At 44.5% G+C, this 144,179-nt stretch overlaps 2 protein-coding genes and 2 non-coding genes across 10 annotated transcripts; 1 reads left to right on the forward strand and 3 right to left on the reverse strand.

Moving 5' to 3' along the window:
• Window positions 1–6,130: 6,130 nt before the first annotated feature.
• On the reverse strand, window positions 6,131–6,811 carry FGFBP2 (fibroblast growth factor binding protein 2). The gene has a single exon (XM_012737673.2). It carries the CDS (start codon window positions 6,809–6,811, stop codon window positions 6,131–6,133), a length of 681 nt encoding a protein of 226 aa, XP_012593127.2.
• Window positions 6,812–10,410: 3,599 nt separating this feature from the next.
• PROM1 (prominin 1) lies at window positions 10,411–115,960 on the reverse strand. Of its 7 annotated transcripts, none has more exons than XM_076001104.1 (28): window positions 115,697–115,960; window positions 112,261–112,695; window positions 78,442–78,497; window positions 69,766–69,792; window positions 68,992–69,197; window positions 60,977–61,097; window positions 58,333–58,396; window positions 57,244–57,333; window positions 52,623–52,840; window positions 50,544–50,618; window positions 48,413–48,476; window positions 44,979–45,138; window positions 42,619–42,771; window positions 39,105–39,228; window positions 36,098–36,201; window positions 32,179–32,263; window positions 30,268–30,411; window positions 29,599–29,670; window positions 28,427–28,519; window positions 26,286–26,339; window positions 24,596–24,676; window positions 24,399–24,467; window positions 22,988–23,080; window positions 19,742–19,857; window positions 19,194–19,217; window positions 18,705–18,773; window positions 12,599–12,635; window positions 10,411–11,574 (listed from the first exon to the last, which is right to left on the reverse strand). In XM_076001104.1, exons 2-27 carry the CDS (start codon window positions 112,484–112,486, stop codon window positions 12,623–12,625), a joined length of 2,601 nt encoding a protein of 866 aa, XP_075857219.1. In that variant the 5' UTR covers window positions 112,487–112,695; window positions 115,697–115,960; the 3' UTR covers window positions 10,411–11,574; window positions 12,599–12,622. The 7 variants fall into 7 exon arrangements, with proteins under 7 accessions (XP_075857219.1, XP_075857218.1, XP_075857221.1 ...); XM_076001103.1 differs by having other exon boundaries at window positions 28,421–28,519; window positions 115,697–115,959; XM_076001106.1 differs by lacking the exon at window positions 69,766–69,792.
• On the reverse strand, window positions 44,704–44,814 carry LOC142870317 (U6 spliceosomal RNA). The gene has a single exon (XR_012918740.1). It is a non-coding gene; the product is annotated as a U6 spliceosomal RNA (small nuclear RNA).
• On the forward strand, window positions 75,732–75,838 carry LOC142870295 (U6 spliceosomal RNA). The gene has a single exon (XR_012918725.1). It is a non-coding gene; the product is annotated as a U6 spliceosomal RNA (small nuclear RNA).
• Window positions 115,961–144,179: the final 28,219 nt, after the last annotated feature.

The raw sequence follows: 144,179 nt of genomic DNA on the forward strand, positions 1-144,179 counted from the left end.
TTTCATTCCCTTTTTCTCAAGTTGGTGGCACCCTCAAGTAGTGCGATAGACTTTAAAAGACTTGGCTGAAAATGATTGCTGGACACATGGTGTTATCAGCCCGTGGCCTGTACATCTTTAGCAGACAGTGTGAGTATTCAATGCAGCCGACCTGCAGAGGAGACATTCCCTTTGGAGGAGGTGTTTGAAGAAAGTCAGGACAAGAGGGTTGGAGACATCGGTTCTTCATATCTGTGATTTTACCCTAAAATCCCTCAACCACTGCCCCCTACCTTTTTCTCCTATTGACCTTACTGCCTGGAAAGCCTGACTGGTTTCATCATCAGTGGCATCATAAGTGACAACACAGACAGGATGACTGCGATATGTTGTTTCTGCGCCCACCTGGTTTTGTTTGTTGGATATGGAAGATTATAGAGCACAAGGATTATGATTAGCTGGAAGAATCTGCATACCTTAGGGTACACTTACTGTGAGACAGCTAGGAAACAGTAAGGGCCAACACTGAACTTATAAGTTTTGTTATTGTGCCCTGGCCCCTATAATTGTCTGGATAGAAGGTCTGGGTGTGGGAGGTAATAGGTTGACCGATGGAGAAACATGGCAGATGGGAAACATGGCGGATGGGAAACATGATGGATGGGAAACATGGTGGATGGGAAACATGGAGGGAAAGCAAGACAGCCAGTATTCGAGGAGAGAACACTGTTTACATTTAGGTACATGATCCATTTCCAATTAACTTCTGTGTGTGGTATGAGGTAATGATCAATTTTCTTTTTTTCTTTCTTTCTTTTTTTTGTATTGATATCTAGTTGTTTCATACAATCTGGTAAAAATAATTTTCTTTCCTTTTTTAAATTTTTTAAAAATTGTGATAAATACACATAATGTAAAATTTACCATCTTAGCCATTTTAAGTATGCAGTTTTGAGTGGAATTAATTATATTAATATGTATTGTTGTGCAACTATCACCTCCGTCCATCTACAGAACTCTTCTCATCTTACAAAACTGAAATGTATACCCAATAAACATTAATTTTCCATTCTTACCTCCCTCCAGCCCCTAGCAACCAGTATTCTACTTTCTGTCTCTATGATTTTGACTATTTTGGGTGCCTCACATAATTGGAGTCATGAAATATTTGTCTTCTGTGATTGGCTTATTTCACTAGCGTAGTGTCCTGATGGTTCACCCATGGTATAGTGTTTGTCAGAATTGCCTTCCTTCTTAAGGGTGAATATTTTATTGTCCATATATAGCACATTCCCTTACCCATGTCTCTCACCGATGGACATTTGGGTTGCTTCCACACTTTAGCTATTGAGAATAATGCTGCTATGAACATAGATGTGCAAATATCTCTTTGAGACTTTGCTTTCAATTCTTTTGGGTACATATACTCTCAGAAGTAGAATTGCTGGATCAGCTAGATCATATAGTAGTTCTATTTTTAATTTTTTGAAGAGCCATCAGACTGTTTTCCATAACAGCTGTACCATTTACCTTCCCTTCGAGAATGCACAAAGATTCTCCTTTCTCTGCATTCTCAACACTTGTTATTTTCTGCTTTTTATGATAGTAGCCATTCTAATAGTTGTGAGGTGATATCTTATTGTGGTTTTTTGTGCATTTCTTAATTATGAGCACATTTTGAGCACATTTTCATGTGCTTATTGGCCATTTGTATATCTTCTTTGGAAAATTGTCTCTTTGAGTCTTTTCACCATTTTGAATTAGGTCTTTTTGTTGTTGTTGAGTTTTAAGAGTCTCATTTTATTCTGGATATTAATCTATTATCAGAAATATGATTTGGAACTACTTTCGCCCATTCTTTGGGTTGCTTATTTATTCCTTGGGAATGTCTTTCAATACACAAAGGTTTTTAAAATTTCATGAAGTCCAGTTTGTCAATTTTTTTTTCCGTTGCCTGTGGCTTTGGTATCATCCAAGAAATCACTGCCAAATCCAATGTCTTGAAGCATTTGTTTTCCTTTACAGTTTTATAAATGGTCTGTGACAAATACCAGCTTACCCTGTGATGTTTGTGTATTGACAGCCACGAGCTTTAGCACTGGGTGGACCTGGATTCTCTGCTGTCCTGATTCTCACAAGCTCTGGACAGCTAACTTCTCTAATCCTTCAAGTCCGTTAGTTTATAATTGAGAATAAAACTAGTTATCTCATAGGGATGTGGTGAGGATTATAAAAGGGGACAAGGGAAGGGCACAGCGCCTTTATAAGAAACAAGACTTGATAAGTGCGTTATAGTAGAAACCTGATGTACATATATTTTAGAAACTCAACACCAGCAAACCTCCCTGGACCCCACCACCCCACAGCCTTCTGTGTCATCTCATGCACTCATCATATGTGTCTCTTTGGTTTCCACAACTTCACTGAGCTTCTAGGAGGTGGGATCTAGTCAGTTAATTCATCTCTCCCCTAACCAGTGTCTTGCACAATGCTAGGGACATGGGAGACAATGAATAAGTATTTGTTAATTGTATGAAATGCATATAGAGCCCATATTAGTAGTCTTCAACCCAGGTTGCACATAAAATTTCCTGGGAATTACCTGGGATACACCCCTGAGATTCTGATTTAATCTAGGGCTATTCTTCTCCACCTTGGCTGCACATTGGAATTGCCAAGGGACATTTAAAATCCCACATGCTCAGGGCCCATCCTGACCAGTTTCACCATAATCTCTGGGCATCAGTGGTTCTGAAAAGTTCCCCCAGGTGATTCCATTATGCAGCTGGGATTTGGCATCACTGGGCCAGATGGGGAGACAATTTAATTACACAAGGAGTGGATTATTAATGTGTTCTTAGGTATGACAAAACAGAATTAGGAGGGGAATGAATCACTTTTTGCCTATGCCTAATAAAATTTTATTTTCTGTCCTTTCCAACTTTGTTGATTTAATTCAATTGCCGAGTGTACAGGTTGCTGTCTTCCACGTCCACTTCTCTGTCTTTTCGGCTCTTTGCTATTGCTATGGAGTGACCGTGCTGGGCTGAATAGTGGACCCCAAAATGCATGTCCATTTAGAACCTCTGAATATGACCTTATTTGGAAATAGGGTGTTCGCAGATGTAATCAAATTAAGACAAGTCATTCTTGGTTAGGATGGGCCCTAATCCAGTCACTGTTGTCTTTGTAAGAAAAGGAAAGTTTGGACACACATACAAAGGAAACTCCACATGAAGATAGAGATGGGGTCAGAGTGATGTGTCCACAAGTCAAGGAACATCAAGGATTGCCAGCAACTTTAAGAAACTAGGAGAGAAGCATCGAACAGATTTTCCCTTAGATCCTCCAGAAAGAACTAACCTTGATGACACCTTGATTTCAGGTTTTTTGCCTCCATAACTGTGAGAGAACACATTTCTGCTGTTTTAAGCCAACTAACTTGTGTCATTTGTTACAGCAACCGGAAGTAAATTATATGCAACTTAACCGATATCTATACCATCTAGGTATAGTCTTCATTAAGAGGATTAGAGTCATATTTCTGAAATTATTTCTTTATTTTTCACACACATAGCCGCTATTTACTGAACTTGCTCTAACTACAAGTCTGTGTTGCCATGCAAAGAAACGGGACAAATTCACGTCTTGTTCAGAAGGCTACACTGGAAATTAATGAATGTGTTACATGTATAAACTTTCACAGAAGGCTCAGATCAGTAAAGCAAAACTCCTAAAAGTAAAAAATAGATGTGTATGCTTGTCGCTCTTGAGCTCCTCTGCACCTGTTGCCTATGGCACCGCTGAACTCCATAAACTCCTGAAAGGAAGGTTTCTTCCCCAATCTTCAGAGATGCTGCAGATCAGGAATTTGTGCAGTTGGATCTGATTAGAAGTTCCTTTCCTGCAGTGTGAGAACATCAGATTGAAAGCATCACAACACAGGAGGAGATCATTCTCTTCTGGAGTCAGCTCTGCAAAGAAAGGAAAGGAAAGGGGTGAAAATTTCTTTGTCAGTTGTTCTGAGCTGGAATTTTGACCTTCCCAGAAATCATATGTTGAAGTCCTGACATCAAGCAACTCAGAGTGTGTGTCTGTATTTGGAGACGGGGCCTTGAAAGAGGAGATTAAGGTTAACCCTTTGCACTCGGATGTCAAGTGTGGATAATGTCGAGTGGCTAATGAGAAAAAAGCAAGCGAGTGCAAAGGGTTAAATGGGGTTGTTAGGGTGGGTTATAATTCAATGACTGATGATGTCCTTATAAGAAGAGGAGTTTAGGACACAGATACACATGGAGGGATGACAGTGAGAAGTTAGTTTTCTACAAGCCAGGGAGAGAGGTCACAGAAGGCCTCAAACCTGCTGACACCTTGATCTTGGACTTCTAGCCTCCAGAATTATAACAAAATAAATTTCTGTTGTTTGAGTGCCCCAGTCCATGGTATTTTTCTATGGCAGTCGTAGCACTAATGCAGGGATCATTATGCAGCTGGGCTTCAAGCTTGTGAGATTGTTTTCAGCTTTAACAGCCTGTACATGTCAGTGTGTAAACTGTGCATGTGTTTGTATAAATATGCATGATGGATATCTGAGTGGACATTCCTCTAATTGTTAACATTATTTATCTCTGGGTGGCAGGATTAAAGGTAGATTGTTAAAAATTCTTTATACTTTTCTGTTGCGTTGGATTATTTTTTAAATAATTTATGTGTTTTATTTGCACAGAGACAAATTTTTAAAATCTGCTTTCAAAAGAAAAAAGAAACCAGGATTTCTCCTCAGTCGTAATTATCTATTTCCGGCTCAAAAGGCCCCTTTTCTCCTCTGGGACGGGTCTGGAATATTAAATAAGCAGGAAACTTCCAGCCCAGAGCAGCAAACGCTAAGCCAGCTCTGGTGTGACACAGTGTCTCCTGCTACCCCAGCATTTTCAGAAGAAAGGCAAATTTGTTCTATGGTGTTAGTTATCAAGGTGATATTTACCAGGAAATCTGCTTTTTTTCTTCCTGTTTTTCTTACATAGAAAATATGAAAAACCTCAGACACTCTCTTTGCAAACTCCAACTGCACAAGTAAGCCTAGAATTGCATGCAGATTAACTCCTTTCTGGTGTGTAAAATTAATGAAAGGTGCCACATTTAAGGATAGAGATCAGTAATAAGCCTTGTTTTCACAAGAGAAAAAGTTTGATCTCTTGAAAGCAATACTTGGAGTTGATTAAATCTGTTAATATTAATTGGATTTTTCTCTCCTGCAATGAAAAAAGTGATTAAAGGCTTTGAGAGCTGTGGGAAACACTTTGAAGATTATTTGGTCCAAACCTGTCTCCCTGCACAACACCCTCCCCCCTAGCTCAGCTACAGGAAAGGAAACTGAGAACAAGAGGGGTGCAGCGACTGCTCCCCCATGACACGGCACCTCTGCAGCAAAGCTGGGGGTTCGAACCCGGGTCTCCGGGCACCCAAGAGATGCGTCTCCCTGTCCAGGCTCCAGAAAACCCTTTTCTTCCACGCTCCCACTTCATGTCAGATCTGAGAAGTGAGTCCCACATCTCTCTCCCCGGCCCCATCTCCTGCGCGGAACACATGGAGATTGTGAACGCCAGCAGGAATGCAAGGTCTGAAACACACACACCTGATCGTGGCGAAAACTCAGGTGCCCACAGGCAATCTCTTCCGTCTCTCACCCTGGCCACAAAGAACTGCCGCAGAGACTGGGTTCAGTAGGAACAGTCTCCAGCCAGAATTCCAAAGGCCTCAGTGTAGCAGCGAGGTGGGCCCATCAAAGGGCGATTCTCAACCTTGGCTACATTCAAACCACTTGGGAGAGAGTATTAAGAGCACACATTCCCGGGCCCCTGCCTTGGACACAGTGATTAAACCGTCTGGGGTGGGGCCTGGGCAGCAGCATTTTTAAAAGCTTCCTTGGTGGTTCTCGTGTGTCACCAGGGTCAAGCGCCAGTGCTGATGTCCTCGGCCCTACCTCATCTGCTCTGTTCTGCAACAGAGACCCTTAATCCCAGCCTCAAAGCCACGCTGAGACTCTGATGCAGTCACAGCAGTTGCGGAAGCGGTACGTGTCCCTCCACGAGTCTGTGTGAGTAAAGGTAAGTGCATTGCCTGGGAGGACGGGGGAGGGTTCCTTACCATTTCACCCTCGGAAGAAGCTGATGAGAAAGGCACACAGGGCCTGGAGGGGCTTCCAGCAGTGCTCCCAGGCCTTCTTCTCTGCTTCCTCATTCCCGGCGGACCTGGGTCCAGCCTGGGTAGCCTTGACCGTGGGTTGGGTGGGGGGGTTGGCTTGTTCCAGATTTTTCACGGAGTCCTTTCCCAGCTGAATTGCTTTCATGGGTTTCGCTGGGACCCCGGGCCTGGGAGACGGCTTCCCAGCCCTGGCAGTCTCGGGGTGCTGCTTGGGTGCTGGGCCACTCTTGAGGCTGGAAGCCACCTGCTGCATGTGCGCCTGGGTCCCGGCTGTCTGACACACAGACGGCCTCAGTACCGGGGCTCCCTGGCACGGGTGGCTGAGGCGCCTCAGCTCCTGCAGAGCTTGGTTCCAGTAAGGCTTGGGGTCAGCCACGAAGGCCTGGCACACACCGGGCCGCCCGCTGTACTCGCACCAGTACGCCTGGGTTTGATTGTGGCAGTCGACGCGGAGCCGGACGTCCCCAGCGCCTTGCCCCGAGCCACTGGTTCGCACGGTGCAGGATTCTCTCCCTCGAGTCTGGAAATGGAATTCCTCCCCAGCGTGTCTTTGCTTTTGCCTTGGAGCCTGCCCCAAAGTCCCCAGGAAGGACAAGGCCACCAGCAAGAGGCAGGGGATGGACTTCATGGCGATGCTGTGATAAACCTGCCTGCAACCCGGCACCAGGAGAGAGAACCTGAATGGGACAAGCCACCCTTTAAAGGGTGCTGCACAAAAGACTCTTTTTCTGCGAGGGTGGGCAGGGTGTTCCGCAGCAATGGGAAAACAAGCATGCAGACCTTGGACACGCAGCGTTTGGCAAGAGTGGAGCAGCCGCCCGGACCCACCTAGCACCTAACACAAACCCTGCCCAGTGCTGCCCAGGCCGCACACAAAGCACTACACGCAGGCCTGGGGGTGAGGGCTTTGCATTTTCTAACTATAGGCAGCTTGCTCTATAATTGGTCCTTGTAACGGGAACAGCCTTCTTTGTCAACATTTGGGAAATTCCAAGGTGTGTCAGAGAAGTTCTGGAAAGAGAGGTTTGTAGCTCAGAGCCTGGGGTTGTCTTGGGGCTCCATACCCCTTGGGGTCCCTATCGTGGGGAGGCATGGGTTTAGTTAATCCAAAGGAGACCAGTCTTGTCAGCCCAAGTCTTGTGAGATGGTTTAGCAAATGCAAAAAAAGACTCTGAGGTTTAAAAAAAAGAATTGTGTGGGAGTGTGTGCTATGTACACAGGGACACAGGGCCCCCCCTCTCCGCCCCGGCTGAAAGTTACCTAGTGTGCCTCCTCGGTTTTAAGGATTATTATTGTACTAAATAAAGAAGAGCAAAGGAAATTGAAAATAACTTTTGACTCTGAGTCAAGAATCATATTTTGTTATGCTCATAACTGTCTTTCTATGACCCTTTCAGAGGTCTCTGCAGAATGGTCTAAAGGTGGCAATTTATGGTTGACCTTGGCAGACATTGGTTAGTGTTGGCAGACACCGTGTGCCCAGGTTGAATATGAGGGATTGTACCTTGGTGGTCTCACGTGGGCTGGTTGGTGTCTTACCCAGCCTCCCTTCCGCCCGGGTAGCCTGAGCCCCGAGAAGACCCAGTGAGGCTGGAACTAAAGCCAGTCTGAGCTTCGGCAGCCATGTGTGTTCACAGTGCTCCAGGCTTCTCAGAAGAGGGGTCACTCCAACCTCCTGGGGAGCAGGGAACCTTCAGGACAAGTCAGTCAACTTGTCAGGTTAAGAAGGGCTACAGGGCAGGTGCTTAAGACCTGAAAAGAGAGCTTATGGGCTCCTGGGAGAGATGACCCAGGGAGGGGACCCACAGCCTCTGCCCTGACTCACATGACCCATCGCACCAGTTCTGAAGGCGGAGGCTTGGCCTTTGTGCACTTCCGAGCCAGGATCCTGTAGGGGGAATGGTCCAAGTCAGACTCCACGTGGTGTCTGGGAAGGGCAGGTGGAGTCCGGCTCCCACCCCCACTCACAGCAGTGTCTTGGGCAGGGAACCCCCTGTCCCACCTACCCAGCTGCTTGGAGGTTGTGGCCAGTCTTTTCTGACTCCTTAGTGAGTCTGATCTTACCCTGCAGTGGGAACTTATCAAAAGCGCTCTAATCACATTCTTCCCCCTTTGGTTTTTGGAACAAGCTGCACCTCAAGGCCTTTGCACTGGTTGTGCCCACCGCCTGGCATCTTCTCTTCCCTGATTACTGCCTACCTGGCTCCTTCCCGCCTTCTTCCCTAACTATCCAACATAAAGGAGCTCTTCCATTATGCCATTACTTCATCCTGCTTTAATCCTCTTAACAGCAGTGATTTCTGTTCTTTATTTGCTTGTCCATCTTTAAGTAGGGAGTGACGCGATCAGAATTGCATTGTAGGAGATTTATCTCATGACGATGTTGAGAAAGGCCTGGCAGGGGTATGAGGCTGTGCCCAGGGGGGTTAGCGGGCAGGCTGGTAACTGAGCGAGTTGTGCACATGTTGAGCTGCTGTAACAAAAGATCCTCTCTATCATACCGGCAGGTTTTAGCCAGGCAGTTATTCAGATTTAACCCATGGCTTCCTAGGCTTGTCGGGTCAATGCCATTTCCAGTGGAACGAGTCTGGGATTCTCAGCTTTGTATTGGTAGATACTACATTCATGGGCCACTGGCTTAGGCCTAGTCACTCAGCCACACCTAGCTAGCTGCAGGCTGGGAAATGCAGTCCCCACACAGGTCCAGCCAAAACTCAGGGGCTGGAAGCGGAACAGAAAGAGGAGGAGAATGCCACACTAGCCAAGAGACATGTGAAACCTGTAGGAAGGTAGCACCAGTGGGGTGGGGACGAAAGCTTAGGCACCAAGGGTGGGGGGAAGGGAGACAGAAAGCAGACTTGGCTGGCACCTCTGGCTCAAGTGCTAAGGTGAAGGTAGAGTAATTCAAGAAAGGTGACCTGGTGGAAGGAGCCAGTGGGCGTGGGCAGGAAAAGGCAGTGGTGGGCAGGAAAAGGCAGTAAGCTGTGGCCCGTGTGGCCTGTTTTGGTAAAGTTGTTCTGGAAAGCAGCAGTGCCTGTTCACTTACATACTGTCTAGGCTGCTGCTTTTCTGCTATGACAGAGACACAGACCCCATGGCCCAGAAAGCCAAACGTATTTGCTGCCTGACCCTTTTTGTGGAGAAAGATGGCTGAACTCTGGCTTAAGGCACATCCAGACGGGGAAGTGCAGTGGGCACGCGGGCTGCTGGAGCTCTGCTGTGACCACAGATATGTCATGAGAACCGAGAGGGGCAGGACAGCCGTGGGTGAAATCACCCAAGGAGAAGGCGAGGGACAGGCATGGGCCAGTAGAGAACCTGAGAACACCTAAAACTAAACGTAAGGGCAGGAGAGAAGGTGAGCATAGGCAAGAGACGGAGGAATAGACAGCCAAGCCCCAGGAAGACACAGCAGAGGGCTCCTTCAGAGGAGATCTTTGCAAAGAGGCAGCGGTCGCCTGTCATTGGTGACCTGACAGGAGCCCTTCAAAGGGCTGGAAGGGAAGGAGGCCTGATCGCAGGAGCCAAAAGCCAATGGAGGTGAGAAACATGCGGAGATCGAAACATGCTGAGGATTCTTTCAAGGACTTTATTTGCGAAGGGAGGAAGAAAGAGAAAACATGTTGCCCTACCATGCGTGAGTGTTCTGTGAGGTTGAGGAAAGGCTAATTTTCTAGGAAAGATGAGAACGTGAAGACCATATCCTAATAGCTGCGTGTTTGGCAGCGGGAGATACTGAAAAGTAAATAGCGAAAAGCTGCAGGAGTGAAGCTGTGGAGTTCTAAATTCAGTTGGCTTGAATAATTTGAAGTTTTAAAATGCGGGATAGAGAAATCAGGTTTTCAAAAAAAATGACAAGTTAAGGGATGATTTCTTCCAAAAGAATTACACACTCCATAGCCGAATTTGCTCAGATTGCAAGCCTCTCATGTGTAATTGCACAGGTACATTTAGGAGCACATCGGACAAAGTAGAGTTTGCCTATAGCAGGTGTTCAAGTGACTCGGACTGTTCCCTGAGAAATGGTGGCTTGAGTTCTAAAAACTTGAGGATCTGAGAAACAGCCTGCTTTGAGGAGGCAAGATGTTGATATTGATCTTGTATCACTTCCATATAATGGCCACTCTGATGATGGGAAAGTAGTAGAAAAAACAAATAACATAAGCCCAAATTTCATCGTTTAAGATTTGACAGCCTCTAAGTCTACTCAAGAAAGCAACATACAGATCATGTTTTACAAGTTCCTTTTTATTGAAATGAACCAGGACTGGAATGAAAAGACCTAGTGAAAAGCCCACATCTTGAATTTCCTTCCATAAATGTTCAATTTTGTTTGACCAGTTTTTCATTGCTGTTCACTTTTGATAATGACAGATCCAACATAAAAATCCTAAAGCAAACTGATATTTACTTTGTGCTTTCATGTATTTTTTTTAAGGATCAAACTCTAAGGTTTCATCATGTTGGAAACCAAATCTAAGAATCATGACAGGATCTTCTCACATTTCTCTTTAGAATTCTCACCAATAATCATAGGATATTCACGTTAGCTGCATTCCAATTAATGTTTATCCTCGTAAATCAGAAAACTCCATCAAAGTGTACATTGCAACCGGCATTTGTTAAAACAACTTCACTCTCTAGAGAACAGCATTTCTTTCTCTCAAGATTTCTCTCTCTCTCTCTCTCTGGGTTGAATTTGCCAGACTGGAGCTAAGCAGGTTTCACTGTGATTGCTTTTGCAATCTATTTCCAAATGGAATATGATAAATCATTGACGAAGTAGATGAAAATCTCTGAGAGGAAGGATATACTGTAGGTTTCATCCACTTTAGTGAAAATGGATTATTTCAACAGCACCAATAAGTCAACACTGACCTGACAGTGAGTCCATTTAGAAGAAAATCCTATAATGCTCATTTGTTTAAAAACTCCGACTGTGATAACGAAAGAAATATATGATATTTACTGTACACAAAATGCATCTTTCCTATTAAACTGGTACATGTTAGCACACTCCACATATGGCAGTATGTTAGAAATCCAGCCATCGCACTGGAATAGCTTTTTGACACAGAAATGCATCGAGTGGGAAGAAACACCCTATATGTTGTAGTGTCTAAATAAAAACCAAGTGTAAAAAAGTAAAAAACAAAAATAAAGGGGGCATGGGGGGGGGGAATCATCCTTGAATAGTGATGGACACGTGGACTAGAAATGTAACTATGTTCATTCCTAACAAAGCGCTACCCAGAGACCAACGATGCCATTTCCTTGGTGCCCGCTGGAGTCACTGTGTCCCCACCAGCATTCTTCCTGGATTTGGAAAGTCCTTGTAGGCCCAGAAACTATCAAAAATCTGTGATCCTTTCCTCTTTGAGTTTCTTGATGCTGAAATGAAGGCCAAACAAAATTTTAGAAACTGGTTTTGGATTTACTAAAGAGAAAACTAAGAATGCATAATCCTAAAATAGTCCCCACCAGGAGTCCAAGACCTCCAGAGAAAATATAAATGTGTTTAAGAGGCACAAAAATATGTTTTTTACAAGACATTTTTTTAAAATACAGAAATGTATAAAAAAATTTTAAGTCTATAATATTCAAGGTACATGGTCAGTACACAGATATCTAGATTTTTTTTTGTCTTTAAGAGGTCTTGCTAGCCCAGGCTGGAGTGCAGTGGCGATTCACAGCATACTGCGGCCTTGAACTCCTGGGCTCAAGCGATCCTCCCTCCTGCCTCAGCCTCCCAAGTTCCTGGGACTACAGGCGTGTGCCACCACGCCTGGCTTTTTTTTTTTTTTTTAAACTATATACACATATAGTCACCATGTGTATACATGTACACACAAACACACACATATAGTCAATGTATATACAGAGAGTCATTGTATCATACGTATATACAGTCGTCCCTAGGTATCTATGGAGAATTGGTTCTGGGATCTCTAGGAATATTTTCCCATATACTTTAAATCACCTTTAGATTACTTGTAATACCTCATACAATGTGAATGCTATGTTAATATTAATAGTTGTTGTGCTGTATTTTTTTTTATTTTGGCATATTATGGGGGTACAGATTTTAAGGTTTCAATAGATGCTCATTCCCCCCCCCCACAAGTCTGAGTCTCCAGCATGACCATCCCCCAGATGGTTGTTGTGCTGTATTTTTAAAATTTGTATTATTTCTATTGTTGTATTGTTATTTTTTATTTTTTAGAATATTTTCAATCCACATTTGGTTGAATCTGTGGATGTGTAACCTGCAAATACAGATGCAGAATGAATATATAAAATCATCATATATAACCTGTACACTGACCTAGATTTTCTACTTAATGTATTAGCTATGTTTTAAACGTTTTAAAAACTATACTCTATAAATTATCTTATATGAAAGCGTCAAACTTACCTCAAGCAATTTCAACATCAGCTGTCATTTAGGTGGGCTAAAAAACAAAAAATACACAAATATAACACTCTCAGGCAAAGCTGTGGGTGGTTGCATGGGCTCTGTGCTGAGAAGCAGGCATGTGACTACAGGGAACCATGAACACAGACCACACTTCAGAAAGTTTATCAGGAAGAACATGTCAGATGGAACTTTGGTTCTTCTAAGTTGTTTGTATTGCTTTTAAAAAGAGGATAAAGAAGATAGAGGGAGAAACAAGCCCTGACAAGTAGAGTTGTGAATGTTCACAATCTAAGGTTAAAAGTGATAAAGGTCATGAAGAATGTGTGTTGAAGACACCAGACTAGCAGAAACCAGACCACAAGAGTCTGGCCAAAGTCTACTTCTAGGACAAGAAGACAGAAGCAAATGGAAGTTCTGCAGGGACCTTGTTACAACTGCAAATGCACGGGCATGAGACCAGACAGTGCACATGCCCTCTGAGTGGGTCCCTGGGTTAACAATCAACGGTAGCCCTACTGACATGTGAAGTTACTCTGAGAACATGGCCTTGACAACCAAGAGAGGTTTACACAACTGGGAGACTAGTGAGCTCCGTCTGGAATATCTGTAGTCTCGACTCTGGCACCACCCTCCCCGACTGTGCCTCTGGGTAGATCACAACCCCTCTGAATGTGCAGGATGCACCGTGCCCAGATGCAGTGCTGTGGCAGACACAGGAGGTTGGGGGAGGACATGCACTGAGGACATCAGAGCACCTGCAAGGCAGGGTGTTCCTTCCAAAGCGTTTGACTGTGGAAACTGCACATGCTTGGTCCTGCGTGCATTTTCCTGCACTCCTTTTCTCTCTCAGTAAAGAAACACATTCTTTATTGAAGGGACTCAGAGGGTCCCTGGAAAAGGGTACAGGCAGGGGTTGGCTCAGTGTCCTGCTACTGCCCACAGACAGCAGGTCCTGGGGCTGAGTGTTACGAAGGACTGTAGGCTCTGGTGATCATTTCTAAAGAACATCTGCATTTGCCTTCTTGAGCAAAGGGATGCTGGGCACCCTAACTGGACCACTGGTTCTCCTCCTGCCCAGCTGTGCCTCTCCTGGGGCCCGCAGACAGTAATTACCACCCCATCCTGGAAAGAGGGTACTCTGGAGACCTTAGAAGCAGGAAATGGGCAAAAGAAACCGATGTGAGCAATGTCTTAGTCTGTTTTCTGCTGCTATAAGAGAATACCAGAGACTGGGTTATTTATAAACAACAGAAATTTATTTCTTGGCTGGGTGTGGTGGCTCATGCTTGTAATCCTAGGACTCTGGAAGGCCGAGGCGGGAGGATCGCTTGAGGTCAGGAGTTCTAGACCAACCTGAAAAAGAGCGAGACCTCATCTCTACTAAAAATAGCAACAAAAATTAGCCAGGCATGGTGGCACATGCCTGTAGTCCCAGCTACTTGGGAGGCTGAGGCAGCAGGATTGCTTGAGCCAAGGAGTTTGAGGTTGCTGTGAGCTAGGCTGATGCCACGGCACTCTAGTCCGAGCAACAGAGTGAGACTTTGTCTCAAAAAAAAAAAAAAAAAAAAGAAAGAAGGACATATTTTTCTCATGGTTCTGGAAGCTGGGAAGTCCAAGAAGACAGTGCCAGCATCTGGTGAGGGCCTCTGTGCTGCACTGTCCCATGGTGGAAGAGCAACTGAGCACGAGAGACAGAGAGGGGAGGGGCCAAACTCCATCCTCTTATGAGCAGCCCTCTCCCGCAATAACCAACCCTGCGATAAGCACGTTAATCCACTCATGAGGGGAGAGCCTCTCAAAGGTCCCACCTCTGCATATCGTCACAACGGCAATTAAATTCCAACATGGGTTTTGGAGGGGACATTCAGACCACAGCAAGCAACTAAAACTAAACCTGGAAGCTCCTGCTTCGGCGGGAACAATGGGCCCTTAGCTGGGACCATTATCTGGAGGACACATTTCTTCAAGTCGTGGGGATTCGGACTCTGATAACTTCTAGGGTGATCAACACAATAAGCTAATAAAATAAAGGAGGCCGAGACAGACCTCTGGGACAGCCCTCTCCGCAGAGCAGACGTCACACGCCAGTGGCTCCACTTTTGAGTTAGTTTGGATTCTACGTCCAGATCTCAATCAACACTGGGCTCTGGGCAGCCTGGCCAACAGACGGGAGGCAGACTCTGTTTGCCACTGAAGTACTCTCACCTTTGCAGAAAAAGAAAGGCCCTGGCCACCTAAGGCCTGAAACATCGCACAGGGGAGGGGGCTCTAAGTACCCTCCCTGGGCCCCGGGCAGCCGGAGCACGCGCAGGTGAGGCTGGGCTGTTGCTCACGTGGCATTCCCTGGGACACACCTGTCCTCTGGGCTGCAGAAATGCAACCGCGCGGCGCTCCTGCTTCTGCCTAAGCTCTACAGCGCCGCCGGGCGTGACGCACACCCTCGCCAGCGGGGGTAACAAGAAGGCGCATTGTAGACATATTTTGCTGGGCCCTCCTGGTATTTTTTTTCTCGACATCATTTGCTAACATTTAAAAGGGAAATTTCATATCAAAATCAGATTTCTCTCCTTTCCAGAAAACTAGATTTTCTGGCAAAATTCAACTCATCTGTTCCTCTTTCTACCAACTTGGTGTTCTTCAGAGTGAAAACTGGGAAAAATACCAAATTTCTATGTGGTCTGTTCACCTCTGCTTTGGGACCTTTTCTATGCCCACTTGCGTTTGGGAGAACAGGAGAAAGAGTGGTTCCTATCTTAGCTTGGCCCCTGCCTGGCTGTGGGGCGTTGGGCGTGGCCTTCATATCCCCAAGTCTACCTGCAAATGACAGGTGGTGACAAGAGCCACAGAGGGCTGACTGTGCAGGATAGGATAAGGCAGGAAGCTGTCCTGCGCCGATTTCTGGGGCTGCCGCCGGCCAGACTCTAGCTACCCTTAAGCCTTTGTGGCTGCACGTGAAGCAACTTTCTTGATCTCTGAAGCCAGAGCTAGAGAGAATACATTTATCTCCACCAAAAAAAAAAAAAAAAAAAGCTATAGAATTCCCTAGAGGGAGAAAAGGGGGCTGTTATGAGCCCCTTTTTACAGGTGAGGAAGCTGAAGATCAATCTATATAGATCTCCCTAGAAGTCACACTCTTGACCTTTAGTGACCTACGAAGGGTCAAGGGAAAGGTTCAGAAATGAGTCATTCAACACTTGCTGAGCTCAAAATGTCTCCACTTTCTCTGCAAACTTGGTGTGGGAGGCGGAAGCATCGTTGGAAAAAAAAAACTCCAGGCTTATCTAGGTAGGTTTATATTGTCGCCTTTTCCTTCAAACAAAAGCAAACAAACCACCACTGTGTGATAGACTAATTAAAGGTCATGAGTGTGTGTGTGTGTGTGTGTGTGTGTGTATTTAAAAATAACATGGAAGGAAAAGGGAAGGGGAAAAATAGCTAGTTTATGAAACTGAGTTTGCCACCAGGAGCATCTCGCTTCCTGTTCCTTTTTAAGAGAATTTGTTGTCAAACTGCTCCTGACCTGGTAAGTATTAGCTTCCTGATTTGCAGAAGGCTTTTCTTGAAGAGCCAAGCATGCTCTCCATGCACTGATCATTTCGCTCCCAAACCTAGTCTTGCCCCGAGATGCTGGCAGCGTGTGAAAGTTTGGCGTTGAACACGAGGAGAAACCGCAGCAGCAAGACCGCGTGAAGCGGGCGAGCGCCCGGGTTTGTCTGAACGGAGGCCTCCCCGGGCGGCTGCGCTCACAGCCACAGCCTGCACGCGGCCCACACAGCCTGAGCGGTGCTAGCTCGGCTGGCAGATTAGAGGCACACCTGTCATCTCAATCAACCTTTGGGCTCCTTCCACCAGAAATGTCAAAGTGATAAGGAAACAAAATTATAATCACAGTGAACCAGAAACCAGTAAAATAAGGGCTTACACTGGCCAAAGGTGAATGTTTCACCTTATTACCTCATCCAGCCCTTGCAGGGTCTCGTCCTCCCTGGGTGGCCCTGTCCAGTGACTGAGGGAGGTAGGGTACAAAGGCTCAGCTGGGCCCAATGGGGACACTGTGGGCAGGCAATGCTGGCTCCAGAGCTCCCCACCAGGAGGACCGAGGCTTTGGCAGGCCCTTCTTGACTTCTGCCCCCTTCCTTGCACAACTGTGGATCTTCATAAACATCCTGCACCCCAAACTCCATCTTAGCATTGCTTCCAGAAAACCCACCTACGGCACCCTCCTGCCCAGGTTCGCTTTTCCCCATAGCATCCTTCACGCAGCCTCGTGAAGTGTACCGGTTCTTGGAACAGAGAGTATTTCTGGAGACTTCACAACCAAGAGGCAGGCGCCAGGAATCAATTCTACAAATTCACAAAGTGCTGGAAGATCTGATGTTAGGGCAACACAGGGAGTGGAGAACAGCTCTCCTTTGATGTTGAAATTTTCAGTCCATAACTATAAGGTAGCATGCTACACCCTGAAAGGGCAGCCTAGCATGTGACACGGGCAACCGCATTCCCTCCTCTCCCCAGAGCAGACCTGGCTCACTGATACTTGTCCTGAATCCACCTTCAAATCTGTCACAACACAGCACTCCAGCAACCAAGTCTGGCATATTAGAAGTAGCAAATGAGATGGAATCAATTTGCCTTTTCAGAACTTGACTGTTCCTGCTTTTTATTACCACCATTTCTGCTATGGTCTGAATGTTTGTGTCCGCCCAAAATTCATGTGTTGAAATTCGAATCAGGATGATGGTATCAGGAGGTTGGACCTTTGGGGAGGTGATTAGGTCCCATTATTGCCTCGTTAGTGCCCTTGTAAAAGGGACCTCAGAGAGCTAACTCACCCCTTCTACCGTGTGGGGACACTGCAAGAAGGGGCCATCTATCAACCAGGAAACAGGCCCCCAGCAGACACGGAATCTGCCAGCACCCTGACCTTGGACTTCCCAGCCTCCAGAACTGTGAGAAATAAACTTCTGTTGTTTATAAACTACCTAGTTTATGGTATTTTGTTAGCAGCCCACATGCACTAAGACAATTTTCCTCTCCCTAAATGGCAAATTAAAATGAAAAATTCTAAAGTTTTTCTAATGTTCAAAGTTGTTAGTTAGGTAAACCTTTTATCCTTCCGAAAAGACAAATTTTAATAACTTTCTGGTTCTGTTCATCTTGAAACCTGCCAAAAGTAGAGTATCTGCTGTCACTAGGCAACATTGCTTAGGATAAGGATGCACCTGCCTGGTAGATTGCATCTGGATGGGGAGGCCTTAAATATAGATACCTGGTGTGAAGCAAAGCCATGGGCTTCCCAACCCTCGTGGAGCGTGGGCCTTCTCAGAGAACGTGGACCCTGTGCACCAGCATCAGACCCACTCCTTTGCACCTGAGATGTCACTTGGGTTGGGAGGGAGGAACACCAGCCAGGGGCCAGCTGCAGGGACATGAGGAAGGACCACCATGCACACTGAAGAGGACAGCCACTGCGGCCCTGTTGGTCCTCGCACGTCATAGCCCCACCTCTTCTGTGCAGACAGGAGGGGGTCCCTGGTTGACATGTGGGTCTGAATTTTTAGTGGAGCCTCAGAAGAAGACCCCTGGGAAGTGGTGCTCAGAGTTACTTGACAAAGATCCAGAACCATAAAAGCTCCTTAATTCCGGAGAATACAAATTCATAAAGATTTGGAAGAAGGGTTGGGGTTCTTTTACCGATTGATTATAGTTAATTTATCAGAAGGAAAGAAGGAAGGAGGGAAGAGGGGGAGGGAAGAGGGGAGAGAGGGAAGGAAGAAGACAGTTTTGAAAACCAACTGCTCAGTTTATTCGGTGCAGAGAGATTCTAAATGGAAGATGTGCATGCATTTAATCCTTAGTGATCTATAGCCAGACATAGCATTTTAAGATGACACCAAATTTTAACTGCTGAAATATTCCAATGTTTAGAAATCTATTGACTATTTAACCTTGTGGCATCATAGAATGCTATGTAGGGCACTGATAGAGCATCACGCAGAGAGAAGTGAAGGCATGAACCACATGCAGAAAATCCAGTGTTGGATCTACAGGAGATGAGAAGGTTTGTCATGGGACACGCATGCACTTCCACACTTTGCTTTACCTTGTCATAACAGGATTGTGAATACCATACAAATGATCTTTATGATAACCATTATTACCATTTTCCATACTGTAACAAAAATAAATACACCAAAAACACCATGTTATCTCTAAGATGAAGTATTTATATTATGGAGTACAAAAGCAATGTAATGGTCATGAAAAGTATGAGACAATTTGTTACATCTACAAAGAAGGTAAACGGGTATATTTACATTCTAAAAACCCAGAGACCAAAATGACTACTTTATAGATCAATACATTTAACATATAAAATTTTCATTAATTCAATAAATATTTCTTGAGTACCTTCTATATGCCAGCTGTCTTTTAAGAGGCATCACAATTTATTTTTTACCTGGACAAATCTATTGTTTTTATTTCATTTTAAGATGTTATTAATTTAATTTTAAAAGTCCCTCACATAATAATAAAACCTCCCCCCCCAATCCCATCTATGAATAGAGTTAAAAAAAAAAAAAGGGCTTACTTTTTCATGGGTATAGTTTCAACACTACAAAATACAAAAAAGGGACATACGATTACTTTTCTTGTTACTATTAAAGCTTAACAGCTCCAGCCCCCGTATGTTTACTCTAATACAGACACTGACACAGCGCAAACCCAGGAGACACACACGTTGAGATGAGTGAAGTAAAGAACGAAACACGCAAGTTCACCAGACACAATGAAGGGCAGACTACAGAGCCAAAACAGAAAGTAGTAAAAACAGTTATCATAAAGTGAACTGCCAAGTCCCCGAGAGAGAGGAACTGTAAATAAGAAATAAAAAGGCTGGTTACAAAAGCTGAGAGGATTAAGCAAGAAGAAAAAAAAACACAAAAAAACGTTAACACAAGCATAAGAAAATCGGTGCAATAAAAATCCCAGCAAAACACCTGAACAGAAATGACCCACTACTTAAAAATTTTTTTTTTTAAAAAATCAAGTTTAATCTCATCAGAGCTCATCTCTTTGAAGACAGCACCACTAGCAGATGACCCCCCCCCCCGGCCCCGTGGAAACCCACATACTTACTCATCATACACATCCTCCGAATTCATTCGGCGATAGTACTTGGCCAGCTTCACGGCAAAAATTAGAGCCGGAAGTAAAAATACAGTAGCTTCTCCTACGCCAAACCAAAACAAATTCTAGGAGAAAAAAAAAGAAAAAAAAAATCAGAAGAATTAAATGCTTGAAGATGGGGAATGGAAAACAACAGCTGTTTGGGGAAAATTTTTTAGAGTGAGTTTTCGTTTCGTTCTTTAAAACCATTTGTGATCCTCATAGGCAGCAGCCACTATGTGAAGTGCTACACACTGTAATTCATTTAATCTTTCAAAAACCTTGAGAAGATCCTATTGAATTTGTTTTACAAAAAAAAAAAAGGAACAGAAGTAGCAAGTGGGAAAGCCAGGATTTGAATCTAGGACGTGCTGAAACAACTTCGGACCACCCCACTATATGACCTCTCTTTACTGCCCAACTGTCTAGCAGTAAGAGCACAGATGGCCAGCGGGACCTAGTTTAAACTCCTTTTATATATATAATTTTTTAATGTTAAGATGACTAATTAACGTTTCCGTCTTTGTTCTACATCTGAACAGTTAAGATGACAGCATCCTCATCCCAGAATATTACTGTATCAAGAAGATAGAAGCGCCCACATGAACACTTACTTAAAAGCTTGTTTGGAGGGTAGACTTCATGTTATGTGTCCTTACCACAATAAAATAAAATTTAAAAAATAATCATAGTAACTGACTTAAAATACCCCGCTCCAAGATATCCTTTTTTAAACAGTTGCCAACATGCACGAGTCAGATTTCATATGTAAACCTGGATTTATGCCTTTTCTTGAAAAATCTGAAGTTCTCTCTCTTCACACTGATCCTTTGTTCTCACAAGACAACAGTCTAGAAGTGGTTCTTTCAAGAGGGGCGTTTGTTTTCAGTGTGGCACAGGCCACATCACTAAAATCTTCAGGCTGTGATTCAAAATGATTTACCCTTATGAACCAATCAGAACAAACACAGCCATGCATGGCCTGTTTGATCACGTGGGTACCCGTACAGGGGCTGAATGCCACTTCTGGCCAGCATCCTGCTCTTGGCCTGTTTTCTAAATCCACCAGGCTCCTACAGATAGTAGTTCAAGTCTGAGGGCCTAGGATAATGCTGTCAGCAACACTACTGCAACTCTTCTCGGCCCACCTCAAGGCCAAACGCAGCTTGTATATAACAGCTGCTCTGACCCTCCGGGCCTGGCCCTGCATTTCTGCTTTGTTCCTGGCTAAGTTTAGTGCTGCAGGGTGGTGGCACCTCTTTGGCCCCTCATTTCCAGTCAATTTCTTCTGCCTTCCCTCCATTTTCTTTTATTAGTGGATTTCTATGTTTTCAACCTTGTTTTGAGAAGCTTTACAGCTTAATAACTGCCATATACTTTTTCTGGAAGCTGCTTCAATCCTTATGGAAACAATCAAGACACAAAAGAAACACACTAACCGGCTTGCAGTCTATTTCCTTAGTGAAGCAGATGCCCAGAGCTCTTCTTACTGTCTAAACCACCTACTACAAAGCTCCAGCCGATCATCTTCCCCAGCAGCCTCCAGGTCTCCCCTCAGTCTGTCCCTGATTATCTGCAGAGAGGCACCTGCTAGTTGGGTGAATTGACTGGTGGGAGGTAGATGGTGGAGGCTGGATGGACACAGGGAGAGGTCGATTCAGGTTCAAGCAGGCTAACCCTGAATGCCCTATTGAGAGCCTCAGCCAAAGCTGGCAGCAGGGACTACCAAGCACAGGACCAAAGGGGAAGAGGATGCCAGAGGAGGGAAGCAGCCAGGAGCCCAGCGCTTAGGGTCTATATGGCTGGGATGGGGATAGGATCTTTCCCATGTGGGCATGAAAGTCCACCCAGCAGAGAGGTAGGCGTGAACAAGGGAGGTACACAGAGCAATATGAATGCACGGAAACAGACAGCCACTGTCACCCTTCACTCATTCCGCAGTGACAGTCTGCCAGGCAATACACCTCACGGCAGAGACACAGCTCTGTACTCATGGAGTTCAGCGTCTAGAGTGTGTTTGGGGGATAGGTCTTAATCAAAGAACTGCACAAATATGAATTCCAACAGCAATATATCTCTAAAGGAAAAAAAAGCATAGATATCTATAAGAATGTAGAAAAGGGAGCCCAACCTAGTTTATAGGGTCAGAAAAGGCTTCCTGGAGAAAAAGATGTTTGAGCTAAGACCTGAAAACCAAGCAACTGATAACAGTGGACACTTATGGAGCGTGTTAATGTCCCAGCGGCGTTAAGGGCTTTCTTTACATGTAATCTCTCACTGAACCATCAAAACAGCACCATGCAGGTGATGAAGCTCAGAATATTTCAGTAAATTTTCAAGGTCACAGAGTTCTAGAAGTGTAGAAATGGAATTTGAGCTCAGAGTCTGTGTTCCCAACCTTTTTGTTACAAGACCTAGAGGACTTAGCCAAGTGGGAGCTGGGTGGGGAGGGGAAGAGGACAGAGAAAGAGAAAAAGGGGGAGTGTGTCCATCTCCTGCTCAGGCAGAAGGAATGGCACATGCAAAGGCCCTGAGGCGGGGAAACTGAGATGCATTTGATGAAGTGAAAGATGGTAAGTGTGTCTGTAGTACAGAAAGGAAGGTGAGCAGGTATTACAAAATGAGGCGTGGAGGGGCAGGGGTCCAATCATCAGGGCTAGAATGCTGACCACAGGGAGCCAGTGAGGTGCTTTAAACAGAAGTGAGCGGATCTGCTCCTAGAGAGACTCAGTGCATGTTGAGAGGCAAATACAGCTGAGGAATAAGCCTGATTAACCAGAATTACCATCCCCCTGATCACGTCTGAAAGGGCTTTTAAATGACAAATTAAGTTTGGTGCAGCTTTCGGGTGGTGTATATAGTTGCACTAAGAATCCTTCTGAACATTAGCAATCTGCACCCAATGCCTGCTTCTTTCTACTTATTCTGGACAAATCGGAGTTTTCTTAACAAGGGTCTCCTGGCTTCTGTGAATATAATTCTAGTAAGGAATGAAGATATGCAGCTGGGGCTTTGACTTTTCTGATCTAGTAAGCATCATAACACATTGATCTAAATTTTAGATGTTTAGGGTTTTGAATTCCAAAATCATAACAGACCCAAGCAGAAAACTAATTATTATAGTATGCATTACAATCAGGGCGGGGGGTGGGGGGAGGAAGGACCAAAGATGATGGATTTATTGCGCCTCCTCCTGGTTAATGATGAAATTCTTACCAGAGGCCTGATGATGTAGCCGCACAGAAGCACGTTAACCGCGGAGTCCAGAGCGGTGGCCACAGGTGTGCAGGACACCATCTTCTCTCTGATCTGCGGGAGTAAGAACCACAACAGACTTTAACTGAGCCACGTCTACAGAAATCCACCAGACTCAGATGTGCCATTTACCTTTGACCTGGTTTCACACAAAAAGGACTCTATGACTGTGGTGTTCAAGCCCCGGGCCACAGTACCAGTGTGTGGCCCATTAGGGACTGGGATGAAGAGGTCCACCACCGTCTCCCCGCTGCTCCCCACCCCAGCCCCCCCTCCCCCACTCCCCCCCTCCCCACCCCCACCTCGGGCCACGGAAAAATTGTCTTCTATGAAACTTAGGAAAGAGGGTGGGGGCTGTAGCACAGTAGGAGATGAGTGGCAGGCGAGGGAGCATATTTACAGCTACTGCCAATCACTCACATTGTTGCCTGAGCTCCACACCCCCGCACCCACTCCCAACCCATGGAAAAAAAAAATTGTCTTCCATGAAACCGGACCCTAGGTGCCAAAAAAGTTGGGGACTGCCGCTCTAAGACACGGAGCTGACAGCTGATTCCTATTGATGAGTTCTAGAAGATTGCTGTTGGCCCTCTGTAACCATAGGTTCTGTGTCTGTGGATTCAACCAATTGTGGATCAAAAATATTAGGAAAAAAGAAAGAAAGAAAAAAAAAAGGACGGTTGCGCATGTACTGAACATGAGTAGGCTTTTTTTTCCTTACCATTATTCCTTAAACAATACAGTATAACAACCAGATACATACCCTTTACGTTGTATTAGGTGTAACAAGTAATCTAGAAGCGACTTAAAGTATGCAGGAGAATGTTTGTAAGTTACACGCAAAGACCACGATATTTTATAGCAGGGACTTGAGCATCTTCCAATTTTGGCATCTTTGGGGTGGGGGGTCCTGGACACTGAGGGACACTGAGGGACAACTGTATCTGCCTTAAAGCCAGACCCACCCTTATTTTCTCAGCGCCTCAGTTTCCAGTTTCCTCATTTGTTATTGAAACAACAAGACCTATCCTGCAGGACTCCTGAGAGAACGAAAAAGTATACGTGTGCAGCACGGTATTTGCCTGAGTATTTTTTACCTGAGTCTTTGTTATCTGACAGAGGAGATGGGAAGAAAATGGAAGGGTCCGTGTGGCGAAGGTGAGCAAAGGGGACCCCGGGGGCCCAGGGGGAGCAGGTCCTCAGACCCGGTGAGTCGGCCCCAGAAGTCTCAGCCCCACACCGCAAAATCCTTTCACTTACCTCCCACCAAATTACTGGGGAATTCAATTTAATTTCCTCTAGATTTTACCCTGGAAAATGACCGTTCTAAGACACGGCCTCCTTCATGTTCATAAAAGATAAAACTACTTACGGAGAAGTCAACCCACAGCAGATACTGTTCGAAGTGCCCTGCTATTGTTCTCACGTACTTCTTAGCTTCCTGGAAAGACATCAAAGATCAGTAAACCGTTAAAAATGACGAAAGCATACTTAAATATTACAGAGATTTAATCTGTAATGTTCACCTGCCCACTTATTGCCATGCTTATTTTTAAAAAGAAGACTCACATCCTTAATAACAGAGGAAATGTTGTTTGTGACGAAGTTCTGAGCAGAATCCAGAGTGGTGATAATCTTGGCTATTCTGTCCTGGAAAACACGACAACAATCCACAGGGTATAAAATGATGCAAAGATTTCATTAGACAACTTGCATGTTGATTCGAGTGCCATAACTTGGCCCCACAAAACCGTGACATGGGTCTGCTGCTTAGGAAGATGACAGAGCCTCTTTGAGTGCAGGAGCGTGGGCATAGCAGGAGCACATGCTCTGGGGGACACTAGGCCTGTCCTTTTAAGAAGGGCCTCATTGAACACTCACAACAAGCTGTGTACATAGTTGTTATACTGTATTGTTTAGGTGTTGTAGGCTCCCTTCACAGACCAGGCAGCTGATCCAAGGTCAAGGTTAAAGTTACCAGGCTGGGATGCATTAGAGGGTACTTGGGATTTGCATCTAGCTTTTTTTTTTATAACTCCAAATCCCACACTCTTGGTACCATCACACACGCAAAGACAAGGCCTCTGCCAGCCCACATGCCATCATGGTGTAAATCAGAAAGGGGCCCCTTCTGCCCAGAGAGCTGAGGGCACAGAGCTTGCTGAGTGGAGGCTGATGTCCATCCTACCCTGCCCCCTGTATGCATCACCCTGAATGTCAAGGTGTGCAGAGAAAGCAAAGGACCTGCACATGGTCACCAGAGTGTCAGCAGGTTCCCTTGGCGTGGGACACACACTTAGGAAATGGTAACCATGATTAGAGGCCCAGGGAGGTCCTGGAACAGAGTAAAACATAAACATCTTCAGAGAAACCGAGTCATGATAATGTTGGTCTCACTGAGAAAAGTGAAGGAAGAAAGATTTAGTTTTTTTCCTGTGGGGCTAACATCCAACACCTCTCATGGGCAGCCTACTCCACTCAATGAAAAAATTATTTTCGGTATTGCCTGTTGGCATTGTGGATTCATGGTAGGTACAACAGCCTTGGAGCTCCGTTTTTGCGGTGGGAATATTTGCCCGGGGGTGCCCCCTGTGGTAGATGGTACTAGTTGCTCCGGATTATTGATACCCTCCCTGAGGCCACTTCCCAGGGCGTGGAGTAGACAGTAGACGTCCCCAGCCCCAGGACGGTGGGCACAGTCACGTGACTGGCTTTGGCTGGTGGGGTGTTGGGGACGTGGTAGATGCCCGTTCTGAGCAGTGGCTCACAGCACAACCTACGTTTCCACTCGTGCTCTGAGCTCCCGTCCTCCACTAAGAGGACATGCGGTGGCCCAGACAGGAGCTGCTCCTTGAGGTTGGGTGTCTAAATGGGAAGCTGTGGAGAGAAGCCTGTGGCCAACCCCAAAATGAAAAGGAATGATGGCAGCCCTGAGATTTGGGGTTGTTTGTGAGGCAGCATCACCTCTGTAAAAGTGACCAGTGTACCTCCTACGCTTACATCTGACACATCAAAACACAGATTTCACCTAAGTATCTAACAACCTGCTAAGACAAGGTCTATATTTAAGAAGTACTTTTAGAAAGGAAATAGTAGGAAAACCCAGTTTGGTATTTAAAATGGGTAAATAACTGAGACTTTTTTTTTTTTTTTTTACTTAAAAGTACTTAACAAAAATCAACACCTCTGAAATTCTATGTGTAGTATTTTATAATCAAACCACCAAACCCCATGCCAGCAAAACAAAGTAAATCCTCACCGTCAATCCATGGGTTATGTGTTGCAGTGTCTTGATACTTTGCCTTAAAGTGCCCTGGTGAACAAACATAGATAGTATTTTCAAAATATTACATGAAGCAGCAAGATCACATGTCTTGTGTTCTCTGCTACCCCAAGACAGCTATCAAATCTGACTTAACACTGTAATGGTTTCATTCTAGAAAAAATAACAGACACTAATAATAATGTGTAACTTATACACTTCTGGTATAGGAAAACCTGAGGAAAAACATCAGGATACACATTCTGAAGCTTCAAACAGCAATACCTCACATGCAAGGTGTCTAAGAAATCCCTCTGAATTAGGTTTGATCAAAGTAGAAGGCATTATTTAAAACAGAGCCTGCCACACAAGAGTAGTTTACCGAAATAGTTTGGACCAGGGGTTGGCAAACTGTATCTGTTAAGGGCCAGACAGTAAATATGTTAGGCTTTATGTGCTATAGTCTCAACTACTCAACTTTGCCCTTGTAGCCAAAAGCAGCCACAGATAGTTTGTAAATGAGTGGGCATGGTGAGACTGCAAATTAATACAACCCCTATGGAAAACAGGATGGAGATTCCTCAAAGAACTAAAAGTTGACTTACCGTTCCACCTAGTAATACCACTACTGGGTATTTAATCAAAGGAAAAAAAAAGCCAATTTATCAAAAAGACACCTGTGCTCAAATGCTTATTGCAGCACAATTCACCATTGCAAAGATGTGGAATCAACCCAAGTGCCCATCAATTTATGAATGGATTAACAAAATGTGGTATGTGTCTACTATGGAGTACTATATAACCATGAACAAGGATGGGTTAAGTCCTTTTGCAACAATTTGGATGGAACTAGAGATCATTATCCTAAGTGAAGTAGCTAAAGAATGGAAAAACAAACACAACATGTACTTGCTATTAAATTGGAACTAACCAATGAGCACACATGTGCAAAGAGGGAAGTAAAACTCAGTGGCAATCAAGCAGGAAGGAAAGGAAAGGAAGGGATGGGCAAAAACCTATATAATGGGTACAATGAACACTATCTGGGTGATGGGCATACTTATAATCCTGACTCGAGTATAACAAAATTGATACGTGTAACCAAAAACATTTGTACCTCCATAATATCTTGAAATTTAAAACAATTCCTTTCCTAAAAAAAAAGAAGAAAACTGGGCTTGGGTGTGTTCTAATAAACTGGCAGCAGACTGTAGTTTTGCAGGGCCCTAGTTTGCCAACCCCTGTACATGTGATCATAGACAGATCACATGCACAAAATAACTTGCTTATTTGTGCATAGGTTGCCCTAGTTCTGAAAAAGTCACAGAGTCCTGTCTGCTTGAAGGAAAGCATTAAAAAAAAAAAAAAAAAAGCAAAACCAACTTAAAATGTTAATACATTTGTGTTGGGCATAAACAAGTACAGTAGAAAATTGTGAAGAGCACATGATACAAATGAAAAAAATTCAGTAGGTTGACTTTGTGGATAAGCTAATGAATTAGGAAGTCAGGAGAGAAAAAAAAAAAGAGAGTAGTGAGAACTAGTTCTGGAAGTTCAGATGCTGGAGTCGAATGGATTCACGTGCTTCTCTAACCTGAGCGAGCTGATGCAGTAACCCAGTCTGACTCCAAAGCCCAAATTCTTTCCTTGCTATGAACTGCCTTCACTGCATTAAGGAAAGAGCCAGAAGGAAATGGAAAGGATGGGAGAGAAGAGAGGAAGCACGGCCATCGAGACAGCTGACGAGCTAGGTGGATGTACACAGAAAAGCACTTACCCTCACCTTCGCATGTTAAAGTTTGGAGAAAAAGAATTGAAGAATAAGTGAGAGTGAATCCACAGCACTGTGGCTGAATGCAGGGCGTGGGAAGGGCTGCTCACAGCAATGGAAACTAGAGCAAGGTGCAGGAGGCAGCCACAGGACTTCATCTAACTGTTCAAACCCAAACGGAAAAAGGAGAGGAAATAAACAGGAGAGGGAGGCGTGATTTAAGTTTTGCCTTCTTTGGAGGCCAGCTCAATTTCTGAGGCTGGGGCCACTCGGACTGGACCTCGAGAGGTGAGCTAAATGAAAGGCAGCTAGCTGCAATCAACTTTGCTCAGGCCATAGAGAAATGCCCAACGCTGCTGACTGTTACCAGTGATTGCTCCATAGGGATGATATGTAGACGGTGAATCATTTTAATACTTTCTGCCTCTCTTTTCAAGGACTGCCTCAAATTTCCTGGTGGCTGCAAAGAGAATAAAGTAAGCAAAGATCAACACTTTCCTTCCAGACTCAGAGCACTCTCTTTAACCACAGGGGGCTTGGGCCAGCCGGGACATAAGCATGCAGGCAGCCCTCCTTGTCCATTAATAGCCATGGGTGGGCACCGGCGTTGGCCAAGGTGGGACAGCGCCAAGACACCCTGCTTCAAATCGCAGACCCACAGACTCTCGGCAATAACCCACACTCATGATTCCTTCCTGAGTGCCTGAGGCTGTGAATTCTCTCCACCTCACCATGATGTAGCCACTATGAGTTTCCCCATTTTACAGATGAGAAAAGCAAGGCTCAACTGAGAAATTTTTATATAACCCATGCTTAAATAGTGTTTAGCACATTAACACATAGCAATCCTATAAGGTAGGTGCTTCTCACCCCCATTTGACAGATGGGGAAACTAAAGCACAGAGAGGAGAAATATCTTGCCCAAGCTCCTGCCGTTAGGAAGCAACCGAGTCAGGATTTAAGCCCAGGTCTTCCCCAAGAGACAAGGTTCCTTTTCAGCATGGTCTGCTGCTTCTCGGATGGGACCAGTTAAGGCCAAGTAGTCACCGACCAGCAGAGATGTCGATGAAGGGGACACTTATGTGGCTCAGGCGTTGTCTCCGCCCTCCCGTTCCACTTACTCTCAGTGATGCAAAGCACCACATGGAATCTTCCTCCCACATCCTCAGGCACTATCCCGTGTGCTGCAAGAAAAACGACCTGCGTGCGTGCGTGCGTGCCTCTGTGTGTGTGTGTGTGTGTGTGTGTGTGTGTGTGAAGGCAGAGAGGTTTGACAGGGACAAAAGCAAATCCAGAGCTAAAGCAGCAAGGGCATCTGCTCTAAGTGCAGAGGACGGCAGCTGCTGTGGCCACCCGGCCACGTTCAGGCTCAGAGAGGTTTGGGCCACATGGCAATGGCTGCTCGGGGGGACTTTGGGCATGCACAAGAGAGACATTTATAAACAAGGGATTACTCTTTTCAGCAGCCTCCCTAAGAATGCTATTGCCATTTGACATCTTCCACTACCATAGCATTTAAAGGGGACTGTTTGTACTCACCAAATGGTTTGCTTTTTTTTCTAGATCATATGCAAATGATAAAAGGTTCACTCTTGCAGGGTGTCTACCAGTCTACAAAAGAGGTATACAAAATTCTGTTAAGACTATGGGACTTTTAAACCTTAACAACATCTAATAGGCAACATCGGTCCACAACTATAAAGTAATCAAGGTTAGAAACTCTTACACAGGTGACAAAATCTGCATTCTTATCTATACAAATAAAACCATATTATTTTTATTCAATCATTTTATTCAACCATAAAAAGGAATGAAGTACTGATACATGCTATAAGATGGATAAACCACAAAAACATGCTAAGTGACAGAAGCCAGATACAAAAGGCCACATATTATATGATTCCATTTATGTGAAATATTCAGAATAGGTAAATCTGTAGAAATAAAACAGAGATGGGTTGTTGCCAGGGGTTTGGGGGAGGAATAGGGAGGAACTGCTTATGGGTATAGCATTTCCTTTGGGATGATGAACATGTTTTGGAACCACAGGTGGTATTTGTGCAACATTGTGAATATGCTAAATGCCACTGAATTGCTCACTTTAAAATGGTTAGTTTTATGTTATATGAATCTCATCTTAATAAAAACAAAAACAAAAATACATAAACCCAATGCTCAAATTTCCCCCAAAAGATCAAGCATGGTTACCTGAGACAAGTAGGGGGCATAATTTATACTGTCTATTCCACAAGCAGCAAAATCTTCAAGGTTGGTTCTGCCTGCTGCGTCCAGCAGATTAATACTAAGATGTACGTTCAGATTTTCAAATTCATTGTTTATACTTTCAATATGCTGCACGGACAAAAGAAAAGTTATAAAGCAATCCATTGTTCTCCAAGAATGTCACAAACTTAATGCTTTAGAAGAGCAGTAAAACTACACAGGACAAAACAGAACAAAACAAAACAAAAAAAACCATGCATGCACTGGGCTGGCATCTCTGCCTGGTACTGTCCCCTCCTTCCTGCTCCTTCCCACGGCAAGCTCTCTTTGAGGAGGCGGGACGCAAAGCAGAGTAAAGATTCTGTCTCTGCCCTCAAAGCTCTCAAAGGGCAGAGGCTGTGTCATAAGAGGGGCGTGTGAACTGAACTGCCTGCCTCAGGACACCAGCGCCTTGGAAAGGCCTCCAGGGAAGGGGACCTGGAAGGACAATCCAGAGCAGGGGGCTTCTGAGCCCCCAGCCTTGGCGAACAGAGGTGCTGAAAGGGACAGGGCAGACTGGCATCCCAGGGAAGGGGCCAGCATGCATTAGAGCTGGATAGGAGGAAGACGCAGGGGCTGTGATTTGGGGAACGGTGGCCAGCTACTTGGGGGAAGGTCATGGGAATGTGGCTGCTGATTCAGGGCTGCGTGCACAGCATGGAGCGCCCTGGGCAGGACTCTGCAAATACTACCCACCACTGTGCACAGAGAAAGTGACCCGTGGCATGACGGGCATCTATTTCTATGATATAGCATTATAGAAAATAGCATTTTATTTATGCACACGTAAGGAGTATTTGGGGAAGATAAATTAATACAAAATTCATGCACAGCTTTCAAATAAACCTCTTCACATTTGAAAACCATCAAGGCATCATGGTGTCACAGTCCTGCTGCCAGCCTTCTGCGACGCCTGCGGGGGGTGAGCCGTGGGCCTTGGGAATAACCTCCTCCCTTGGTATCTGTTCTCATTCTGGAAGCCCAAAACAAAGAGGGCTCTCCAGACTGACTCCTCCCCGCAGAGCGGAGGCCAGAAGCGACCTGCAGGTGTGGGAGGCAGGGATGGTCTAGGCTAACTGCACTCCAGAGAGTGGCTCAATCTCTCTTGCTTTTCCTTTTGGCCACAGTGCTCTGGAATGGTCTTTCCTCAGAGTCTCTGGTATCAGAGATGGGGTGTTGCTATGTTGCCCAGGCTGGCCTGGAGCTCCTGGGCTCAAGCGACCTCCCTGCATCGGCCTCCAGAGTAGCTGGGACCACAGGTGTGAGCCACCATGCCCGGCTCCCTGGAGTGTTAGACTGCGGTGTGTGGGCTCGGGCAAAGAAGGGGACGGTGTCGCTCTATTCCATGTGCTTCCATCCTTTCTGTCTCTTGCCAGCAGACTCACCAGAGCCCACCCTAGAGTCCTAGGGCCACAACATGATTCTCGAGGGATGAGGACAGTGTGGACCACATTTCTTTGTGCCAGGACCTGGCAGAAAGGAAGGATGGATGGTCTTGGGGAATGAATCTCCTTGGGGAACGAGTGGGGCTTGTTTCTATGGGAACATCTATGCTCAGTGAAATGACATCTTTCCCTGCGAAGTGTCTGCAGTGAGGCCCTTTTAGTGGCTGTTGCCTATTCCACTCAAAAAACTGAAGCTGCAACAGAGACAACCAGTTGCAGGGTGAGAAAATGCTTTGCAACTAGACGGGGGGGGGGGGCGGTTGCACAACCACATGAATGCACTAATTGTCACTTTCAAATAGTTACTTTTATCTTATGTGAATTTCACCTCAATTTTTAAAAAGGAAAGAAAGATGACTGGATTTAGTAATGAAATACTATGTCAATTCCATGACTGGTTCTAATTACTTGCCTGGGCAATGTTGAGTTGTTTGCTGATATTGAAGCGATTATCCAGTTGAAGAGTGGCATAAATGCCTCTATTGTTCTTGCAGTCACTGTGGGAACACACAGAGAAATCATGACCCAGAAAAGGAGCTACCTCTATACACTGCTGAAGATGAAAAGAAACAGTCACTGTTTGTTCAATCTGTGACCACAGAAGTGGATCTGGATGTCCCCAGGGGCCACATGCATCCTCACCTAGCACGCGCCACCCTCGACTTCTTTCCCCAGTTTACTAACAGCCCCATTTGTGGAAGAGATATAAGATTGATAAATACGTCCCTCCATCCATCTCCTTTGTGCTGTTTCCAGTACGGCTGTGGACAAGTTTACAAATTGGGAAGAAATACATTCTCATTTTAAAAAATACAAAATGATACTTGCTAGAAAGAGGTGTGCTACAAAGTATGTTTTGGGCTTTATGGAAAAAATGCCTACAGGACTGAGCTAAGGAGGGTGGGCCTCATCGAATGCATAATTCCAGCCCCAAAGATAGCTACAAGCCCTGAAGGTGGAGACTCTTCCTTGCACGGCAGTCAGAGCCCGCCACCCTGATGGCTGCCTGGGAGAAGCAACTTTCCTCCACTCCAGGTGTGATGCTCCCCTCCAAGGAACAAGTGGGCTGGTGTTGTTGGGACTTAGAGCGTGGTGCACGTACAACCAGAGGTAAAACTAGAGAGTTCTTCAGGAGCCAGAATCACGGAGAGCTGCCAAGGTAGGCTAAGAAGCTTGGCCTTGACCTCACCACCAGCCTAGGGATGGTGGACAGGTTCAACCGTGCACAGAAGTGTCAATGGATTGCTAATGTCTGCCTAGAGCCCGTTGCCCACGAGGAGCCTGAGGCTCCCTGTGGTAAGCAGAAGACCACAGCTGATTAGCAATGTCTGCCATGAGTGCAGATGGGAAACACGTGCAACTGTTCAGCTGTCTCTTTGCCAGAGGTCAGGGGAACCCTTGCAATTTAGGCAAGAAGTGACATTTGTCATTAGATCACATCACATTCCTGGATGTTTGGATGTTGGAATGGGAAGCGGGGAGAGAGAAGAAGGAGATCGATTTAAGAAAGATTTAGAAGGTAAAGTCTACAAGTAACATTTATAGTATTGGGTTTGGGACAAAAATTCATTCCAAGTGCTGTATCCAGAAACTCAGTTTTCACTGCCATGGGCTCAGTAATGGAAACAAGGACTTTTCTCTGTCCCTGTACTTTGTACTCAGCCTGAAAGTGACAGTGGGATTTTAAAAATCTCTCGAAGGAAAGGCTGTTGCCACCTACCTCCCTGCCTTTCCCTGTGCCCCTTGCTCAGCCTGGATGCCTTTTTTAATTCTCCTTTGTCCACTCAATCCCTACTAACACATTACGATCAGCTCAGGAGCCAGCTCTCTCAGGAAGCCCTTCCTAATTCTCCCATTCCCAAGCTGCATGAGATGCCCTCCTTGAGCTTCTACAGTAACCTCAGTACATTTCTATCACCTGTAAGTATTGCCCCATTCTAGAACGCTTCTTTATGGATCTACCTTCCTACTAGGTTTTCCAAGACAGCAGGATCACAGTCCAATTCAACTCTGTATAATATCTCAGGTATCCTCAGTTACTCAGGATCCTCATACAACAACAAAAGTAGTTGTTAACATGGTACCTAGTTCATAGTGTTGTGGATGTTAAAGAAGTTTATGTACACAATAGTTTCCAAGCAGTCTTGGCACACAGAAAGTGCCATCTCTTATAATTTGTTAACATTACCATTCCTACTACTTAGCATTGAATTCACTTATTGTATAGCAGAAACAAACAGTAACTACAGGTGGGCACAATGTGTGTTGCTTTCGTGGTGCACTGAAGGCCCTGACTTCAACACAACTTAATATATCAATGTTAAAACATTGCACTTGTACCCTATGAATATACACAAATGAAAAATAAATGGGTAAAAGAATCCAGTAATGACATAGCTATATTTGTTTTAAAATAACTTCTGTGGGTCAGCTAGAAGAACAAATGACTGACCATTTATTAATTAAATGCATGCATATTTGAAAATGTTTTAAAAAGTGCAAAAAGAATTGCAATGCCTGAAAATCTGACAATTCACAAAATGCTTAAGACGTCTCTAGAGCGTCGAATGATGGCTAATACTACTAAGTTATATAATAATACCAGGCAGAGGGCTAACATTTGCTTCAACTTGCATAAAGAAACTCTAAGAGGATAATAGGAACACTGAGAATGGTGGTTTCCGTGTAGGGGATGGGAAAGGCCCCAGGGCAGATGGGCACCTGTGTCTGCCACCTCTGAGACATTCTGCTCTCAATGTGAGACACTATCACCCTGTGTATTTTCAGTTTCATTCGCTAAGAACACACTGTGTTAATGCACACATCCTCTCGCCCTCTGGTCTCACCGTGGGTAGAAATAAAAATGTCATCGGTGTTTAAAACGCATTCTGTGAATTGGTTTCAAATATTCTTAAAGTGACTTCCTTCCCCAGGGCTCAGAGCAGACAGCTGCCTGTGGGTTTGCACTGAAGATCGGACACCTAAGACCATAAACCATCAGACCGGGAGGCAGATTTCACCATCTGGCAAATGTGCATGATGCAAAGTGAGCAAAGAGTCACCCTAGACTTAGGAGGAAAGGAATATTATATACTGTTTGGGGGCTGCTTCAAAAGCTGAACTGAAGTGCAAAAAATCCCCAGTATTTCTCTAGGAGAAGCTTAAGCAAGAGAGAGACTGTCAGTTGCTCAGGAATCAGGGCAGGGGGCAGTTTGGTCCCTGTCTTGACGGATGAGAGAGGGTGTGGGGGCCCAGGGGGGAATTCTCCCGGCACACAGAGGTCGCCAGGCTCTTTCATGTGAGAATGTGCCTGTCTGGCTATGGGATCTTCAAACACACATATTTAATGGAGCTGAGAAGGACAGAACAGGACTCAGGCTATGCAGCCTGGAAGAGGATGTGCTAGGAAGAAGGAACATGTTTCCAGGGGAAACAGCTCACCCCACTGAGACCTCACCACGACAGAGAAGGCATCTCCCCTTCTTGGGAGGTGCAAAGGGGCAAAACGACAGAAAGGTGAAAAAGGGTTTCCATCACACAGGAAAACAATCCGTGGCACATCACAAATGCATCAGGTGGGAACTTGAAAATTCAAGAAAGGTTTAAAACGTTTAGGGAAATCTGAGTATCAGATCTCCAAAGATATTAGTGCTAGCGGTTACATTACAATGTTCTGCCAGCATTCTTCTGTGTCAAAGATGGGAAGATGCATGTAGATGAACAATCATAAAAACAGATATTATTTTATCAAGTTCTCATGCTATGTCAGGCACAGTTCTAATCTCATGTTTTTCACTTAACCCTAAAACAACCTCGGGGTGAGAATTCCTATTGTCGTGACCCCTACTGAATTGCCCAAGGTGACAGAGCCTCCAGGAACGGGGCCGGGATTGGAGCCCAGGAGACCAGATTAGGCTGGTCAGCCCCTCGACATGCATCGCTATTATCTTGTTGGTGATTTCAGCCCATTTGCGATTTGGACCCATTCACTTAATTCTTGTTATACAGCTTTTACTGTGGGCACGGTGGCTCTTGAACAATAATAGTTCTCACAGGGCCCCATTAATTCATCTTAGGTCCAGCGAGTGCCAGGCATTACTGGAGAGAGAGACCTTGACACATCCCATTCTGAGGTCTCAAAGGCTTTCAGGGGAAGGACTGTCTTTTCAGCACCACTTCTACTATTTCTTTGCTAGGACTAGAGAACAGCCTACCTCTGAAACTGGAAAGTCATACCATTAAGATTAAAAAAAAAACACATCGAAAGCAAAATTCTCATTGTGGAGAAAGAACATTTTAAGAAGCAAAATGCATACGGCAATTATTGTTACCTGTAAACTTGTCCAAAAGTGAGGTTAATATCTGATTTATTATATATGATGCCAGAGAGATAGTATTGCCAATTTTCATTTAGTAAATAGGGTGTGTCCAAAACCTAGAACAAATTAAAAAGCGTTTTTTTTTAAAAAAAAAACAAAACAGTTTTATACTAACATACACACATACAATAAAATCAATATTCTGTTAATATATATTTTTCAGATTTTTCTCGTTGATCTTCAACTTAAAACTAGAAAATAACAGTGTGATTGGGATAAATCAGTTGGCCGCTGGATGGCATTAGTAAGAATTATTGAAATTACTTTTTTTTTTTAGAACTGTTAACTTTATTTGAATAAGACAACATGTTAGAAAAGGAATGGAGTAGACAATTTGATTCAGAATAGCTAATATAAAGCCATGAAGCAGCGGACCCAGCTCTTCATTACTTGTCTCTGGACAAAATAAAACTCACACAGTTGCTGCCCCTGCACCATATATATTTAAGAGGGGTAAGTTAGTGCAAGCTGTGTGTGTGTTTGAGAAGTATAAATGGTTTTGAAATATCCCCTATGTTTTAAGAATTACCTTTTAAAGATTCAATCCTGTATGGGAGATTAAGAAACCTGGCTTGATGTCTTCTTATTATCTTTTTTTTTTTTGAGACACAGTCTTACTCTGTTGCCCAGGCTAGAGTGAGTGCTGTGGCGTCAGCCTAGCTCACAGCAACCTCAAACTCCTGGGCTCAAGCAATTCTTCTGCCTCAGCCTCCCGGGTAGCTGGGACTACAGGCATGCGCCAGCCACCATGCCTGGCTAATTTTTTCTGTATATATTAGTTGGCCAATTAATTTCTTTCTATTTATAATAGAGACGGGGTCTTGCTCTTGCTCAGGCTGGTTTCGAACTCCTGACCTTGAGCAATCTGCCCGATTCCAGGTGTGTGAGCCACCGCACCCGGCCTCTTATTATCTTTTATCAAGAGACCAAATGTAGATAATTTATTTGATGCATCAATGCTCTCAATTTAATCTCCCTCCACCAACTGAATAACTATTAGGTTATTAAGTATGAAATGTCTGATTTCCTTAAGTACTAAGTTTGACAGTTGATATCTGACATTTCACTTTGACATTTCTTGGCGTCGTTTTTTTGTTTTTTTTTTTTGTTTTTGGTGAAGGTACATCCTCATTCTTTCAAATGCGCATTTTGGCTTGTGATTATCTTTCAAATTTTTTTTTTAGAGAAATTTTTGTGAAACCATGGATAAGTCAACAATGCATGTTATTTTCGAATATGAGTTCTGTTGTGGAACCAATGCAGTGCAGACAGCTCAAAATATCAACGAAGTGTTTGGGAAGGATGTGGCTAATGAATGCACAGTATGTTGATAGTTTGAGAAGTTCCACTCTGGTGATTTTAATCTTGAAAATGAGCCACGTGGGTGACCCGAGACCAAGGCGGATAATAATGAACTGAAAGCTGTAGTGGAAGCGAATCCATCTCAACCTATGTGTGAATTAGCAGCAAGGTTTGACCTTAGTATTGCAATAATATTGGACTATTTGAAACAAATCAGCAAGGTAAAGAAGCTGGGTAGATGGATACTGCATGAATTAAATGAGCATCAGAAGAGAAATAAGTTCGAGGCTTGCCTTTCATTGCTGTCACAACATAAAGGCGAACCATTTCTATACTGTATCGATACGAGTGATGGAAAATGGATTCTTTTTGACAATCACAAGTGTTTGGCACAGCAGTTGGGTAAAAACAAAGTGCCGAAACACAGTCCAAAGCCGATTATTCATCAAAAAAAGCTAATGGTGTCCATCTGGTGGTCCAGCGCTGGTATTACCCACTAGAGCTTCATGAAATCTGGTCAATCAATTACAGCGGACGTCTACTGCAACCAACTGGATGAAATGATGAGGATGCTTGTGATTAAGCGGCCGAGGCTGGTCAATAGAGACAGGCAAGACCACATGTCACAAAAAACAACGCTGCTCAAACTAGAGGCTTGACTTGGAAATTCTCTATCATCTACCGTATTCACCAGATCTTTCACCAACTGACTACCACTTCTTCCAGGCTTTGGACCACTTCTTGCAAGGAAAAATATTCAATTCTCAACAAGCTGTGGAAAACGCCTTTTACAATTTCGTCGCCACTCGCTCTCCAGGCTTCCTCTCTGCTGGCATAAGCAAGCTAACTTTAAGATGCCAAAACTGTGTTGACAGTTTAGGCGCCATACTTTGATTAATTCTACTGCTTCTTGTTTGAGATACAATAAACTACACTTTTGATTCAAAATCGAACATTTCATATTTAATGACCTAATAAGATACCATGACAACATGTGGTCACCTTAGTAGTCATCCACTTAATTTCATAAGAGATTTGAGGTGGAAAACATGTATATAATAGAAGAGGGAAATAGAAATATATTTTAAAAATCAGAATCTGGGGAAAACCCTGCAAATCCAAAGTTAGAAGCCAGACACTTAGACTAAAACTTTTTCATTAATGAAGAAAGCAAAACTGCCCACTGGCCCCTCGAGTCTGTGGTAGTTCGCCTTAGAGGGAGAAAGTGAAGCTTGAATTCGACTCCTAACTGCCCTGTAGGACCGTCAGGGACAACCCTCTGCCACAAGGCATGCACTCTATCAGTCTCTTTCCCTTCAAATTTAAGGCCCAAATCGTCTGTCTGGACATCTTTGTAAAGTCCTGGAGTTTTCAACCACATTTGGAAACTACTAAGGAGAATTTTATTCTCCCAGGATATTACAATCCACATTGATCAATAGCCTTAATTCCTGGCACTGATTTCACTTAAAATAAGAACACTATCATATATATATATTTTTTTTTCTTGCTCTTACAAATAGAAAATATCTCAACTTGTTGAACTTAAACCAAACTGCTCATGTGTTTGCACTGCCCTTGAAGTAATCCACAAGGTATGGGGAAATCCAAATTCCTGTGCAAGTCTCCCCTTAATGGGTAGAAAAACCATATTTACCTTGAATATCTTTCTGTTTGCATAAGATTCACAGATCAATTTTTCCACATTTGTGCCAATGACAAAAGTCACAATCACGATGATCATCAATATCCAGCAAAAGAGGAAACTTAATCCGACCCCGCTGGAAAAGAATAGAAATAAAGTTAGTAATTCTATAAGGAATGATTCAATATTACCTACCATCACTTACTAAATCTACCTCTTCAATGTATGAAGTGCACCTGGAGTCTACAGCATTTCGCAGGTTAAACAGTTCAGCCTACCCAGTGGTGAAGAGAGAAAGTGGTCAGCATGGTGACAAGTATGGAACCCTCTCAGTGACAAAGTGCCTGGTCTACTGGCCGTCTAGCATGGTCCTAGGCCGTCTAGGACTCTGGACTTGGGTGAATGAATCAATGCTTTGTGCAAAGGATACAGTGGGTGGAGGTCCTGAGGCAGGAAATGTACCTGTGAGAGTCTGAAAGGGCCAACCTGGCTCTGCATCCAGAGTGATGGTGGAAGAGTGACAGCACCTGCTCCAAGGCAGGCAGGGGTGTCCTGGATAGGACCCAGGGGACCCAGGGAGGGGGAGACTCTGAGGGGCTGAAAACACAGGAGGAACACAACTCGCTTTCCCTCTGAGTAAGAACTCTCTTGGCATAGTATGAAGGATGGTTGGACAGGTGCCAAGGGGGGGTGGATGGGATGCCACCGCGGAGGCCATCATCACAGCCCAGATGGTGGCCTGATGAGGTGGGAGGGGCAGAGAAAGTCAGTGGATAACAAGAGATATAACCCAGGAGGTGGCAGCAGCAGGACAAGGTGAAGAGCCGTGTTTGAGAGGCAAAGGACAGGAAGGTCCCCAAGAGCGAGGCCAGGGAGCACTGGTGCTCTGGAGAGGCAGAGAAGGTGGGGCAGATGTGGTCTTGTTGACAGTGAGACATTGCCTGGAGACACTGTGTAGGAGACAGACACGTGTTGGAGCTCAGATATCTGGGTTGGAGACATATGTTAATTAGCTTAGAAATGACCTCATATCCCTGGGGCTGGCTTGGAGAGACAAGCAGCCTAGGCCTGGGTCTGGAGGACCACGACATTTAGAGAACAGGTGGCGGAAGGAGAGCCAGCTAACAAGACTGGGATGAGGAATCAGAGAAGTTGGATGTGATGTCACCGAAGGGGACAACTGAAAATAACTCCTTCACTCCAAATAACAGGTAACACTGCCAGCCTTTGTTTCCTAAATAGGCACAGACCTAGATCATGGTTGGGGGGACCACTGCCCCAGGTCTGTTTATCTAGTTTAGTGAGGTAAGAATGGCTAATGTGTATTGAAAGTATTGTAAAGAAGGAGGAGAAGGAGGAGGAGGAAAATGAAAACAAGAAGGATCAAAAGAAGGTGAAGAGGAACTAGAAGAAAAATATACAACAAAGACTGTATGTGCCCAGTGGAACCTAAAATATTGATTATCTGGCCCTTCGCAGAAAAAGCTTGCTCCCCCCTGATGTGCATGGTTATAATAATACATACATAATTTTCTAAGCCTCTTTCAAATATATTATCTTAGAAACTTTTGTCAACAAATCAGGGTAACTCAGCGCTTCAATGGCTACATGATCTTCCACACGTGGACATATTGGGACTTAATAGCCTACTCCTCTACACCTGGACATTTAGGCTATCCCCAATGCTTCACTGTTATAGCTTAAACTGCAAAAGCACTTTCCTGCTCATGATGCTTTTTCCATAATTTGATCTACTTTTTTAACATAGTTTCAAAAAAAAAAAAAAAGGAGGGAATTATTGGGCAAAGAACATCATGATCTTTTTACAGCCTTTGCTATAGCCTGACAAATTACTTTCTGTAACTTTGGAAAGTGCCACCGGCCATATAAACGTGCCCAGTTCGTGACACCTATGGCTGCTCTTGGCATCATCTTCCAGAGCTGATATGGGGTTTTTTTTTTTGTTTTTTTTTTTAATTTTTTCCCAGGAAAAGGCAGTGAGAGGGTTTTTTTTTTAATGAGCTTCAATACACCAGATTCTTGCTATCTCTGTTAGATCCCCTTATCTCTAGGCAAAACCTCCTATGACCCCCTGCAACAGATAATAAATACTTTTACCACTGCATCATATTCAGCCCCTGAAATGTTCCCAGGGCCCTTGGAAGATTATAGGGTCAGAGAAGAGCCGGGGCTCTCTGCTTTTCCTCCTTCCAGATCTTTCACTGGCATCATTTTGGGAGATAAGCATTCCTGCTTGATTTTCCAAAAAGCCATCCTCTTGATTGGATTGCGTCATGTTTTTAAAGAGGAATGGTGTTTTGGTTGCAGCAGCAAGTAAACAGTTTTCAAGAAGGAACTGCATGCTTCTAATTAGTCTGATCAGACTGGCTGTACTTATATAATCTCCCCCCTTTGCAATTATCCAGTGGTTTACCAGATGCCTCGAGAGGCAGAGAATTCTGCCAAGCATAGCTGAGCACGCCATGCTGAGCAGTGAGGCTCGCCAGTAAAGAAGTAATAGCCACCCTAAGCCTACAGACCAGCTGAAATGCGTCTGACCACAGCTGACAGTTGCCAGCCTTTTTCTTGCTCCTGAGATAAATCCTGTTGCTCCCCCAGCCATGAGTTTCCATGTCTGCAGAAGGATCATATCTAAACTGAAGGGGCTTTTAGCCTCCATCAGTTTGTTGATGACTTTCCTGGTTATTCTTTCTCTGAAGCTATCCATCACATTTTTTGGTTGTATCCCTTAAAAAAGTGTGAATAGAATTTTAATGAAGAATGCACTTTTTCAGAGCAATTTATTCCATCCTTCAAGCAGTTAAAAAGATGGGATACACACACACACACACACACACACACACACACACACACACACACACTCACCACTAAAACACTGACAAAACAGCCAAGTATTAGGGGCGTGCTTTTTCATACCCTGCTACAGTAAAGGTTTTCTCAAACACATGAACTTGGAGGTGAATGTTTCCCAAGCAGGAACAAGTGCTCCAGGCTGCTACGGGCTCACCTCTCCCTGGCACCTCACACCTGTTCTCTTCCCTAATCTCTAGGCTACTTGTCTAAATCCCAAGGATGCTGGGCTGTCAACCTCTGATTTAAATCAAGTGTCTAGAGTTTCAAGCCAGCAATCCTGATGACCATACAGGATACTGTCTGACAAGGGTTCAGCTCAGCATCTGGTGAATGAATGAATGAATAAAAACAGAATCAAGAAAGCAAACCTGGAAGAGAGGATTTCCATGATGGCTGCTTTTAAAAGGAGCCCGCCATACATAAACAGTGTGTTTAAGCTTGTCTATCGCAGTGCAATCAATTTACAGTTTTCTCTTACTTTTTACACTTGATGAAAGCACCAATGAAATATCAAGGAAGGTATAATCACAGCAAAACCTCTCCTGTGCTGGAACCCAGAGTGTGTGGCCCAGAGGGCTCCAGGTTCGTGGAAGAACCTGCTCTCCTCCCTGCACTTCCCCCCGCAACGTGGCAAAGAGGAGCCCACACTCACACCATGAGGAAGACGCCTCCGGTGTGGGAGACGCAGCCCCGCCTGGTGGGGGTGGCGTGCCTGTCGTAGCCGCACACGCCGCACAGTAAGCCCAGGTAATAGTAGATGGCAATGAGGGTGAGCAAACAGCAGACGACCAAGCCGCCCAGCCACCTGGTGAAGCAAGCACAGAGTTATTCCACGTGAAACGGGGGGACAGCCATCATGACACAACAACCACTGGACTAAGACTGGGAGCAGGTGGGTAATTCGTAGCTGTCCAGTAGTAGAGGCCTCGGTCAATTCCTCAGGTGGTGATACTGTTATATGAAAATATCCCTTCCCACCCTCAGTCACCCGACTCAACAAACTGAGAAACTTCTATTTTTTATCTTTGCTTTGACGTGCTCTCTCAGCGGTCGGTGGTTGTGGGATTACTGCTTCTTTCCTCTGCCTTTGCTTCCCAAGGTGTCACGTGGGACTCGTAGGTGGGTCTTACTGAGCTTCTCCAAGGTTACTGGTGAAAATACACCTAAGACTTTTAAGTTCTTTCAAGGTACCTGGTGCTGTAAGTGCCTCTTACAATGATGATGGCATGTGGATAGATCATGGTGAGACTACAGATAAGGAAACACTGGACTCTCTTCCCTGGCCTTTCTCTAAAATACTGGATGGTTTGCAGGAATATTTGGGGCTATTGTGTTCTTTACTGAACTAGAAACACTCTATGTGGCAGGTGCATGGAATATTTAGAATTTTATGAGCATCCTAAATCAAATGCCTGCAGAATGCAAATCTCCATTTCATAATGGTCCTGGGAGACATTTTAGGACAACGGATCCTCAATTAGCTCTTACTGGCATTCCTGGAATATATGACAACCTTTCCCAGCAGGGAGGGACACTCAAGGTTAGTGATGCTTCCCAACATTGAAGACACTAAAAACCAAAGAATTTACTTCTGCTTGGTGCCTCTTGACAAAAGTCGCCACTAAAGCTTTTCATTCAATTAAGAGCAATCTCGGTAATTATAATAATAGCCACCAGCAGCCACTCTGTGGAGATTTGTTCCAGACACTGAGGACACAAAATTAAATAAGCCATGGAGTCTGGCCTCAGAAAACTTTTAGAGTTAAAGAATCATCTGCTTAGTTAAATTTCTTTTTCAAATAAGCTTATCGTCTCAGGGCAGTGGGAGGAGGAGGGGAGACGGGTGGCAGCCAGGTAGACAAATAACTATACTATTCTTTCTTATTTGTGTAACTCTGACCTCTGATGAGATTGTGAGCTCATCGAGGAAAGGGTCTGTCTTATGTTTGTCCTGAGACCTGCTGGGGTGACCGAGCCCCACAGTAGAAACATGGCGGGTGCCCCTTGAAGCTTGTTGATTATACGACAATGACTAAGAGCAGAGCCAGATGGGGTTTCAAAACCCACCTCTGCCATATTCTAGCTGGCCTTACATCAGTCACTTCTCTGAGCCCCAATTTCCTTTTCTACGAAACAGGGTTATGGATGGAACACAACGAAGAGGATTTTTGTGAGTCCATTTTGAAATGTCCTGTGGAAAGTGCTTGGTGAACACACTGAAACTGTCCCCTAAATGCCAGCAATTGTTGTCATTATTTTATTATTTATCTCATGATCTTTTATAAGAAATAACCCAAAGAAGAGTGAGTCTCTGGACTCCCCCAGGGGCTTGGGCTTGGGCTTGGGCGGTATGAGTGGTTCTAGTGACAGGTCATGGGGCTGCACCCTTCAGAGAGCAAAGCGAAGCTTGTATCTCAGACAATCATCTAAATATTCTGAGCCCTCAAGTCCTCCCATCTCCAGAGCTCTGGTAGGGACGTCCACTGTCCTATCCCAGGGCCAAACCCCACTGCCCACATCATCTAATGGGGGAACAAACACTGGAAACAACAGCTGCTCACCCAAGCTCTGGGGGCAATTTTCTGGTTTCGAGTCTCAGCTAAGAAGATGCTCTTTCACTAAGAACCAGCTTCTAAGTATTTATTTTATAAACCAATGCAAAAAAGAATATTTCCTCAAATTATAAATTGTTGAATATTTAGCTCAAGAACTTCCAGTCTTCAACTTTTTTATTTTTTTTAATATGGAACGCTTCACAAATTTACATGTCATCCTTACACAAGGGTCACGCTGAATTCTCTGTATCATTCCAATTTTGGTACATGTGCTGCTTTGCCTAAGCAAGCACTTCAACTTGTTTAATGACCATAAACATGGGTTACCGCATATCGGGTCATGAACCCTTTGTACAATTTGCTCTCGTAAGACTATCCTAGCGGTAATGTCACATTTTTATCCTTTCCCTACCAATGTCCACCCTGCTAGTAATATGAGCTCAAAGGAGGCACTCACCAGTATGAATCATATTCTTCCCATTTGTGTAAATTGCTGTTGACGTAACTTTCAGTGTTGTTAATATAAACAGCAAATGTGGACAATGTTTTCTCAATAGGAATCCGTTGGGTGACACGGTCGACACTCGAACCGATGGTATTCAACATGCCTTTGACATCTGCAAACAGAGATACCTAGATTATGCGTTTGCAAACATGGAGGAAACAAAAACTTTGTTTCAGAACCAGACAGAAAAGGCTGACCCACTCTAAGGTGTTCCCATGGTATGTATGCGTTTAAAATATGACATTTCTACAACAAGCATGAATATAGCCAAGACCACCAAAGAGCAATTATTTAACAAAACAGCAAGCTGTGAGCGCTGACGTTGATGAGATGGTGCTGCAGGCAAGCCAGAGCAGGAAGGCCAGACTTTTCTTCTCCTTCTTACGTCACTGAAAAAATGGGTCCGGGTGATTAAAACGTGCAGTGTACGCACAGTGTGCCGGGCACGTCTATGAATGTTGATGCATGTATTCTGCCGTGGTAGACATTCTCTTATTGTCCACATTACTAACCGTGATCCTGAGGCCCCACGAAGTGAAATTACTTCCCTGTATGTATGTCTCTTTTTCAGAAAGCACGGGTAAGGGGATGGACTCGTGGGTGTGTCTAACGCTAACGCCCCCGTTACGTGAATTTGGAAAAATAATTTAATAATCATAATAACTCTTCCATCTAAGAAACTGCATTCAGGAACACAGCGATTCTCCGGGACCATTTTTTGAACAAGTAACCCCAGGTGATACTTTTGTTAACATTTTATTTGACTCACACCACTGGGACTTAATTAACCAAGTATATCTGTGTCTCCTAAGTGCAAAAGGCCATAGTATTCCCAGGGGTCAAACAGTCTCTGCTGATGTCCATCCTGATTTCTCAGAGAGGAGATAAGCTCAGAGAAACTCCAGCTTTCTGGAAAGTGTCCATCAGGATCCTAGACGAGGGCTCCCACGTGTTCTGAAGTCGGCTTTACCCACAGTGATTCTTGACGTGGACATACTAAGAACACACTAATCAGTTAAAAGCCCACTGATTCTGAAAGAGAGTAAATCTCTTTGTAGCAGCAGAGAGAAGATGAACAGTTCTCAAAACATGATCCCGGGGCTCCCGGCGAACTCCAGACAGATGGTATAGATGGCAGCACGGTCCAAAATGTAATTACATAAAAACAATGGGAACCTTCTTAAAAGTGTTTCTTTTTTACACATATGTGCGACATCTAGAAGTCAAAGCTCCAGAAATGAGCGGCTAAGCGTCAGGTGTTCACAAGTGGCTCATAAAGGACTGTTAGTCTACAGTGGCTCGTTGCTATCTCCAAATGGCTTGTGCAGGAAAATACCTGCGGGTCCCCAACCAGGATGTCTCAGTGGGTTTCTTTTTAACTCTGGGCTTTTGAAAGATGTGATACACAGATTCCCATCCTCGAGGAACAGTTCCTGGGGCCCCTGTCTGCTTCTCAGCCTGTCTTGTCCTCAAGCAGGACACACCTGCCCCGCCTCACCAGCGCTGGCGACGCTGCATTTAGCTGGGGTTCTCTCTCAGCAAATACCCTCCTCGGCCTCGGTTTAGATGTCCCGTTTTCCGGGCAGCCTTCCACCAGCCTCTCCCCACCTGGGTTCCCCTGTGCATACCCGGCCGCGGTACCCGAGTGTGATGACGGGCCGTGTGTACGTGCCCTGCTAAAAAACAGGCCTGATGCGCCTCACGGCCCAGCGCCTCTCAGAGCCTGGCACAGGGTCTGCACTGCAAGACATGTTCAGGCAGGGACCAGATGGCCAAAGCATGGGCGCTGGGGACATGAAAATAAACACCTGCCATCCAGGCTGATAGAGTGGCAGATGCCGGGCCCTAGGAAAACGCTGGCTTGTGTTCAAGCAATGACACCGTGCGCAATGGACCTTGCTCACGCACATGGGGCACTGGCTGTGTCGGACTTACGGGGGAGGGCCGCACGTGTGGGCAGGGGAGGTCCAGAGAGGGGAAACCAAAAGTTAAACGCAGAGGTTAGTGAGCAGGTGGCTGTCATGTGTAGAGCATGCATTAGCCTTCAGATGGCAGCGTAAGAAAGTGTGAACTCTGTCTTTAATGTCTTAACGTTTTAAAGTAGAATCTTCTATTAAACAAAGGGGAAGCCACAAAACATCGAAAACACTATGTAGTAGGATGATGTACTTTTTGCCCAAACTCTTCATGGGTCAAAAGAATACCATTAGGGGGGAAAAATCAAATATCTCTAACATAGTATTTTAAAACCATTTGGTCAAATGATAAAAAGAAGCACTACAATTATTTTTTCAAATAGAAGATAGTTTTACATAGCTTCAAAGATTTCTTCTCCAGGCAAATAATACCCCGGTTTGTCCCCATCCCTGCACAAAGAACTGCGCCCACTGCATCCTCTCTCTCTGCATCGCCACAAATGCCATGACCCAAACGCGGCACAATGCAACAATTTAAGACCAGTGGAACCCTCTCGATATTGACTCTGTCTCTCTAACATTATATGCAAGCTTCGAAGCCTAAAATACTATTACATCAGCATCCCCAGGAGACAGATGAAAATCGTCCTAAAAGACAAAATAAATCTTTTTTTTGTTTTTTTTTTGAGACAGAGTCTCGCTTTGTTGCTCAGGCTAGAGTGAGTGCCATGGCGTCAGCCTAGCTCACAGCAACCTCAGTCTCCTGGGCTCAAGCAATCCTCCCGCCTCAGACTCCCGAGTAGCTGGGACTACAGGCATGCGCCACCATGCCCGGCTAATTTTTTCTATATATATTAGTTGGCCAATTAATTTCTTTCTATTTATAGTAGAGACGTGGTCTCACTCTTGCTCAGGCTGGTTTCGAACCCCTGACCTCGAGCAATCCACCTGCCTCGGCCTCCCAGAGTGCTAGGATTACAGGCGTGAGCCACCGCGCCCGGCCAAAAGACAAAATAAATCTTTAAACATTCCTAAAAGAGAAACAAAGAAATAAACTTTAAGTTTGTTTAGAAAATAGAATAATCTACAGTTTTTGCCCAGTGAGAACAATCAGAGCGTGACCTTCCACACTGTTCCACCTTCCACTGGCTGTTGTCCTGTCTGTGAGCACACACTGGAGACTTGTCACCACATGGTGGCACTCAGCCGTGCGGCGCTGGCAGGCAGGATGATGCCCGTAAGTGCTGAATGAGAGGGTTGTTGTTTTTTTTATCTTCTTCTTTTAATCTGTATCACTGACTGAAGGTGACACAACTGAAAAGCTCTGATATTTAGTTTTCGAAGTTTTAGTGAGAGACTATTTTTTTAGGAGGAAAAGAAAAATACAATTCTTAACAATACCTTTCTTTGTACTGACTGTCCAATTCTTAACAAAGATTTAAAAAATTGACCTCAAATTAGGAATCTTACCTGCAATAATGTTCTTGGTTTGGTGTTGCACCCCGTTAGGTATATCATTAAAGGACTGATAGCCCTAAAAAATATTTCAAAATAAATTAATGTACACAGTAAATTGATGTACACTAGCGCCCACTTTGCAAGGTAATACACAGTAGAGAAGTAAAATAAGTATACGCCATCCACCTTATAACTGAAATTACCATTACATGGTCATTAAGCGGCTAAAAAAAAAATCCCCTTTAAAGAGCATTTTCTTTACATTGTATCAATTTAAAACTATGTTAAAGGTTTTTCACATAGAGTACTCCCATAATGTTAAAATCAACATATTTACTCACACAGATCCTAGGAATTATTGTGGATACATATATCCATACCACTGGTTCTCAAGTGGGGCTATATTGTCCTTCAGGGGACACTTGACGATGTCTGGAGACATTTCGGTTATCACAATTGGGGGGCGCTACTGGCACTGAATGGGTGGAGGTCAGGGGTGCTGATAAACACCCTACAACGCACAGACGAGCGCCACCGCAAAGAGTGACCCAGCACGGAGCGTCCACGGTGCTGAGGTCAAGAGACCCTCATCTGTACAACAGACCATGCGCAGGTAGAAAGCGAATTCCCCAAGACAGAGTATTACTTTCCAATTACAAAAATAAAATTAGAGATCCAGTCTCACAGAAAATAAATAAATAAGTAATGTCCCCCAATGGTTTACAGAGGAGACAAATTGTAAGTGAGGCTAAAACAAAAACAAAAACAACCACGCCAAGCTACATGGCTTTGGGGCCAAGTCCGTGAGAGGGAAATATCATTATTCCCGAAGAACTCAACGAAGCGTCCCGCGCCTCTCCTCTGGAAGGGGTCCGTCTGGGTTTCTTCGCTGTCTGTCGGGAACGCTATGGCACCTGCAACCTTCCTAAGATTCACGGCGCCGGCTGGTTTCCACGTTAGCCTGGCTACGTCACATGGCGTGAGAGGAACATCTGCGGCTTCTCGAATGAGCTGCCCAGCACACCTGTGCCTGCGTGGCTTTCTGCATGCCCCACCCCTTTCCATCTGTCTGCGTCTCGATTTGCGGATGTCACCCATCCTGGGGAAGTTCCGTGGCCTTACACAACTCCTGTTTCAATTCCTTCCTTTGACAAACAAGGTGACACCAAGGAGTGCAAAGACCAAGAATTTCGAGTGACCTGTTTTCATGGGGACACTTTGTCAGTGTATGTGGATGAGTGTTTTAACAGATATTCAAGACTTTTTTCACTTTTCACTTTTTTCGCTTTTTTTCAAGACTTTCACACCGAAAGACATAGAGTCAAGAATAAAACTATTCTCTCCCTTTCCTATAGGTCCCGGGCACTCTACTGAATCACTGAATTATAACACATAGAGAAATATTTCCTATGCACTCAGTACCTATTGGTTGAATACATAGCAACAATTGGCAAGCTGCTAGGGAAAATCATGGCATTCCAGACCAATCCTGTCCCTGCTTTTTTGGGAATCTATGGTCCAGTGGGCGAACAGAAACATTAAAGAAATAATTACAGTTACGAGGAACTTAACAGAGCATATCTACAATGCTGTAAGACTGTGTTAAAAAGGGTTTTGACCCAGTCCAGATGTTAAGAAGATGATATATGAATCTTAAAAAATGAAGTAGCCAGGCAAAGGCAGGGGAGAAAGAAGACAGGGCCAGGCATACAGCAAGTGCAAATTGCGGAAGTGGGAAGGAACAGAAATAAACCAGCGGGGCTGACACTGGCAGAGGGGGAGCATTTTGTATCAGAATCTGTGGGGGGTCCAGCACTACACCCACTAAATTCTGAGCCCCAGCAAAGCAGAGGTCATGGGGGTTTTTTGTTTTTATTTTTTATTTATTTATTTATTTTTATCTCTTATGGTCTTAGCATGGTGCTTTGCACATAATGGGTGCCTAACAAAAATGTATTGAGTTGGAATGAACAAAATTACCTGGAAGATAATAACTATCACCCTTCATGGCAACCCCTCTCCAGAATTGCACTGCTTTTTTGATGTTTCCTATTTTCTTACATAATAGTTTACCTTTTAAAATGATATAAAATAAGCTACTTCATTAAAAAAAAAAAAAAAAAAAAAAAACACCACAACATACCTTTTGGACCAGGCCATCCAAATCGGTTCTAAGAACATCATTAACACTGTCAAGTTCTCCGTCCACAGGAGGAAGCTGAAAATTTACAGAACAAAATATAAGGCAAGGTGGTCTCCCCCTCCCCAAAACTATTCCTCATGAAAAAGGGAGTCCTCTTATATCCAAGTCCTAAAGTATCTAGATTATAGAGTTCAATCTCAATTTCTTTTGAAGAATAGGGTATTGTTTGGGGAAAACACCTTTAGCTCAGAATGGCCTCTATAAGCACCAATTTTTAGACTTCTGGAGGTTTTCTGCTGCCATCAAATTTAACACAGATGTATTATGTGTGACCTTACAATTTTCAGTACTGAAGACTGTTAAAGTTGTAAGCAAACTTTTTAAAGTCACTTTTAGGAGTAACATAGTCAGGGTTATACTGGTGAGCAATCTGGAATACATTTTTCCAATACAGCATCCTAACACACATGGATTTGAAGTGCTCTAGCTCTTACCAATACGGGGACAAATCTCGCATGCCTCTGACATGGATGTACCCAGAAGGACACAATATCACTGCTCGGATATTTCCCTGGGAAATGTAACTTTAATCATGAGAGAACATCAGACAGACCTAAAGTGAAGGCCACTATACAAAATAAATGGCCTGTTAAAAATGTCAATGTCACAAAAGAAAAAGATGGAGTGAGACACTGTTCCAGGTTCAAGAGAATGAGACAGACATGACAACGAACAGTGACATGTCATCCTGACCTGGAAAAAAAGAAGATAGTTGTAAAGGGCATTTTTGGAAAAATCAACAGTATTTGAATGAAAACTGAGTGGATTAGTTGATAATGTTGGATCACGGTTGTATGTCCTAAATTTCCTAAATTTGATGATTATATAATGATTATGTAAGGTTGGGAAATGCACTAAAATACTTAGGGATAAAGGAGCATGATGTCTACAATTTATCTTTTGATAAAAAAACAAAATGCATATTATTTTGTGCGTATATATGATATGAATAGATAAACCAACAAAATGATAGGATAAAGCAAAATGCTGACACTTGGAGAGTTTTCTGCATGTTTGAAAGAACACTAAAATAAAAAGTTATGCCCCAAAAGGCTCTATCTCAAACAACTTAAACACAACTAAGCTCTAAAACACTGTTTGATGACTCCAAAACTAATTGTATCAGATATGCAGATACACGTTGCATGTGAAATGTTTGAAAAAAATTGACTCAGAAAATGTGGAAGTGAGAAAAAGAATATCTATAGTAAAAGATTATTTTATATAAAACGTGAGGTGTATATGTAACTAAATTAATAAATTAAATATCATGAATAGACACAATCATTTTGTCTTTATCCCAGAACTTTATATATCCAAATTACCCCAGATTCTTTTTAAAAAATCTTTCCTTTAGGAAAATGGGGGAATTGTCTTCTATTTCAGCATACATGGTTAATATACTAGGCACATCATTAAAAAACATATTTTAATTTTTAAAGCTATACATGAATGTATTCTGCTTCCTTTATTCCTTTTTTTCCCCTCTAAGACAGGGTCTCGCTCTATTGTCCGGGACAGAGTGCAGCGACATCATCATAAATCACTGCAACCTCGAACTCCCGGGCTCACGCAATTTTCCTGCCTCAGTCTCTAAAGTAGTTGGGACTACAGGCACACACCACCAAGCCCAGCTAATTTTTTTATTTTTGGTAGAAATGGGGTCTCTCTTGTTGCCCAGGTTGGTCTTGAATTCCTGGCCGCAAACAATCCTCCCGCCTTGGCCTCCCAAAGTACTAGGATTACAGGCACAAGCACTGCACTGGGCCCCTTTTCTCTTTTTGAGGCTGAATTCATTCTGATATGCTTCATCAAATGGCAGAGAACTCCCAAGCAGGGGCTCCCCTTCACTCCTCACGCCTGCTGCGGCCATTGCAAGGTGTGAGTGACAGCCCGAGAAGGCTGATAGAGGTCTGGGGCTTATGGCTCTCCAAGCCAGGCCGCTGTGCACCAGACAGGTCCAACCCCCCACCCCTCGTTTAGCCCTGCCCAGCTGTCCCCAGGCTCACAGCTGCTCACCTGATTCAGGTCGAGGTTGCTCTCCAGCTGGTTCAGAGACGTCCTGATGCTGTTGCAGGTTTCGCTCGATGGACGCACAGAGCAGGCGGGGTCGCTGAGTGAATTCTGAATGCTACTTTTCACGTTGGTCAGGGCGCTGCTGAGCTGTGCGCTTTCCTCGCGCAGGCTCTGCAGGCTGTTCTTCATGCTCTCCAGGGCCTTTTTGGTCTCTTTGATCACTGTGGGAACAGAGCCACTTCAGAGCAGAGGCACTGAGGCCCTTCTGGGCTACAGACGTGGCCGGACGGAACTGGACGTGAGTTGTCCACCACCGTGGACGGCAGGCCGAGGAGCCTGCTGCGAGCGGACATGCTGGGCCACCGCAGGCTCCTCGGCTTGCCACTCCAACTGCTCACCTCTCCCGCTCCTTCACGCAAGAAGCAGGGGCGAGCAGCAACCCAGGAACGTGAGGGGACACCTCGGCACAGCACTAACTGGCCGCTAGCAGCCGGCAAAGGTGCCGCTGCCCAGCCTTGAAGAGGTCAGTCCAAACACGTCAACCATCACCCCCCCCCCAAGCAGTTTAAATCTACATAAAAATTGATGACACCCAGCTATGAATATTCAAAGAATTGGAACTAAACCTAGCACAGTTTTAGATTCAGGCAGGTCTAGGCACAGATCCCAGCCTCACTACGTGCTGTGTGACACATTTCCTGAACCTCTCTGAGCCACTTTCCTCATCAGAAAGTGCTGACACCACGACCACGTTCATCACAAATTGTGGCGATTAGACCGATTGGATTCAAACCCCTAAAAGGTAGTTGGGAGCCCCACAGCCCAGAATATACTCTCATACAGAGGGCCTCCAACTTACGATGGCTCAACTTAACGATTGTTCACATTTATGATGCTGGAAAGCGATATGCATTCAGTAGAAACCATACTTTGCATTTTGAATTTTGACCTTTTCCCGGGTTAGCAACAAACGGTACAATACCCCCACGCCCCAAGGTGCTGGGCAGCTAGTGAACTGCAGCTCCCTGTCAGCCGCAGATCACAAGGGCAACCAGGATCCTCCATGGTGTATTCAACACGCTTCAAGTTAGGGTGTTTTCGATTCACCACAAGTTCACTGGCACATACGAAATCCCCCCGAGTAGCTGTACTAGGGAATCCTGAATAATTGTTTGCTATCCTGATTTCTCCAGGGGAATGACACCCTCCGTGTACAACTAGGGAGGTAGTGAATTACAACTCTTTTCTACAGTGGCTTAAAGCCCCAGGAGTAAAAGATATGAAATTTAAATTAGAGGGCATTCCTCTTCTTCTAAACAAATAAGTCTTCCTAGTCAGGAAGACTTTACTCTGTGGCTCACAAAACAGATGGCAGAGCATCAAGCCACAAGTGTTTCAAGGAAAATGTGGATGCCCTTAACAACTGGTTTTCCCATCCTTCCCTGGCAGCCACATAAGACCTGAGTGGTAAAACCACACACACACACATACACACACATGCCATGCACACATACATATAAATGCTTCCGTACCGTGGAATCTCACCAAAAGTAACCTGAGGTCTCATCCCAGTTCTCCTTCTACCTTGCTATGTAGGATCTTTGGCAAACTCTTTCACCTCTCAAGACCTCAGTTTCCTCATCTGCAAGTTAGGGAGCAAATTGGATCATCTGGTGGTTACTAGAGGAGCCTGTCGTTGCAGGCTGTGTCCTAAGTGCTCATGAGGCTGACCTCTTAGGAGGTGGGGTCCCCAGTTAACTAGGTCTGCCTAGGAACTGCAACCAGAGACCTGGGGAGGGTTCCAGAATTGTACTGTATGCCCCTTGGTCTGAAATTCTATCACCTTGCCCAAATAGAAAATCTTAAAATCTGCTCCAAATAGTATTTTCTCTTGAATTTCAGCTCAATGAATGCTTAACAATATTCAAGACTACAGTAATATTTAGGACTATCAAAGAATACCCTAGGCATCCATTTCTCATCTCTCCTACCTGCCTCCAAGCATTGTCAGCAAAGTATGAAGCCCCATACCTGGCTCATAGTAGAGGCTCAATAAATAATAACTACAACAAAATAAGAAACAAAGAACTCAGCTGCAACCAGAAACATATAACAGAATGCAAATGAGCATGCTGAAATACACCTCACATGTTAACATTCTATGGTTTACCCCATGGCCCTTTCCACTTTGAGTTCAAGATAAGTTATTTTAGGGTAACAAACAACAACAACAAAGAATGACAGATTATAAAATAAACTGATGGCCCAGGAAATGTGTGTGTATTTCAGCACCATCCATAGACATTTTGGGATACAGGTAATATTCTGTCATGTCCCGGGAAAGACTCAGAAGTAATAAATATTTTCCAATAGCTTCAAAGCATTTTATACCCATGAAATATTAACTACGTTATAACTCTGGGAGTCATTCCAGGCCTACCAAGGTCACATATATTATGTATCTGAAGGAAGTGGAAATGATATTTCAGATTCTCAATTTCAGTTAATTAACATTTTACCAGCCCATAGCACATTTCCTTTATAGGTCCTGGACCTGCAGCCCAAATATGATTTGCACAAAAAAATTTGCAGGCTTCTCCTTTCTCCAGAGTCCACTAAACACATAAGCCTGCAAAGCATTTTTAGCAAAACATTTGCTCATGCTGTTTATTAAGCATGTTTTAAGATGTTCTGGCAATACCAGAGGCTAAACTTTAACTTATTTGGACTTTAAAAAAAAAAAAAAACAATAATAACACAGGAAGCATTGAAGAGAAAAATAAGAACCATTTTAATTGCTTTTTAATCTAAAAAGCACTATAATTCGATTATTTAAAATTGTGGGAATATTGGGCAAAAAGTAAAGGCATACACCAACCACACTGCATCATTCATATGCTTTTGCACAGCTTTACCATCATGTAATTTGGGGGCTGCAGGCGATCTTGGAAGACTGACGTTCGGATGTGCTGATGCATGAGGAATGGGGGTGCAGGGATGCCTGGCATCATCTTGTGGCCACACCAGCACCTGAACCCCAGATTCCCAACTCTTCCTCCAAAGGTACACTATGTTAGCTTCCCGTGGATGCCACAGTGGCATCCTACAGCTTAACATTTCCAAGCGTACTGAGTTCCATCTGGGATGGTACAGGGAGCACAGGCTTTTGTTAGACCAGGGTCTAAATCCCAAATCTACCACTTCCCAGCTACCAATTGCATGGACTGAAGTGCATCCCCTCAAATTCATATGTTGAAGCCCTAACTCTTGGCCTGTCTTTGCAGACAGAAACTTGAGGGAGGTAATTAAGAGGAAGTTAGGTCATAATGGTGGGGCCCTAATCCGGAGGAACTGGTATCCTTACAAGAAGAGGAAGAGAACAGCGATGAGTGTCCAAGATGGGGAGTGAGACTGGAATGACAAGGCGGGGGTCAGGCATGGAAGGAAGGGAGGGAAGAAGATCAGAGGAAGGGAGGGAGAAGCTACATAGAAAAAGCTAGAACAGGGAGGCAGGAGGCAATGGTCTCTGAGGTCACATCCTTTTTCTGGGCCTCAGTTTCCTTGCCTGGAAAGGAAATGGCTGGTGAGGAAGAGAAGGGATGTCTGGAGACATCTAGGCATCAACATCAAGGACCCACCTTCAGATTCTAGCTGGACCCTTTACAGGGACAAGGACAAAGGCAAGGAAGGACCTTTTCAATTAGTAAAGACTAATTGTAAGAACTCCTGGTCTGTTTTGTCCATCCTCCTGTTCCTGTACGTTCATCTGAGATGTTGAACTATAAGGAACGCTGAAAGGAACGGGCATGATTTTGCAATTTCCATGCAGTTCCCTCCTTTATGTCCTATTTCTCAGGAATGCTAGCTCATGAAAGTAAAATCCTTATTGGCAAAGTGACAAATGTTTTGCATAGATGACATTGTCCTCGCCATCAAGCGCCCAGCACAGACATTTTTTCTCAACATTTGGAGGGGCCTGGGAGATCTTTTCTCATTGCTGTAGAATATGCAGTTTATTAAAATCAGCGTATCTGCTCACTTATATCACCGACCATGGTGGCTTAAGATATATATGTATATACCTTGTTTCTAAAAGTTGCTCTTTTTTGGGGGGGAAAGGGAAAAAGTAATTAATAGACCTTGAAAGATCTAAATTTCAATAGGCTACTCATCTTTTATGCTAGGGGGCGACAAATTTTTTCTACAAAAGGTAAAATAGTAAGTATCTTAGGTTTTGCAGGCCATACCGTTTCTGTGGCAACTACTCAACCGTGCCATCATGGCACAAAAGCAGCCATGAGCGATACCTAAACAAACATGCGTGGCTCTGTTCCAATAAAACTTTATTTACAAAACCAGGTGGTGGGCCCCTATCAAATCCCGCCGTTATTAACTCAAATGATTTTTAGACCACCAGTACAATAGCTTTGGCACAAGCTTTAAAAAAGAGCAAAACCAAACTACTGTGACACAATGTGTCTGGACCCGGCCTGTCTGCATGGCCTCAGACAGTGGCTGTCCCCACAGCCAGCCCTTAGGGAAACAAGAGAAGAGTGAGAGAATCTGCAAAGCCCAGGGGCTCCTGGGTGGAACGTGCGCCCGTCATTCCCGCCACACTGCTCACCTGTCACCATGGCCTTAATCTCATCAAGAACAGGGATCACGGTGGGTCTTAGTCGTTCTTGAATTCCGCCTCCTAGCAATAAATTAATACCTACATGCAGAGAAGCACAAGGGACAGTGAGGGCAGCTTGTTCCTTCACCCCCTCCTCCCCCTCCGCCCGCACTCTCCTCACACCGCAGGTCCCGCTGGCCTGGCAAACCAGTGTCGGCCTCCCCCCGCCGTGAAATCTGTCCTTCATCCTAGACCCCGTCTAGGCGTGGACTCCCGAGTGGGGATTTCTCTTCTAAGTCCCACGCGGCTGTCCCCCAGGGAAAAATTAATCACCACAGACTGGGTGTTTATTTGTACTAGGAACGTGGCATTTATCACTCTGTGTCCCCAAATCTCTTGTGCTAGACTGGGGTTTTAATTGTTATGATTAAAGACACTATTACTGCACACTTGTTATTGTGACACCGGGGGCTGTCCTGTGTGCACCGTGGGATGTTCATTTCAGCACATCCCTGGCTGAGACCCACGAGATGTCAGTAGCTCTGCCCCACAGTTTCCCCTCCCCTCACCGTGACAACCAGAAATGTCTCCAGATGGCACCGAATGTGCCAAACGTCACCCCTCATTGAGAAACGCTAAGCTAAGCTGCAGGTGAGCTCCTGTAGCAGGCAGGGACCAGCCGTCTCCACTCGGCTGTTTCTGAAGCCACCGGTTTCTCTAAGGAGCCCTCGTGTCTTTAACAGAGCACCTGGCAGGGACACGATTTCTCTCCCGCACGGCGAATGCAGAACAAGCACGTGCGAATGCAAGAACACAAAAGCTTTACGATAACCATAAAATGAAAAAAAAAAAAAAACGCAACGTCCGGCTGCCGGTGCGACAGAGGCTTTCAGGAAGTGCTAGGTCCTAATCACTGAGGGACAAATGGCAAGTCATTGGTAACTCCGGGGAATTATTTTTCTGTTTTCCCCCTACTTTCACGTACTTCATTTCTTAGTTCATGTTTTATGGGAGATGGGCCACAGGACCTTTTAGCCAAAACTAACAACAACAAAAAGGAACAAATACAAATTTGAGGCAACTTTAAACTTTACTCACCGTTCAGATCTGAGAATGCTTTGTCCTTGGTGGTGTTGTACTGCGCCAGTATAAATTGGATTTGCTTCGGGGAAAAAAAATTATATGAGACTTCTTCTAAGGTCCAGACACATGATAAACAGACAAAAAGAGATTCAACACACAAAAGTTATCCTGAATCGGATCATTTAAAAAAATAAATAACCAGCAGGGTCTTAGAGATGCTTCTATTTTCTGACATCCAGACTTCTTAATAACACTCCGAAGCTTATTGGTTTAAAACTTGACTTATTATGTCTTATGATTCTGTGGATTGGCTCTGTGCATCTTCTTGTTGGACGGGCTTGGCTGGGGACAGGTGGGCCCCCGCACCCTCTGTGGACTCTTCCCTGCCCCAGGTGGCCAGCCTGGGGTGTCTGCACATGGTGGCCCAGGGTAACCAGCAGGGAGAGAGTAAGAGCGGACACTACAAGGCCTCTGGAAGCCCAAGTTCAAAACTAGCACAAAGTCACGTTATTTTCCTGATCAAAAGCTCGTCACAGGGACAGCCCAGACACCAGGTGTTAGATTTACCTCTTGACCAGAGAAACTTACCAAGAATTCACGGCCATTTGCCATCTACCACGCTAGGTCCATTTTATTTAGTGACCATTATGAACTGGCCTCCAAAGAGGCTGCTTCCCCTTCTGTTTCCTGTGACTCAGTGCACCTGTCTTCCCACTCCCTTCGAAATACTGGGTGCTGCTATTATTAAATAATTATCAGCAATCTTCTCAGTGAAAATGTGCATCATTGTGCAAATTTTCATTTCCCTGATTTCTAGAGTAATGTAAAGCCTCTTATTCTCTTTGGGGCCAGTTATATTTCTTCTGTAGATTGCCTGTTCACATTCTCTGCCCAATTTTTTACAGACTTGTTAGAGCTCATCATATATTTTGCACTAAATAAGTTTCCCACAAAGTCATAACAGTTTACCGTCCTTGTAGGACTAGGAAAGCAATCCCAAACGACACTAGCCATGACTGCTGTCTAATTTTGCCAACTATTTAGGAGTAAAGTTTTTCTTTGAAGTCTTTGGAGTGATAGGTAAAAAATATTACAAATTCCTAGTCCCAGATTGGGAAAAGGAAACATTTCCATCTGTGTACGGGCTATAAAAGTATAGCTAAAATTGACTTCTCTACTCTCAATGTTTAAAAATGCCTGCATTTATGGTTTCTAAAATTTCAGGGTAACATTGAAAAAAAAGTAAGAAAAAATATGTATTTAAAAAATGCCTGCATTTGTTTCTCTTTTATTTTCCAACTATTTTTGAAACTAGTGCAATATTTAACGTATTAATATTTTTAGAATATAATGCATTTGGAAGAACAAACACATCCTACGTGAGGAATCTGGCAGACTCTCACCAGTGAATCCAGGAAGAGGTACCCTCTTTTCATGTTGCTACCCCCAAGCATTGCACATTGACACTAGTTCCCACCCAGATGCTTTTTTTTTAATTTTATTTTTTATTATTTTTATTTAGGCATATTATGGGGGTACAGATTTTAAGGTTTCAATAAATGCCCTTTCCCCCTTCCCCCCACAAGTCTGAGTCTCCAGCATGACCATCCCCCAGATGGTGCACATCTCACTCATTATGTATGTATATACCTGCCCCTCTCTCCCCTCACCCTCCAGATGCTTCTTAAAGCAATGCTCTGAATAGCTAATATGTCAGCACAACATGCTTCTGGAATTCAGAAAAAGGGAGCCCTTCCCTCCCATCACTGCCCTTCAGCAATCCCATTCCCCTTCACTAAAGACAACTAGTATGTCCGAGTGTGTGTGCATGTGTGCGTGTGAGCACGTTTGCGTGTAAGAGTGCATGTGTGTCCTTCCCAAAGAATTTGACACACCTATACCGATATTAGCAAATGGGTGTTTATAAAGCAGAAAGGTGTCTTTATAAGAATACCTTTATGCAAATGATGTTGAATTAATTATACTGCCAAGAAAGGGAAAGATAATAGCATTCAAAGACTTTTCATTAAAAAAAAATCATGAGAGCCTTAAAATGGTCAAGTATTTTTATAATATGTACTATAATTTTATGTCATATCTTAATAACATAAGATAAAAACACCAATTCTGTACTCTTTTGTTTGTTTGTTTTTTTGAGACAGAGACTCACTCTTTGCCCGGGGTAGAGTGCCATGGCGTCAGCCTAGCTCACAGCAACCTCAAACTCCTGGGCTCAAGCAATCCTCCTGCCTCATCCTCCCGAGTAGCTGGGACTATAGGCATGTGCCACTGTGCCTGGCTAATTTTTTTGTGTGTATATTTTTAGTTGGCCAATTAATTTCTTTCTATTTATAGTAGAGACAGGGTCTTGCTCTTGCTCAGGCTGGTTTCGAACTCCTGACCTTGAGTGATCCTCCCGCCTCGACCTCCCAGAGTGCTAAGATTACAGGCGTGAACCACCACCGCACCCAGCCTTTGTACTCTTTTGAAAACCATTTCCTAAGGCCTTTATTTCTTCATCTATCACAATAAAAGGTAACACCAGTCTACATTGATTCACCGGCTTTCTAGAAGGTTCAAATGAAATTCCAAATACACACAGGAACTCCGAAAAGCCAAAATTACAAAGTGCCACGGGATATATGGATTGTGGTTTTACCTCTGGAGCTTGATTCAGGAGAGTTCGCAAGTCTTTGAAATTGCTGTTGGCCAGTGTCCGAGTCCTCTTGACCCGGTTCCGCACCGGGTGGTTCGCCACAAAACCACAGAAGATGCCGAAGCTGCGGGGAAAGGAGAGGGGAGGAAGAGCATTGACCACACAGCCCGCAGTCACCTGGCCAGGCTGGGGCAGCACAGTGGGAGCCGGGAAGGAGCTGTGAAGGACCAGCCTGTCCTCTGCCCCCTGCCCCCTCTGCTATGCTATGACCCCGAGGTCAACCTGCCACCCATGAGGGCCACAAAGCAAGACTCAGTGCTGTCAGAGCAGTCAAATCTCTATGTACAATAAAGTATTCTGCTCAAAATGACTCTCGAAAGTAGAACAATGTTCACAGTCAGTTGTGGAGGAAACAGAAGTCTCACGGGCTGTAAGGCAGCACCCACGATCCAGTCCCATTCCTGGCGAGACGGAAACGTGTGCACGCCCAAACACGCCACACGCCTCTGCTCCTCCCACCCGAAGACTACAGGAAAACACACCGAAATGAGAAGAGTGACTTGGGCCTTCTCATGTTTTTAGCTTTTTTCCTTTTGTATTGTCCAGGCAGAAAAGAAATATGAGCTACTGTAGCATTAAAATGCTATATGAGAAGTCCCATACAACAGAGTTCCTACTGCATTATTTCATTTACAGAAAGTACCGATACAAGCAAAACGATGGCACTAAAACTCAGTGGTTACACTCGGGGGACGGTGGCCAATGGCAGAGTATTCTGTTCATAGGTATATTCCCGTCATGGAAATTCATGCATATGTACTTACGAAAAGGACACTTTTCTCCATGTGAAATACACTTCAATAAAAATTTCAAAAATGCTGTCTGAAAGGCATCTTGCAAGAAAGGCTACTACTCTATGTGAAAAAACCAAACATTTTTCGCGTTTGTTTAAAATGCCTACATTTAATAATTTTTAAGGGCTCGTAATGTTGGCTAGTTGCTAACAATCTTTTGACTTAAATTGATTTGACCAATTTGTTTATTTTTCCGGCAAAGTCTTCAAACATTTAAATGTTAGATTAAAAAATGTTGATTGTCAGGATCCTGTTGGATTTGGCCAGCAGATGGCAGCAAGAAATTACATAAACATACAGCACAACACTATTTTACATATAGAAGCCCGTAACAAAACTCAGTTTGTAACCATCCAATGGGAAGTTGTGGATATGTTTTTAGAACAAAGTTTTGCAAATAATAGGCAAACTTTAGAAAAAATAGTCAGATGTATAAAATCAATGCATTGCCTCTTTGGCAAAAGCAATGTGTTGGGGCTTTCTGTGTGCATATATCTGTAGATATGGTAACTAAGCATCCTGTTTTTTGCACTGAAAATCGTGTGTCTCCAGTAAACTTCTCTATCCTGGGTAAATGGGGACAATCATTCAGTCATTGACACCTCCTGCCATATTGATACATTTCAAGGAGCGTTGGTTCATTGCTGGTCTCAAAACATATTTGCCCTTGGCAGTATTACATAGGTCCATTGGGTTTCCCAAAATAATCCAAAAAAGTCTGTATAACACAACCTTGAGCAGTATTTCTATGGTTGCTATATTGCGGTAGAATGAGTACTACAAGAGGAACATGAGATTAAGGTTCTAGTCTCTCTATTGCCACCAACCCAATATGCAAGCTAGAGAAAGTCACTTTCCTTCTGTCAGCTTCAGTTGGCACCTCAGAACTGAAAACATCAGTTTGGATCTTTAGATACAATTAAATGAATCAGATCCAATCTAACTTAGATTAGTGCTTCTCAAGCTATAAAGGAGAAGGGTACTGGATGTCCACAAATTCTCTAAGATTTTTAAGTTTGCATTAATTCTGATGTAATCTTAAAAAATAAATGGTAATGATATTCTGTGCCATTTGGAATGACTACCTTATAAGGTGTCCTAAATTTGCATTGGCAGATGTTACACCACGGCAATAAGTTATTGAATGACGCACTCATGCCAAATAAAGTCAAATGGCCCCAGATAATGATGTTCGAGTTGTGCGAAGAGGAAACACACACGTATATGAGTGTGTATGCGTGTGTGTACACATTGATTAATGAATCACATCAATGCACCTGGAACTTTACGTACTGTGCCAAGTTCAAAACATATTCTATACCATGACCAGTCAGGATCACCACCTGAACATACCTGACATTCACACTAGGGGTCCTTGCTCTCTTTCCTTGGCATGTCACTCATCATGCTTCAGATCCATTTTGCCGTGTAAGAAGTCCAGGTGAACTGGGAAGCAACAGCAAGTCCAAGTCCACTTCCACTGACCCCTTTGCCATGTCCAGAAGGGAGAAGCACCTCCTTGCCTTGAACTTCCAGAAGGCTCTCCCTCCAATCGTTATGGGGTATTTCTCACTTTATGCTCTATCTTGTCTTTATTTCTACCTATGTTTAGTTTTTCTAAAAAGAGGTGGCAACTGCTTCTTTGTCCCCTTTGCATGATGCAGTCTCGTCCACTGTGGGTGCTAGACAAAGATGAGTTTAAGGACTGGGCTTTGGTCTCATTTGGTCTATTTAGAAGATTGGCCATGTGTTTGGAGTGTCTAAGTCAGAAACTGCCTTTGTTCCTCTACTGAATAAATGCCTTTATTCACAAGATCATCAGTCAGTAAGATGAATTGCAATATCACATTCAATTCAACACTGGTGTTCAACACAACACCGAATTTCAGTGCTACACATTTAAAAAGACCCACATTTCTGCTAATCAACAATGAATCCAATTAAAATAAAAGAACTGATACTTAAAAAAAACTAAGCTAGGTGCAGTAGCATGCACTTGTAGTCCCAGCTACTTAGGAGTCTGAGGTGGGAGGATTGCTTAAGCCCAGGAGTTCAAATCCAGCCTGGGCAACAGAGTGAGACAGTATCTCAAAAAAAAAAGAAGGGAAAAAAAATACTAAACAGAACTATGGAATAGAATTTAGTGACTTTCAAAGCTGAGTTTCTGACCCATGCACAGTGTAAATTTTATATTCAAATTGAAGATAACAAGTCCAAATAACCACAGGGCAGGCAGAAAGCACAAAGGGAAAAGGATGTCGTGGGGCGAAGTCAAAGCTGCAGGTCTCAAAAGGGCCACCACGATGGCAGGCCAATATTGCCAGAATTTCCCATTATCCGCAATACTCTGGAAATCTGGATTCTTATGTGAAATCTCCTAATTTTTAAATATTAACAACTAATACAAAAAAAAAGGTTTAAATATTATGCAGACCCATTGATGGTCTCCATTTGCAATCTCTAATAGAAACCTTCTATTAAAACACAAATAGAAAATAAAGAAGTTAGGCTTTTTCTTATTGATTTAGATACTATTAATTCATATGATTTTCTAAGCAAAAGAATCCTATGTTATTTTTTAACAGCCACCAGTCAACTATTAGGATATGAGGATACCGAGAAAAATTTACCTAACACAAAAAGGGAATAAAATTTCAGTGAATACCAGCTTTCTGGTATTTGACATAAATGCCTTTAAATATCAAAGACATGTGTTTTTATGCAGTACAATAAAATCTCTTGAAATTTTTAGCAGAAGATAGGAATTTTTATTTTTATGGCATGTTAGCCTTGTATCTTCTATATTTTATGACAAAAAACGAATTTCCTCACATATAGACTTATAAGTCCTTAAAGTTTTTATAGAGTAAGACTAAAAAACTTTAAAACTTGTAGCCATTTTTTCTACCAATTTCTACTGACAATGAAATTGACAATGAATGTCAAATAGGTGTTTTAAGTGTGTAATTGATCTTTATTTTTTTAAAGGTAATTTTTAAATTTCAATTTTAAATAACTAGACCTCATTCACATTAAGAAAGCCTCATGATTTTCAAACATGCTATCTATATATATATATCTAGCTCAATTTTCTTTCTGCAACCTGTGGCCTCCACATCAGGAATTGGCAATCACTTTGTAATAAAAAATGAACTTTGAAAATGCCACCTTCCTGAAAATGAGAGATTCAATTCACCACGGGGATTATTAGCAAAACTGACTTAGCATACTTAGAAACTTAGAAATACACAGAAGTCAAGATATGGTTGTTCTTCTTTTTTTCCATAACTTTTTTGAAACTCTGAAAAAGGTAGTGATGATAAGAGAAAAGAAAGGAAGGACAGGAGACTTGGCTTTTTCTGGAGTAAGACACATCTGCTTAATCAGTTTCCAGCCGAAGGTGGAAATTCAATCTTCTGCTGACGGTCAGACAGACTACATAAACATATGTCAGGGTCTCCGGAATGTCTCTCTGACATTCCACAGCTGCCTTCAGGAAAAGCTCAGAGAAAAAACAAGACCACACATATTCCACACATGCTACAGAATATTTCTTCGTAACACCTATGCCTTCTCCCCTCGACACACATACTCAAAAAAAAGCTTTAAATTTTTTTAAACAAAGAAGGATGGATGAAAAAATTAAAGTACTCAAGGCTAATTTTAAAACCAACTCCAATGAAAGATTGTAACATTGAGAGTCACGAAGTAGAATTGAGCTCAGTAAAAGGCAAGCACTCTGGGTTTCTGAAAGAATTGTTTCTACAAGATCACACACAAAGATTATTTCTCATTAGTATTCAATCTCTGCTGAAGTCAATGTAAACTAGGGGCTCTTCATAAACAAGAGGGAAATCCACTAGCACCTCCTTCCTTTCTCTTTCTGCCTTCTAATTTTGTTGACATTCCCTCCCCTCTTACTTTTACCTAATCTTCTGATTTTGTTGACATACTTTCTTCTCCTTTTTTGTCTAATCATAATAGAGAAAGCTTCACTTTCCCCAGATCTTTAATCTTCCTGGCTAGCTTTGATTACTGGCAAACAACATCATGATGTTCAAGATACTTGCAAACCAATAAGGGTTTCAAAAGGAAGACATCAAAATAGCTATAGAAAATCAAAAAGTTCAAGGCAAAGAAGTTTAAACTTCTTGTCTGAATTTAAGGTAAGCAAAACAAACAAAAAAAAATGAAAAACTCATACTATTCTCATTTAGACCTATTTAGAATTGATATATAACTTCAATGTACTATGTGAAATCAAGCTAGTTTTAAATTTGTTACTTAACCTCAAACAGTTGATCAACTTTGGCTTAATTATATTGAAATCTAAAATGACGATTTTCAAATGAATGTTTTACTTGGGTAGAAGAAAACTTTTCAGTGAATGTGTAGGAGGCTATAGTATCACAGCATGTATTTTTAAAAAAGATTTTTCTAAACTAAAATATACTTAGAAGAAAAAATTTAACCAAATTGGTTTAGTGAGTCTAAACTCTCAACAATAAAAAAGCATTCATTTTATATGTAAATGGAAGCCAAGTTTATTTTTAACTTTGTAAGTTTATTGTTTATATATTTGGGGATTTTAAACATAATGTAGGCTGGGCATGGTGGCTTACGCCTGCAATCCCAGCACTTTGGGAGGCCAAGGCAGGAGAATCGCTTGAGCTCAGGAGTTCAAGACCAACCTAAGCAAGAACAAGATCCCGTCTCTACAAAAAAAGAATAGAAAAATTAGCCAGGCGTGGTAGTACACACTAGTAGTCCCAGCTACTGAGGCAGCAGGATTGCTTGAGCCCAGGTGTTTGAGGTTGCAGCGAGCTATGATGATGCCACTGCACTCTAGCCCAGGCGACAGAGCAAAACTGTCTCAAAACAAAACAAAACAAAAAACCCTCATCATGTAAATGATTCAGTTCACAGTGAACTATGACATACATAACACATAATTATATGTGTTGCAAATAAAAATTCAATTTTAAAAATAGAAATCCAATACAGAATATATGCTTCATTAAAAAAGTGAAAATGTGTTATTTTGTATGTGAACATTTATTTAGGTAATGAAGGATTTTCCTGAAATTACAATATGTATATATTTACATCAAAGTGAAAGCTACTAACTTGTTAGGTAAGTAATCACTCTAACAAGAAGCCCTAAGGGCAACATTTGCAGATGGCACTTTCCCATCAAAGTCTCGTCTGTAATGTCCAGGGTGTATGGAAGGGGAGACACAGGCTGTCCACGTCTCTGGATGAATGAAGCACTAAAGTGTCAGGCTTACAGGAAATGCACAGGGATCCAAGATCGCAGCTGGGTCTGGCAGGTCTTTGGGCTGTAACTAACATTCTTCTGGTAGCTGGGGAGGAGGTGACCACGCCTACAGCTGCAGGGGGGTGTGCGTGTCTGAGAGTGTACCAGACACAAAGCAGAGAGACAGGAACATGTGGAATCACCACTGACCTGGTCCTAAGCTGCCTATCCATAATCTAAGGTGAAGATTCAAACTATTCTTAGAGACATAAAGAGAGAGATAGACACAGAGACAGAAAAAGAGAGACAGAGAGATGCCTGCTACACCCAATCTCACAGAGAAAACACTAGGAACTCCCTCATCAACCCACAGCCCATGAAGGCTAACACGTTCACTTGGATCCTGTTTGCACACATGTATTTTTAAGGTTTATTATCCCACCAGCTTCAGTAAAAGTGTGTCATTGCTTAAATAATCACTGCACTGGAAGAAGTGACAATGCACTGGCTTTTGTCTGTTGTGGGGATTTTGTTGCTATTCAAGTTTAAGTTTTAGTTTAATTAACTCAATAAATAATACCCGAGCCTAGTACATAATTCAAAAGAGACAAAAAGCCTACCTACAGGAAGAAGGGAGTTCCCTCCCTTCCTCTCTCCGACCCTCTATTTCCTTTCCAGAGGCAACTGCTGTTGCTGGTTTCTTGTCAACTCTTTCACATCTGCTCTATGCAAATACGACCAAGTGCTTGTGCGACCTTCCCAATCTGTTTTCATCATAGTTGCTGTGTTCTGCACATGGTGTGCAATCTGCTTTTCTCACTTCAACTTTCTTGGCAACTGTTTTGTATCAACACGCCGAGAGCTCCCCAATCCTTTTCGATGCATGCCAATGAATGGCCAGCCCAGACCACGTACCTTACCAGACCCCTGCTGCTGGCCACCCTTAGTCTATTCTCCTTAGGTTTGCAGCTGGAACCTCTATTTGTAGGCCTTGCTGTTTTCTGCTTAAAGGCCCGAATATTACTTACTTGATAAAACTTGAAAAATCTTATGGCTATGGAGCAAATGTGGTATTTGGAGAAATGGCAAGGAGCATGGTGACTGCCAGCATTTGTTGTCCCTGTATCTCCATGAGGCCCAGCATTATTCATGTAGGAGGAACTTTACTTTTGTCACCGTATGAAACACTGGTTGAATGAATGAGGAATATAATAACCAAATATCACAACAAGGGGACGGGTATCATGATGCACATTCCTCTGCTGAGGAATGAGATTTTGACTCAACAAAACACCATCATCTTAAAAGGAATGTATTTCTGATTTGTCAGTCAACTGGAAAACTTTTTGCAGTAATAGAAGCTGCAGCAGAAACATCCTAAATCATCAAGTGTGTTTCAGACATCAAGAGAGGGTAGTGGATTAACAGCAAATTCAAGAAAATGGGGCTTATTATTAGAAAGTTAATTGCATTCTACAATATTGTCAAGTTTCCAAATTCAGGGACTGCATCCATCCCTCAAGATTCCTTTGGGCTCAACTAGCAAATCACTAAGTAAAACAGGCTCTGGCTTCCTGCACGCTGTCTTGTCTCCAAACAGCCATCTAGGAGATGCATGGTTTCCGCAGTCCAGGATATGTCAGGATACCATCAAGAGGGAAAAATACCAAACGGCTGGCTCATCACTTAACTTAGGGAGGCTTCGTTACAAAGTTCATGTCTGGTGAGAATGACATCTTTTTGAATCACCCTAGACAACAAGCACTTTTGTTCCTCCTTTTCTGTTCTGTGGCATTTTGTTGCTGTTGTTCTGCTTTGCGTTAAACTCGTAGGTTTAACAGTTAAAAACATGAGACATTCCCCATCACCCTAAAACACAATTCTCTATTGCCCAGGATTCTACTTGCCTTATAATTATACAAATCAGCAAGAGGGAGATCGCAAAGCATTTCCTCTGGAAGGGCCCATTTTCTTTCTGTCGCTGGTGCATTTTTCCACCACATTTGTTACAGCAACGACACATACAAAAGAAACACCCCACCAGAGGCATCAGGATGACAAAGAGCAGTCCCAGGAGAGTGTATATAATAACCCCGATCTCATAGTTGAGGATCTGCAATTCAAACACAAGAAACAGCACATACTGTAACACGAAATAATAAGTACAAAGTTTCACAGGGTACATGTTTCATTTTTGAGCCTATTTGCCACCATGAGTTGAATCTTAATGTGTGTGTGTGTGTGTGTGTGTGTGTGTGTGTGTATTCTCCCCACACCCCCATCTTGAAGCTCCTTGAAACAGAGGAAGCAGAAAATTTAGTTATTATACCATGGGACCAAGCGGTTACTATCTTCCTTTCAACCCCCAGTAAGATGTCCAAATGCAGGACCAAGATACATCATTTCAAGAGTTCACTTCTAGGCTGAAGTCTAGCCAATGTCTGGCAGTACTTAAATTGTTTTCTGATACACCAAGATCTTGGAGTGCTTCATAGATTATATTGAAGACCAAGATTTAAATGCACAGAGCTGTGTCGCTTAAAAGATTAAAGATTATGGCAAAAACTAAGATGAAACAAATAATTTAAAAACCACCACAGTGAAGACAACAGTGAAGAATAGAAAGGCTGCTCGCTGGCTTTAGACAAAGAGTAACTTGAAACAGCAGACAAGGACTTTACCTTTAGAGACAAGATTAAATTTTCTGGCTGTAGAGGTCAATGCAGGTGAGGAGTTTGAGTTTGGCAGAGGCAGCATGCATTAAGAAAACAGAAAAAGGCACATGAGTGATCAAACACAACCCAGAACATTAATATCCTATGCAGAGAAAATCAAGAGCTAGAAGGATAGACACAAGAAAGGAATATAAAACTTGAATGTGCTTTAGAGAAACTGTTTTGAGCAAGTTCTAGAATTTACATTTATTTACATTTACATTATATTTGTATTTCATGAAAGTTTCTTTTTGTTTTGGTTTTTGGAGACATAGTATTGCTCTGTTTCCAGGGATAGAGTGCAGTGGTCATTGAAGCTCATTGCAACCTCAAGCTCCTGAGCTTAAGCAATTGTCCAGCCTCGACCTCCCAGAGTGCTAGGATCACAGCCATGAGCCACCACCGAGCCCAGCCATGAAAGGTTCTTCATCAGCATGCTAATCAGTTATGGAGAGGAGAATTAGAGGGGAAGTTACAAATGCTTATTTAACACACTAACCATGTGACCTTCATAAAATAGAGAACCAGCCAAGAACCCCAGAGCCCAAAATATTTTCTGAAGTGTCCTTCCTAAAATGAAAATCGGATGGTGTTATTCCCTTGCTTAATAGCATTCAATGGATTCCCGCCATTTTTAATCCAGACTTCTATGTGTGGTCCTATGTTACCTAATCCTGGCTTCAGGTACTCAGGCTTCTTGACTGCACTTGGCCCCAGAAATCACCATGTGCTCTCTTCCCCTTCCTCACTCTGGCTCTCCCATTCTGCTTCCTTGCCCTCATGAAACTCAAGTGCTGTCTTCTCCTGGAAGTCTGGGTTTGCTGTACATCCCTATTTCCTGCCAGGGAGCCCTATACTTACCCTTTGACCCATGCAAACAAAAATAAAATCCTAAGCCACCCGACTAACTGAACGGAGCTCTCCTCTTGACCAAGGGCACTCTGGAGGAACCTTAAAACTTGAGTCCCCAGCCATAGTGGGATGGAGGTCCAACACACCTCATTATACCCTCTCCCTTGCTGTCAGGCTTTAGTTCCTGAGGGCTAAACAGAAACCAGTCTCACCATCTACTCCTCCCTATTTGTGGTTTAGGCACTATAATTAACCTGAGTTCTTTCCTGATAAAAGACCACCAACCAAGGAGTGGTTTTCACCAGTCTATAGAGCATGTGAAGAGAGGGTTTTCATGTCTTTGCTTCACCTTTTGACATAAGAGGGCCGCCATGTTGTGAACATAGACCTCATAGAAGGGCATAAAGCTCCACTGTGTATGTGCATATTTCTCCTTTCATAAATATTCTTGACTCCTGTAGTTTGTTAAATATGTATATTTGGCCATCCCACCTAGTATAAATTCCTATTCCCATTGTCCCTGCCTTGAAGCATGTGTTGCTGGCTTGCTTCTGGCCAAGGGCTTGGCTTTCCAGCCTGCCAGGATGGCCACCCACAGACTGCAACCCTTTATGAGAAATAAAGGTCTCCTTTCCGAATTATGACCCTTGTTATTTCTTTAGTTGACACACATTTAAAGTAACTGGCTCCCAGGTGACCATCTTCTTCTCCAAGCCATAATCCAGGAGGCAGGAACCATGATTGCCCTGATCACTATTCTCTCCCAGCATGGGTTCTGGGCTGTGACAGTCACTCAATCAAAACCAGATCAGTTGAGGAACTGAAGGTCTGGGGGCTGGTACCTTAGACCAGTGATTCCTGGACATCAGTCCAGAGATTGGGCAGTCAGTGATGAGGACAGACCAACCCACAGTGAAGCAAGAGAAATAAAACAAGTGCAGTGTGTTTTCCATAAAGCTAAATTTGCTCAAATTATAAGAATGGCCTTTTTTGGTGATATATGTATGAAGGGGAACAAAGTTGTTATTGCTACAGTTGATTTTAAATGTCCTTATGTGGCAAAATAAAACTGGGTGGCATTATGTCATTTTCTAGATCAATTTTTTTTTTTTGAGACAGAGTCTCACTCTGTTGCCCAGGCTAGAGTGCTGTGGCATCAGCCTAGCTCACAGCAACCTCAAACTCCTGGGCTCAAGTAATCCTTCTGCCTCAGCCTCCCCAGTAGCTGGGACTACAGGTATGTGCCACTATGCCTGGCTAATTTTTTCTATATACTTTTAGTTGTCCAGCTAATTTCTTTCTATTTTTAGTAGAGATAAGGTTTTGCTCTTGCTGAGGCTGGTCTTGAACTCCTTAACTCAAGCGATCATCCTGCCTCAGCCTCCCAGACTGGCAGGATTATAGGTGTGAGCCACTGTGCCTGGCTTCTAGATCACTTGTTTGAAATTTTCTGGTCCAGCACATTCAAAAGTTTGGAAACTATTGCCTTAGTTGTTAGCTCTTCACAGATCTGAAAGAACCATGTTGGTAATACTGATCACTTTTAAATGAAGCATACAAAATGCTGGGTCTTGGGAGGCAGTTCAGATATACCTGCCCCTGGGGTCACATGGACATCATGAACAATCCCCATCTGTCTTCCTGGGTGAGGGGCCATGGGTGTGTTACCACCCAGGGCACAGGTACCTGAACTCGCCAATCATAATCTCCTCCAAGTTCATGTAAAAAAACACTGACTTCTGGGCTCTGCCCCTAGAGCAGATTTGGGGAAGGCCAGTAATCTGTCTGGGGTGATGGTTACAGTGAGGCAAGTTTGGGAAACCTGTCCTTGCTTGGCTGCAAAGATGGATTGTTCTGGGCTGTGGCCAGGGCAAAACCACCTATAAACTATAACAATCAGCTGATTCTTTTGTGTTTAATTCCTCCCGGCCACAAGAGTCAGTCTGCTTTGACACGTCTGATGTTTAGTAGGGTAAAAAGAATCACCTCTGTGGAGCTGGGTGCATTTTCACCGTTTCCCTTTCCACTCCAGTTGTCATACAGGTATGAGTTTATCATCTGTGTGATGCAGAGTTTGAATCCTGGCTCTCCCTCTTAGTATCTGTGATCCTCTCCTCCAGCTGCCCATATGATCACCTGAGGAGCTTTTAAAAAATACTAATAAGCAGCCAACCCTGACCAGCTACATGAGCATCTTAGGGGAAGGGGCCCAGGGCGTTGCTGGCAACGTTACCCTGAGCTTCAGTAACCTTACAGACAGGATGAGAATAAGCAGAGACCGTACCTTACGGGGTCATTGTGAGAACTACAGGAGAAAACAGCAGTAAGTAACATGATTTGTGCGCTACGCTGTGCTAAGCGCTTTCCATGGACTATTTAGTGTATATAAAGTGGGCTGATACACATAAAGTGTTTAGACCAGTGTCTGCCGGAGTAATAGTGCACGCTAGCGTTATTCTCATCCCTGAGCCCCAGCGAGCCTCAGGCAGTGAATCCTGGTCACGTGCTGCCTTGCACAGCACTGGATCTAAATGCCGAGATCGCAAGAATGTACTTTCCTCATGCACAAAGGAGAGCGTGCGTTCTTCCTGGCAGTGTGCCACCTGGCGGGAAACAAGTAGCTAAGTCACTTACTCACCTCTCGCAGACATGCAGGCGGGATCCATACAGCCCAACCCCCCCAGTATGATGACTTGATAATTTACTACGTGCCAAATCGATGTCCAGTGACTGTCAGTGCTAGTGAGGTCGTTAACAGCAGCAGGATGAGCCCCACGCCCTGCACCTGCCCTCAGAGGAAGTAAGTGTCAGATAAGGGATAGGACGTAACTGAGGAATGAAATGAATGGGGAAGAGGCAAACCAGCTAAATCCAGACAGGAGTCAAGCGGAAACTAATCCAGGAAGCTGTGACAAGGAAACTGAGGTTCCTACTGACAGTGATGTGCAGAAATGACAAAGACGCAGGCCGTGGGGGCTGTGGGAGAACTGTCTTCTTGAAAAGGTGTCTACAGGTGTGGGTGGCACTTATGGGATATCGGTGGGAAGGGATTATTATAAATTATCTACCCAAATTGCCCCAAGCCAGGCATTCTGTGACAGTAGGACTTGTGTCTTTTATTTAATAGAGCAGCCAGCACTGGACTAGGGCCAGGCTGCAAGGCTTCTCTGCAGAATCCCCAGGTGAGCATGTGAGGGAGGTGACGCTGTCCTGTTTCTCCTCACGTACAGTCAGCCAGGACGTGGAGAATCTAGGAAGCGGCTCATCCACATGCTATGGTCCCCAAGAGAATGTAGCCAGGCACTTTGCAATACAAGCTGTGCATGGCATGACCTGTTTTTATATCTTGGCACGTGGTGGGCACGCAATAAAGTAGATGGATAAAAGAGTGGCCCATGGCACCTCCACCTTAACACTTCCAGTGAAGACACGCTATTCCTGTGAAGACTAAATGAGTTAACATTTGTAAATCACGTGGAAGGATGCCTGGAACATAGCATGTGCTATACAAATGCTACAGCTATCATCCCTGTTTTAGGAATCTAGGGTTAGCGTTGGTTCTCAGAATCCATAGGTTCATCTTCTGGTCCTCATTTTCTTCATGGGTCCCTAATTCCAAGTCTTATTCCCTTGAATTTGTCCTCCCCCAGGGCTCCACATCCGGACCGTGGAATCTATCACAGGTCCTCTGACGTCAAAGGCTTGGGATAGGCATGCTCGAATGGCCCAATCTGCATTCAGTCCCAGTACTCCTTTTATAGCAAAGTGGTGATTCGGTCACATGGGACTAGAGGTAAGTTGGGATGGGACCATTTCTGCACGGGGATAATTACCCACTATAATATCTTGCAGCTTAATATGTAAAATGTACAGCTGTGAGGCTGTTACACTTTTGCACACAGCTGGACATACTTGGATGAGAGCTGTTTCTTCACGTTGGTCGTGTTGGGACCATAGCATGGTGACCTAGAATTAGCTTGATTTTTGTTGGTGGTGTCTTTATCAGTTCAGAGTTAGACTGGTCTGGGTACAAATCCCAGCTCTGCCATTTAGCCACCCCGTGACCTCAGGCAAGCTCCTTACCCTCTCTGAGTGCAGGATTTTCTTGCATCTACAATGGCAGCAAAACCTCCTCATTGTGAGGGGTAGAAACAATACAAAGCTCCTAACCCAGTGTTTGGCACATGGTGGACAAGAAATGGTGACTCTTGTTATTACAGAGAGGACACAGTTTAAGATCATGCTTCAGGAAGCAATGGAGAAGCTTTGCACGTTGAGAGTTTTCAGATAAGACTAAGTAAGGTTTTATTTCTCATTTAAGGGTCAGCTGCACTGTGGAGTCTTCGCTGATTTCCTGAGTGCAGGGACACTCTCCCCCTCCTTAATGTTCGCAGCCCTCGGTCAGAGCTGCCCGTGTCCATCCTGTGTTCCAGTTACCGCGTAGTCTGCTCAGGCTGCCACAGCAAAGTACGACAGACTGGGTGGCTTCAACAGACATTTATTTTCTCACAGTTCTAGAGGCTGAAAAATTCCAGGTCAAGGTGTCATCGGGGCTTCTGTGGCTTGTCCGTGGCTTACGGATGGCCACCTTCCTGCTGTGTCTTCCCGTCGTCTTCCCTGGGTGACTGTGTCCTCATTTCCCATTCTTATAAGGACTCTGGTCCTATAATGAGCTCATTTTAGCTTAAATCACCTCTTCGAAGATTCTATGTCCAAACACAGTCACATTCAGAGGTTCTGGGGGTAGGAGCTCGGCATATAAATCGTGGAGATCCCGTTAACATCCATGCGCACGTCTTATCACTTGGCCTCTCTTCCACCGAGTTCTCGGGGAAAGGCTGTGCTTCGCATCTTTGCACCCCTGTGTTGCATTGCACCTACTACACACTCCACGAATACGGGGTTAAATGAACATATTATGCAAAAGAGAAAGTGTCAAAACAACGTCAGGGAGAAGAAGGGGCCCAAGGACCTTAAAGCACTGCTTCTAATTTGCAGCTAAAGTGCAGAAAGGAGGCAGATCCGTGAAAAAGTCTTCTCTCCCTCCCAGAGTCAGGGCCACCCTCGGGAACAAAAAGGTTGTGCTCCCTTCGGCCGCACATATACTAAAATTGCAACGACAGAGACAAGATCAGCGTGGCCCCTGCGCAAAGATGACACGAAAATCCGTGAAGCGATCTATATTTTTAATAAATAAATAAAAGCAAGGAAAAGGAACAAAGGGTCCGCACTCCTAAATGCTTCTGCAGCCCCGAGGCAAGCAGTTCACTGGAAGGAACCCCAGTGACAAGGGCGCGAGCTCGGCTGTCCCAGCTCCCTGGCCACAAGAGGGCTCACCAGAAGACGGAACCCAGAGCTTGTGCGACGGGAGCTGGACCGTCCCCGAGGGACTGCAGGCAGGGGGCGCTGGCCAGCATGAAATGTTGTTGGTGCCCTCCTGTGTCCCCAGGGCCTCAGCCTTCTCAGTGTGATCCTCGTACTTCTAACTACTGGCATCTTCCGCTCTGTGCTTGCAGGCTTATTCCAGATCCATGGACGGTCAGAAGTACTGGGGACTTTGCACTGTCCCCACACCCCAAGCAGCCCTCTGCCAGGGCCTCTGCGGTCTTGCTGTATAGACTGCTCTGCGCTCTCACCCTTCCCAGGGGATGCTGGTGCTTTGCCTGGTTCCTGCAGCTCCTCCACAGCAGGAAGCTCTGTCGCCCCCTGAGCAGGTGGCGTTAAGGCAGGCACCCCCTTTATAATAATAGGCTGCCTTCCCCACTTCCCAGCCAGCGTTTCCTGCACCTCCCAAATACAAGACTCGCCCTGGAGTCCCTGGCTCAGGGTCTGCTTGAGAGAGAATTGGACTTAACACACCAGCGTTTACCAAGACTAAATCCAGTTTGAAAGCTCCCCTGGGAAAGTGCTCTGACTTCCCTGGTGTCTTTGCTTAACTAAACCCCTCTTCCTTGGATAACTGTAGAAAGCGTGGTCCAATGGCATATCTAGGATCAGATTTATTCAGTTCACTCACGTGGGTTCTATTTTGCAACTTCTTTCCACGTCACCCTCACCCCCGTGCTTTTTACCCATTTGCAAAATCAAGGAGAGGAAATCAGGAGCCAGGTTTATAAACTAAGGTTACAGGAGTTCCTAAGCCAAGTACAAAGGAGTTGCCCAACTAAGACCCTGCTGGGGACAAGCTCCTCCAGCTCAGAGCCACCTTGGGGTCTCAGGACCTTGTCCTCCTCCAGGGCCTGGATTTGACTGAAGCACTGGCCCCTGCTCCACCCATTCCTTGGCAGAACTCATTGGCATTCAGGCCCGGCTGCTAAAGGCATGCTAATTTGGAATGTGTTAATAAGTATAAGAGCAACTGTCATTTTATTCTGCCAGGGATGCAGGCCCGACAGGCAGTCATGTTTGAGAAATACAAATGAAACCAGTGGCACTGAAGAATGAAAATGCTGTCCACAGTCCTAGGAACAGCTGTGAGCACCAGGGAACATCTTCCATGTAGTCTTCCCTGGTGCTGGATGTAAACGGCTGTTAGCTAAGCCCTTCCTCTTGAGTATCATTTCATTGCAAATGAAGAATTTGATGGCCATTTGCAACTACAGTCTCTTAGGGGACCACTCACTGGGAGAGAGTTAACTGCCTTCCCCTCCACTGGGAACACGAGCATTCAGATTTGTTGTGCTGGCCAGTAAAAATGCCCACCTGGACATCTTCTTATGGTTATCTTGGGAACCACCTTCACACCAGGGAAGGAAAGAGCATAGTGCCTTACCCTGCAGGACTGAGAACCTGACAGATTTAAATCATGTTTATTATCTGACATTCAGTGCAATAAACTTTTGTCTGTTTGTTTCATGGGCAACCTACACTCATAATAAACCAAAATCAAAAGAACCTTCTTCTGTTCAGGTAGTCAGTCACAGAAGCAAACGGGTGAGTGAAGTGGCAGCACCTTGGGTTTTTAGCAGAGAAATGCAAGATGCCTTGATATTTTATGAAAATACTGTCCACTCACCTTAGAGAGGCATTCAAGGCCTTCTCATGATCCGGCCTCAACTCACCTTCCTTCCTTTCCCTCCGACCAGGGGCTTGATGGTTTCTGCAGCCTAGAAGATGAGCACAGCACCTCCCCGCCTGGTCCAGCCCTCCTAGCATCCTTGTCACAGTGAGCCCCAGAGTTGCCTCCTCTCGGGAGGGCTTCTGGTCAGAACTCACTATTTTTATTTACATTCCTCTGCATGTTACTTACAGATCTACTTATTTCCTTCTTTTCCTTCCTTGACTCATTAGGTACTGTCCTTGCCACCTGGTTCCTAGCCCTGGAGACCCAGGGCTAGCTCCCTCATTCTCGCCTCCCTCCCAATTCTGGCCAAGGACGCACATGGAGCAGGTGCTCGACAAGCCTTGTTCAAATGGGAAGCTACTTGCTAACAAACTATCTATTTAAAAAGAGTACTGTTTCTAGGGAATTGCAAATAGTTCTACTTGGTTAGGGGGTTCTCTCCCATCTGCTAAAAAAAAGGTAGCATAACGTTTCCTTTTTAAGGAACTTCAGTTTTTCAATAACATACAGCTTGAAAGGTTTTCTTCAAATGCTCCTTTTGAAGTTTCTGCTGTATTTCAAGAGGGATCCATAAGGTGGCTCAATATTCCATAAAAGCTCTTGTCAAAAAAAGGTTACTAAAATTACAGAGTAAATAACCAGTTGTTTAAAGATTTACTTTTGAGTCATCAAAATTTTTTCTCATACTTTGTGTTTTTAACAACAAATACATCAATAAAAAAAATTACCTTGTCAAAATTAATTGAGGACTCAAACATCTTCTTTACGACTTTTCTGACAATCTCTGGAAGAAAAAAAAAAAGCCAAAATATAGCAAAATCATTTTTCCAGTAAATATATAAAATGTATATTTATTTAAAAAGAGGTCTACAGGTGCTTACAAATTATTATACCTATATGTTTAATATTATTCTTATACTTTTGTTCCTATTTCTTAATGTAGGTAAATAATTAAATTAATGAGCAGCTTCTAGCCAGAAAGAACAGATGAACATATTTATTTTTTTAAGACAGAGTCTCACTCTGTTCCCCGAGCTAGAGTGCCGTGGCATCAGCCTAGCTCACAGCAACCTCAAATTCCTGGGCTCAAGCGATCCTCCTGCCTCAGCCTCCCGAGTGGCTGGGATCACAGGCGCAAAGCCATGACTGTGTCCATCACACCTGAAGTGTACTTACTAGTGGGCAAAGGAAACCCCACGGTGAAGCCTTTTTCAAAGCAAAGAAATTCAGATTTACACGCAGGAAAACAAAGCAAGCCACTCCCCCACAGGGCTTTCTGCAAAATGACTTCCCTCCTCTGCGGCGCAGGAACTGTTTAAAGATTCTGCTGCAGGAACAGGGCTGTGTGATAGAAAGATCACGCGAGCCACTTCGGCAATACTAACTTTTCTAGTAGCCACATTCTAAAAAGTGCAAAGAAGCAAGTGATCGATTAACTTATTTTAAATTAATTTTAGTAATATATGTTAGACTTATGCTGCTGTATCCAAAATATTATCAGTTTCACATGTAGTCCATATACAATTGGTGGGATATTTTATGGTCCCACATGCTTACTAAGTGATCGAAATCTCACGTGTATCTTACGCTTCACTTCAGTGCATCTCAGTCTGGATCAGCTACAGTCCAAGCGTTGGGTGGCCACAGCGTGCTGGTGGCCTCTGTGCGAGACAGCACAGGTTTGGAGGCTGCGGCTCCCCCGGCCCACGCCCATCCTGGAGCGATTCCACTTCACCCAACGTGGCAAAGACTCTGTCCCTTCCTTTATCCTCCCCACTGCTTGCATACATTGTCACAAGAGAAACACAAGATGAACATCCTTTATGCCCAGAACCACAATATCCCAGGCATGCCTGTAGCACACGTCCAAGCATCTCTGTTTGTAAAGCCCTGGGCTTACCATTCTGCGGCTCACACCCCCCTTTTGGGAACTCCTGGAAACTCAAAACTAGGAAATTCTATCTCAGTTCTAATATGTCCACTGCTGGTGAGAATGTTGAACTGATTGTGGTCCATCTCAAAAATCATGCGGAAGAACCAGGGTCCCACCCCTGGGCTCCCTGGCTCGGTGGTTTACAAGTGTCACATGCATTGTGCTGCACTACAATCCTTTGTCTAAGTGTGCAAGCTTATAAAAGACAGGTGAAAACCACCTCAATGTCAGATCTCCTGCACCCACGGCAGGGCCAGGGCTCCATAACGGCGCGTGGTATTGATCCTGTCTAAACACAGCATCACTCTTCCAAAAGGGCCTGGCTTCTACTCTGGAGAGCAGATGGGCACCCTGAATTCTGCGACTAGTTCCTTGTATTGCCTGGAGAGCAAAGTACCCATCAGAATGCGGGTGATACACAGCACCCACCAGCAACTATGGAAGCTAGAAAACCTCAGTTTACCCAGATGCTTGCCAGAGATGACCATGTCATGACTAATACCAGTTCTGATAGTTTCCAAATGAACAGATTTTACGCTAATTATTTCTTATCCTGTTTACCTTTTTCTTTTCAGCCCTGATAAGGAGTGCATAGCCCTGTGTGGGTTATAAAATCAGGTAAGCCAAGATAGTAGCAGCCTGTGATTGTTGTAAGTGTGCTGTTTACCTAAGCCTGACCCAGTCTTCTGCGTCATTCAATGATAGGCAACCATCTTATCAAGTGCCATGGTATGCCAGGCAATGTGACATGACAGGAAGGGACAAGCTCTCGACCCCATCTTTGAGGAAGCAGTCTTATCCTGCCCTTCAGGTATATGCAGATAACAGTGACCACCTTACGGGGCCTGAGCCGCTGGGGGGAACCATGGAGACAGAGCCCATGAGGCACTTAGCACCGTATGAGACACCTTGAAGAAAAGCCAGTGAGTTCTTCCTGCCCTAAACTCAGGGCACCTTTGCCACACGGCGATTCATTTTCTACTATATTAACATGATGCTCTTTTCTGCAACGTAATCTTTGCCTCTTGAGATATAACAGTGGGAGGGAACGACTTAAGGTAGTTGATGGGAGCTGGGTGCAGTGGCTCACACCTGTAATCCCAGCACTTTGGGAGGCCCAAGGTGGAGAGGATCACTTGAGGCCAGGAGTTCGAGACCAGCCTGGGCAACATAGCGAGATTTTTGTCTCTACAAAACATAAAAAATATATTAGCTAAGCACAGTGGTGTGCACATATAGTCCCAGATCCCTGGGAGGCTGAGGAAGGAGGATGACTAGAGCCCAGGTGCTTGAGGGCTGCAGTGGGCAACACTGAACTCCAGCCTGGGGGACAGAGTAAGAGCCTGTCTAAAAAACAAACAAACAAACAAACAAAAAAAGCTAGTGGAAGAGGAAGTGATTTTCATGGTAAAAGACTGTTTCTCTGTATCCAGTCTTATGGAGTCATGTACCAGACGCCCAAAAAAGGGACTCTGTGGATCTCTTCAGAATAATGGTGACTGTCAACATCTCTCCATTCACCTCCTAGATAGGTCTTTCAACGTCTTCTGGCCTGGAAGTTGCTTTAAATTTCATGAGATGATGTAAATCAAGAAACAGCAAGCAGTAAGGGGCTAATTCCACCCCTTGTGTTAGTGAGACCATCAAGTTAAAAGGTAGTTTGGTTTTTTGTTTGTTTGTTTGTTTGTTTGTTTTCAATCTTAGTCAAAACTCATCTTCACTAAGATATTTCTGTTCCCTAAGTCTCTTCTTTTAATACATATGTAGGTTCTGGCCCAAGCTGGGCCTAATGAAATTCCACCCTTGTAATGCTCTCTTGTAAAGTGGATAGAGAACATAAAAATTCCTTTTGTGTGCAGTTGATTTATCAGACTTGTGCCAAGATTAAGTGCTCTTGGAAAGATTTCGCTGATAGTATCTGTAAGCCGGCCCTGTTGGGCATTTGTGTTTACTTGGAAATGTGATTAATTAGGAGCATAAACAGTGTTAAATGCCTGTGAAGAGACCACAGAGGCCCTCTTTTGCTTTTAGAGCACTGTCTTAAACACACACAGCTTGGGGGCTTGTACATGGGCCCCACGCTGAGAAGGATTTAATCTGCTAACTCCTGCATTGAATGAACACTGATCAAAGCAAAAAAGTTTTGTTTTTGAGACAGAGTCTCACTCTGTCTCCCAGGCTAGAGAGCCATGGCTTCAGTCTAGCTCACAGCAGCCTCAAACTCCTGCACTCAAGCGATCCTCCTGCCTCAGCCTCCCAGAGTGCTAGGATTACAAACGTGAGCCCCCCCTCCCCCGTGCCCAGCCAAGATATTATTTATATTTTCCTACAAGTATTAGTTTATTAACTTTATATATAGAATAAAATGATATTCAAGTTCAATATAGAAATGCAGAAAAACTTGGTCTGTACACATATAATTTTAGTAAATTAAACACTAATTAAAACACAACCATAATTATTTCTTTCCATCACACAAGATTCCTCTGCAGGCACTTACAGATAAATTTAACAGCTTGCCCTTATCTAGACCTAATCCCTGAGGGGATAAGGGGTGGTAGGTAAACCAGTGGAACTCTTGATGCGTCCAGATAAAACACACATCTAGACAGTTCAAACAGAGTTAGCTCCCTGGATGTGCTGGCATCACACAGGGGTGGAAGATCAGGAGGCATTTTGCCCTAAGCAAAGCAGTGTTCAGCCCAGTGCCTGGTATACAAAACACCAACACAGACGTGTTAGCGTCTTTCACCTCCGCCCTGGGATTACACAGTCTCCCAGAATTCAAGTTCTCAGCTGTATCCATGCATTCCTGCTTCTTCCTTGGCCACTGTTTGCCTATTCCCCAGGTCCCTTGTGGTAGGGAGGGGCCAGGGGACCTGAGTTCTGGCCAGTGGAATGTGGACAGACAGGCACACACACCATTTCCAGGCTTTGCTTCTAAGACCTTCTAAGACCTCCCAAAAGACCTTTCCCATTTTCCCTGTTTATCCAACTCCCAGACAAACATGCAGGGTCCAGTGGAGAATTCTGAAGTCCAAGGGGATGGCAGAAACATTAGGTAGAACAAGCCAGAGTCCCCAGACCGCCCCACCCAACTCACTGCCACCTCTACATTGGACTAAGCAGTGAGTGAGAAACATTTTGTACTGAGACAAAATGTTTGTATTGGGCTTGTTTGTTACAGCAAATGGTGTTGCTTACCCTAACTAAAATACCCTCCTCTGTCTGTAGCCCATCCTGCCAGCTTTGACCAAACAAAGAATGAGAAAAAAAAATCTAATTTTTTTCAGAACAGGGTATACACATGCATGACACATGCAGGTGAAGCCTACAGATCAGCACTAATGTGCAATAAGATTTTTAAAAGACATCTTCAATCAAAGATCTAGATTCCTGTATTCATAAAAGAGAATGCACAAAAAGGTATTTGAACTCATAAAAATCACTACAAAATACCATGCAGTATAGCTCCCACTGAACACTTGTCCTGCCTGCTTCTCATCCAATGCCCAGAAAGCTTGGATAATCATCCACGGGCCTGACATATGTCTATGCACCTTGCAAACACTTCTCCACCAGCCGAATTTCCCTCATCTACAAAACACATGTTCATAACCGGCTTAAACCAGTGATTCAAGCAAGCCTATACTGCCAAAATATTTAAGGAAAATGTTCCCACGTAAACAGTGTTATCCTGGGCAAGGGGTATCAGATAGGAGCTAAGGCTAAATTGGCTTAAGATCTTGGTACCATCTCTAAGAGGTACGTGCACAAATGGCAGGCAGATGGGTGCGGGGCGCTAGCTTCCAGGCCCAGGACACTGGCCTGGGATGCAGATTTAACTAAAGACGCAGAGCCAGTTGGTGAAAATATAAACACATATGTGGTTTATGTGTGGCCACCAGCACTTTCTCCAGAGCTCCCCTATGGAAGGGATCTTCAACCATAAGCACAGGTAATTCACTGCAGTTGAGTCGTCTTTTTTCACTGGCCTAGGCTTGCTGGCTTTTGTTTTTATGCTTTAGAACCTCCTGATTCAGATTTCTAAAAGGAAAATCTGTCTTCTCACAACAGGAAGATACCTCATGACTTTAAACAAACTCAGAAATCTCTGGTTATTTGGATAGCTTGACTCAGTTTACCTTTATCAAGGAAAAAGTGTTTAAGGAACCAACTTGTTGCATGAAATCATTTAAATCTGCATTGAATCAGCACAGTAGATGTGCTCAGTTCTGAAAGCTGATAGGTTAATTAAAAAAAAAAAAAGAAGAGAATCATGTCTTAGACATTTTAAGTTAAGGCATACAAATACACATTCAATTGCCCATCATTTGACGCAAAGCCTGTTACCTCATCTCCTAACCCCAAGCTCAAGGTAGATGAGAATGGCCTCATGGTTAAATGTGTTTGCTGTCACGACAAAGCAGCCAACACAATCTGGGCTCACATATTCCCGTGGACGGCAAGGGTGAGACTGAGACCAAAGAAGTGATTTTGGGGGGACCCAAATAAAGCCACTTCCTCGGGTCCTGGAGTTCACCCGATTTCCTGAATGAGTGGATTTCCTTCTGCTGAGCTGAGTCTGTCTGAATTCAGTCCCTCGGTGACAGACATTTAAGGACCATCTCCTGCTGTAACCAGGCTGCAATGCTCAGTTTCTTGGAGCACTTTCATTTAACCCTTGAAATCCTCATGTCAACATTACTAAACTCTTAGGTTTGGCTTTTAATAAAAGGATTGAGGCTTCAGACCTTTAGAAGCCAAGTCGCGTTTATTAGACTTATCAAACATATTCCCTGCCTCCAAGTATACAAGGAAGTGCTCCGGGAAGGGATGAACCCCCTGGCCTTTATTTAAATACAATTCAAACACCCTTGGGTACTTTTTTCCTACGTGACAGCTGTCAGCACATGACTCTGTGCAGTCCCTCTCCTTTAACCTCCTGGCATGCCTTCCCCCTGCAGGACTGACACACATTGGCTTTTGCTAGAATTAACAATGGCACAAACTCGCTCTGAGTAAAGAGCTTGGAAAAAATGCTGTGCAGGGAGCTATTCTTGTGAACACACCTGGGACCAGACTGGCCCGTAAGCTTTCTGCCAGCCATGTGCTCACGCCATTGGTGGCTTATGATTTTATTTTAGGACGTAGCACTTGGAACAGCCCAGCCTGTCACTGGGCAGGTAATGCCCTTCGATCGTTTCCAACTCCTTTAGAGGAAGCGGGCACTCAGGTTGCACAAGCCTAAGGGAGGCTTCCAGGTCTCCTGGAGCTCAGCATCCTTGACAAGTCTGCCTTGCCGACAAGGTCTGGGAACCCCCACAGCGCGCTGGGCTGGCTGCCCTGTGTCGCTGCCCCTGGCGAATGCAGGCAGAGGGGGCAAGGCTCTTTTGGCTCTTTTGGCCAAAAGAGCCAAAGTATTTGTGGAATCCTGTGGCATTTCCTCCCCTGAGACATTCCTGGAAAGTGTAATTCCATTTCCAGCCTTTGTCTCTACTGTTCATCAGAAAAAGTTGGTCTAGAGGATGTTTGAAAGGAATGTGGCTTGAATCACATTTTTGGGTCCATACCAGGTCACATGCTCTCACGGACACTGCTGTGAGAATGGGAATCAGCTTAACCCCACGGTGTTCTTGCACGTGGCAAAAGGCTCAGCTGTTGACAATGGTGTACCGGGTCAGAGGGTAAGATTAGGGAAGTTTGAAGGGAGCCTTTTGTTCCCTTGTATATACTCTGAGCTAGCTTGAATATTTAAAAAATATTGAAAAGTTTTTAAATAAAATAATTTTATTGACATATCCTTCTATCTACTACCCCCCCATAAAAAGACATTGTTAATTCTTAATACAACAAAGATAAAAATTCCAGTCCCTATAAATATAAATCAGATATTATCCTATCTTATGTAGGTTATGTGTCCTAGAGCCACTTTTACAGTATTTCAGCTCATACTGTGTTTCCCCCAAAATAAGACAGGGTCTTATATTTATTTTTCCTCAAGAAGACACCTTAGGGCTTATTTTCAGGGGATGTGTTATTTTTTTCAAGTACAGTACAACAATCTACATGTATTCAAATATAGTTACGTCGTCTTCTTCTGGAACATCATCATAACTCTCCAAACCCTGAATTCCATCCTGAATTTCTTGCAACTCTATTTCCTTTAGAACCATTGGCCCCAATCTCTCATGTCGAGCAATAGAGCTCTCATGGGGTAGACGAGAAGGGCTGCTGGTCTTCTGTCACGATGAAATGAGATGAAATGCATGGGTTGTGCAGATGCGCTGCGTAGTCACGCCCATCACTAGGTCTTATTTTCTGGGTAGGGCTTATATTGCCCAAATGCTTAGAAATCCTGCTAGGGCTTATTTTATGGGTAGGTCTTATTTTCGGGGAAACACGGTAGTATTTGTCATAAAAAACCTACCAACTTCCAATCATAAGCATGTTAAGTAAGAGGGATCTGGTCTCCTTAAATCTTGATATATGTATTGTTAGGGACATAAAAACAAGAGGTAATGGAATCATAGAAACAGAAAAACAAGAAGGAGGAAATGGTTAAAGAAAAACAATAAGAAGGAAATAGTCACGGAAAAATAACCACGGAAAACGGTTATTTCAGTCTTGAAGAATGGGGTAATTAGATCATGGAACAGTGATCATCAATCAGAAAATGTAAAAACACCATGAACGGTGACTTTCCCCATCACACGTGTAGGAGAAAGGAATGTCTGGAACCTAACCTTGAAGTTATGTCCATACCTGAAAAAAAATCCAGACCCCAAAACCCGTGACATATAGTCATAAGTAATTACACCTGACCTTTACATCAACATACACTACTAGCATATAAAAGGAGAAACGTAGAAGACAGTGTCTTCTCCACTCGAGAAGATGGACCCATTTCCCTATAGGAAATGTATTTCACTTTGCACCCTTAAACTTTCCTTACAATAAGTTCTTCACGCATACTTGCTGAGTGTCTGTCATCTCTCTCCATCGTGTGGGTCAAGGCTTGTGATTCCTCCAAGCCAGGAGCCCAAGAACTGGGGAAACACTTCAAAGTCCAGCCGTGGACAGGACTGTGACATATATTATTTATTATTATTATTGTTATTACTTTTGCCATACATCAGTCCAGTCACAATTCTCTGAGAATTCTCCCCTTCCATTCTAGCTTTCCCATAGTGGTTTAGAGGAGAAAGTAAGGGAAGAGAGAAGCGAGCACATCCCGTGCACCATAAATCACCCCCAGCTAACGGCTTCAGCAGGTGGCAGCACAGGGACTGCAGGAAAATTACAATCGGACAGGACTGGCTTCAAGTTCTGGCTCCAGCACTAACTGGTGTGAACATGAGTCAAATTTCAGAGACTCTCTGGGCCTCAATGTCTTCATCTCTAAAATGGAGAGAGAGTAATCACTACCTTGCAAGCTTATCAAAAATACGATGAATGACACACAGAGGCTACCTGCCAGAATCCTGCCAGCAATCCTGGAAAGCAGGTGCTGCTACTGGTATTCCCATTCCCAAATGAAGCAGGTGAGGCGCAGGAAGGGCGATGGAGCAGGAGCTCAATCGGCTAACAGATGGTGGGGCGGGAATTCCGCTCAGGGTCCCTTTCATGCTGATATTTAATGCTCTTTTCCGCTGTGTTCCTCTGTGCGGATTCAGATTCCAGTTCCATCCTTGCCACCTTTGTGCATGAGGAGTGGCTTAGGTCATTTATTAAATTCTCTGCGCTTCAGTTTCTTCATCTACGAAAAGGGAGGCTATGGTTTGAATGTGCCCCCTTCCAAACTTCAGCAGGAAAAGTTTACTGGCTCATGTGATGGTATTAAGAGCTGGGGACCTTATGAGGTGATTGGTCAAGAGGGCTCCTCCCCCATGAATGGGTTTGAGGCCTTCACGGAAGGGGCTTCGCAGCGTTTGGCTGGTTTGCACTTCCGCCTTCGCCCTGCGAGGACTCACCCCTCATTGCACCCCAAACCTGCCAGCACCTTGATCTTGGACTCCCAGTCTCCAGCACCATGAGGAATTTCTGTTCTTTATAAATTATCCAGTCTCAGATGTTTAGTTATAATAGCAAAAAACAGACTAAGATAAGGGGCAATAATAGCTACCTTACAGGATTATTCTAAGTAATGTAAATAACAGGTGTAAAGCACAAGTACCCGATGTGAAACAAATGCCCCAGAGGTGGTAGCGGTGGTTGTAGCAGCTGTAATAGTTAGGTTATGAACAAACAGTTCTCTGGGCTTTTCAAAACAATATAAATATTGGCAAAACGTCTGTTTGTAGCAGGTAAGAGGATAAGACCGGGAGATAAGAGATTTTAGTTTTTGTTCCGGTTCTCTATTAACCGGCCCCATTATATTGGGCAAGTCACTTACCCTCTTTGGACCTAAGTTTCCTCATATATACAACATGACATGGTCAGACTGTATTCCCCCAAATGCTGAATACACACGGATATGTCCCAGACCCTGTACTGGGTGCTAAGGATACAGAGATGACAAGATGCAATCTATGTCGTTAATAGGCTCGCAGTCTACTGGGAAGACAGATGAGTAAATAAAATGAAGGAGGTGTGCTGTGTGGGGAGATGCAGGCAGACAGGTCCAATGTCACAGGCCTAGTTGGGGAGTTCTGGAGAGTAAGGAAAGGCTTACTAGAGCAGATGATATTTGAGCTGTGTCTCTAAAAAGCAGTAGAAATATCCAACTATCAAATGAAGGGAAGGAACTCCAGAGAGAGAAGACAGCATGTGCAAAGTTATAGAGGCATGAGATAACATGACAGGTTTAAGGAACTGCAAATAATTGGCACTGCTTAAATTAAAAGTACAAGGTGGGAGGTGAGGAAAGACAGCCAATTGCATAGTGCTTAAGAGCAGAGAATTCCAGCCCTGCCACTTAGTGGCTGTGTGGACGTGGGCAGGTGGCCTAACTATTCACTCTGTGCCTGGGTTTCCTCGTCTATACATGTTAAGCTATTATTATCAATAACATCCTATTGAGTACTGGGGGCCATTAACTAATAATTAGCTCCGAGGTCCCTAACAGCTCTAAATATCCAACATTGTGTGAAATAAAGAAGGTACCCACCGTGCGCCGAGCCCTCGCTGAGCACAGAAAGAGCCGGTTTTATGTCATAAGGTGCTGAGTGTGGGGCTTCGGCCGCAGGCCAAGTGGGACGTGTGAGGCTCATCAAGGCATGCATTGGCAGTTCAGACTCCAGGCAAGGTCCCTCCTGCTCTGTGACCAATAGCAGGGCTACTGTGGCTCACTGGTCAGGTAGTCAAGATCCAGGGCTCTCTTTGGACACGAAAATGATTTTTCTCCAAGCCAACCAAGCTGGAACCAGATTTCTGACCCTGGCTTAGTGAGTCCAGCATTTTAACAAAGTCTTCCAATTATTCCTCACGGCAGGGCTGAGAGCAGAATTAGAAACTCCAAACGAGACTGGGATTAGTTAGAGCCCAGTACCCCTGCCCAAGACAACTTCCTAGAATCCAGGAAGATGTTTCCTAGAAACATGACGTCTTCTTATTTGCTTTGAATCCCTCCTATATAAAGTTCCTTAATGTCAGGAAAAAAAAAAAGGGAGTGAAATGCCCAAAGGCCACCTTGTTTCAATGTAAACACAAAACAAACCAGCTCCTGCTGGATCTATATCTATGCTTATTTATCAGCTGTGGGATTGGAAACCTGCAGCCAGTGCAGAGATGAAAAGGAATGCTTTATGACAGCAGAAGCACCCAGCCTCTCCTCCCCTGCTGTTCCTAACACTCCAGTCTCCAGCCTTATTCACCGCACTCGACAGACTCCAAAGCCCTGAGCCCTGTTCAGGCTACTCACAAAATCACCGTCAAGTCCTTGGAAGATACTGAAATATGCAGGTTTCTCCCATTCCTGTGACACGGTATCAGAATGCTCCTGATACAGCAGAAAGCACACTAACGAACGGAAGAGAAATGGTAGAAATAGAACATCACCATTTAACAACTACAATAGTGATGCTTTATTAAGGCAAGAATAACCTATGGATGCTAAAAACATTAGGCCGGTGATTGCTAGGGAACTGGGTAGTACATAAAAAAAAAAAAAAAACAACCTGGAAGACACTGTCTTCACCAAATAATCAAACTTAATTTCACCAATAATGGCTCAAATCGACATCATGAGCCTCCTGATGTGAAACACTGAGAGGACACATCACTTATGTAGTACCCCTGACAAAAATTTAATTTGAATAAAAACTATAAGGAGCATTAATGGGAAAAGTTGAGATAAATATGAACTATATAGTTGATAAAAGTCTTATAATAATGTCAAATGTCCTGCGTGTCGGATCTGCATGTGGTTATGCGGGAGAATGACTGATAAGATGCATGCTGAAGTATTTAGTGGTGTGGCAAAATATTAGCAATTAATGAATCTAGGTAGAAGATAAACAGGTGTTCATTTGTACTATTCTTGCAATATTTCTAAAGATTTGAAATTATTTGAAAATAACTGAAAGATTTGAAATTATTCAAAAATAAAAATTTGGAATAAAAAAAGTTCTTGGGCCTCTTTCCGTATTTCTCTTTAATCACTTCCCCTTTTCCGAGCTCTCTTCCCAGTTAGCCAGTTAACCAATTTTCCTAGTTTATCAAGCTTAAAATGTTTTGACTCAGTTTTGCAGAGAAACAATGTTTTATGGCTTCTTTCTTCCTTGTTGTGATTCTGATTTAAGAGAAGGAAAGAAACAGTAAAAAAATAATTGAGAAAATGTGGGTTTTTAAACTTAATGATGATAATAGTAAAAAAATTAGAATGCTTATTAACTTTGGCAAGCTGGTAATGACACTGTGTATAGTTAGAAATGTCTATATTCTTTAGGAATGCACATTGTGGTGGAAGGGAAAATGATGTCATGTTTGGGTTTGCTTTAACTACTTCAGCAAAGATAAATGCAAAGAAAAAAGAAAAGAAGATAGATAAATCATATATGACAAAACCACGTAATTTTTTCCTCTGGGCAACTGGCACATGGGGATTCATTGCATTCTTCCTAGTTTTGAGTAGGCTTGAAATTTTTCATTATAAACAATTTATAGACTATCTTACCTCCCTTGTACTCCATCACTAATTCAGATCTTCATCACATCTAACCTACTTTTAATGAAGTTGCCTTTATTCCTTCGGCCTCTCATCTCTCTTCTACTTCATTCTGTTCTATACAGTGCTGTCAGGCTGACCAGTCTATAACCCCTTTCTCATGGCCTCTACTAATCGTCTTTAAAGCTAGCCACAATGTAACCCTACCCTTCCAGTTCAAAGCAAAGTGAGTACAGGCTTTGGAGTCAGAGTGAACAAATATACATCTTGGTTTGCTCAGACAGGCCTGGTTTATACATGTTGCCTCGGCATAATCATTACCAGTGCTCTTTTACTCTTAAAATGTCCTGGTTTAGATGACAGATATATGGTCACCATAAATCAGGTGATCCTGAGTTCAAATTCCAGATCTCACACTCAATGTTGTGTAACCTTGGCAAATTCTTTAACTTCCCTGGGTCTCGATTTTCTCATCTGTAAAATGAAGGTAATAATACCCATCATTAAAAAATAATGTTCTCATCTGTAAAATGAAGGTAATAATAATTCTCATCTGTAAAATGAAGGTAATAATACCCATCATTAAAAAATAATGTGTGGAAAGCTCTTAGCAAGATGCCCAACACATATTAAGCAATTAATAGACAGTTGCGATAATTACGCTTCCCTTTAAACAAGGCTCCTCCAATCCAATCAGATCCCTGGCCCCCAAAAAACATGCCTGTTCATGACCCCTGAGGGTTGTGGGTGCCATTCCCCCACCTATCAGAACCTGTCAGTTCCCTATCCTCAAAGTTAAAATTTGAGGTCCTCAGCTGACTTTCCTCCTCACTGAGTATCTACAACTCATAACTCACTTGGGACATTTAATGATCCACTGCCTTACATGTTCCCTGGACTATTCTATGTGAATGCATCTTGTCTCCTCCACTAGGGAGACTATTCATTCCTTAAAGTAGCAAATGTTCTCTCCCCCACACAAACCCCGTAACCCCTAACCCTGTGCTATGCACATGTGTAAGTGCTCAGTAAGACTTGCATGCCCCAGACAAGACACCTAAATGAGAACTAAGAAACTAACATTCTTCTAGGCAAGAATAGTTTCCCGGGGGGTGGGGGGGTGGGGTGGGGGTGGGGGGACAAAAAGTCTGGATATGCAATCATGGTGCTATTTTTAAGTTTTGTTTTGTTTTAAGAAGATTCACTGTGCCTCTTACCTCAGCTTCTTTGTTAAGCCCCAACGAGGGTCGGGGTGGAGTGGGAAGTCAAGGGCGTCTTACAAACTGAAACACAATCCCAAATCACCATGATTGTGGAGCTTTAGAATCCCAGTTGTTCGATCCAATGGTAGATTAAACATCAGACAAAACCTGATTTCCCTACAGCTTTAAGTCTGTAATTCAGGCTGGCTTTTAAATGTGAAACTTATCTTTTAGGTTTCATTTATTATGATAAAAAAAAAATCATTAAACCCTCAAGTACAATCAGTGCTAGTTCATCTGCATACATAGGAGGCCAGTGGGTAAATGGTTCCAAACTAGATGATCTAGAAATCTTTCTGTTTTCCTCTAGATCATACCTTTATGTTTACATCCTATATGGGAATACAGTGTAATTTTAGCTATGTAAACAGCCACCATCACCACCGCCAATGGCAACAACAAAACACCTTCCGCCTAGGGAAACAAAAGTCTACAAAACAATAGACAAAATTTAAACACAGATTATCTTTGGGTGAGGATAGATGCTTTCTTATTTCTGCTTCTGTGTATCTTATTAAATATTCGAACATATACTACTTGTTAAATGGAAATAAATTAAAGGTATGTCGGCCATGTTTGCAATGAATAACATTATAAAAAATAGACAATTCATTTCCTTAGTCAACACAGAGTATCGATACAACAAAAGCTGCTACTACTCTTCAAGCACCAGGAGTCAATCTGGACAAACAGAGGAGACTCTACCTCTCCATGAGCTAAGAAACCTCCCAGCAAACAGCTCCCCCATACTCTTTCCTGCTTGCTAATCCCACCAGCTCTCATCTGGCTGCACAGTCTTAAAATGAGCAAGCTTCCTGTCTCTGGGCCTTAGTATTGTCACCTGTAAAATGGACATAGGAACTGGATGATTCTCTCTCCTATATGACAAATTCCCTACAATTAAATGGCCTCAAACCGTTGACAGTACTCGGGCTCGGCAAACGTTTCTGTATAAAGAACTGATGTAACAGAATGCATAATAAAAAGACTAAGACTCTGCTATATAGATAGGCAAAGGCATTTCACAAACTCCTGAGAAAAGAAACAGATGGGAAAACGGGGAACCTCGCTAGTAGTCAGAAATACATATATTAAAATAATGTGAAGTTATATCCTTTGCAATTAATTCCATTTTTTTTTTTTTTTTTTTTTTTTGAGACAGAGTCTCACTTTGTTGCCCAGGATAGAGTGAGTGCCGTGGCGTCAGCCTAGCTCACAGCAACCTCAAACTTCTGGGCTCAAGCAATCCTCCTGCCTCAGCCTCCCAAGTAGCTGGGACTACAGGCATGCACCACCATGCCCGGCTAATTTTTTCTATATATATATTAGTTGGCCAATTAATTTATTTCTATTTATAGTAGAGACAGGGTCTTGCTCTGGCTGGTTTCGAACTCCTGACCTCTAGCAATCCGCCCGCCTGGGCCTCCCAGAGTGCTAGGATTACAGGCGTGAGCCACCAAGCCGGGCCAGTTAATTCCATTTTTTAAATGTCCAACACATTACTGGTGGTGGCATAAACATTCCTGACCTACTGGAAAATTGACAATTCTTTCAAAAACTTTGAAAATGATCCTATCTTTTTTTTTTTTTTTTCTTTTTAGCCAGCTTATAGAAGTTTAATGATCCTATCTTTTGACTAATAGCTACTCAGGGGAAAGAATCCTAATGACAACAACAAAAAAGTTTTATGCACATTTAACTCTAGTGAAAACCTGGAAATCAAAATAGGAATGGATACGTCAGTTTTCATGTGATTCTATGTATTTTCTTCATGAAGAAGGAGCTCTCTGGCTGGCAGAGGAAGGTTAGGGGCAAGATCTGAGACAAGAAGAAGAAATGTGCACGCAGGAAGTAGGAGAGAGGATTTATGAAGAAACAAGCCAGGCCTGCCAGGGGTCTGAGTGTCCCTGTGGGGCTATAGATATACATTCAAAGTGAGTCCGGTTGGCACAGCTGCAGTTCTTTCCAGAATTCAGCTGCTTGGGTACAGGCCTAAGAAAATGGACTAACCAGAAAATGCTATGACCAGATTTGGGATTTTGCCAGAGGACAACCATAGTGGGAGAAGAGGAAAAGTGGATCTTTACAATGCAGGACTGTGGGTGCTCATAAAGGGAAGAAGAGGGGAGCCCCAAGAGTGTACACAAGCCTCTGCACATGATAAATATATATTGGGTAGTTGCTTCACGTCCTGGGCACTGTTCCAGGCTCTGAGGACACAGTATTGAAGAAATGAACAAGATCAACGGAGTTCTACTCTCAAGAAGTTCAGATTCTAACAAGCAACAAGATAAACAACTATTTACTGTAATACCAGAACAAATGCTATAAAGAAAAATGAAGCAAGGTAAGTGGGGTGGCGCTGTGGGGATGAGGGGTGGGGGGCAATCTCTCTGAGATGACAGTTGAGCAATGACTGGAGTGAAATGAAAAACAAGCCACGTAGGAGAGTGGTCCAGGCAGAGGGACCAGTCAGAGGCAAAAGGTGCGAGGCAGGGCAGTGCTTGGCACGTTCCAGGGCGAGCAGGAGCCCAGCTGGTGCAGCTGCGACAGTGGCTTCAAGGCTACTATTGTGCACCGCTCCTCGTTCTCTCTATATGGTCCAAGTGACTGGCAGCCTCAGCTGGGGAAGGCAGTCCTGACAAGGAGAAGGGGACAGATGTGAAATAGACTCTCATGCAAAAACCTCCAGTTTCCACGCAAGCAAATTAGTCTTTAGGAAGACTGGCCTGCCCTCTGTCATTGTAATGCAATGCTTGCTAAGCTCTCGTTTCTGAAGTCAGGGAGCTGTTTACTTGAATTTCAGAAGGAGGTGTTAATTTCTGGTCAGCTTCATTGCCGTGCACAAGTTATATTTGGAATGGTTCTTTAAAGAAATGCAATTCTTTGCCAGGCAGGTATCCGGATATTCAGTTATTTACACCATAGAAGATCTGGCCCATGAAATGCAGCATGTCACAACCAGTTGCCCTCCCAGAAGCCTGCTGTCCAAATCTCAGGCTGAGCTACTGGGTCAGCCAATTTCCAAGAGGATATCAAAACATATACAACCTCCTCTTCTTCAGGATGCAAGACCATTTACTTACAATCAGGTTCGAAGAGCGCCTTCATCTCAATTAATAAACATGTCCTATTTCGTCAGTGACAGCATCAGACTGAAACATTTTAAAATCACAATTCAGGGACTTATATTCCTGCATGAGTTAATAATTGCTAAAGAAATACCAAATATGAATAAACAGTCACATCACCACCTTTTGGCTCCCAGAGTTGACCGAGAAGTTTCTTCTCTACAGGATTATCAAACAGAAGCCTTGTCTCAAGCTGTTTTTTGTAAACTAATCACCACTCTCCTTTGAAGGCTAAAGAAACTTCTGTCATCTAGGTTGGGGACAGGATATGCCAGGGAAGGAACTTCTCCATTCTCCTCCTCTAGTTTTCAATTCCTTGGTTCTTTGGTTCTTTTTTTTTTTTTTTTTTTTTTCACATTCAATAAACATCCAACCATTAGGATCTTAATTTTTATTCATATTCCACTTAGGCTTACAGGGATATATATATAAAATTATGATAGCATATATAAGAAGAAAGGGGTGAAAAAAGCAAAACAAACCCAGAGACGTAAGAGGAAACTCCTGAGCCCCACAGGCTGAGACCCTCTCTGACCTGTGTTTCCAGGCCCACAGATGCACGCCACGCACGTTTGCTGAACAAAGAACATAGGAAGCAAAGGGCACGCCAGAGAGTCCTGTAATTGTGGCTCAGGGTGTTTCAGAATTTCCCAGCAACGGCCACCTGGAATTGTTCTGGCCAATTGTTCAGGAAAAAAAATTAAGACTAGAAAGAAGTTGTTTTGTTTTGTTTTCCCCAAGCACTCTCACAAAAAGAAAACTCTGAGACATAATCAACAATTGCCTCAACAATATCTTAACCAAAGCTGAAGGGACATGTTTCTCTGCATAATTCCAGAAAACGGTGAATAGAGAGTGAAGGGAGAGGCATATGATCACGCCAGGGACATAGCTCACAGCTCAGGAAAAAGCCCAACTGGACCTTAGAACACAGAGTTGAAGACTTTAAATTTTTGTAATAAATGAACTAGAACTAGAACTAGACAATTCATACTTTTTCTTTATCGTTGCTTTTCAAAAAGGTAAAATTTACTCAATGGACATTAGTCACAGTTGTAAAGGGGGAAATCAAAACTGAAATTATAAACTATTAAATATAAGAAATGAGAACATCTTATTTCAAAATCTTCAGGAGGAAGCCGAAACTGATCCTAGGAGAAACTTACAGATTTAAATGCATTTATTAGGAAATAAAAATAAAAATGAAATAATTAGATGTTTAATTTAAAAAGTTAAAAAAAATTAAATAAGCTTCCAAAAATAAAAGTGAAGACTTAACTAAAAATAAACAGAACAAAACAAAGATAACGTTTCATTTAGAAGGCATGTTGGGAGGCAATAAAGCCCAGCTCTTAATTCTGAAGTCTATTCCTGTTGCAACAGGGAAGATGTATTTAGAAAACAAGCAGTGCAATGTCCAAAAAGGTACCTTGGAAATAGTTTAAAATCCACTGGGTAATACCTGGACAAAACCTTCATATCAAAGGTTCAAAATAATTTTATTTGTTTTTCCATTCTAGACTTCTGAGAAGTACAGGAACTTACAATGTATTTTCTATGAGTATTCAGTCTCACTAACCGTATCATGCAATAGCCTAGTCTAAGAGGATGAAGAAGAGGGTGAGATTCCAAAATCAGACAGATCTGAGTTCAGATTCTCACTCTGCCCGCTCACAAGCCGTGTGGCCCTGGCTAAGTGAGGTGATCTCTCTGACACTTCATTGCCACATACATAAGATAGAAATAATGTCCACCTCCCAAGACAGTGGACAAAATTCAGTGAGATTTTTCTGCATTTTCTGATGTAGAAATAAATTGGTTCAGCCTCTACCGAGTGCAGGAAGGCGCTATCTATCAAAACTGCAAATTCACAAAATTATAAACTGACCTGGCAATTCTATTTCTAAGAATTTACCTTACATATACACTTGCACAGTTGAGAAATAACTAATGTTAATTATAACAATGTTTGTAACAGCAAAATGGTAGAAATGAATTGACAAATAATGACCCACTTTGCAGCAATTAAAAAACAAGAGGCTCTTCATGTACTAACATAAAATAATGACCAAGCTATATCTGTATGTTTAAAAAAGAAAGCAAGGGGCCGGACACAGTGGTGGCTCACGCCTATAATCCTAGCACTCTGGGAGGCCGACGCAGGTGGATCGTTTGAGCTCAGGAGTTCGAGACCAGCCTGAGCAAGAGTGAGACCCTGTCGCTACTAAAAAATAGAAGCTACTAAAATATAGCTGGACAACTGAAAAATAAATAGAAAAAATTATCCAGGCATGGTGGTGCATGCCTGTAGTCCCACCTACTCAGGAGGCTGAGGCAGAAGGATTGCTTGAGCCCAGGAGTTTGAGGTTGCTGTGAGCTAGGCTGACGCCATGCACTCTAGCCCAGGCAACGGAGTAGACTCTGTCTCAAAAAAATAAAAAAGTTTAAAAATAAATAAATAAGTAAAATGAAAGCAAAGGTGCCAAATAAAATATACAACATACTATCATTTGTGAAGAAAAGATCATATGTACATATAGGCTTATATGTGCATAAAATAGGTATGAAAAGACACAAACACCCACAAACCTAGTAACAGAGGCAAGCCGGATGGCTGAGAATCAAGAATTCAAGTACATAGCCTTTTGTACTTTTAATTTTTGAGTTATATAAATAGGTTACCTGTTCAAGATACTAAGTACTTTTTAATTTTGGTGAGATACTGGAACAAATCAAACAGGAAAATGCCAGTGATTCAACTGAAAAATGAACAAGGAACTGGAAGTTCTTTGAAAAGAGAAGTACAAATGGATAAAAGGATATGACTCACTCATGATTCAAGACATGCAAATTAAAACATAATTTTTTTCTATAATGTATCAGATTGGCAATGACGAAAAGTCTTAATAACCAGAGTTGGAAGAAGTATGGGAAAACAGGCGCTTCCATGCACTAATACTGGAAGTACACATTAGTATAAAAATTACCAAATAATTTGTAATGCCAATCAAAACTGTAAACGCACAAACCATTTGCCACAATAATTTCTTTCCTAAGGATTTCTCCTATGGATCTGACTGCCCATGTATGCAAAGATAGAAGCTGAAAATTGGTCTCTGCAGCAGTGTTGGAAATAGCAAAAACACTGAAAATGTCCATCAGTAAGAGAAATGAACTGTCTAATCAATGGAGCACTATGTAGTAATTGTAAAAAGGTGACGGAAAAAGACCTAAAAATCATCACAAGGGAACAAAATAAACACGATGTGGCCAGCTCAAATGCAATGGGACATGAGAACACAGCTGAAATGAATGGATTAGACCAGTGGTCCCCAACCTTTTTGGCACCAGGGACCAGTTTCATGGAAGACAATTTTTCCACAGGCTAGGGAGACATTAGATTCTCAGAAGAAGCATGCAACCTAGATCCCTCAGATGCGCAGTTTACAGTAGGGTTCTCGCTCCAAGAGAGTCTAATGCCGCTGTTGATCTAACAGGAGGTGGAGCTCAGGCGGTGACGTGAGCGATGGGGAGAGGCTGTAAATACAGATGAAGCTTCGCTCACTCGCTGGCCACTCACCTCCTGCTGTGGAGCCCGGTTCCTAACAGGCCACAGATAGGTACCAGTTTGCAGCCCAGAGGTTGGGGACCACAGGATTAGACTCATGGGTTTCAAGATGGATGGAAACCAAAAACATCACAGTGAGTGAAAAGAAAAAAAAAAAACAACACCAAAACACAAAACAAAACAACACTCTGTATAAAAATATGCATTAGGAGGATACAAGTTTCTGTGAAGAAGGGAAGGAAGGAAGATAGGAAAATAAGATTGGGAATGACATGCAATTTTGTCAGTAATGCTTTACTTCTTTTTTATAAAACAATCTGCATACTCACTCTGGAAGGATGAGTGCACTATGCATGTTTTATGAAAGTTTTCTCTGTACTCCTCTACATTTTTTCAAATTAAAGAGAAACAGAATGGATGTCTAGAATTACCTACCAGATATGTTAAGTTTTAAAAGCAAGGGGCAGAAGAGCATATAAAATAATTCCTTTTGAAAAAAAAGTGTGTGTGTGTGTATGTTTATTCCTCAGAGCCTAGAAGAGAGCCTGCTACCTGGTAAGCACTCAGTGAGCATCCACTAAATGAATGAATGAATGAATGAATGAATGAAGGTCTGCATACAAAATTCATTAGTGAGCATTACTTCTGGGGAGTGGAGTGGGGTTAATTTACTTTTCCTTTTTTACCCTTTAAGTACTATTTGCTTTTTTCCATATATATATATATATTACTTTATATATATATAGCTTTATATATATATTGCTTTATATATATATTGCTTTCATAATATATTGCTTTTATATTTAAAATAAATTTAGTTTTACATTATTTCAACAAATATTGAGCATGACAGAGACGTACGTAATTGAACTCATTTGATAATTTAGATTTAATTCGATGCTTATCTTTTGTCATTTCATATATCTACAGGAGCCCTTGTCACCCTTGGTCTGATACACAAGGTATTCCCCATCTTGAGCTCTTCACAAGTATTTAATTACCATTAAATGTGGGGATCTCATTGGCTAAAAAATTATAAACTTGAGTTTTCCCATGGAAGTAAAAAGCAGAAATTTTGGAAAGAAATGTTTAAGTCTTTGAAATATAAAAAGCTATCACAAAGTCCATACACTTTGAATTCTATGGGAAAAATGACATGAGCCACTGAAACCCGCCCAAAGAGTTATTTATATAAAATGAAGGATTCGAAGAAAAGAAAGAAGCCTGACAATACAGAAACAAAAAGAAAAAAATGTCAGCCCCACAGTAAGGGGAGTTTCTAGAAGTAAATTTAAAAGCAGAACAATCAGCTCTAGAAAGGATCATGGCCCTGAGGGTGTTACTGTATGATACAGCTCAGTGACATTATCCTGATCCATGGGACACTGGCATTTCAAGAAAGTACACAGAGCAAATATTGGATTTTGTCAAGTTGGTGTAGACAAAAATTGTGTGTCGGGGGGCATGAGTATAGTCTCTAGAAGTTCAAAATCACCAAAACAAAAGCCAATGATTATAAAGGCTCTCCTTGTGCACCAGGCACTGCGGGCTTCCATGAGTTTATAATCGAAGACTGCAAACTGTGAAAGACAGTTTAAACATGCAATAGTCAAAGTATGTAAATGATACTGAAATAGCACAGACGAAGTGATGACGTTAGAGGGACCGGATTTCCAGAATAGACATCACATGAGGAAAGTTTTAAAGAGACAAAAGGAGTTTTCTAGGATGCAAGTGGATGAAAGGAGGGTCAGTTAGGTCTTGAAGGGGGTTAGGTCTTCTAGCCCAGCATGCAGTGCAGGGAGAGAGGAACTGTCTGTGGAAATCCCTTCAATCACATGCCTCATGCAAGCAGGGGCAGTTTGTTCTTTTGTTCCTGGGAAAAAACAAACAGACGAAAAAAGAGTTGATGGAGGAGGTTGTGGTTTCTGCAGTTGAATACTGTGTGAGAATGGTGGGAAGAATCATGTGTACTGCTTTAGTTACTTCTTATTTCCCTTTTCAGTACACACAGTTAAGTCCCCGTGATTAAACACATGGATGATGTGACTCAGATGTGTGTATGAGTGTGGAATAGAGACTCTGCTAGCTCAAGTCCACTTTCTGGGCTGACCAGATTACATGGCCATCAATTCCTGCCCTCAGAAAACATGGCTGCCAAACTGTCCCTCACTGTGAGGTCACCAGCTGTTCACTTATCTATTTGCCAGGTAAATTAGTCTGCTAGTTGCGTTGTAACAATGTACCACAGTGGAGTGTCTTAAACAACAGAAATTTATGTCTCACGGTTCTGGAAGCTAGAAATCCAAGATCAAGGTGTTGACAGGGCCATGCTTCCTCTGAAGGCCCCAGGGAAGGATCCATTCCAGATCTCTCCATCCATTCCAGATCTCTCCCAGCTTCTTGAATTAACAGTTCCTGGCCTTTGGCAGTATAGTCTTCACATGGCATTCTTCCTGTGTGTATATCTGTCTTCAAATTTTCCCATTTAAAGAACACCAGTCATATGGGATTAAGGGCCCCACCCTACTCCAGTATGATCTCAAAGTAACTAATTGCATCTACAACAACTTTAATTCCAAATAGGTCACATTCTGAGGTGCTTGGATATAGGACTTCCACATATTAATCTGGGGATGATGTAACACTGGGTTTGCACCCAAGCCTTTTGTGCCTTTTTATGTATAAGTACAATTGTTAATGTATAGCAATTAAATATTATACAAGCTGAAGAAATATGAATGTAAAGAGAATGAGCATTAAAAACTAATTCAAATGTTCTAGAAAGACTTATTAAAGGCCAGCCATTTGGATGAAACTGTGTGTGAGTAAACTGAAAAAGTCTGGGAAGAAAAAAAACAAACTAAAAATCTAGAACTCTGAACTCCAAGTGTTTCAGATTTTGCTACACTTCAAAGAAACCAAAACAAAGAAACAAAAAATTATAAAGAATGCATTTGGAGTGTGATTTTTATCAAAAACACTAATTTTGAAACTTCAAACAATTAACTCTTAATAAAAACAAATTGTAAGCCTTGGCCCCACATCAAAAGATTGGCGAATATTTTAAGTCCTTGCTTTAAAAACCTTTTTAATTTAGGCAACACCCTAAAGGGAACAGGCATGGACAAATGCTCACGATATAATGTTAAGTAAAAAATTCAAGTTACAAAATGTACAACATTTCTCATATTTTAAAAAAAAAGTTTCAATATATTTGACAGCATGTTTGTGAATGATCTTGAAAGGATTGGGTCTGTTATGAATGAACGAATCTAGGCAGTGATTGTCAGTGCTGCTAACATCACAAAAAGAGATACATCCAGACATTATCCATCTCCTGCTGGAAATGTATGGCACCATCTATAAATTGTTTTTGCCCCCAAAATGAACCTGAATCTGATCACTGTAAGTACTAGTTTACAGGACACGCAGGGGACAGAGGAACATGATAAAGAACACCACAGAGAGGCAATCACCAAAGTTCAGCCTATAGCAAATACTACAGGAAAAGCAACTTGATTCTTCAATGAATAAATTACAAGGGGAAAAAAGACATGGAGGGACATCCTATAAATCAAAAATAGACATAAGGAGATATATCAGCCAATCACAATATATGGGCATTATTTGGATCCTGATTCAAACAAACAAACTTTAAAAATGCATGTATGAGAAAACCAATAAATTTGAACACTTCTTGAATATTCGATGGTATTGAAGGCTTACTGTTAACTTTCTACAGGACAGTAATGGTGCTGCGTTTTATTTTTAGAGACATATACTGAAATATTTATAGATGAAATGATAGAACAACTGAGATTTGCTTAAAAATAAAGGAAGGGGCAGGAAGAGTGATGAGAAAAAGACTGGCCACGAGTTGACAATTGTTGAAGCTGGGTGACGGGTAAACGAGGGCACATCAGACTCTGCTACTTTTGTACACATTTGAAATTCTCCAAAATAAATTAAAAAAAAAATTTTTTTTGATTGGCATATTCACCTGAGAAAACTGTTTGCTAGTACTACGAAATGTGAAAAATTGCTTATCCCATGGCACAGCAATTCATTCCTAAGTATATACCCAACAGAAATGTGTACATATAGTCACCAAAAGACATACAGAAAGATCTTCATAGCAGCCCTATGCCTAATGGCCCACCTGGAAACTTCTCAAATGCCAATCCAGTAGGATGGATAAATAAACTATACTATAAGAAAACATTCGACGGCCGGACATGGTGGCTCACGCCTGTAATCCTAGCACTCTGGGAGGCCGAGGCAGGCGGATTGCTCGAGGTCAGGAGTTTGAAACTAGCCTGATCGAGACCTCATCTCCACTAAAAAATAGAAAGAAATTAATTGACCAACTAAAAATATATATACAAAAAATTAGCTGGGCATGGTGGCACATGCCTGTAGTCCCAACTACTCGGGAGGCTGAGGCAGGAGGATTGCTTGAGCCCAGGAGATCGAGGTTTCTATGAGCTAGGCTGATGCCACAGCACTCTAGCCTGGGCAATGAAGTGAGACTCTGCCTCAAAAGAAAAAAAAAAAAAAGAAAATATTTGAAAATTCCACATAATAGTATGCAACAATGACAAAGAATATATACGACTACATGTAACAGTATGGATGAATCCCACAAACAAGCTATTGAGCAAAAGAAGCCAGAAACTGAAGAGCATATACTGTATGATTCTATCAGGAATAACTAATCTATATTACTGAAAGTCAGGTGAGAGGTTACCCTTGGAATGAATCAGGGGACAGTGGCCAGGAAACAAGAGGGAGTTCTTCTAGGGGGTGGCTGTTTTTCTTGATCTGAACAATAGTTACACAGATGTGTGCAGTTTGTGAAAAGCCATCGAGCTATAAGCTTATGCAAGCTCTTCTGTATGGATATTATACTTTAACATAAAGATTTAAAAAATATTTTTAAATTAAAAAAATAGGAGATTCTGCTTTAGTAGCTGTGGGATGGGATCCAAAAATCTGCATTTCTAACAAGCTCCCAGGTAATGGTGATGCTAGTGGCCAAAGACTACACTTTGAGTAGCACTGAACTAGGCCACTAGTGTCCAAATGCATGTAGGAATTTTCAGAAACAGGTCCAGTGGCCAATGCATAGTCCCCATGGCCTTCCTCATGTAGCTCTGGTCAGGATTACAGGTTTTCTGAGTGATGTCCTCTCTCCAATGTCTGCAAAACCCAGTGCAGATGTGTTGGCATGACATTCTAGAGCCTCTCTGTCATGTGTCACTAAGCTACTCTCCAGCTCGTGTTACTGCAGCCTTCCAGACATGCATGGCTCCAGCCTACTGCTTCCAGGCCACGTCCTGTGAATCCCTGTCTCAATTTGCATCACTCAGGCCTCTGCTCGTGCATGTCTCTACGCCTGGAATGCTCTCTGAGTCTTGAACTCTTCCACAAACTCACAGTTCAGTTCAAATGCTACTTCCTCCATGAAACCTTCTGATTGCCCCGCCATGACGAGTCCCTTCTCTGGACAGCCGTCAGCACATCATTCACCCCTCACGGTGAGTGTGAACCAGCCTGCCCCGTGTCATAGCTGAATGTGGAGGTGGAGGTCTCCTCAGCTGAGTGTCATCCTCTTGAGAGCAGAGGAGCCCAGTCGATGCCATCTGCCAAACAACACCAGGCTTGGGGCCAGCAGGAACTCACTACACATCTGCAGGATTACAACATGAGCACTTGGAATCTGACAGTCAGGTTTCAACCTGGCTCCATTGTTTTCTAGATATATGATTTGGGGCACCTTGCTTAGTGTCTCTGAGCTGCGCGGGGTACTGAGAAAACTAAATAAGACTATAATAAGGGGAGTGGACTGAATGGTGGCCCCCAAAACAATACATCCAAGTCCTAATTACCAGAACCTGTGAGTGTGACCTTGTTTGGAAAAAGGATCTTTGCAGACGTAACTGAGTTAAGTATCTTGAGATCATCCTGGACTTAGAGTGGGCCCTAAATCCAACAGCAGGTGTTCTTATAAAAGAAAGGAGAGGGAGGTTTGGACCAGAGATACAGAGATGGCCACGTGAGGACAGGCAGAGATGACAGTGATCCTGGCACAGGCCGAGGAACACTTGGGGCCACCAGAAACCGGAGGAGGCCAGCAAGGATCCTCCCTGGAGCCTCCAGGTAAAGTGTGGCCCTACCCATACCTTGATTTTAGATTTCCTGCCTCCAGGACTCCGAGAGAGTAAACTTCTGCGCTTTTAGGCGTGATAATTTGTTACAGCTGCCCCAGGAAACCAATACATCGAGGGTCAAATAAATACCTCTTTTGTCCATGTGATCACCAAGACCTGAGATTAATTTAAAAGCTTTTAATAAATGTGGATTGTATACATTCATATTTTATTTGAAAAACATTTATATAGCACTTAGTATCTACCAAGCACTATTCTAAATGCCTTATAAATATTATTTATTTAAATAAATATTATGACAGCCCCCAAAAGTAGATACTATTATTATTATTTCCATTTTACAGAGGGGAAACTGAGGAACAGGGAGTTTAAGTAGCTTGCCCAACATCACAGAGCTAGTAGAGGTCGGAACAGGGATTCGAACCCAGGCAGTGGGTCCAGAGCCACTCAGGGTGTAGGGCTCAGAGTGCCTCCAAAACCGGACCCCGGCAAGCAGAGGTCTACCTGTGGCCACCTCTCCTGCTAATATCCTTCCCGCTCTAAGGCTCTGATCTGGCCCCACCCTGTAGAGTCCCCACTTTCCAACTGCCTCTGCAAGGGCACGTCTCGAGATTTCATTTCCGCTCATCCCAGTGCAAAGCACTGTTTGATATACCACGTCGGCTTCATCCGCAGCTGCTGGGCGGCCTCCCCGTATTTACATCCACACTTAACCTCCCGCTTCCTGCACGCATTTGAAGGCCTCCTGAAAGGACGGCACGCTGGAGGTCAGCAGAGCAGGACGTTTCCCAGCCGTGCACAGCCTGCCTCTACTATACACGTATGGAAAGACAGGGCTCCTTTCGGGGGGACTTTGTAGGCAAGGTGAAGGGATGACAACAGTCAACAGGGTGTTTTGCAGGTTAGCTAAAAGCTGCCCCACGAAGCTGAAGACAGACAAGGAGGATTAGGAGTGCCCGTCATAATCCGCCCACACGTCACCTGCCACACAAACCCACCTCTCAGGTCACTGGTGGCGTCAGATGAAATCTGTACAGCCTGTCCCCTCCTCCACCAAGGCAATGTGGGGTGGCCCTGGAAGAAGAGCCCAGGCTTGAGAGTCACAGGGGCCTGGGGCAAACCCCGGCTCACCGTCTTAGCCGACAGCATGTGTGACCTTGGGACTCCCCTTGGACCCCCCTGAGTCTCATTTTGCTTATCAGCAAAATAACAGTGGTGATTATGAGCTTGGACGCTAGAGCCAGCCTGCCTGGGTTCAAACCCCACCGCTGCCACTGACTAGTTGTGGGACCTGGGGCAAGTTATTTGGTCCTCCGAGCCTCAGCTTCCCCCTCCGTACAATGAGGTAGTAACAGCACCTAGCTCGTGGAGTTGCTCACCTGCCTAAATCCCTTAAAGCGGGCACATAATAGTGTTTGCTACTGTGACTGTCCGGATGTCAGCTGCCCGGCAGAATGACTGACACAGGGAAGGGAGGGAGGATCAATAGATATCAGTTCTTTCCTTTGTGACCTAATTTACAGCTGGACCCATTGCCAGTGTGAGTCGCATGTTCTAAAAGTGACAATGCTGGCTTTGTCTGAATTAAATATGGACACGCAGGTGTTGGATCCCAGTTCTACACTGACGTGGGCACAGACACGCCTATTGGGCCGTGTGCCTGGCTGTGCCTTTCCTGGGAACCGCCCCTCTCTGCCTCTGAGGCCACGGTGACAGTGATGGCTCACAGCAGCCAGCCCCACACAGAACGGTCCTGGCCACGGTTACTCAGTGGCTCCATGGTTGGTGACTGGCCCAGGTAGGCCAAGGCCTTCCCTGGGAATTTAGAATTGGGACAGAAAGAGAAAGAACTCCCAGTCGCTCTCCGGAAAGCTGGCCTGAAACCTATGGTGTCAGCAGCTGGTTCTCCGCCTGGAGGCCTGCAGGGGTGGGGAAGCCAGACTGCAGGGGTGGGGAGACAAGACTCAGTGCAGACGTGCAGAGAGAGATGGGAGGCAGAGGGATCCCCCCCCCTTAGTGATCCCTTTAGCTATGTTTCATAAAAATTATAGGAAGTCATTTAGGACTAAGTTCCTATACTAGGCCCCAACACAACCAGACTGAAAATCAAATGGAACAACTCATGCTAAAGTTCCAAGGCACCAAACTGAAACTGAGTTGTTATCAAGAGAAAGAGATAAGAGCCAAATTTCCCAAACTGGTGAGTTTCAATTGGCACAATGACGAAGTTCCCTCCGTTGTCATAGTCCTTGTAATCCTTAACCGCCAGTCACCCGATGTTAAATAATCATTTATTTTTCTATTGTTCTGCCTCCTGGTCCCTGCCTTACAAAAAAAGTAACTTTGGAATTCCATGGAAACTAAGCTTCCACCAACTTGGCCAATGCCACTCCCCCACATGCCAGATCCCAGGAGCAAACCAGATTAGCCTGAAATGCTTTTAGAAATAGGTCCACCATCCTAAAATGTAATTTAAAAAAATATGCCAAAACAAGATGAAGAATAATTTTAGAGAATTGCTGTAAAACTAAAAATGGGAGATCTTTTCCTTCACTTGTTCCATTAGAATGGCCCAGAACTGGGTCATAACTTATGCCAAATTCATCACAACCACATCAAATTGAAAAAGGCACAACTCAACATCTGCATCGGATAATCTTCTACCAGGCATACTTTTGTGCAAAATTTGCTACTTTCCATACTAACTCATGGTCACTGTAAAAGCACCACAGTAAGATATTAATAAAAAGAAAACAAATTACCCACAAGGTAGCTGGGGTTTGCAGGAATAACTAGTCCTAGAGAAGGGAGTTTCTCCGTCTGCTGCATGTTAATGTGTACCTTGAACATGCAATCTCTTTCTGACTTAGTTTTCCAGTCTGTGAAGGGGAGTGTAACGGATAGAAATAACACCAGCACCTACCACCATCATCTCTCTCCCATAGTTGTTGGAAGTGTTGTCCCTTCTAGACCTCGTTCTGCTGCTGTTGGGCTTGCCAAGGGGACACAGCTGACTTAAGCTCAAAAGTAATGGAACCGTTTCTTAGGAGGCAATTTCATGTAGAATGTCCCTGAGGGAGCAGCAGCAAGGACATTTCAATGATCCCTCCTGGAGACAACTTCTTGTTCCTCATTCCCCTCTCTACAACAATCTCGGCATCACATTTTGGTCAATTCTTCCTCTTCAATAATAAAATTAATATTAACCATAATTATTGAGTATTTTTTCTCTGTGCTTTTCTGACATGGATTTAGACAGGCTTTACAAACGTCATCTTATTTACCCTCAGAAATAAGAGCTATAAAGTGCGTTAGGAAGACAGTCATGTTCCATCTGAGAGAAAAGAGGATCTAAAAGTCAAATGACTTGGCCAAGATCACCCAGCAGGTAATAGGCAATAGCTAAGATTTACACCAAGTTCTTTGGACATGAATGGATACTGCATCCTCCTCCCCAGTACCTTTTGCTTCATTCTAAGTCCATTATTTCCTCCCTCTGGACCACTGCAGGAGCCTCTACCTCCCTGTGATCTACCCCACAGGCACTGTTCTACCCACTGTTCTTCCAAAAATGCAATTCCATTTACACCCTGGCTCACAGCACCCAACAAGGTGCACCACAGAACACGGAGGCTTTCCATAAATGCTTGTCCAATGAATGTAACCTCTGTTTGAAGGCGACCTTGCCTTCTTCCCTCTACAAAACTTCCTGGAAGTCAAGGTCCTCCAGCTCTGCCACTCCTTAACCTTGGCCAACTTATTCCATGAACACCTACCTCACCCACTGTTATGAGCTGACTGTCTGTGTTCCCTTCCTGCCCCCCCCCAATTCACATGTTGAAGTCCTGACTTCCAATGTCATGGTATTTGGCGATGGGACTTCAGGGAGACAATTAGGTTTAGATTAGATCATGAGGGTGGAGCCCTCCTGATAGGATTGGTGCCTGATGGGATTGAAGGGAGAGCGGGAATCTCTCTCTCTCTCTCTCTCTCTTTCTCTCTTTCTCTCTCTCCCCACCTCCCCTCAAGCATGCATGGAGGAAAGGCCACGTGAGCACACAGCAAGAAGGAGGCTGTCTACAAGCCAGGAAGTGAGCCCTCTTTAGACAGCAAATCTGCCAGCACTTTTTGATCTTAAACATCCCAGGCTCCAGAACTGTAAGAAATAAATGTCTGTTGTTAAAGTCACCTAGTCTATGGTATTTTGTTGTAGGGGCCTGAATAGACTAAGACACCTATGTTGAAACTTCTGCTTCCCCCACTCCCCAGATAGGCCATTCCCTCTGCCTAGAATGCCCTTTGCTCAACTTCCACTGGTCACCTGCCACCAACACCCTTTTTGGTTGAATGGATGAAAAGCAACTCCTCCCAAATGTAAGGCATAGTTCTCTTAGTGAGCCTAAGCCCAGCTCTTTCAGCTCAGGCCAGGGCAGGTTCTAGAACACATTTGGCCACATCAACATAGGTGTGGTTGCCTGGGTTCCTGGTCTAATCAAAACTAATCTCTTCTGCCCAGGAAGTAAGGCTTTGTTTCAAGTCCTAGCTGAGCAAAGCCTTTCCATCTTGTATTTATTAAGGATATAACAAGGGCTTTTGAGTTTCATATGCAAAATTTGGTAAACCATTTTGGTTGGACATAGGATATAAGAGTGAAAAACTCCCCAGTTAGATGGCAAGAAAAGAGGGAGCCCATGCTCAGGGCTGTGCCTTCCTCTTCCACTCTTCAACCTGCACTGGAACTTTGCATTCAAAACACCTCTACTCTTTCAAATGAAAGAACATACCTATAAGATAAGATTTCCCATGAAGACATTACCCCATAGAAGATGAGTCCTGAAGTCTTCTGTTTGGTTAAGGTACTAATTAAGGTAAAAAAATAATAAATAGGAATCCATCATTCGCACTTGTGCTGTTTTTTTTGTTTTTTGTTGATGTTTTGTTGTTGTTGTTTTGTTTTTTTGCATCTTCAATTATGAGAACATCTATTAATATCTTTAATTTGGTGCCTGTGGCCAGGTGTGGTGGCTCGTGCTTGTAATCCTAGCATTCTGGGAGTCCAAGGCAAGATGATCACTTGAGCTCAGAAGTTTGAGACCAGAATGAGCAAGAGTTAGACCCCAACTCTACAAAAAATAGAAAAATTAGCCAGGCATGGTGGTGCATGCCTGTCCTTTCAGCTACTTGGGAGGCTGAGGCAGGAGATCTCTTGAACCCAGGAGTTTGAGGTTGCTGTGAGCTATGATGATGCCACTGTACTCTAGCTGAGGCAACAGGGCAAGACTCTGTCTCCTCCACTCCCACCCCTAAAAATGAAAAATTTGGTGCTTGGGAAATGCACTGGCCCCAGATGGGAAAACCAGATTGTCCAAAATGTGTTCTTTACATTGCAAAGCATCCAGTGGGCATTTGGAGACTATTACGAAATCTAGTAGTAACTGGGCGAAGGAATATAAAAAGGGGGCGTGTGGAAAGAAACCAACACTTCAAGATTCATCTGTTAAATTCAATATTATATTCTTTAAACAACCTAATAATTTTTCCCTCCAAAGGGATAATGCTGGTCTTCATTACTCTACTGCTGAAACTTTTGGGAATTTCTTTTGGCAACCTAATCAGTATTGATGAAAGTCAAAAGACAAACTAGGCTAAAACCTCAGATTACATTAGGATTTAAATTCTTCAGATGCCTCCTTCTGGTCTGATAATGTTGGGAGTTCAAAACCTTAGAATGCATTAGCATGGAAATTTGTGTAAAGCTAAAGCATGTCTTCTAGCCTGATCATCTGAATGAAGATCTTAAAAAATACTGCTTTCCCTTGTGAAATAAGTATGATGAAACCTTCCAATGAAATCTAAAGGCAGCAAAATACAATAACATATGGAAAGAGATTATGGGATTAACTAATTATTTGATAGGACTTAGAGACTTGGGAAGCTTTCCAATCTTTTCGAAGAAGTCATTATAAATTCCTATTAAACAACTGAATTCTATGCCTTTTATATTAAAAACGAAACAAAGAAGCAAAGACTAAAAACACCAGTAGGTGCTTTTTTTTATTCAATAATACTTATAGTAAGTCGACAAATAAACTAAGAGATATCTATTTAGAACAGTTGAGTTTGCATTTAACCTTAACAAATAAACTCGGCTTATCTTCTACTTTCATCTTTTGCATTCAAAAGTTAGCCTTTAAACAGTGACAAACAGTAAGCATCATTAGTACAGGACTCTCTTTAATGACAATAAGGACTCAGTGATTTATTTCATTGCACTGAAATTTAAACTAACAAACAATTGACAACTATACTTCCAAATGTTTTAATCGCTTAATCTATGACAGCTACATATAAAAAATTTCAAGAAAAATGTATTTTAATGAAAATGAAAATGTATTTTAATGAAAACAAGTGATAAGGTTCACTAAATACATTCTCCCTCTCTCTGTGCCTCCCTCCTTCCTCTCTCTCTCTCTCTCACACACACACACACACAAATAAGACTCAAACAATAAGTAGCTCACCAGCTAAGGAAAATAATAAAGTAAGACTTAAATAAATTTTATAATAAATGATTACATTCAAATCTTTGCAGTTTAAAGAACAAGTATAGAATAGGATAGATCTAACATTAAGCCAAACAAAAATTTAAGCTGCAAACTCTAGTAGCAGATAATTCGCACAGACCATTCCATTTTCCTAATCTTCTGTGTCTGTGAACACGTACCCTCTAGAGCTCAGATAAACAGAGAACATAGTAAGAAGGCCGAAGTGGCAGACAGCACTATGTATGAAGAATAACAGCACAATGCCATAAAAATTCTAGCAAGCAGCAATCCCTCTTCCCCTCACACCCAAGCTCTCAGAACTGAAGCAAACAGGTAATCGGGTGAGTAGGTCTGTCCTTCCCCTAAGCAATGTCAAAATTGCATTTTGTGGTATGTGGAGGAAAGTTACATTTTTAAGTGCTAAGGTGGCCATCTGATGCCAGGTAATTATTGACTTCTCCATTTGAGGACAGACAATTTGCATATTTATCCTAATTGTACCCTAATTTTTGCCTTTGGTAAGTGCCTCAGAGCAATTCATCGCTCTAATCAAAACTAAACACAACAAAAAAGGTAAAGAATTAGAAAACCAACATAGCAACACAGTTTGATACCATTTCTCATAATCGCATTCCTGCCAACCTATTCAACATGGTACACCTTCTTAACGTCTGTCTAAATACTCTCTGCTCCTGTGCCAATCAATCATTTTGAACCTCATATTTTAAAATACTGAATATGTTGTATATTGATTGCATTGACACTAAAAAACAACATCGTGGGTGTGTTTGGAGACAAATGCCATCTTTCCCTGAAATCTGCACTTACCTTCAGGGAAATCATTGGGCTGCACCGTGCGGAGGAAGACGTTCACCATTTGAAAGAGAATGCCAATGTGTCCAGGTTTGTAGGAGTCTTGGGTCTCATAATTTGTTTCAGGCAATTCATAATCCAAATCCCCAAGAGCGTCTATGGATGAAGGTGGCTCTCCCGAAACGGGGTTCCCACATAGACCCAGCAGCAGCAGCAGCAGGAAGACAAATGTGCGTGCCATAGCTAGCAAGGTCCCCTAAACATGAGGGAAAACCAGGTCCTCTCGCCTCAAAGCTTCAAGAAGCCTTGAGGAAGACAGGAGCTTCCTTGTGTAGAAGAGGCGCGGCGGGCACTGGATCTGCTGAATCCTCAGTTTTCTGGCTGGGCGGGCTTGAGGCAAGGGCCACAGAAGAGTGTTCTTCAAGAGGGTCATTCACCAAGGCACCATCCCTGGCCAGGAGAGAAACAGCACCCGCGTCACCAATGCATATAACCTGCCTGCACCAGGAGCTGCCCCGGAGAAGAGGCTGAAAAGCTTTAGCGCAAGCCCTTCAGCCTAATCCAGGTGGGTGGGAGGAAACCAAACACACAGCCGGCCACCGCTGGGGAGCCACAGGGGGAGGCGTTTGCATGAAAGCCATGCTCAGAGAAGGTCCTTCCTCAAGGGGGCCAGACTCAGGACACAGACCCTTTACAATTCAAAAAACACCAGGCAGTGTAGAGAAGGCTATGTGGTCTTGGAAACTAACATTTATTGAGCACTTACTATACTCCAAACATTGTTCTAATATGCTTCATAGATGGGACCTTGTTTAACACGTTATCCCAGTTTACAGATTAGGAAACTGACGCAAATTGTGGTGACTTGTCCAAGTCACATGAAATGAAGGGTGGGGCCAGAATTCAAATCCTGTAGTTTGTTTCAAAGCTCAGGCTCTAATCATGTCACCTAGACACTGTCCCTACAGAGCCCTCATGCTCAGGCTCTGGTCGCAACCAGTAATTAACTATATGCTTGTATTTTCTTCAAGCATGTGTTGTTCTACCTGATGTATCTGGAGATAAATCTTAACTCTAATATTCTACCTATTTGCTCACTGATCCCATTTCAAACATCCCCCTATCCACCTAACACCCAAACCAAACTAAAAGGGCATGGCCTCAAGGTCAGGGGCCAAACTGAGGCTGTGTGACACTGGAATCTGTCACACAGATAAGCTCACCAAGTAATCCTGGGGGAAACCTTCTCCCTAAGTCACCACCTCAACAGCCAGGGGTCTAGGAGCTGAGAGGCAATGCAAAGGGAGACTCCCACCTGCCCCCTGGGGAGGGAGAAAGAAACAGGAATCCTAAAGGCAGCTGCCACTCCAATGTCCCGGAGGGAATGGGGCAAAGAACGCCTTCAAGGCGGGCCTTGTCCTACTCGTATTTCCATATCCAGAACCTAACACAAGACACTGCGTACAGTTGGTGCTTAGTAAGAGCTGTTGAATATACAAAAACAGTCAATCAAAATTACTGATCTCCTGTGCCACTTAGTGAGGTAAGCAGAGTCCCCAGGGAACCTGGGAGGAGGATCCGGGAAGCCCTGCTCTGCCTCTCTCTGTTCCGGTGTTCTGGGGCACGTGGCTGTCATTTTGTAAGTTGGATACACACTGAAACACACACTGTGAAAAGGGAAAAGGGAATGGTCAAGAAAATGACATAATTTACGTGCGGCCAGAGGACCCACTTCCAATATAGGGCAAAGAAAGCCCCAGACAAGAGGTGGGATTTCACGTGCTACTTGAAGAAAGATGTTAATTCATATCTAATCCCCTTAGATATTGCCTCATCTTCAAAGCCCTGTCCCACTCCAACCACTTTTGCAGAGCACAAATAGAATGACCCTAAACACTCCCCGATCCCCAGGTGGTTCCCGGGTCCAACTCACGCACCCACGCTCAGGTTTGGCCCTCCGTCCATCCATCTGTCCTACCCACAACAGACCATGACCCTGGTAACTGCTTCCAAAGGGCTCCCTTTGAACACCCCCCCCCCACACACACACACACACAAGCACACCTTGTCTTCTTCTTTTTTTTTTTTTTTGCTCCAGGACAGGCAGGGAGCTAAGCCTCAAGCAGCAAGCAGCTGGAAGGATTAAAGGCTCAACTGCAGAAAAAGGCTCACTTCCTGGTAATGCCACCAAGCCACAGGCAGGGACAGAGAGAAACAGACCCAGGAGGAGAACTATGAATAAACAGGCTTTCCAACTCCCTCAGTGAAAAAGCAGAGGAAGGGAAATCCCAAAGGAAATGAAAAGCTACTGCTCACTGCTGCAAAGATGGAGCTATCAACTGAGCCAGACGAGAAGTTCAGATTTCTTTGTATCTTGCTCCAAAGTGTAGGTCCCTCTCCATTTTAAAATAAAATTTAAGAAAATATAAACACTCACTGATTGTGAAACACTAGACAATTGATTAAAATCAAGTCAAAAAGTTTTTCATCTCAGTTTTAACAAAGTTGTGCCAAAAGAGAAAGTATGGGTACTTATCTATTAAACCCCACTAGGTCCCCAGAACCACAGAAAGCAGCTCAAGGAACTGCCGGCATAAGTAAGATACAGGAAAGTTCTCAGGGAGCAGCATGTGTATCTTCCTGAAATGGGGTGTTTGCTTAAATGCAGATTAGGGGGCCTAATTTCTGGGATGAGCCCATTAATCTAAATTTTTAACAAGCTTCCCTGGGGATTGATTCTTAAGATAAGTAAAGTTTGAGAACCCGCACTGTTCCCTGGGGGCATTGTTCCTGGAAGACACTCGTGCCTGGCCAGTTCATGCTCCTTTCCGAGGACTAGGCTTTCCAAACACACTTCAGGACAACAAATATAAGGTTAAAAACTCCCCAGATGCCCTTTTCATATTGCTTTGAATTGATCTATTCCAGCTTTGTGGAGTCCCTGACTTACTTCTATATAACTCAGGCTTGGCAGTCAATAAAGGATTGCTGAAATAAAACGAGGGTGGGGTAGGGGAGTAGGACTGATGCAAAATGCTCATTTTTACCTATTTTAAAGTTGTATCAAGCATTTATTTATTAGCAATCTTATTAGCAATCTTCCTATCCCCAAAAGGGTTATGAAGGATAGATCCAGTCCTACCTATAGAATTGCCTGTGGCTATTTCCTCCAACTCAAGGGCAGCAGACTGTCTCCCCACTGGATTCATCCAGAGCAAAACAACTGGTCTACCATTCGAGGGGAGCTACCTTCTGCTGAGACCCTCAACTTTGCAGGCTTTGGAAATTGCTCCCTAAGGTGTGGCCCCTAAAACAGAAACTAGACTAATCAATAAGGCCACCTCACCTTTTCCTGGCTTACAGGCAGAAACGTTCTGGTTTCTACTCCAAATGCACTGAATTCAAACTGGGAAAGGGGCCCAGGAAGGTCAATTTTAAATAAATAGCTCACATGATTCTGAGCCTGGAGTCCAGAGAACCTCATTTCAACACTGGTTTAAAGGCAAATATGGTGATCAACCAGCTTCATTTCTTCTTTTCTTCTTTTGATGGAACCTCTCAAAATCTTTCTTTCTTAAAGGTATCTCTGTAGTAGATGTTTGTCATCTGGGGTGCTTTGGGGAGGTGGATAAGCAACTTCTGAGCCCACATTTTGAATCCTGTGGGAGGTGACCTTGCCTTTCATTGTGAGGCCAGGAGGTGTCCAAGCTATGTCATGGGGAGGATGAGCCAAGCTCGGCCAATCACATGCTTGCTCCCGGGCCTTTGCCTGCAGGCACATTGAAGGGGGGGCAGTTTCTAATTCATTCTAGCAGTGATGGCAGCAGTGCCCTCAGCCACCTCCAGGATCCCTCACTAGCAGTTGTGGCCATACTTCAATCAGGGGTCCTGTTGCATGCCCTGGGTTCCCACGCCTGGCAAGCCTTCCCGCCACTTACCTAAGACACTCCATACCCATCCTTCCAGGATGTCCCTTCTCTGCTAAAATTATACAATAACTTCTACTGTTTGTAACAAAGCATCCTGACTCTTAACAGATGTCAGACATAGCTCTTGGCCCCCTGCAAAGCTTATTTCTTTCATATTTTAAACAGTACCAACAAAACAATACTTGGTTTCAAGTTTAATTACTTTGATGATGCACTGTCCTTTGATGCGTTTGTTTACTTCCTTGTACTAAAACATACAGAAAGAATCCAGCATAGAAGTCATAAGGAAGTTCACAAAAATTTTATGGGACACATTAAAAAAAGCAAGACAAAACTTAAAGCACTGTTAAATAGACAACAGCACAAGCTTTTGAGTGGGGCAGGAAAGTGGTTTCACTTACCATCTCCTTAACAAAGACAGTTGCTTACATTCTCCAACCTTTCCTTTGCCCGTGGGGATGTCCCATGGGGATTTCAGGTTGGTGGGTTAGCGATCCAATAGGTAAAGCACCTGGCACACAGGTGGGAGTCAATAAGGGCCCTGCGCGCTGCCACAGCTAGCACCACACTCAGCGGAACTCCACCGCGGCTCCCGGGCTAATCCAGACAGGAAGGACAGCTCCCAGGATATTGAAAGAGGGAACTCAAATGAGTGAGGAAAGAAAAGTAATGTCACACAAATTCAATCATACGAAGTTGCCTAGATTCACATGTTCGATCCAAAAGCACGACAGTTTCATACGGTCCAACCGCACTCGTCGCCGCAGTTGTTCGAGTCTCTCGAGGGAGTCTTGGGGGACACTCAAGGCTTGTCTTAACAAAGGACCGCTGCGGCCCGCAGGAACCCCGCAACCTTGCTCCAGCCGGGCAGGAGAAAGGTCCGCCGGGTCCGCGGGCTCTGGGGAGCAACCTGTTGCCGCAGGAAGCTTGGGGGCGCCGGCTATCCCCCGGCCCTTCTCTCCAACCCACTGCCGGGCCGGGCCCCCGCCTGGCCTCGCTCCCTCCTCGGCAGGAGCCTCTCCTGAGCTGCGGGACACAAAGGAATGGGAGGCGGGCGGCGCGGGAAGCCGGGAGACTCCCGGAATCCGCCGCCGGGCGGAGGGGGTTGCCGGAGTAACTCGGCCGCCCCGAGTGCGTCGGCGCCAGTTCCCCGCGCGGGCCCTGGCGGGCACGGATTGGGGGCGCTCCCGCCAATCCCGTGAGAAGCGGATCCGGACCTACGTTGCACCCTCCGATCCTATCCCCTGCCCCTCCAGCCAGAGGTTCTCAGGGAAACTGATCCCGACCCCCCGACTCTCCTGCAGCCGTGACGCTCTAAGTCTGTCCACGCTCTCCTTTGTTGTCCCAGGCGGCGCGACCTGGCAGGGAGCGCCCTGAACACCCCAGTTCTCGATCCCGCGATCTCCGAGGGTCTCCGCGCCGTGCACTCAGAAGGACGGGGGGAGAGGGCTCCCCGTGCACCCCATGCCCCCCCTCTCCTGCTACTGTCGAAGTACCAAACGCACCGCGTACTCGGTCCAGAAGGTTGGCCCCCTTGCGTACTCAGCCGGGGAAGCTCCGCGCCCCACGTCCCAGGGCCATGCCTAGCTCCCCCTTCACTGCGGAATAGTCCTAAGCCCCTGCGGGCCTCCCCTCGTTCTGCTGCCCTGCACGCCCACCGCCTTCTCCGGAACCTGGCGAGACTTGGTGGCCGGCTCTCCTCGACTCCCCTCCCGTAGATGGAAAGAGGACCGCGGGGCGAGGGCCACCACGCCACTGGAAAAGTTTGCGCGCGTTGGCGCCCTACGCGGATCTCCCGTCTGCGGGCACCGGGACCGCCTCGCCCCTCCTCCCCGAGCTCCTGTGGCTGTCCCGCCGCTCTCCGGCTCGCACCACCTGCCACGGGGCCTGCGGGGCGCGGACGGCTGGGGTAGGAGGGCGCAGAGCGAACCCGACCCCATTGCCACCCCCAGTGTTCCGGAAGGGGGTGCACTTAGCACCGCTGCCCAGTCCCCAGACGCCTCTCCCGCTCGGGGGTGAGGACGCAGATACCCACCGTGCGCCCGGCTCCCGCTCCAGCTCCCGCCCTCGTCACCGCTGCTGCCGCCCCCTCCCCTACCAGCCCGGCTTGCGTGGCTCTGGCGCATGAATTATTTATGACCTAGCTTCGTGGGGACCACCGCCGCGGCTTCCGGAGATCCCGCCCCCTGGCCCGCTGGCCGGCCGAGGAGGGGCGCAGGCAGGGGGCGGTCGGACCCCCGGACGCGGCGGAAGGCAGGCAAGCGAGGCGCGGGTGCCCGTGGAGACCTGTTGCGGCCTCCCCTGTCCCGGGGCGTGGACCCGGGTATGGAGCCGCAGGAATGGGAATTATTCTTTACTCACCCGCGGCGGGAGAAACTGAGCGCCTGGCCGGGTGCCGGATGGGGACCTGGCTAAGTAACTTAAAGGCCACTAATGTGGGGCTCTGGGAGCGCTCTGATTGGACTCGTTGAGCTGCTTTGCCACGAAGCCCCGGGGCACCCACCGGCTCCTGGACAGAGTCCATTTCCTGCAGCGGGAGCCCTGCTCAGCCCGCACCTCTTTTACGCAGGCAGAGCCTCTGCTTGGAATGCAGCTACCCTCCTAAAAACTCCTGGTCTCTCCTCCCAGCGCTTTAGACACTTCTGTTGCCTGATCCCAATGCACTTTTTTTTTTAAACCAAAACAAAACAAAAACATTTGGTTCCTTCGTGTGCACCAGTCACAATGCTAGAGGCTGGAGCTATAAAAAGATGGCATAAAGCAGGACTCGCTCCCATATGTACACACAGGCATCTGCTATAGCAGGAAGCGCACTGCACCGTAATTACTTATTGCTTATCGGTCTTCTCGGGCTGTGAGTTGCTGGACATCCCCAGAGTTTTCACCCTGCTGCTCCGCTGAATGCTGGAAACCTTCCATCCTAAGCAATCACTCTGTGGTCTAACTGCTCTCACCAATCTGCCCTTCTCTCACTCACTGCTTCTTATCTTGAATTGAAAACACCTGTACTGTCTGGTAGGAAAAATAAGGCTAAGGAAAGAAAAGCACCTTCAGGATGGTGTCTAGCATACAGTGGATGTTTAATAAAAGTTTTCTGATATGGATCTGTGGATGCATGGACAGAAGACAAATGGATGATGAGCAGGAACAGTAACTCAGTACCTCTCTCACTTACCCCAGAATCTAGTATATAAGAAGTACTGCAAAAAAAAAAAAAAGAGTTGTTTTTAAAGTTTAAATTGATCTTGAGTGTGCATATTTCCAGGACAAGAAATGGTAGTTCAGAAAACTTCTGAAAATTACACTAGGACATGGCAAGGTTAGGTGGAATCTGACGCTTCTAATCAGACCTGCGGGCTCCCCCACCCCTGCAGCCGCTGCTGGCCAGGGACGCCCTGCCTGAACACCTCCAGGGCCCACACACCTGCTCCAAGGCAGCCCTCTTAGGCCGAAGCTGTTGGAAGAGGTGAGTTCTGCCTTCTGAGAGCAGCCACCTCTGACCTGCCTCAAAGTTTTATCCTGCCCTTTTTTTTTTTTTAATCACTGTGACTTTGGCTGCTTAATCTCTTTGATCTGCAGTTTTTGGGTTTTTCTGTTTGTTTGTTTTGAGACAGGGTCTCACTCTGACACCCACGCTGGAGTGCAGTGGTGCAATCATAGCTCACTGTGACCTCAAACTCTTGGGTTCAAGAGATCCTCCTGTCTCAGCATCCCCCCTCCACCCCAAGTAGCTGGGACCATAGGTGTGTGCCACCATGTCTGGCTACTTTTTAAATTTTTTGTACAGACAGGGTTTCACTGTGTTGCCCAGGCTGGTCTCAAACTCCTGGCCTTAAGCTATCCTCCTACCTCGGCCTCCCGAAGTGCTAGTATTACAGGCATGAGCCACTGAGCCTAGCCAGCCTCAAGTTTTTTTTTCTGCAAAATGAAGACAATTATGGCTCACACAACTCACTTTCATGCCTAATAATAATAATGATAATATTGATAACAGCAGTGGTGGTGGTGGTAAGTGCTTACACTTAGTGAGCGTTTACTATGAATGAGGCACTGTGCCAAGTGTTTTAAGTGAATTACTTTCTGGAACCTTAGCAACAGCAGTAGTTTGAGATCATAATATTATCATCTCCATCTTAAAGATAAGACTAAAACAGGTTCAGTAATTTATCTGAGGTCACACAGCCCAGTCAGTGAAGCCTTGGATTTGAAGCCAGACCCGGCCTCCAGAGCCTGTGATTGCCAGTGCACCAGAAGACAACATGAAATTGCCCCAGGTCACCACTGCATTGGAATGCAACTGGTAGCCATCTGTCTTCTGGCAGGGCGCAGAATGCTTCAATTGTTTTTATCCATTTCATACCCCACCCAATACTTATTCTACCTGGACCATTGTAGGTATTCAATAAGTGAATGAAGAAATAATAAACATTAGAACACAATAGTACAACCTGTTCTGGGCAGCCTTAAGCAGATAGCAACAAGACCTAATGATTCGTTCCATTCAATTCTGCTTGGACCCCTAATTCCACAGTCCCGTGATTTAGCTCAACTGAGTTTCTATGTCATTTGTTATATGCAAGGCCGAGGTGGGGGTCATCTAATGACACACTCAGAGTCATTAGATGCAAAAATTAGATCTCCCTTTCTGAAATCACTCATTTTTCCTGCCCAAATTGAAATCTAAACACGAGGCAGCACGGCATTCTAGAAAGAACAGCGGACCTAAAAGAGCCAGGAGATTCATTCAGGTTCCATCACTAACTGCCAGTGTGGCCCCTGGTAAGTCTTGTAACCTCCCTGGGCCTCACACTCCTCACCAGTACAACAGCTGTGCTCAGTGGCCACATGGGGCTAGTGGCTATCATTTTGGACATTGTAGACACAGGCCATTTCCATAGTTTCAGAAAAGTCTATTGGATAGTGCTATATTAAATACTAGTAGATGAAAAAAATCAACCATAATAAAGGAAAAAGTACAACAAGACTGGGACAAGTTTCAGCAAAAGTTATCAAGGTTATGTGGGATTAGAAATGAAGTGTTAATTGAGATTAATTATTGTCAGAATACACAAAACATGGTCACTCAACAATAGTCTCTCCTTGACAAGATGTTTCTTAGGAAGGATTTTAGATATTTTTCTCTGAGTCACTAAAACTAAAACAATATAGGCTTACAGGTATAGTATTCTCATCAACCTGGCAATTTCTACCATGAATAACCATGTGTTCCAAAAAAATAATGTATTTTTAAGGACCGCAAACATGGTGGTATCGCATGTGACCCTCAGAGAAACAGAGTTGTATCATTTCAACACACACAAGCTGTTCTTCCCCTCTTAAGACCGAAATTTATGTAAGAATAGTCAAGGAGAAAGGGAGAAGAAGAAAAAGCAAGGGAGGTTGGATTTTGAATAGCTTCATGCCCGCCAGAGTTCTCTTGTCAATGTTTTACCTCATGATTTCCTATGCCTCTTGGTTTTTTCCTCCCTTTCCTCTGGGCTTGGAAACCAAAATAGCATTCCTGGTGTTTAATAACCAAAAGCCAAGAAAACATTCTGCTTATACTTTGAGCACGTTCAGGTATGATTTGTAATCCGTCATCAAGCCCACTGCATACTAATTCAGAGGCAGAAGAAGAAAACTTCAACCCAATTTGAACAAAGGGAGAGAAAGAGTGAGAAGGTGCCAAGGCAGGGACAGGGCCTCAAAGCCTGGATTCTGAACATGAAAGCTGGTGAGAGGTTGGAAAACTCAATCGCACTTTGATGGCGGCGGGTGTGGGGTAGCTTTCTCTTTCATGCACCGAAATCTGTCTTCCGCCCAGTAACTGTTTCAAATAGATGCCTCGTGTCTAGAGCCGGCTTTCATCTGTGCGTTTCTCTCTGACATCATTTTTAATATGCGCTAACTCAAATGGGGCTTTGTAATTTGCCTTTGGTAACCATATAGAAAAATGAGAGCAGCAGAAAGGCAGAGAATTAGAAAGCATTGAGGTACTCCATTTCACTATCTCAAGGAAAATGAGGTTCCCTCCAATCTAAATGCTATGGAGAGATTACTAAAAGAGGTAGGCAGGAGGATTCTGGAATTTCTGATTCTATAGATGTCAATTTTTATCATAACCCATAAAAGATTCGCCCAGGAACTTGTAATTTAGACAATAGAAAAACTTACATCTATGCTAAGCCGTGCTTCACCCTTCAAGGAATAATTACTATTATTACCTCCCTCTAAAGAATTAGTAATTTGCACTTTACCCTCATCCGAAAGTACTTATTAAGCATCTGTTAGTCAGTCAGTCATTCCTTCAGTAACATTCACTCCACACCTACAGGAGCCAGGAGCCAGGAGCCAGGGACTCCTGTTACGGATATGACCTCTGACCCAGAACATACTTATGAAAATAAGCTTTTTATCAAATTCTCTCTTTCCCTCATATTTACCCCTTGCATATGTTCCCTGTGAGGGACTTTATTATAAAGCATTCTCTGCAAAATTCTCTTCTGCTTCACATTTTTTCTGCTATGTAAGCTATAGCCAGATACTTATTTTGAACCCAGAAAACTTTCTGCTTATTAAAACCATCTTCCTCTTCGTCAGAGCAATCAAAGGGTTAAATAATAGTCCCATCTAGCTACTTGGACCAGAGAAGGAAAAGGGAGTAGCTATTTGCGTGCATGTGTGTGGTGCAGTGGGAAAAGGATGGCCATGTGGAGGTCAGACAGACCTAGGGATGAGTCCCAACTCTGCTACGGCATTTGTTTACTCATTCATTCCTTCTCTCATTCATTCGCTTATTCATGCACTCAACAAATGTCCGGGGAGCACCTTCTGTGGGCCAGACTGAGCAAAGAGATATGGCAGAGAAGAAAACAAACACCCTTGCCCTCCCAGAGCTTGCTGCCCTACAGAGGAGAGCACCAAACAAGCCACCAGGCCGCTGTCTGCTTGGACATGTGCCTACTTCTAACCCTCTTCTGGGGTGTACCATTGCTTGCTAATCTTTCTTGACAGCCCCAACATGTCTGGAGATACACTTGCTTAATAAACTTATCTCATCTTGCAGAAATAAATAAGTAAATAAATAAATAAAATAAACAAGGCACCGAATCAATAAGCATGTTTGCCATAAACCTTTGAATAAGTTACCCTCTCAATTTCAATTTCCTCACCTACAAAACTGAGGTTTTACAGAGATTAAACGAGATGATGCATAACACATACCTGGCACGCAGTACACAATAAATCGAAGGAGCTATTACTTCTGCTCCTTCTATTTCTCCATCAAACTCTCTCTCACACCCATTGCACCCCTGCTTTCTTAAAAAAAATTTCCAATGTCATAAATTAGGGGTGCAGGACCATTGGATCCACAAGTTGTTCATTACACAAATGTTTACATATTGCATCTCGAAGATTTGGAAGGCTCCAGGCCAGAAAGGTCTAAGGAGCTGGACATATTTTGACCTCTGCCCTGTGAGAAGAAATTGTCCAAGACTTGGAAGTGGGCAAAGGAGATGACTGGGCGTCTTTTAAGGAGAGTGAGGAATGTGATCTAATGGGTTTTCTGGGAATTACTAGAGTCCACAGAGGTGAGGGCTTTTGATAGTATTTCAATTGACTAGACCATATTAGAACTCTGCAAGAGTAGAAGTTAAGTTGTCGAAAACCAAGAGCAATACAAATGAATGTTCTCCAGTAGGGATAAATTCATTTCTACCCTATAAGAAAAGATCCCAAACATAGCATTTTCGTGCCCACCAGGATATTAACAAGTTTTGCATCTATTAGAAAATATTCTTTTCAGATTGCCGATTGCATATATAAATGTCTGTTCTTCAAATCACCCTTTGCACCAGTCCAGTCATAACATCTTACTGGTTCCCTCATTAATTAATGAGTTGAGTAAAATCCTTGACATGTGTTCACTAAATTTACATGGGAGTCTTATTTTTTAATTCCTTGAAAATTATAATTTAGAAGCCCTAATGGGCTTATCATGTCTAGGGAGGCAAATAGCGAATTTCAAACATTATACAATTGATTTTTTAATTAAAATTTGAATAAATGCTGGAAAGGTAAAAATGCACATTACCTCTAAACCTTGCAAGAGACTCTGTTGAGCTGGAATTGCAGTAACAGCCCCTTCGCTGGGATAGAGATGCTGCAAGCCTTACACCAAAGGTTCCTGTCAACTTTGTTTCCGATCCCTTCCCAATAACAGTCCCATTTAGAGCAAGCTTTGACTCAAGGACCCAAGGAACTGCTAGAGATGAAAAAAAAATATATTAAAAGAGCTAGATTCCAATAGATTCCTTTGACTTCAGAGAATGCAGAATGATCTACAGCCTGCCCTGTAATAATTACAAAGTGAACTATTTCAGGGAATATAGCTCTTTGTAGTCCTCAGTTGGACGTTTGCAACACATGGCGCTGGGTGGCTGCTCTGAATGTAGCCCAGCACTTGCCCAAACTCCAAACTTTACTTGTAAGTTTGAGCATAGAAGCTCTTAAAAAAAAAAAAAAAAAAAAAGAATAGAAGGACTATTAATGCAATTTCCCATGGACTAAATGAGAATTTGCCTCATACATGATAGGGCTTCTATAAATCTCAGAGGAAAATGGGCAATGAAGTGAAATTGTAAGTTCTTTAAGAAGACAAATAAATGTAGCAAGTGAAAAAGTGTTCTAAAAGATAGATGAAGTATATCCACAGGGCAGTTTGATGACTTGTTGCTCCCACTTATTGACTATCTGCTATTTGCCAGGCACTGAGCAAAGTCCTTTCCATATATAAACCCTGGTAACAGGACATTCCTATGCTTATTTTACAGAGACAGAAACTGAGGCTCACAGACCCTGGCTCTACTTTCTTACTTTCATAATAAGAATAAGGCTCCCAAGAGTCCAGATGAAGAAACTGAAGTCTGGAGAGCTGGCAGAAAAGAGCTATGTGACAAAGTCAAAGTCAGTTAACGGTGAATTTCTTTCCAAAGTCCACCTCCTGCTTCCAAGTTGGAAGCCCTTACAGGACAGTGGTGTTCAGCCCTGGGGTGAGAAGTGAAGATACTTTCTCAGGGAGCTTTTAATGCTCCCTGTGCCAGGCGGGCCTTGTCTTTGACACTGACGGACACACAGATGCCTTCAACCCCATCTCGGTGAGAAACTCTTTGCTCAGATCTGACTGCCCATACATTGCAGGTACTTGATCAAATTCCATTAAATGGCAAATAATAATGGTGGGTACAAAATAATATTTTTAAAAGAAAATGCAAGAGGAGTAACAACAAAACTCTGGGTCTGTCTGAATGCAACAAGTCAATGATTATGAACCTCAGCAACCAAGGCCTTGGGAAGGGTTAGAGGATTCTAGAGATTAATTGGGGCAAAAGAACAGTTAGGAATTTGCAGAAAGAAACATTTATATGCATGACAGTCTGCATAACCTTTTGGGAGCCATTTAATACTGTCAAACAGCACCAAAATGCATAGACCTAAAAAGAGGATTTGTTGCTTTTAGACACATCTAATTTGAAGAGGGGGGGAAAAGCCAAAGAAAATAAAATTAACATTGACTTCTAAGAAAAAAAAAAATCCCCTGGTAAGGAGAGCTAGAAATGAAAGGAATGCTAATGAACATAGTAAGGGTACACTGATGTCAAATTTAAGTCAGTAATATTATTAAAGCTGGGTAACAGGTACCAGTGGTCTGCTTTGTGCAGGTTTGAAATGTTCTATTATAAAAAGGTAAAAAGAAAAAGAAAAAAGGGAAAGTTAATGGCTGGAATACTGGGAAGTGGAAGTGGCACCTGAGAACTAAAAATAAATCCAAACTCCCCCACATCGTAACCACTGAACAGACCCCCCTCGGCCATGGGTTCCCCAGAGAAACCTTAAAAACTGAGTTGCAGACCATGACAGGATGGGTGATTAGACATGCTTCATTATACACCCTCCCTTTTGTGGTTTAAACATAGCAACTGGCCAGCACTGATATTAAAATAAAGATAATAAAACTGACAGAACGGACTCTTTGTCGCAGTAAGATACCAAATTTTAAACAGGACCCCAGGCCATGGGAGCCAAGAGTTAAGTCATCATGCACTCCCACACTTAAAGAATAAAGTATGTTCTAACTGTCACAAGGTTTTTCTTTTTCTCTAGCAGCTAAACAAGCACAGGGCCACAATGTCCCTATCCCCCTGTCCCACCAGCCATAGCTACAGCTCTGATTGGACAAGAGACGGATGACAGTAACTCTCTCCTGATCAGAGACCACTGACCATAGATTGGTTCTGGCCAGTGTACAGAGGCTGCATGCTTGAGTGCTCTAGTGGCCCTACTTCACTTTTTGATATATAGAACCCAACTGTAATTCATTTAAATCTTAAATCTCCACCTCAAAGTGAACGTGGGTCATAGTAACAGGCATGTTTATTCAATATGAATGCATTAGGACCCCTCATGAATATTCATAGCTCCTCCTATAACCTACTGAATATATATACTTGGCCAACCTGTTCAGCATAAACCCCTATTCCATGCTACCCTGTCTTGAAGTGCCTGTCTCCAGGCTCTGCTGGAGGCTGCGCCTCCTAGCCTGAGGGATGGCCAACCTTTATAAGAAATAGTCCCCTTTCCAGATTTATAAATTGTACCATTTTTCAGTTGATATACCAGAGCCCCTCAGTGGGCTGCAGTGAGGGTGTGCTTGCAGAGGGTGCAAACCCAAGGGCTGCGGTGAATCTGGGGCAAAGACCAGAGTCAGCAAGCAAGAAGAGAGAGCTGGCATCTGCCTATTCTTGGCTGTTTTCATCACATCAATTTTTATAGAAGGAAAATGTCAAATGCCTTGAAAGCTAAGGGACTATTCCCTCTTGGTAATGGGCCAGGCAGTATCGTGGTCTCTGGGGTAGGCCAACTTGGGTTCATATCTGACTCTGGCACTAATGTCTTGAGCTTCTTACATTTATCTCCCATGAGCCTCAGTTCCCTCACCTGTAAAATAGAACTAACTACGGCAGCAGTGCTGGGTGTCGTAAGCCTTAAATGAGACAAGACACAAGTGGCATCTGCATGCCGGAGGGCTCCCGTGAAAGCTGGGACTCTCCTCCCGGCCACCCTGCCTCTGATGGTATTTAGGGCAGGAAAGAGATCCTTCCTTAGATCCTGCCTGGCTCTCTGCCCCCACCGCAGGTGTGGCCGGTTGGAAAACTGGATGTGCAATATCACAGAGGAGCTAAAGTCACCGGCTACAGCACGGCTCTGACCCCAGCCCAGCCCAGCCCAGCCTGCTCCCAAGACAGGCAGCTCATTGGTGACACCATGCTGGGAGGCACAGAGGGCCTGTCCTCCCGCAGCTTGTCCTCGTCATGGGACACAGATTCAGTGTCCTGTCCTGCAGGTCTCCACATGTGCACCTGGGGCCAGAACACATTCCTAAAAGTAAAACGAATTTAGTATTTTTCTTCTGCCATTTCGCAAAAAAGTACAGGCTTATTCCTTCTCCACATCTTACTTAATGGCTTCAAGTAGTCTCCCCAAAAGAAAAACACGGCCTCGCCTATATTGTTTGTCATTTGTTTAGGTGTGCACCAGGCAACCCCATTCCTAGCTGGGAGAGACTCCCTTTTGTGGAGAGTGGCAGTGAGACACAGTCTAGCATCTCCACCACGAAAGCCACACGATTGCCCTCCCATTCACCTGTCACGCACCCAAGCACGACCCTACCAAGGCCTGGCCAGTTGGCAGCTCCTGCCTGGGACTGGCCCTGGAGAGTGTGATACACACACGGGGCCAATGAGATGTCAGAGTAGCAGCAGTGGTGGCAGTGTGGGCAGTGCCAGGTGCCAGGAGTAGTGTCCCAACCCGGCTGTGACCAGCCTGTGGGCTGATTCTGCCCTCCAGCCTCCTGACAGGTCTAGGAGGCGTCCACTACCCTTCCGACATATTCCTTTCCTGAGCGAGATTAGCCAGAGTTGGCTTCTGTTAGTCCCTGTTTGACACACTCTCCCCCTTCGACATCCCCTCACCTTCACTTCCCTTTCTAACCTCCCCCCCTTGGTGGCAGTCTCTTGGTGGCAGCACTACCCCAGCCATCAGCATGGACCGTCTGGAGCTCATTGCTTAATGCCGGGATTAAGGGAGGCAAGTGAGGTGTCACCCGAGTGCAGGCTCAGATGCTGCCTTTGACATTCTGAGATGCGAGGCCAGGCATGGTGGCTCACACCTGTGATCCTAGCACTCTGGGAGGCCGAGGTGGGTGGATCGCTCAAGGTCAGGAGTTCGAAACCAGCCTGAGCAAGAGCGAGACCCTGTGTCTACTAAAAATAGAAAGAAATTAATTGGACAACTAAAAATATATAGAAAAGATTAGCCGAGCATGGGACTACAGGCATGGTGGCGCATGCCTGTAGTCCCAGCTAGTCAGGAGGCTGAGGCAGGAGGATAGCTTGAGCCCAGGAGTTTGAGGTTGCTGTGAGCTAGGCTGACCCCATGGTACTCTAGCCAGGGCAACAAAGTGAGATTCTGTTTAAAAAAAAAAAAAAATCATTCTGAGATGTGCATATCATGGAGTTTGGGGCACAAATTTGGATTTTAAAAATATTGCATTAAATATTATTTACCTTAAATAATGAGCTGTTTGGGCACCCCTCAAATTTTGTACTAGCCCTTGTGTGGCTCTGTGCAACACTGGCCAAGCCAGAACACATCCACACGCTTCCCTTCCTTTACTAAACAAATGCTTTAGAGCGCTGCTCTGCACAAACCCGTACTAGGCTCTAAGCGGCAGGGGTGATTAACACCTTCACTGTCTCGTAGGAGAAACAAATAAATGCCACTCTGAATTCTAGATACAAGCGATACAGAGAAAGAACAAGGTAAGTGTGACCTAAGACAGGAACGGTCAGTCCAACCCCGGGTGGATCAGAAGAGGTTTCCCAGGGCCATCAGGGTTTCCTGATGACCCGGCTGACTCTGGAACGAGCAGTTTGCCGGACGGAAGGGCTCTCTGGGCAGAGGAGTCAGCACATGCAGGTGTGTTCAGATTCGGTTAGTGATACGGGGGGTCGGATTGTACTGTGCTGGAGCATAATATTGGTAAAAATGAATCATGAGAGATGAATCTAGAGCAGCAGGTTGGAGGGCTCAGGTTGTGGAGGGGCTCGTGTGCCGTGCTGAAGAATCTGGACCATGTGAAGGCTACAGACTAGAGGAGGAAAGGTGTGAGGTTGGTGTTAGGAAGATCACTCCAGAAGGAAGGCTGGGGAGGAGAAAGGTGTGGGGAGAGAGGAAGCTGATGGGAGAGTCACCAGGTGGGTGCTCGGGCTGGTTAGTGAGGGCTGTGGTGTTCTATTGAGGAGTCTGGCTTTTCCCTCTTCCTTGAGAGGCTTTGGGCTTTGGAATAATCTATTTTCTCCTCCCAAATGCTGGCAAGCAGAGTGCAATTATTATAGGCAGCAAATGTCTGCCAGCCTGAACAGCCTGGGTCTACAAGTAAGGTCTCATTTACACTGACACCCCAATTAGAAAGCCTCCACGCCCCACCCCCGCCTACCTAAACAGGAAACTAAGTGCTTCTTAAAGTAGCTATGAGGTGTTTCTTAGAGTCCCCAGTGGTGTGATTCACACCCAGTCTGTCCCCTGCAGTCACCCACCACTCAGAGCCGACACGTTCTTAGGCTCCTGCTCTGATGCCCACGGCCCACAAACCACCTGAGGAAGCCCCTTTTGCTGCCCCTGCTAACCGAGCCCGCGCTGAGACACCAGCGTCCCGGGCCACAGCGATCTCCAGATTCCTCCAGGGCCCTCAAAACTTGGAGCTCCAGGGCCGCTGCACAGGTCTGGGGAGAACAGCCTCTTCCCCAAAGCTGGGCCACACTTCAGAACTCAAAACAGCTACAAATGTTCCTAGAGATTCCTAAGAGTCTTGTGAACTGTTCCATTAGCTTCGGAATCTCACCCCTCTGATTAGAAGAGCTCAAAAAACTCAAACCTCCATGGGACGGGCAGGGCGGAGGCTCTGCAACACTTTTGCCATTGTTCCCGAGTCTTCTCCTCCCCAGCCAGCCCAGCCTGAGAGCCAGCACTTTCCATCAGTGTTCAGGGAACATTTGCTTCTTAGAGCCATGGCCTCGAGTACCCCCCGCCCTCAGAAGACTTTTAGTTTTCATTTGTATAGCTAGAGGCCCATTGGGGTGGTGGTTTTTCCAGAAAAACAATGGAACAATCTGAACATAATCCAAATGTCCACTTCCCTCCAGAGAACTGCTCAGCTTTGACTTGCCCTCTGCACAGGTTTCAAAGAGCCCAGGCCGGGTCTGCAGAGGGACGCTGCCATGCGGCCTGAGACAGGTGGGGGAGCTCAGGCCAGGATGGAGTTCTGGAAGCTCCACCTTCCTTGTGCTCCACTTCAGGGCCCTGCCGCCCGGTTCTCTGTTCCACGTCACTGAAACCTTAGAGTCCCACAAATGCAAGTTCTGCAAGGGCAGGGGTCTTGATTTGTGTTGTTCACTAAAATATCCCAGGAGCCTAGAACTGTGCCTGGGACACAGTTGGAGCTTTAATAAATACGTGTGGAGTAAGCAGGTGCTTGTGCTTGCTGAGCAGGTTGTGTAGCAAAAAGGATATGGTACGAGTGCTCAAACCCGGATTCAAATCCTGCTCTGCCACATGGTGGCTGAGTCACTTTAAATTGATCATTTTACCTCTCTGTGCCTAAATTTCCTCATTGGAAATAGGCCTGACAACGCCTATAGCTTGATTTTAGAAATAAAGTAAAGTATACATTTAATACACAAAGAAAATAAAATGTGACCATACAGAGAGTGCTCCAGAGGTTTCTGCCCCTTCTTTCCTCCTTCCCTTTCTCCTCCCACCCTTTCTTCTACAGTATTTACCAAACACCGTTTGTGTGTGCCGGGCATCACCCCAAGTGCTCAGGACATGGCAAGACCAAGTCAGAGGAGGGGAGAGTTTACTTACTGCCTAGTTTGGGAGATGGATGGAAAAGCCTGGAAACAAACCAAGCAGATCATTTCAGAAGGTGCTGAGAACAATCTGGCCATGTCCAGATTTTAATTTTAGTGGAAATCTCTTTTGTTCATGGCCCGTGGGCCAATGCTGGGTGCTGGCTGGGGTCAGGGGCTGGGTTTCCAGGCCTGACTCTGTCCCTGTTCGGATATGTGGACCTAGGTCACCACCTGACACCTCTGGGTCTCAGCTTCCTCGCCTGAGAGCAGGATCGCTGAGATTCTTCTCACAGTCCCGTGGCCTGTGATTCATTTTCTTTGGAAGGTCAGCACTATGTTGGAGCAAGTCTGTCATTTGTAGGGAGCTTAATATTTAATTTAGGAAATGACCATTAAATTACTTGTTAATAGATGCTGGCATGCTGCTCAGTAGCTCCGTTAGTCAGTCCAGCCTGAATCTTAAATGAAAGCCGGGAAACCCCAGGGTGTCACTCAGTGTTAGTGTCTGGACGGCAGTAAGAGGTTTATAAGAGCTTATATTAAGCTTCCCGGCCACCCTCCTGCTTGAGTCAGCTTCCATTCTGCTCCAGCTTTCTGTAGCCACTCAGAGCACCCCACGCTGGCGATGACTTTGAGGGCGATGTTTCAAAGACACTTCTAAGTACAGTCATGTGTTACTTAATGCTGGGGATGCATTCTGGGAAACGCGTCATCAGGCTGTTTTGTCACTGTGCGGACGTCACAGAGTGTGCTTGCACAAACCTGGATGTTACAGTCTACTACACACTGCAGGGCATGGCCTGTTGCTCCTAGCTACAAACCTCTACAGCATACTACTGTGTGAGCACTGCAGGCAACTGTACACAATGGCAAGTGTCTGTGTATCGAAACCTATCTAGACATAGAAAAGGCACAATAAAAATATGGTATTATAATGTTATGGGACCACGGGTATTATATGGGTATTATATGGATGGGTATTATATGGACCATGGGTATTATAATGTTATGTGTTTCCGTATATGTGAAAGAAAATGTCCCCGTGTGGCGTGTGACTATAATTGTGCACTGCAGGAGGCATTGCTTGGCAGCAGCAGGTCTAGCTTTTTTTTTTTTTTCTTTTTGACACGAGTCTTGCTCTGTCACCCGGCTAGAGTACAGTGTCACCATCATAGCTTACTGCAATCTCAAACTCCTGGGCTCAAGTGATCCTCCTGCCTCAGCCTCCCAGGGAGTTGAAACTACAGGCGCACACCACCACACCTGGCTACTTTTTCTATTTTTAGTAGAGATGGAGTCTCTCTCTTGCTCAAGCTGTGTTCAAACTCTCGGCCTCAAGCAATCCTCCTGCCTTGGCCTCCTAGAGTGCCAGGATTACAGATGTGAGCCACCACCCCCGGCCTGGTCTAGCTTTTTTAATGTGACAATTCATTAAAAACTTGAGCTGCAGGGTTGGCTCCAGGCAAAAACGTGAAGCAGGTGTGGGAGGAGGAAGAACACAGGCTTTGGAGCCAAACAGACCTAGGTTCAAAGCCTAAGTCCACGATGTATTGTGTGACCTTGGACATGTTTTCTAATCACTCAGAATTTCAGTTTTGCCATCAACAAAGTGTGAGTGACCTCAGCTGTTTTATAGAGACACTGTGAGGATTTTATGGAAGGACAGTCAGTGCTCAGTAGGTATTTCCTCCATGGTCAGGTCCTCTCAGATGTCACATCTTCTTGTCACTCTCTGGAGTCCCTGCTCCCGTCTGCTTTCTCCACTCTCTACCCTGGGCTTGCAGTTCTGCCTCTTCTTCGTTTTCCTTTGTCAGCCATGGGCCCTGGAGGTATTCAGAGACTTGGGGGACATCCCTCTTCTTGGTCCCCATCCCAGCAATGGAAGTGACTTAGCCTCGAGCTGCACCCCATCTGCCCAGCCCCTTGCATATGAGAAAAGGAGAGTCCAGGAAGTTGTGTGTATTGAGAATTTATGTCAGAGGGTTAAAAGCCTGAGTTCTGGAGACAGGCTGGCTGTCACAATCCGCATCCCCTGGAGGAGTTATGGCACCTCTCCGCATTTCAGTTCCCTCGCCTGCACACCGTGGCTAGCATCTAATATGGTGTAAGACTGTGAGGATTGAATGAGTTAATACACAGCTTTGCACAGTGCCTGACGCATATTATTTTCGACAAGTATTTATTGAGTGTCTGCCCTGTGCTGGCTGGTGTCTTCCCTAATGTCACGGTGTCAGTCAGTGGGGGACGAGTGCTTAGATCTCAGGTCTCTCTGACTCCAAGGCACTACTCTGCCCAGGATCCAATCACCTCCCCTCTTTCCGGGCAGGAGGAAGAAAGGGAGGCTCAAACCTGCCAAGTTCGCCCTCCCTGCTCCTCTGGGGTCAACACTGCCCTTGGGTCGAGTTGGCTGCTCTTGTTTCCAGGCTGCAATGTTGTCAGGTAAATGAATCCCTCGGCCTCTGGCTTGGAGTCAAGGACAAGCCCACAGTGCCCTGGTTGGAGCCTAGAGAGCCACATCGCCAATGGTCACCACCACAGTCTCCCTGTCGTGCTGTCGTTTGCACTCATGAAGCAGCTCCTGAAATATTCCCCCTGGGCTTCCTCTGCTCTATGTCCCAGCTCCTGGGCACCCCCATTAGTCGGGATAGAGTAAGGTAAGACCACAAAGATACTTGAGCGAACCCCATGCTCCAGCCCACCCATCACTGAGAGCCGGGCTGAGGATTTCCCCATGAAAACCCAGTGTAAACCTGCGCCCTCTTGCCCCGTGGGGCCAGCCGTCCCACGCTGTGGCACTCAGAGCACAAATGCCACTGACACAGGAAGGCTGCAGAGAAGGTTGCCCAGCTCTGGGCTTTACTGCAACCTCCTTGCCTACCCAGGGCTGGAGGGCTCTCCCCCAGTCTCCTCCTCTCCCAAGCTCCCCTCTCGCTTGTTCCCTGAAAGCAGCAGGATTCGATAGACTGTAGAAAAAGGATCACTGGACGGCAGGCACCCAGTGTTCCGGGTTCCTCAGTTCAGAGATCTTTCCTCCAATCGACAATAGGGGAAAGTAGAATATGGGAAAAGGCCCAGACCAGGCCCGTTCATCATGGAATGGGAGGCAGCATGGAGGGGAAAGGTGCGGGTGTTGGGTGAGCTCGTTCCATGACCCCATGTGAGGTATTTGCTCTCTCTGAGCCTCAGTTTCTGCTCTGCAAAGCGGAGCACTTAATAGGAATGTAGATCTAACAAAGTTAGCCCTTGTTCAAAGCCTACATCCTTGTTTATTAACAGAAAACTTCTCTTGAAGGGCACAGTGTCTAAGAGGGTAGCTTTCCAACTCTGATGCACGGAGCCCTAGAGTTTGAGCAGGAAGCGTTCCAGGCTTCCCAGTCCTGTTTGAGCAAATGCACATATGTTATGTATGTTAGGTTACTAAATACGATTCTCATTTAAGAAAAAAGCATTCTGTCATCTCCCCTGCAACTCAATATTTTAAAAAGGCTAACCCTAAGAAAAGCCCTGGCCATGACTAGTACTCAAGCACCACACAAAAGTCACATTTCTCAGGCTTCCATGTAGCTAGTGTGCCCATATGACTAAATTCTGCAAGCAGAATTAAGCAGGAGTGGTGTATGCAATCACTAGGAACTGTCCTTAGAGGGAGAGAGTGCCTCCTTCTTCATTTCTTCCTCCTACCTACTGGCCAGAATTTGGATTGATGGCTGGAGCTCCAGCAGCCATTCTGGGCCATGCGTGGATTTTGAAAATAGAAGTCACATACACCAGGGCAACGAGATGGAAGGAACCTGGGTGCCTAACACAGTGGAGCTCCACTTCGGCCCTGCACTGGCTTTCTTCTGCTACTTTGAACACGACTGAACCCATAAACCTTTATGGGGTTTAAGCCATATTTCTTCTATTACTTGTATATAGACTTCCTTAAAAGTGATAAAATGCCAACAGATCACAGTCAGTGGAATTTGCTGGGTTCTCTAAAGGCTACATTATTTGTCATTCAGGTCTGCCTTTGTTGGTATAGTGTGTTTGGACTCACACTCTCCCTCAACCACAAACTCTTTGTTCAGGAGGAGCCTGGGTCTTGTCACTGCACGGTGGATAGAGACAGCAAGAGGCTGGGAGGAGAGAGGACAAACCAAATCCAGGGCAGAACAATCCGTTTCCTCCGTCCCATCCACTTGCCTGTTCTTTCACTTAGCCGACGCTGCCTGACTCTGTGCCAGGTAACGAGCAGCACCCCACCTCACCTGCACTGACCACACAGCGACGGAGGGATCACCCCCATTTTCCAGGTGGGGAAGCTGAGGTTCTGAGAGGTAAGGGACTGGCAGAATGAGAGGCAGTCTCGGTCTCCCTGAGCCCAGCACTGCTTATTTCTTTAATCACCAAACATATCTCCATCTGACTAGCAGGAAATTGTCTGAGATATTCCATAAATTTACTCCAACAAAGCGGAGAATGAAGAAGTATGAAAAGTGCTCTGTTCCTGGAGGAGGCTGGTAAGAGGATGGGCTTAGTGGACCAGTTAACTGCCATCCGAGCGTGCCTTCCACATGCCCTGTTCTTGGAGTGGGTCGTCACTGATGTCATGTTTATGGAGCACCTTTTACTCCGGTGTGTTGGCAGCATAGTTTTCTGTGCAGAACCACCATCACCCTGATTCACTGTCATGATTCAGAAGGAAAAATACCAGCCAGGGATGCAGACAGCTGAGTCTGATTCCAATTCTACCACCTACCAGCTGTGCACCTTCAGATAAATTGGTTAACCTCTCTGGGCTTCTGCCTCCCCTTTCAGAGCCTTTGAGAGGCTCTCCACTTTGCGTGTGCTCCTTTTGAGTGATTTAGATTTAGTCAAATCTAGTCGGGGCAGGGCCACATTAGAATAGTCCAGGAAACTGCACTCTCAGTGGAAATTCAGGAACTTTCTGTGAAGCCCCCAAAATAATTCACATACATAAATATCAGGCTTCAGTTGCAGAGTTTCTTTTTATAAAAGAGAGGAGACATTTGAGAAGGAACTCTTGCTGTAGTTGAAATAGTCACTGTGATCATGTTTTTGCCTTCTCTTTGACCTTTCTCTTTTGGGAACCTCTTCCAGGAAGGAGTCCCATAGAAACGTATTTCCGAAACTTATTTTGTGATAAGAATCACCTGGGGCACTTAATTAAACAAACAGAACCAGAATCCCAAGTTCACTTTCTGGGGCTGTGATCCTGCAGGTTGGGGTAAGGCCACAAATAAGTCTGTTTTGAGACAGATTTTCGCTCTGTTGCCTGGGCATCAGCCTAGCTCACAGCGACCTCAGACTTCTGGGCCCAATCAGTCCTCCTGCCTCAGCCTCCCAAAGTGCTGAGATGACAGGCGCACGCCACCGCACCTGGCCCATAAATATTAAGAAGTGTCCCTGTGCCTGGGAGACTCTTTCAGTCACAGGAACTTGGGAAATACTTGCAGGGCACATCGCTCTAGAAATGAACTCAGCATCCAACCCTCTCATTTTATAGTTGGGGAAACCAAGGCCCAGAAAAACTGAATGTCTCATTCACCACTTTAGCTGGGGCTAAACTGAGACTTGAGTTCCAGTCCCAGGGCAACAAAGAAATGAAAACCAGAAGTTTGATGCCTGATCTTCCCTCTCATCGGCTATGTGATCTGGGGCAAGGGTCCTACTCAACCAGCAAAGGATTCAGTGTCCAGTGTCTGAAGAGTCAGGATGGTCGTGATGCCGTCAGATTTTTGAGATCTTGCACCTGGGTTAAGTGCTGATGATAAACAGGAGAGAAGCCAACGTGCCCTTGGTGATTCAAGCCCAAAGGGGGAGACAAGCAAAGAGCAGGGGCCTCCAGTGTGAGCGGTGTGACCAAGCAGGGCGGGCACCCTGCAGATGTACTGAGCTCACCTGGCCAGGCCTGGCCTGTTGGGGGAGTGGCGGCCTTCCTGAGAAAAAGATGGTTAAGGCCATGAAAGGGAACTAGAGCTCAGCCAGGTGACGACGAGGAGGAGAGCACTGCAGGCATCAAGAACTGTGCAAAGACCAGGTAAGTATTAGAGACTTGGCCTCTGCAGGAGCCCAGAGAGGAGTCTAGAAGGTAGCAAGGAAACGGGGGGGGGGGGGGGGGGGGAGGCTGGAGCAGATCAGGCAGGGGCCGCTCGGGGCATGTGTGCTCCATCCTAAAGGTGAGGGAAGGCACCCAACGGCAGTGGTGCCATCAGATTTGGGATGCACGTTTGTGAGCCTCAGAATCTTCATCTGAATACATGGAGTAGTCCTAATTTGCCCCCTGCTTTCTCTCTTGCCAATTCTCCACCCAGCAGCAAGCCAGAGTGATGCTTTCATAATGGAAGCCAAATCCTGACAATTCTTTGCTCAACAACCTCATCCCTCACTCAGCACAATGTCCAAAGTGGCCAGCGTGGCCTGGAAAGATCTGCCCCCAGTCCCAACGCCCACACCCTCCCCATTCTAACTGGACACAGCCCTGCTGGCCTCTCCACTGTCCCTCAACACTGAGCACCCTTCCTCTCCAGACCTTTGCTCCCTGCCTGGGGGTGGAGGGCCAGCCCGGACACCCACACGCTCCCTCGCTGCCTGGGCCTTCCCTGCCTGCCCAGCCATGCACTGTCCTTCTCCTTTGGGGCACTCACAACTGCCACCACATATACTTATTTGCCCAATTCTTTCTTGTCTGCTTCCCCATGAGAAGGTAAGTTGCATGGTAGCAGGGACTTGGGCATGCTTGCTGCTGTCTCCCCAGGGGCTGGCACAGAGCCAGCCAATAATTGTTGGGTCGATTGGCTGAACAATGCCCGTCTTGCGTGTTTAGTGACGGGCTCAAAGAACAGGACTACTGTACTGTGTGCTCAGTGAGTAGAGACTTCCTTATTTCTTTCTACCCACCTCCCCTTCCCAAACTTCTAGTTAGAAGTTCTTCCTTCTAGGAAGGGGCACCTTTCACCCTGGAGCCCCCAGTTGACCCCCCCCAGACCTTCTGCCCTACCTGCCGGCACCCAGCTCTGTCCCCAACCATGTCACTAGGAAAGAGATGGGGGGTGTGCCAGGTACAAGGCAGTGCAGCTGGGGTGGTTGGGAAGTTGCCAGCTCTTGGATATAGTCATTGTCCTAGTTCCTATGGACCCTGTGTGGTCAGGGCCTGGTGTGGCCATCATGCCCAGGTGGCACCAAATTCATGCCAGGGCATGCAATAAGTCAGAACTGTTTTGTAGGGACAGAGAAAACAAACCCTTCCTTGAGCCTTGGCAGATGGGTTCCTCTCTGCTGACCTGTCACAAATAGACTGTGCTAATCTGGGTGTCCCTGGCAGTGCAAATGTGGGACCATGTGCAGAAAGCCTGTACACTTTCCTCTTCCTACAGCACAGCTTCGAGATTCCCAGAGAAGGCAGAGCTGCCTATAGTGGAGTGGCCCAAGCAACCGACTGGGAGGGCTTTCTCACCCTGCTTCCTTACCTACAGCCCGCTCTGACTCAAATAAGAAATGGACGGTGGCTCACGCCTGTAATCCTAGCACTCTGGGAGGCCGAGGCGGGCGGATTGCTCAAGGTCAGGAGTTCGAAACCAGCCTGAGCGAGACCCCGTCTCTACCAAAAATAGAAAGAAATTAATTGACCAACTAAAAATATATATACAAAAAATTAGCCGGGCATGGTGGCACATGCCTGTAGTTCCAGCTACTCGAGAGGCTGAGGCAGTAGGATTGCTGAGCCCAGGAGTTTGAGGTTGCTGTGAGCGAGGCTGATGCCATGGCACTCACTCTAGCCTGGGCAACAAAGTGAGACTCTGTCTTAAAGAAAAAAAAAAATAAGAAATGGAGACGTTGACAAGCTTCTCTGAGAAGGCAGCCCTGGAAACTGTCGAGGAGTCTTTAAAAATCATCTAGTTCAAAGGTGTTTAACCTGAGGCTCTTGGATCATGAAGGAATTTGGACATGGGCCCTGAATTTGTGTGCAAAATACAGGTGTATGTGCATTTCTGTGGATAGAGGGTCCACCGCTTTATTAAGATTCTCAGAACCAACTTGTGTAAATGTCTGGCCCGGAGATGAGAAACAACTCACCTAAGATCTCAGGGTCAGTGGCAGCTCAGCCTCCCCCTCCACGTCTGCTGCTGCTCATGACCCGTGTCCGCGAGGTCATTGGCACTGTTTAGAACAAATGAAGAACTAGTCGGTAATAGCAAACCCAGGAACTATTAACGTAAAAACAAAGCTCAAGGAACAGCAATAAAAAAGAAAATGCAACAATATATTAACCACAATGGTGTCCATGAGAGATGAAGTGAAGGCCTTTTTCTTGTCTCTTTTCTTTTTTATTTTTCTGTATTTTCCAGATTTCCTATGAGCAAGCATTTACATTTAATCATCATTAAAAGAGGCTGGGCACAGTGGGTCTTGCCTATAATTCCAGCACTTTGGGCCGCTTAAGTGGGAGGGTCACTTTAGGTCAGGAGTTTGAGATCAGCCTGAGCAACATAGAGAGAACCCCCAAAAATAGAAAAATTAGCCGGGCGTGGTGGTATGTGCCTGTAGTCCCAGCTACTTGGGAGGCTGAGGCAGGAGGATCGCTTGAGCCCAGGAGTTTGAGGTTGCAGTGAGCTGTGATGATACCACTACATTCCAGCTTGGGCAACAGAGAAAGAACCTATCTCAAAAAACAACAGCAACATAAAAATCATTAAATGAAAAAACTTTCTTTAGGAGAAACAAACTACTGTAGTTATCTAAAAGCAGCTCTATCTAGCACTTCTTTTTAGAGGCTTTTAGGTTTTTAAAAGTGCTACTATTGTTCAATTTTATAGGTGAGATATTTTGGAAACCAGCTTTTCTGGAAAAAAGCATGAACATTTTCAAATGCATCTGTTTTCATTCTGGAAGCATTTAGTTGAAGAAGGAGTTAATGGACATGCTTTAAAGGACAATTTTCATGCTCTGATATGTTCCATTAAGTGGCAGGGTGCATTCTCTGGAAAGATGCTTTTTTATGGATAGTTTTGATGTGGCAAAGGTTTCAGCTCACTTGAACTTGAAGTAAAGTTTCACTTCTTCGGGGACCAAGCTAAATGTGATGAGCTAAATTTGCCCTTAGATACCACTCCAGGGCAATTCTCTACTTTTCTATTCTTAGCGTCAATGGCAGTTTTCAAAATATTTAATTATAAACTGTTTCTTCAGCTGATGAGCACAAAGTGATAGCTATTAAATTCAGTATCTATAATATTTCCTTAAATAAATGTAATTGCCATACAAATTCTTGAAATCAGCTATTATTATTGCCATAAATACCTCTCTTGCCTTTTCTGTTCTCAGGTAAACCAACACTAGTTCTGGCCTCAAGAAAAATGTTAATTAGGTAGGCATCACCAAGGTATGGGACCTCATTGTAAATCAATTGTTTTGATTCATCGTGGGGTAGGTGTCTATGTAGTTTAGACTCCTCTCACACAAAAAGGAGACTATATAAAATCATTCTCATCGTTGTGCAAAAAGGACAGGCTGTTTTTTGTTTACCCATTGGCCTGTTAAAAAATCAGGCTTCCACATCTATGCCTGTTTTATGTGTAGCTCTGCTATCTTCTAGAATTCCATACTGAATTTGTAAGGCTAGAAATAATTTACATGAATATAAGCCATTTTGTCTTTAAACATATGTCTGACTTCAAACCCTGGCGCTGCCTTTTACTAGCTGTGTAACCCCAGGCAGCTCGTACAACTTCTCGGACCCTCACCCGTAAAACACGGGTGGGAATTCACATCTGGTAAGATTTCTGTGAGGTTTTTTAGGAAATCAAGTATGTTATGGCATTATTAGCACAGTGTGTAGCACACAGCACACATTTAAATTCATTTCCTTTTCCCCACCTACTTCTCAGAGAATAATGTCAATATTATTCAATGACGCAAACATGAATCGGGCATTTGTTATGTAAAAAGTCCTAGAGATACGAACACTTCACTCATGCCTTCAAAAATCTTACCGTCTTGCAGGGAGGACAGAGCCTTTGCTATGCCCTAATTATGTCAGATTAGAAAAACTGCTTTAAATGAAGCGTAAAGACAGTGTTCTGGGAGCCAAGGAAGAGGCATCCTAATCTCACTTGGTATGATTTTACCAAAAAGGGTTAAAGTACCTCAAGCCATCCCTTGAAGGATGAGTAAGTTGTGGCCCCAAAGAGGAGCAAGACTTTGGACCACTGAGAATGAGGAGGGAACATCGTGAGAGGCAGCAGCAAGAGCAGAGGCAAGGACGGATAAAGGTGCGTGGTGTCATCCGGGAATCTTCTGGAGGGGAAGATCTCCTGGAGAGAAACGACCAGGTGCTGGAGAGAGAGATGCAGAAACAGGGTGTCCAGAGGGCCAGGTGCAAATAGTTGTGGCTCTTCCATGTTGCCTCCGCCAAGTTCCCGGCCCCTAAAGCCAAAGGCTTGGGACTCTTGTAGATGCTAAGGTGAGACCTTCATGAGGCTCTTCATTCATTCGCTCAACAAATATTTATCGAATACCTGCTATGTGCCAGGACCTGTTTGAGACCCTTGGGAGTCAACAGCGAGCAAGACACAGTTCCTACCTGCATAGTGCTTACACTCTACTGGAGCAAACAGACAATGATCAGAGAAACAAATAAACCTACTGTAGAATATAGTTTTAGGGAATCTGTGTTGTGTAGTAAGAGAAAACGTTAAGGGATAGAAGAGAGTTGTTCTTTTCCGTAAGGTGGAGGTGATGTTTGAGCAGAGACTGGAATGCAGTCCATACCTGAGGGAAGAAGATTCCAGGGAGAAGTCCGGCAGGTGCCAAGGCTCTGAAACAGGGGCTGCGTCATGGGCTCGTGAAACAGCAAACAGTGCTGGGTGATTCCAGTGCAGGGCTAGGAAATGAGTTCAAAGAGGTTTGGAAGAGCACAGAGGAAGGTTTCCCAACTCTAAGCTCTGTAACCCACCCTCCGATCCTGCTCTGACTCTCAGCGCTTGGTCCTCCTGGAATTTGAACCTAGGCTTTGCTGGACAGCTTCTCTTGCCCACCCTCACCCCCCTTCCCCGCTGGCTCCCTCTGCCCTCACAGGACCCCTCGGCCAGATGCAGCCCTCGGCTCACACTCCATCGCCAGTCCGTGGGCAAGAGTCCCACTGAGAAGCGCTTTGGTCACCAAGGTGGCTGTGCCTCCGCCATTGGTGTCCTGACTAAGTGCGTGTCTTGATGCCCCAAGGTTGGCAGCAGGCAGGGAGAGTCCCCCCAAGGGAAGGCAGTGGGAGTCCTGTCTCTGGACCCCGCTTTCCCTTGCGGATCTCACTGGTGTCATCATGTCCCTGGCACAGTGAGACCTGCCTGTTCTTTACACTCTCACATACACCTGAACACAGAGCCTTCCCTCAGTTTGCCCCAACCCAGCTGAGACCAGTCTGGACAGTTTAGCAAGACTTTACGGGAGGCCTGAACACAAACAGAGTAACTGACAACTGCCCAGGGCTGCCCAGGGCTGCTCTCAAAACCATCAAGGCTGCCCATGGCTGTCCCCTGCCTGGTCAGCTCCTCCTGGGCAGTGGCCACCACCCCCATCACTGTCACCACCTGGCACCCCCTTTCCCTGCCCCTTGAACTCCTGGGGTCCAAGTTCAGGAGAAAGGAGCCCACAGAGAAGGTGACAACCTCTCACCTGCCTGGGACCCGCCTCCAAGCTACTTCCTGTCCCAGCATCCTCCTCTTCCTGCCTGATTGACACTGGGAACGGCCATTCTCTGGGGAGACCCTGCCTGGCACCCTGAGGCTTGGAACCCCAGCTCAGTCACATCAGGGCATCAGAGCACTGTCCTCTCCAGGTCATTACTGAGATGGCAGATACTCACAGACCCACTGGTGCCCTTGGACTTGGTCTGTGCTGCCCTGAGCCACCTGGAGTGGGAACTTCCACCTGGCCCAGCCCCTCAAAGATCACCTCTGCTCACCTGCCCCACCAGCCGGGAGCCAGAGCCCAGCAGGGCTGCCTTGCTGCCACCACCCTGCGCCCAAGCCACGGAGCCTTCACAGAGCACACGCTGGGGCTTTGTCCCTGGGGGCCGGGTGGGCTCATTGAGGGTTCCCTCAAGACCTAGACTAGGCTTGGGCTGAGCCACTCGTACCCTATTCACAAGATAGATACTAAAGTCAGGGTGCAGAGCAGTTGTCCAAATTAAAACAGGGCACTGAGGGAGTGGGGCCTGAATGCGCTGCCAGGAGAGCAGAGACGGAGCAAGGACGTGCCACCTAACACGGCTACACACGCCGGTATTGCGTATATGGAGACGTGGTAGATATTGAGACGCAAGAGCATACTGCGGTCCAGACATGGAGTATGCGGGGAATTCCGGTTTCTGAGATGAGGAAGCTCGGCAAGGGGCGCTTGCTGAGGCTTGGAGGCGGGGGCTGGAATGCGGATTGGCTGACCCTGTGCGGGGATCGTGGCTACACCAGACTGCGCGTTCAGGGAAGAGGTCCGAAGCTTGAGGAAGAGAAAGCGAAGTCTGGAAGAATTCACCGAGCCAGAGCTGTGGGCCACTGTGACATATGGTGCTGAGCTCATGCTTCTTGCCCCTCATAAAGTGGACAGTAGTGTCGTCTGGGACAGGGATGGGAACTGCCCATCCTACATGAGTTGCTTCTACCGCCCAGGCAAGGTGAGCACAATACAAACGTCCCCAAAATGAAGGCCCCCCTGCCTCCAGGAGAGTGGCAGTTACGAACACTTACCCATCCCTGACTTCCCAACACCATCGCAGCCACCATGTTCTGGGTTGGTGTCCCCCCAAAACGTTTGTGTTGCAGTTTAACCCCCAGTACCTCAGAAAGTGGCATTATTTGGAGACAGTGTCTTTGTACAGAGGTAATAAGTTAAAATGACCTCATTACAGTGAGGCCTAATCCAGTATGAGTGGGGTCCTTACAAAAACGAGGAAATTTGGGCACAGAGAGGAAGATGATGTGAAGAGACACAGGGAGAAGGAAGACAGCCACCTATGAGCCAGACAGAGAGGCCTGTGACA

Source organism: Microcebus murinus, chromosome 3 (assembly GCF_040939455.1).
Source record: "Microcebus murinus isolate Inina chromosome 3, M.murinus_Inina_mat1.0, whole genome shotgun sequence".
NCBI lineage: Eukaryota > Metazoa > Chordata > Mammalia > Primates > Cheirogaleidae > Microcebus > Microcebus murinus.

Excerpts from the sequence above, each read along its gene's own strand:
- PROM1 (XM_076001103.1), bottom strand. The coding sequence starts at position 112,486 with ATGGCACGCACATTTGTCTTCCTGCTGCTGCTGCTGCTGGGTCTATGT. Across the intron at positions 52,841-57,243 it reads GATTAAGGCCATGGTGACAG|TGATCAAAGAGACCAAAAAG; the intron begins GTGAGCAGTGTG and ends CTGTTCCCACAG. Across the intron at positions 19,858-22,987 it reads GCTACATCATCAGGCCTCTG|AATTTGTTTTGGTTTGGCGT; the intron begins GTAAGAATTTCA and ends TTTTTCTCCTAG.
- FGFBP2 (XM_012737673.2), bottom strand. The coding sequence starts at position 6,811 with ATGAAGTCCATCCCCTGCCTCTTGCTGGTGGCCTTGTCCTTCCTGGGG.